Source organism: Scomber japonicus, chromosome 19 (assembly GCF_027409825.1).
Source record: "Scomber japonicus isolate fScoJap1 chromosome 19, fScoJap1.pri, whole genome shotgun sequence".
Classification (NCBI taxonomy): Eukaryota; Metazoa; Chordata; class Actinopteri; order Scombriformes; family Scombridae; genus Scomber; species Scomber japonicus.
The window spans coordinates 1,415,059-1,528,031 of NC_070596.1; the positions used below are offsets into that span (position 1 = coordinate 1,415,059).

Consider the following 112,973-nt stretch of genomic DNA (forward strand, 5'->3'; position numbering starts at 1 on the left):
CTGTTGTTGCTGTGCTTCTCTGTTTCTTTCTCCCCTCTTCCCTGCCGGTCGAGGCATATGGCTGCACACCTAGAGTCCAGTTCTGCTTGAGGTTTCTTCATGTTAAAGGGGAGATAAAGTGCTGCTCATGGGGGAATGTTGGGTCTCTTTAACTTAAATTAAATTAAATGAAAGGGTATGGTCTAGACCTGCCCTATGTAAAAAGTTCCTTGAAATAACTTTTGCTGTGATTTGGTGTTATATAAATAAAACTGACTTGACTGAAATGTAGGAACCCATTCAGCAGGGATCTGAGGTAAGTGCTGGTACTTGAGAAATGTATTTAGTCTTTAGCTAAACAGCTGAGAGATGCTAAACAACTGTACTGTACCCTTTCACCCCCTACCACAATGACCACTGAGAAAGTGATTGGCTGCAACCTATTGTCCCTCCAGGATCTGCCTACCTCCAGGACAGGCGAGCAGGAAATATCAACCAGCGTCATCGACAAGGCCCAGGACCCCCACTGACTATCCCACTCATGGACATTACATGTTAATGTTATATTGATCAATGTGAACTTTGGAGAATGTAAAACAGAATGAGTACATATATGTAAGATCACATGAAGTTTGGGAGATTGCCACAGTTGTCACAACATCAGGGTACATTTGTGCCAGTTTAGCTTTGCTTAAGTGTTTGGTGAAGCATGTTAAATTGGAATCCTTGCAAAAACTATGAAAAGTTTGCTGTTTCCAAGGCAACATACCAGCAGGTGTCTGAAAAGGTCTCCCATAATTCTCACATATGTTTTCAATATAATCTGATCTTCTGATTTTCTGGTTTATTTTGTCTGTCGCAGTCACATTGTACAGGCAAGACATTCTGACTTCTGGACAGATCTAAAACATGAAAGACATTTTCAATACCAGAGGGAGGTGAGCCAAATGGAAAACTGCCGGTGTATGATTTAATTGAGCTTTTGAATGAGATGGATAAAAACTACATCTGAAAGAGACAGGAAATTAAGTGACACATCTCAAACCTAAAAACCAAAATGCCCTTGAAGTGTTGATAAGTGTGTGCAGGGTACAAGTAATTTCTCATTTTGCCACTGAACATAAAAGTGGGTTGTTTTATGCTTTTGACCAAGCCAAATACTATGTGTTTTTTTTCTTTGCTAAGTGCAAGCTGAAAGGACACAACTTAATAAGCTGTGGAGGTTTGAGTCCTCCTCATCACTTGCTGCCTGTTGCTTTTACCTTGCAATGTTTGATTGACAAAAAAGTGCAAAAAAATATTCAATCTGGAAAAAGATATACCCAAGAGGAGGACAGGTTCACAATTTTATTTTTCCAGGTCTGTCTTAAAACAACAGCCAGGTGTCCATATGAACAATGAAACTAGTTTTGCTCACTGTATTAATTCCTCCTGTTCATATTGACTATTAAGATATCTCTTTCAAATGTGCTTTTAATGTAAGTGATGGAGGACAAAATCCCCAGTCCTTCTTCTGTGCAAAATTGTATTCAAAAGATTATCTGAAGCTACAATCGTCCAAATCAGTCAAATCAATTGTATACCTCCCACTTTTGTTACTGTCCTTCCACTGTAGCTCAACAGGGAAACACAAAGAAGCAATATTACACTAAAATAACTCACTTTAGAAGATAAACACTTGACTAAGTCAGACCACCTAAGCCTCATTTTTGTTTCAGATACATTTTACAGATATATACACAAATTAATATATTTTTGCACATAGCAAAGACTGATGAAACTCTGCTAATTTAGTGAGTAATATGTTCCATTTCCTGTAAATTCTTCATAATAAAAGTTGTAATAGTCCTTTAAAAGCTTACAATATGAATAAAGCAGTAATGCAACAAATGTTGGGTTTGCATCAGTGGCAACTTAACAACGACTTTGATATATGCTGCCTCTTGACAGCTTCTGGAAAGTTGGCCAATCAGAACAAAGTGGGCTGATCAGTAGGGGGGCAAGACTGCCTGTTAGAGACAGAGGGTGAATTGAGGGGCTGCATAAAGCACCTGTTTAATTTTCATACGAATACCTGAATATTGTTTTAAGACAGGTCTGAATAATTGTGATGCTACTTTTTAAACTCCACGCTCCTCTAGGTGCTTCACAATAAAAGCCTTCCAGTGGTTCGCTGCTGAGAAAGCTTTTAATATGAAGAGATTTTGTCAATGTATTGACAACTAGAAATACATACAGTATGGCTGTTGTCAACTACACTCCTAAGTCTCATCTATTTTAGGGTTATAATGGAGATGTGCCAGAAGCCTGCTGGGATGATGAAGACAAACTGTTCAATGACAACCAGAGGACTGCAGAGTTCAGCAGCTGTCCTTCCATGATCCTGCAATCAGCTGCTGCCCACCGTCTCTCTGTCTTCATCAGTCTGCGGTAAGCACTTCATGTATGTCATTTTGTTTATGACTACGCATGTGTCGTCACTCTCGACCCTCCTGTGAGTGGCAGAGTCAAGGTGCCAAGCCGGTCCTCAGTGGGCCCACCAGGAGTACAGGCTTTCATTAGCACTCTGTAATTAGGAACAGATGCAATTTGCAGCACGACACTCAGCTCACACAGTGGCTAACACACAAGAAACTTACACACATGGAGGCCCAGCGACATGCACTGTGCCCTGTTTCACCTCACAGCAAAGTCATGTGTATACAACTGTAAAACTTTACTTTTAAAGGGGTTTGCTTGCATTTGTAACATGACTGTCTTTGGAGCAAATACATTACACTAATACATACATTTGCATTAATCAATATTAACTTCTATTACATATCAGATCTTCCTTTCCTCCCCCCACAAGAAGAATGGACAATGAACAAATGGACAACAAACAGTTTTCCAATGTCTAGCAGCAAGACTACACTTGTATTAAGCAAAGGTTAACCAACTTACTTTCATGAGTTCTCAGGGCCAATGCTTCTGGAATAAGACTAGGAATACACATCTCTGTGCATGCACTGAAGGAAATCACATATGAAAGAAATCATTAGGTTTATTGCCCAACTCTGCAGATTTATGGAGCTTTTAGCTTCTTTAGTTCATTGTTTTGGTTTTATGGCACATTTATTGTATGATGCAGTATGCAGGATGATGCAGATAGGAAATAAGAGGAGAGAGAGAGGGGTATGACATGTAGGATGTGACATAATGTGTTCATGATAGAAATGACCTGGCTTGGGGTATTATTGGTTGCATTCTTGGAAATGTAGGAGTTTGACCCATACTAGAGACTAAAAGTCAAGATATTTTAGCCTCTGTCTCTTTGATTTGGACTTTTTTTTTAAATTGTCTCCTGTATGTCCACAAACTCTATGGGAATGCAGGAGGGGACATTGACCAAGTTCATCATCTTTTCTTGGCCGGCTACACTGTTTGTCAGGTTAACAGGCTCCATAGAGATTGATGAAATAGGCCTCCAGTGTGTTGATGGTGTTGCTGGAGTCACAGGATCTTTCCCATTAGTTCAGAAGATACTGTTATATAACACTTAAACATGATACGTATCTGATAACCATTCTAATCTTTAAAGCTGCAAATCAGTACTTCTTGTAATTATCCTAAGAACCTTTCCCTCCCAAAGCTTGAGTGCAGGACTTTTGCTAGAAATGAACATCTGTTACCTTCAAGCCCTTGTCAGATAAGTTCAAACAATGCTGATTAAGCCTATCAGGACTAAATAAATCTCTCTGTATTTCACAGAGTTCTTAAATGTGGTGTCTGGCATGACATTCCTGCATTGGCGTCAACAAGCCTTTATATCTTCTACATCAATGATTGGGTTTCTTTCAGATTTGCTGGGGAAATGACATTATGTTCAGCACCTTGACCCTGCCTGATGGATGCTTGGCCCTCGAGTTTCTACTTTGGACCATAAGGCATACTGGACATGCATGCCGTACTGCAGTAAAATGTCACTTTATTAAGTTTTAATCTATTTTCAGGTAATAAACTAGCCATTTACTAACCATAACCATCTGGGTGACACCAGCTGGTCGGCATACATCATAGACCAGATGTTGACAGTGTTTTTGTAATTACACTCACTGCCTGAAGGGGGACACAAAAGTTCCTGACTTCGGGATTACACTTTTTTTTAATTAAAATTTTGTATTTTCTTTCCTTTTTTTTTGGTTTTACAGCGGGTCATTCCTGGAGCCTGTACCAACATGTCTGCAACCCTACACCCCTGTCCTCTCACTGCCCCCATTGACTGCACTACACTTCCCAGTTCCCCTCAACTCTCCTGATACTCCAGATAGTTCCAGATACAATATCACTAATATCCCTAATTGCCTCATTAAATTGACACACAAGCCAGGACCAAAGCTGAGGCGAGGACCCTAATTAGACACCTAAACATGAAGCCAAGGGCATTTTATGGAGGGGCACTTTGGGGAATGTTTTAATGAGGACATGGTGCTGAGAATAGCTTTAGAGTCATTTGTTGACGCAGGATCTGCACCCGGTGGCCAGCACTCCCTAACCTTATTCAGGCACACACACACACACACACACACACACACACACACACACACACACACACACACACACACACACACACACACACACACACACACACACAGTGAAATAAGGACAAAACCTGAAGTTGAAAGCCCTGTTGGTGTCCCCCAGAGGCTGCACTGTTTCTACACATCAAAAATATCAAAGCACTGAATTGAGTACACTGACTAGATTTTTGCTTTTTAACTTATTTAGTAGGGCTAGAATTGTAAAGTTTGGCTTGAGGGTGTTATAAGAAGTAAAGCCAAGGGGTCATTAAAATCAAAACTCTTCAACCTCTGAGGAGCATGAATGTTTTAAAGGGGTACTCCCAGTGATTTAGTGTTGCAATTAAAGATGGAAGACTTACAGGAGAAAGTTTTTACCACAGAATGGTCCAAATTTAAATAGCAAAAGCTGAGATGTCCTGACTTTTAGTCACTAGTGTGGGCCATACTCCAGACACTCTATCGTACATTTCCTAAAATGCATCGCAATCACATTTTTCATTTGATACCTTTATCTTTCAAACTCTGCAACTCCAGTCCATAACACTGGCTTTCTGTCAGAACACTGTCTGTAAGCCTAGGTTGAGATAACCCTGATGAACTGCCATGACATCATCAGGGTTATTTTTTCACACTTTTCAAAGCTCCCCCAGAGAGACAGAAGATATGATATATCTATGTTTACACATGCAGAGCACTCCCAATGATTAATAAACTGATATCCATGTGTAAAATAAGTGGAGCGCCCCCCTCATGGCATATCTAAATGGAAAGGGTTCGTCCTTTGGGGAGCAATATGCTTTTAAAAATCATTTTTGCCTGGTCAAAATGTTTGACCCTTGGGTGACTTTTTAGCTGAGTGGTTACAGCACATACCATATATCTGCAACATCCCTGGTTTGAGTCTGATAAGTTACCTTTGTTGCATGTCATACCCATCTCTCTTTCTCCCCTTGTTTCCTGTCGGCTTTCCGCCAACAACTGTCCAATAAAGGCAAAAAAGCCCAAAAAATAATATTAAATTGCCTATATTGGTGCAAGACCAGAGGGTCACCAATTACATAGGGAAAATCTAATGGAGACCATGAATAACTTGATATCATGATATGCAATGATATGCCACCCTTTGGTGTACCACAAAGTTCAATTTTAGGCCCATTTCATGGTAGCCTACTTTGGCAAACTTATAGAATAAGTTATCATATTAGACTTTGCCAGCTCTGAATACAGTACAGAACAACAGTGAGTGTGTTATCTGTAAATTAGGTCCTGGGTCCTCATCGTCTATGACAATAAAAACAGTGTTTGGTTGAAGTTGTTCATCTCTTTGTCCAGCATTGTTTTCCAAACCAAGCTGAAATAGAGAGTGCAGAGCAGACTTGGAGGTTTTTAAGTGTTCACTGGCACCAATGTGCTCAGATAGCACTTTGGCTTGTGTGCAGTTCTCAGTAAGTTTGCAATGATCCATATAGTTATTCCAGTGCACCGTTTGTTTTTATGGTCCTTGCACACCGGTACAATATAGGCTATATAGACTTGATGAGGAAAAATGAAAATGAAAATAGCCCTCAGTAAAGAGATATAATGGTGATCACTTCTAACTTGTCTTTGATAACCAGCCTCTGTTAAAAATCATGTTCACAACCTGCATTCCATAAACACACCACACGCAATGCATTCTGGTTGTTGTAGGATTTCCCACTTTAACACAATAAAGGAATCTACAGCCTTTTTTAAAATCAGTGATTTCTAGTCAGAGCGCACTAACTTCAAAACATTTCTACTACATAGATGAGCTACACTTTTAAGACATCATCATATATAAAGCTGTATAATTCCTCTTTAAGACTCACTGTACACTAATTGTCCATTATCACAGCAGACAAAGTTAGTGACTAGCTGGTGACTATGGTGGAGAATTTACTGTAGCTGTTTACATGTCAGATATTTTTCTCATGTGTTAGTGCAGAGGAAACTGAAGCTTGAAAGGAAGGTGCACATTGGACTTACATTCATCAGCTAAAGCACAACATGCAATGAATGCTGATGTTTCTCCGTAGCTGCTGGGTGTCTGCCATATTAACTTCTTAAAAATGTGATAATATGTCGATGTGGGGTCTGCTGCCCACAAGTGGCCAAAAAATGTTTTGCAGGTCTGAAATATTGTATGTAGTAGGTATGTAAAAAAATTATGTACAGTCCACAATATGAAATGTATCACAATATTCGGGGGTTGAAAAAAAATGACTTTAAATAAATTAACTGTTTTATTAAATAATACATCAATATATAGCATGTACATTACAGCAATAATGAGTTTTTTTCATTTTTGTTCATTACTTTACCCTTTAAACTGAAAAATGCTTCTGCTTTACTTGTTTACTGAAATAAAATAAAAGTAGCCGGCCATACATTGTCTTAGGCAATGAATGAATGTACAATTGAAAAACAAAAACAATGCTGCAGTCAGTAGTAATCCTTTTATAAAATAAAATAATAAAATATGATTGTCACTCTCACATTGGACCATCAGTGTTTATGTAGAATATAGAAAGTATAGAAAGACAGTATATAAATTCCATTGTTCCATTGTTGTTCAGCTTGTGTGTGTGACCAACTCAAAGACTTTGACATGATTTCAGGCAACTTTTGAAGGGGGAAGCTCAAGTTTTACAAAAACAATGTCATGAGAAGTCTCTGGCCCTTCCTGCCCGACACTACTGTTCCACACACCTCTGATGTGACTAACGATGGAGACAGAGAGCTAAAGAGCAAATGATAATGCCATATCTCTGCTAAACAGAGGTCATTATTTCCATTCCCCTCTTAAAACACTGACCACCTCTGTCTTTATCTAGCTCCACTGTCAGCAGCCTCTCAGACACAGTCCAGGTCTGAACTCAGGATACTTCAGAGACACATTCAGTGTGACTGCAGCAGAGTGAATCACACAAAGAGTCTATTCACCGAGGCACAACAGGAAACAGCCATACAGCGTGCTTCCTCATGGAACATGTTTTGATCCCACTTCTGCAACACATTCAGGACTTTAGTCTGCTGATGAAATCTTGTTTTCTTACACAACACATCAGCCTTAAGCAGCCCCTGTTAGGTTAATACTACCCAGATGATTATTGGGTGATGGTGTGTTAGATGGAGTTAAGAGATTTTGCAGCCCAAAACATTTGATTCATACTGATACAACCCAGGACAGGAAATCACTTTATATCCCACACAGCTTTTTTTTTTTATTAATATATCCACTGAAATGCTCTACATTTAATTGCTCTTGCTTAATCTCCAAAGTCCGTGTGTGGATCTAAAGCAATATGACCTAACCTGACTCTTAATTCATAAATAAAGCCATTAAATACGAGCAAACCTGAAAGATCCAAAGAGGCACGTTTCATATTTCCCCAGGATAAGGCGGCCATCTGTTGAGTAAATAAACCTCTTCATTGGGTGTGAGGTAATGCAGTTTAATTTGATGTAATGTGATAGTCATCTGTAGGAAATTGCTTGTGAGCATCAAAAGCCATTGAAGCATTATGAGAGAAAGCAGCTGGGTGACCAGATGAGTCTGCGGCTCAGGAAGAGTGTTTAATTTCCATCACGTCGTTGGTCTTTACTGATCAGCAGGGTGTGAAATATTCAAAGCTGTAAATTGCTCAGATAGAACTTTACTAACACATAATGTAGGTCAGTCTAACTTTAAGTAGACATGTGAGGTGGCTCACTTACTGATTCTAACCTGCCACCGGAAGATGTTTTGTATGGAAGCTTTTTTCTGGCCAAATTCAATTGATTTCTGATTTCTGATTTACAAGTGCCCTTATGATGCATTCCATTTATCTTGGAGGTTGGAAGTTGGGGCTGGGAGTGACATCACACCTGAGTTTGTATCATTCCAGTTTGGGAGTCAGAATACCAGTTCTAGCCGAGTTAGCCACTAGTTAGCAATACCAGTTGATAATAAAAACATATTTCACTGTCTTTTGCACATACAAACAGTGTAGCAACATGTCCACAGATACAAGTTGGACAGTGCTGTGTGTACGACTGATTTAATAAGACCCAAATGAGACAAAACAACAAATAAACAGGATATTACTACAACTTTCACACTGTTGATGCGCTGGGCAGCCATCTTGGATTTTGAGGTCAGGACTGCTGAGGTTCGTCCGACTTTCCAAGTTGGAAATCCGACTTCAGGGGGACATTTCAATTGAACTCAGAAATTCTGACTTCTGAGTACAACCTGACAGCACCATCATTTTGTGAACATGATAAACATTATAGCTGCTAAACATGCTAGAACTTCCACGCTTGAGCACGATAACTTCACACAGTGATTAGCTAGCTGTGTGAAGATGAGAAAGTTGTGAAGGTTTTAACTTGTCTCTTTTACATTAACATATTAATGTATTTTACAAGGCCACCTTTGACTCAACAACACATACACTGGCAGACATACACACTAGTAAGTAGTATTATAGTACATTGCAGAAAGTATGTCAATACAGAACAACTAATTGTCCATTTCTCCTTTTGAATTTGGTCGTGTGATTTAAGTTAAAGAATAAATTAAATAATCTCACAATCACGTCAACTGTGTTTGAGAAATTTAGACATCTGAATAACTCAAAGACAATCTAATGAGAGCTTCACCGGCAGTGTTCAATAAAGTTTCTGCTTTATTTTCTTTTATTCCCTAAAACACCATGAAGCCTGGACTTCATGTTTGAGAGAAGTCTACCCCAGTTTCTAAATATAGCAGCTTTAACAAGTCAAGTGTGTCCACATTGGTCACACTTACAAAAAAAGCCTCCACATATTTTTTTTTAGGTTTAATTGACTCTGGAAACCCAGATTTCCCAAATCCCCCTTTCACCGCTGACTTTAACTTTAAAGTGTTTATTATTAGGCTTAAATGGACCTTGTGTTGGCTCTGTACATTTGTGCTGCTTTCAGCCTTGAGGTCAATGCCCAAGGATGTGAGTGGTAGAGACTTTGGTTTGGACCAATTCTAAATCTGGCAGTGTTTGTCACCCTCACACTAGCAGTACTAACAGTGTTTGCTGTGATGTCTACAGGAGCAGGAGCAGTAATAGACATACCAGAAGCTTTAGCTGTAAGCTAGAAGTTATATTGTAAGTATAGGCTCACACTTGTGAGTAGTTACTAAGGAATGAATTAGGAATGACCTGATAACTGAGAAATGGCCAATAAAAAGTTCTCCAGTAACTCAGAATTGAGGATATGAAAGAATGATGAATCACCACTGATGGAAAGTAACTAAGTACATTTATTCAAGTACTATACTGAAATACAATTTTGAGGTAAATGTTCTGCTACTTTTCAGTTCTATGCTGCAATTCAGAGTGAAATATTGAACTTACTTACTTGTATAATCACTACATTTATCTAACAGGTTTAGTCACTTTTCAGATTAAAATATGAAATTAAATAAATTTAACTTCTGAATTTTGCTGCATTATTTAACCTTTACATACTGTTGAAACTTTTTGTCATTTAACAGTTGTAAAAAAATGTCTTTCACTCTTAAATTTGATGACTTTTCCTAAAGTGGCCCAAAATGCACAAAAATTAAAACATTTTTAAATGTTATACTTTTGTATAGGTGATACTAGTGTTTGTCCATAGAGGCTGTTCTCGGTCAAATTTGACCTGTATCTATTGCCATGTGTTTTAGTGAAATGAATAGTTAATAATTTTAATAAGGATTTCTTTTTATGATGTAGCAGTGAAGACTGATGGCTCTAATGGTTATATAATACACCACACACTTCCATAAAGTTATAAAATACATTTCCATCATGTCTATGTTATATTTTCATGTCTTAGGTCAAATAGGACATGATATTGTGTGATAGGAGCTGTTTTTGGTGTAAAAGCTAAAAAATACACTCTCTCTGCTCTCTGAAACATGAATCAAGGTTTAATCACATTTATTGATCAGTAAAATCGACTATTGATGCTTTATAAACACATCTGTGGTTCAAAATGTGGTATAGACACTTTTTATGAGGGGATTCTTAGACCGGGTCAACCAGTCCAACAACATACTGTGAGGGTGTAGAATATGAACTTGTATGTACTGTAACGGTTAAGATAAACCAGCGGTTCCCAAATTTCACATGAAACCTTTATGTTAGTTGTGTCTGCTTGTCATGTTTTAGATGTCAGATGTGAGTTTTAGCTCCTATAAACTTTATTTCAAATACTATAAATAAAAACCCAAAGAGGTAAAACTCCAACATTTGACAAAATCACAAAGATGAGAGAACAGTTCTGGAAATTGAATCTAAATGTTTGTATCAGAACTTTCTTCTTCTGTCCTTCACAAACTATCATCTCACAATGCCTCACAACCATCTGGTGACTCTCATAAAGTCCTGAAGAGCCTGATAATATACTGATACTGATAATAATAAAATGCTGCTTCTGCACTGATTCACCAGTATTAATGATGGACTTACATTGTGGTATTTCTACTTCTACTTAATTAAAGAATCGAAGTACTTCTTCCACCACTGTGAGTTACTAGAGAACAAACTGGGACATATACTATATTAATGAATCATTAGGTAATGATTAATTCATAAATACCTGTGAGTCGACACACTGACCACATTCATCATGAGTCATTCCTGGTTCATTCTTTCTCTCTCTTGTAAAAGTTGGAGGGACGCTAATTAGTAAACTCTAATTGACTGCACCTGTGTGTGATCAGAACCTTTTGGACCGACTGGCGAGTGTTGAAAGGGGGGAGATTTTATGCTGCGTTCAAGTAGTATCAGAGTTATCGTAACGACTTGTAAATAGCGTGCACATCAACTTCCAAGTTGGAATTATAACCGGACAACCTCAGCATCAAAGATTACTGAACAGATGGCCTTTGATGGACATGCACGCTCAGCTGATGTCATCGTGTTAGGAAAGTGAAAAACATCGCCTGCTCTAAAAAAGTGTTTGGCTTTTGACTTTCAGGGAACATTTTTATATATGTTCATGTTTTTTAACCATTTTAACATACATATCAAACATCATAACAGTACATACATGACAGAATATAACAAAAAGCAGAATGTCCCTTTTAAGATTTACTTCTATTTTCCATTGCAACAAATAACGTGCAGACAATGGGGTTAGTCTAATCTCACAATAAACACTGTCACAATGTCCAAATGCTGAAAATAGCCCTCCCCAACTGTGGAGTTGCACTGTTGCTGGCTCTGTTGGACACAGTCATGTTGTTTTTCATCAGAGACAAGTGGACCATCACAGAGAAGTGAATGAGAAAGGACGAAGGTGAAATGTAGAATCCATTCACTCAGCCTCCCATACGACATACAACTGCATCAACCATCAATGAGGATTTAATAGTTATTATTGTTAGAACGACAGTGTAAGCATGAAAATATAGAGTGTCCTCATTAATGAGCTGGTTTGACCTTTTATGAGAGATTAGGGTAGATTGTGGATGAAACACAGCACCCTGAGATAATAACATATTCATTTGTGAACATGTGGCTTCAGTTACAGAAAATAAACATATAATACACATTACAACACGCACACACATGCACACACACACACACACACACACACACACACATAGTCCAGACTCAGGCCTGTGTAATTACAGAGCTGTGATAGCATTCTGTTTAAAAAGCTGGCCTGTTGCCATTTGTCTAACTGACCACACACACACACACACACACAGACAAAACTAATTCAATTGAATGTGTGTCTTTTAATGACATCTCATTGTGTCCTCTTCTTCTGCGATAACTCAATGGCACCGACTGGAGAGAATTAGCACCACCAACAGTTTATCTTGATGAACCAACTGTTTTAGAAGTGGGGTTGTGTGAGGTACTTATCCAGAGCGAGTGCATTACCTGCAGTAGATGACGGTTGCGGGCAGACCCAAGTACCAAGCAAAATAACTACCTAAGCCACCCAAATAAAGGCCCATCTAAAAATAAAAAATGTGTATCAGTTTATGTGTACACGATATAGAACTTCCATATTCCTACACATGCCACATACTGTATTACACCATCAGCTGTTTGGGTCAAAATGTGCTGTTGCAGTGTAACTTGAATTGATATTGATTCTTTTTAGTTTAGGCATTTTGTTAGGTGGCTAAAATACATTTTGCTGATTGCCCATCTTTCCTTTATTGCCTCATATCATTACGTAGACTTATTTTCTACATGCCAGCCATATTCTTAATGCTGGATGAACCACATATGATACATTTCAACCATTCCCTAATGATATGATACACATTGCATGCATTCTTTTTAATGACAGCTAGTGTCTAAACTGAACTGAGCAGAGATATGGAAGCCCAGTTCTGCCAGTAAAAGAAAAAAAAATGGAATTACTATTTCTTAATCATGACTTAGTGAGATAAAGTTGTTTGTATAAGCTGTGTCTGTTTAATAGCATTTATTGGAGTGATTTAATGTACTTACTGGCATACTGGAATAAACATGCTACATATGACAGGCTGCATACCTAACAGTGAAAAGAGTTGAACAGCAATGTTTATTTTAAAGCCTTCATACATTAGAGTTACATTACAGCTTTTCCTTACATTTTAAATGGCTTGTCCTGATGATAGAGTGCTACAATGTAACAGCCATTACCTCAGCTGGAGTAACAACACTGAAATGTCATTTTTGAGTCATGATTATGTTGCCACACTATTAACCACTAGGCCTTTTTTTGATTTTATATTGTTCAATAAACCTCAGTTAAGTTTTTTTGGTCCATAGCTTCTTCTCTACAGTGACGTCACACCATAAAGTGACATTGGTCGACATGGTGACTGCTCGCAGGGCTATTTGGTGAACTACTGCAGCTAAATGGCTAAATGCTAACCTGCTCACAAAGTCAGTCATAATAAATTTCTAATGTTCTGTTTGCTTTCTGGCATTTTGTTGACCATTAAACACCATTTTGTTAAATAAAAGAAGTTATATAAACTGCAAGTGCAAACTTGTTAGCTTGTTAGCATAGTTTGGTTGCTAATAAGACAATAACTTCACACCATCAATATACATATATATATATGTGTGTGTGTGTGTGTGTGTGTGTGTGTGTGTGTGTGTGTGTGTGTGTGTGTGTGTACCATTGACCCCTCTCTTATAACTGTCTAGCTCTTGGTTCTCTTCAAAGTTCAGCACTGTGAAGATGGCTTATGAGTCAAATTTCCCAATTTGAATCCACACAGAATGACTGCACCACCATGAGTGAATCCACACATGAATTATGAGTAATTTCATTAGAATGATTGAATTCACAGTGAAACCTCTCTGTTTTAAATCCTGGTGGGTCCAGATCTGATTAGTTTTATCATCATTTGGTTCCTGTTACACCCCAAAACTAAATGACTGTTCCTCTGTATATATCTGCATTTCAGACCACACATAGAGCTATAGAGGTACACTCTCCTTCACTTACACTTATGTTTTGTTCCCCAGCAACAATAATTATGTGCAACAAATGATGAATAATATGAATAACCAAATACTAATCTTATATTTAAAATGTTTATTTTTCTTTGTAAATATGTTTGTAAAACTTGTTTACATTGCAATTTATTCTTAAATCCCTCTGAAACACAACGTTATTGTTATTCCTAACAATTTATCTAATTATAATCTATCTATCTAATAATCATTAAAATGAATAATTAAATGATTATCATGCAGTACAATGAAAGATGCAGGTTGAGCATATTGATTTACTGAATAATGCAGAGAGAGAAACATGTAATATGACAGTTAAACGTGAATTCAGAGAGCTGCAATCACATGTGTCCTCACTCAGCAGTGATGGACATAACCCTAAAAATAAGAAGTTTACCTTTCTAACAAGTGAATGTTACAGGAAGACTTTTTTGTTTTGCTGACCTCGAGTCTTTTCCCCAAGGAGAAAACGTGTGCAAGTTGAATGTTAAAACGCATCTCTAAATCCTGGCTAAAAGCTCTAAAAAACACAGGCAATAAAAGGGCAGTTGTCCTGTTGGCAGGCCCAGTTGGCCACCAAGAGGGCACTCTTTACTGACTGGGCTGATAGAAATCTGCAGTGACATTTCCCTCTCCTTTCTATCTAAAAGAGCCCAGGACTGACATTACAACTAAGCATTTCAAAGGCCCAGTCAAATTGCTCTTTTTGATATTCAGTCAGGCCAGCTCTCTGGGGACTCATGCTTTGGGGAATCATATAAAAGAAGAGATGACAAGGAGTTTCTAAGACCTGGACACTTTTCAAGAGAACAGGGAAGAAGCTACAATATAGAAGGACTGTGACCGAAATACAAGACCTCAGTGAACTTTATGAACTCAATAACGGCATGTGTCTGATTGAAAAAGTCTGAAATATCTACCTGTGATGGTTTTGAAAGATTTCTCTTTAGAGACATGAACTTTACAGAAAACATGTTTTTGTTGGATATGAGAGTTCATGCTGAGGATGGAACGAAATGATCTGAATTCTGAATGAGTGCTTGCCAAATTAAGACACTTGGGACATTTTGCATTTAAAGTGGACAGATTGTGAAACAATGGGACCCTGGATCTCTACGCTGTGCTTGTTTTTCCCTCCTTTTCAGCACCATTTTTCAGGTTAAACATCACTCTGTAGTCCAAATCATCTACAAAGCTGCTGCAGATCCACACATATATATTAGCCTGTTTCTATACTATATATAATATAAAATAGTATAGAAACAGGAAACCATCAAAGGAAACTAGAGACCAAAAACTAATTTATGCACATGATTTAATGGTTCATGCTGTCAAATTAATAATCTTGCAGACGACAACAAATACTTTTGGCACGGCAAAGTTTGAAGAGGAAGATATTCTCACTTCTTCTCTTTTTAAAAATGTGGGTTTTTTTTGGCATAGATGCCTTTATTCAACAGACAGACAGGAAACATGGGAGAGAGAGGGGGGTGTGACATGCAGCAAAGGACCTCCAGCCGGGATTCAAACCGGGGTCGGCTACGTATATGGCATGCTCTCTAACCATTCGACCACCTGCACGCCCTAAAAAATTGCTTTTAATTTTGAAATTTTCTTCGATGTTTAAGAAAAGGTGGAGATATTCAAAATCAAAGTTGAATTTTCTTTCTTTTTCTATGATTTTTTATTAATCTAAAATGACCACAATATACTGTAACAATTTAAATCTGTACTGTAAATATAGTTATTGATTTACTTGAACTGCTATATTGATTAACTGTTATTATGTTGTATCACTGTCTGACACCTAATCACATTTTCATCACTATGTATCTTATATTACATGTGCAAGATGCATTAAAATGAAATGATGACAATAAATAAAGTATGTTTTTAAAAAAGGATTGCAGACTCATGCTTATTTTATAATGCATGAGGTCAATAAATCTTAGTAAATATGTTCACATGTCTCTGATTAATATATCAGTATTGTAGTTCAGTATGTATGAAGGATAGCCATCACACAGCAGCAGGAATGAAACAAGTTCAATTTAAACCTCAGTTTAACACACACACACACACATGAGCATGATTTGACATCATAAGAGTGTGATGTGGAAACTTGAAGCACAAACACTGAGAATGGACTTTACAGTGAAGTAGAAAAACATCCAGCAGTTAGATTTTAAAAATAAAACCTATTTCATATTCACAGATTCTGGATTTTAAAGTGAAGGTTAGGGTTAGAAGAGTTAAGAAATCTCAACAAGGCAATTAAACTCTCTTGTGGAAAATTATTACAATATTAGACACAAATTATTCTTCAAAGCAGAGTATTTCTATATGAGGGGGTTTACCATGGTGTTCTGTACTTTACTATACATTACACACACACACACACACACACACACACAGTCGTTGTTGTTGGGTTTGCTTCCTCTCAACATTTAAAGGTTATATAAGGTTACGATGTGAGTCAGAAGTCAGTCTACCGCTGCGAGATTTGAAACTTAGACGCTGTTTCTAAAAATAGTAAAATACTGTACTATTGTTATAGTATGCTAATTAACAGCTGGATTATACTTAGTCACTCTCAACTGATTCAAAACTTTGAAACTCTCTGGCTGTTGGCCTCTTGACCTCTTGATCCCTGAGCCTGTTCATGGTACTGTAGGCTTACTTCCACCTGTGTGTTCAATGATATTTAATACACTCTAGTCAGGGTTTAAATGGGTGATTTCTGCCTTGACAAACACAATAACCTACCTCATTCTATTCACACTGACATACTGTGTGTGCTCAGGTTGCTCCATGCTGCCCTCTGCTGGTAGAACACTACAGAAGGTCAATCAAGTCCATTAAACGCATCATGTTGTCTTTATAAAATATTACTGACATATATTTGGCATTTTCAGAAGCTCAGTATTTCTTTTTTGGAGAGAATGTGAACAAAGTCTGGCCATGGTACAGATTGTAAAAATACATTTGGCAGTGATGTTCCACCAGAATCATCACTATATTTAAATTATCTATATCAGTCTTACACTTGAGATTTATTTTATTTTTTTAAGACACTTTGTGTTACTTTCTTTTAAATGATATGTACATTATCTCCTTTGCATTTAATATCCAAGAGATGACATCATTCTAGTTTAAATGAAAGTCAACTTTGCATTTAGGCATTTAGGTACTGATTCAATAAAAAAAAAAAAACCTCCATTACATGAAAGAAAATGGAAAAAATTGAAGTCTAGAAATTGTTAAAATATGGAAAAAAGGTTTTCTGGCCGCCTGAATATGTGACAGGTGTGTTGGAGGAAAACACAGCTTGAATAACAATGAGAGAGTGAGAGTGTGTGAGAGTTTTTCTCATGTTTCTCATTAACATAGACACTGTTTTCATGCAAGTTATAACAGAACATTACTGTAACCAAGTCATGAGGTGTGCTCCCTTATATTACAAACCCCAACAACCATATTTCCTGGTGCATATGTCGACATTGTAGATTATTGAAACATTTTGAACCAAATGTGTCTGTTATGTGGCTTAGGGTCTCTCCAACTGCTTTCCTACGTACATCCTCATTTTAAAATGCATTACATCATGCCTTATTTTACCTTCACTTCCTGTTGGTTTCCATTCTGTACCATGTAATAATTTAAAGCTGTGCTAATCTATATTTTTATATATGAAATTCACTCACTCACTGACTCACACTACTATTTGTAGAGTTGGAATCAGAAGTGTGCAGACTATAATCGTTCAGCGAGCAGAGCACGTCAGTACTCTGCTGATATGACGATAGATCTGCTCAGAAATGTCAAAACTTAAAATAAACCTGAATCATCAGTCTGCTGCTCCTGACTCCCATCAAGCCCCTGCTGAGGTTCACAGCTTGAAAAGTGATGGTGACAGCTGGCAGCACTCTCTCATTTGCTCTTTAAACTGTGAACTCTGAGTTTCAGCCAAAAGTCAGAAATACACAAACTTTCCAGCCAGATTCAAATATCTGCTTTAATCCAGGTTTTAGTTTTTATACAGTTTTTATGTCTGGTTTGAAATGAAATGAGTCACACTTGACATTCAGAAGGACCTAACAGTAAAAATTAACATTTTACAAGTCATAACCCAATGAAAACTTAATTATGGATTTAAAAATGCATCCATTTTCACATTCTGTAGAACACTGGAGTCCACACATTTGACACATAAATGTCAGTTTAATTGTATGGAAAGTACTACTGAGGCTGTGAAACTGGCTGAATGTGGAGAAAATGAATGCTCAGGTTTGGAGAAGAGGACAACTTTTTAAACGAAGTCTGTAAATTATATTTGTGCTTCTTTCCTGAGCACATAAACAGAAACTCTGAGACCAGGACGGGATTTTTTCAAGCACATAAATTATATTTTGTAGAGAAATATTGTCACTTTGTACAGCACAGCTGTGGCTCAAGGGGTAGAGCAGGTTATCCACCAATCAGAAGATCAGCTCCAGTCCACATGACCATGTGTCCTTGATACTTAACCTCAAATTGCTCCTGATGGCTGCACCAACTGTGTGTAAATGTGTGTGAATGTGACACGTAGTATAAAAGTGCTTTGAGTGGTCAAAAGACTAGAAAACTGCTCTATATAAGTACAGTCCATTTACTATTTACTAAAGAATAAAGAAGTATAAGCGAACAAAAATCTGTTCTGTTTCCAATAGAATGAGTTTCTACAGTGGCCCTGAGGTGCCAAACACATTAGAACACATTAGATGTTGTATCTTACCATTACATCTGGAACATGGACATTAATTGTGAGTAAGAATGAAACGCTTTCAGTTTTGTTTTGTATTATAATTAACAGAAAGGGATTATTCAGTAAAATGAACAAAAGATAAATGATGAAAACAAAGTGGATATTTTTGCCTTGTGGGATTAATTGGAGAAATGTCTGATCAGAGAGAGATCTGGCATTTAAAAGTGTTTTATACAGGTAGTGTTTATATTGTTTGTCTGTTTTCTTTGCAAAACCTGTTTCCCCCTATATTACATACAGTATGTGGTTTACTGCAATGATTTGATACTGTTTGGAAACATGAATGTCAACTGCTTGAACATGTTATTCTTATTGTTTTATTGCATGTTACATTATCCTGTGTATGATGGATCATTTTAATGGTATGGCCTTAAAATAACATTTCATGTATTGATTCATAGAATTTAGAAAACCAACATTTCACAAAAACAAAAAGGCATGGACAGTAATGGTTGTTTGGACTGAACTCCGGTCAGTTTACATGATCTACATTTTTTTGGTGAATGCCATACAAAAGTAAACTTCCACAAATGTGCTGACTGCTCATGAATGTATAGTGGGATGTATTCTGTGTGCAGCCTGGTTGTCTTATTAACTTTCAGTGAAGACAAAAGCAACTTGTTTTGTGACTGAGGTGGGTCACTTTGCAGTGTTTATAAGGACAGGTTCTCAATTATTCAGGTGTGTCATAAACCATCACCGTCATATGTCCATATGAACAGTACAGAAGTTTTCCTCTCTGTAATCATTCCTCCTGTTCATACTGAATATTAAAAGATCTCCTTCAAATGTGTTTTCAATGGAAGTGATGGAGGACTAAATCCACAGTGTGTCCACACACTCATTTAAAAGTAGATGATCAGCTTCTATTCACCTTCATCAGTGTGAGTTAGTCATATCAAGTGATATCTGACACATTTACAGTCTTTTTACCATCAAATTCCCTCTTAGTGTTTCCTGTTGAGCTGTGGTGGAAGTATAGTAACAAAAAGAGGAACTTTGGTACTAAAAACACTGTAACGTTGAAACATAGAAGATGAAGATTTGACTCATTTGGACGCTGAAGCTTCATATTAGCTTCACATCAACTTTTAAATCCATTGTTACACAGAAGGAGGACTGTGGATTTAGTCCTCCATCACTTCCATAGTAAGTACATTATGAAGAGATCTTCTAATGGTCAGTATGAACAGGAGGAATCATTACAACAAGAAAAACATGATTCAATGTTCATTTGGGCTCCTGGCTGTTGATTAGGACAGACTTGAAACATTTTGAACTCGTCCTTTAACTCCAGGACTGAAAGTAGGTCCACCTGTCCTGTATATCTACTGGGAACTGCAAATTTCTACCTATAGCTGACACTATATAGGACATTAAATATGACACTTTTGTATTGTATCTGTATTAAAAGAAACTACTACAATATGTACAGCGAAATCATCTACTGTAAGTGTATTTCTTAAATCCTCACATATCCACCCTATCATTTCTTAAATGGGTTGGATATGTGAGGCAAGGGTTGCTGTGGTTATGTAATATCTAAAGTAGAGATCTGGGGTCTGTCCAGGTGCATCACATGTGCAGATGACCCTCCTCTATCCACTGGTCTCAAACAACCAAACAGCAGATTAAAAACGGATCATTAAAGGCACAGCGGAGAAAGACACTTCCTCCTTTATGATAGCGATTCCTTTGAGCAATGGAACACACATGAACACACAGAGCGCCCCGGGATTTTGACAGCTCCTGTGTGTGTGCCCTTTGATTGATGAGCCCTACTGCAAATGTTTTTTCATCCAAGTCAGTGGGAGTTTAAGTGCCTCTTGCATGTTAATACCATAGGAAACATTAGCCTGAGCCGTCCCATTGCTAACTCCCTCTCTGCTTGATTTCATCGTTCGTCTCTCTCTGCTGCTCCACATGACTGCAGGACACAGAGATGTAGAGACGGAGGGGAAAACTGGAAGGCCGACTCCATTAAAGGGTGGTAATTTTACACGCATGCTGCTATGAGATTTCCGCAAGTTTGATGGAAACTGTTGTTTTATCCGTTTTGAGTCAGTGACTGTGGATTCATCTGGAATGAACACATGAACGCCTGGTCATTTATTGACCAGATAAAGACTGGAGATGATGGATGACAGTGATTGAGCTCTTAACAAGTTTTCTATGTGGTTAACAGGATGTAAACCAACACATGAATCACACAATAGAAACTCATATGACCCTAGTCTGTGTTGTATTTATTCCTATGAGACAGCTGTCATTGTTTCAGTGTTAGCAGAGACGCCTGTCTGCTGTTTGTCACATACACTGACTTACAGCAAATATTTACATTAACATTTATCACTCTCTCTCTCTCTTCCTTGGTGAGTTGGTTAAATGGTGTTCAACTTTGGTATCACTAATTCTATTTCCATCCTTGATAGAAAAACCATCTCACCAAGCCAAACACAAGTATTCAGATCCTTTACTGAAGGAAAAGTACCAATACAGCAATGGAAAAATACCCCAAAAAGTCCTGTACTAAAGATTCTATTACAGTAAAAGTACTACAGTATTATGATTGATGTAGTATGCAGTATTACAGTAAAAGTACTGCAGTATTATGATTGATGTAGTATGCAGTATTACAGTAAAAGTACTGCAGTATTATGAGTGATGTAGTATGCAGTATTACAGTAAAAGTAGTGATATATTATTATATATGACATCAGTAGATTATTAATAGTGAAGCATCAGTGTTAGAGCAGCAAGTTACTGTTGTAGCTGCTGGAGGTGGAGCTAGTTTATACTACTTTATATACAGTTAGCTAGTTTACACTACTTTATATACAGTTAGCTAGTTTACACTACTTAATATACAGTTAGCTAGTTTATACTACTTTATATACAGTTAGCTAGTTTACACTACTTAATATACAGTTAGCTAGTTTATACTACTTTATATACAGTTAGCTAGTTTATATTACTTTATATACAGTTAGCTAGTTTATACTACTTTATATACAGTTAACTAGTTTACACTACTTTATATACAGTTAGCTAGTTTACACTACTTTATACAGTTAGCTAGTTTACACTACTTAATATACAGTTAGCTAGTTTATACTACTTTATATACAGTTAGCTAGTTTACACTACTTAATATACAGTTAACTAGTTTACACTACTTTATATAGTTAGCTAGTTTACACAAAGTCCTTCCACTACTTTATATACAGTTAGCTAGTTTATACTACTTTATATACAGTTAGCTTGTTTACACTACTTTATATACAGTTAGCTAGTTTATACTACTTTATATACAGTTAGCTAGTTTACACTACTTTATATACAGTTAGCTAGTTTATACTACTTAATATACAGTTAGCTAGTTTATACTACTTTATATACAGTTAGTTAGCTAGTTTACACTACTTTATAGTTATGCACACATTTGCTAATCAGCACTAAAGATAAAGTACAGATGAGGCTAAGGCATGGAGGAACCAAGTTTAGGGCCAATCCATCCAATAGATGGCATATATGTAACTGAATAAATGAAAGCTTTGACCTGCTGTCAGTGCTGATAGAAAAGTATCTTCCAGGGACCTATACCCAATTTCAGCCACACATACTAGTGCTGACCAGACAGACAGGACTTTGTATTTTTTTATCACTATTAATGTATTGTCATATCACAAATCTGATGAAGTTTAATTGTTTATCAATTTTCTTTAACCACAGAAATAAATGTTTTATTGCTTCAAGCTGTCACTTTCATGGATGTTAAAACCTCCTGTCTCATCCATAATCTGAACTCTAGTTTTAAGATAGCTTTGTTAATTATGTAAATTATGATGCTATTTTTCTTCCATACAACTTAGTTATATACTAAAAACCCAAGGTTTGGTAGCATCTACACTAAAAAAAATCCCTGTTAGTCACCTTGGATTTTACAATTTTGGATTCTTAAAACTCACTTCACAGCTCAACTTCCCAGTCAGACTCTCATCCTCCACAGAAAGACATTTAGCAACACAGGATGAGCGACTGGGAGCTGCCATTAACTCCCCACCGCTCTGAGCCGCTGCAGAAAAGCTATGTATGAAATCCGCCTCAGGAGTGAAAGCAGAGGGGCTTGAGTGCTGCTAATGGCTTGATGTGGCCCCCTCACTGTGTTCATTTCAGAGCAACCCAAGCTCATCCTCTCCCTACTGGGCAGCTAATGCAATTACACCCTTGCATATGCAGGGGGCTGCCTCTGTCTCCATCTCCACCTCAGCCCACTGCACTCTTAGTGACTTTGTGTGTGTAGGTGGGATGGTGTGTGTATGTGTGTGTATGTGTGTGTGTGTGTATTGGATTTGAAGGCAGAGTAGAAGCTGGGACTGGTAGGTCTCATGCTCACGATTTACGGTTAATCAATCATCGTGCCGCCTTAATGACACCCTGCTGCTTCCCTAATGTCTTCTGGCAGAGGCAGCTTGCCGCTGGCACAGAGCTCATGCAGGCACACATATGGTCGCCTCAAGTGAGTGACAGGACCCCTTTCATGTGTGCTGCCCTGCACGCCGGATGCCATCAGCCACATACAGTCGCTGCTGGCTAGGACTGGAATGGTGGGGGGGGGGGGGGGGGGGGGGGGGATGGGGATGAGAAAAGAAAGAGAAGGAAGAAAGTGATGGAGAGAGTAGAGGAGAATTCTTGCGCCTCATGTGATTGGCTTTCCAATCCCTGCCTCCCTAAAAAATAAATTGTCAGGAAAGTGTAACTCCAAGCTTCTGTGCTGACAATCCCTGCACTAAAGATGTGTGAGAAGAAGAGTAAACCCAAGTACATCTGGTGACTTATTTGAGAGTCCAAAAAGTCATTATAAGATACTCCCAGACACTACAGGGAAGTGAGGGCCCAAATTACTCAGAGAAATGCAGGTTGGAAAATTTGCAATAATATTCTCATATTTTGGGGAAGTCAAGTACATTTTTGAAATACTTAACACACTTAGATCCACAACATCTGAAGGTCCTTCAACAAGGCTTAGAGGGAAGAGCTCAAATCGACTTCTAGAGTGGAGTTAAATGTCCATTTATTTCACGATATAAAAATCAAATTGCTGATAAAGGCATATTATTATCAGTTAGATTTGAAAGTAATGGAAACCAGTTGCTGTCAGGTGGAAAGTAGGAAAAAAGCATTAAAAAAACCTGAACCACTGTGGTGGATGGTGATGTATTCTGTGTAATGGGACCCCAGGGACCCCTTACTATGATGGGAATTTCATTAGTTCTGCAGGTATTTGACCATGAACCAAAGTATTGGACAATTTTAATTTTCTACCTGATGATGGCGCTAGATGAAATATAAGGGGATCACCATAGTGCTTACAGTTAATCCTGAGGGGAACATGAATATCTGTAGGAAATTTTAGCATAACCCATAGTTGTCAGAACAATGTAACCTGAAACTACAAATGTCAACCTGAACGTGGCTTTTAGAGGAAAAGACAGAGGATCGCAAAAGTGGGATTCATCCTCTGGGGATCATGAATGTTGAAACCAGATTTGAGAAAACCCATCTTATAGTTGTTGAAACAAAGTGACAAAACTACAAATGTTAACCTCAAAGTAGCGTTGGAGGAAAAGACAGAGGACCAACAAAATAGGATTCATCTTCTGGGGATCATGAATGTCTGTACCGAATTGTATGACAGTCCATTCTACAGAACAATGTAACCTGAAACTACAAATGTCAACTTCAAGGTGGCTTTAGGGGAAAAGACAGAGGTTCACCTAAATGGGATTCATCCTCTGGGGATCATGAATGTCTATTCTAAATTTTAGAACAACCCATCCTACAGTTAAAAAGACAGGGGACCACCAGTGGGATTCATCTTCTGGACATTATGAATATCTGTATAATCCATACAATAGTTGTTGAGATATTTCAGTCTAGGCCAAAGTTGATGACGACCAACATCACCGTCTCTAGTGCTTGATCTAACTCAAATGTCTCCATCAACATAACAATCAAAGAATGACAAAAGCAGCAATTAACCATCAACAGTAAAACAGAACTTTACTGGATACAGTCTGAGATCTCTTACGGTCATCAGGATAGTTTTAGAAAAGTGGGCACAGATGTAGAGTTTTATCTGTGTACGTGACAGGTACTTTTCTTCGGGATTGGGTAAAATATTGTGACATGTAGACTGTAGGAATGCAGAGTATGTATCAGGCTGTTCAGATTAAATGACCTCTACAGAGCAGAACTTCACCAAATATAGCAGTGATGTGTTCGGAGCGCTCAGGAGGAAGGCCCCTGTGAGTCTGACATGACATTTATCCCAATCCGACATGACATTTGCCCCAGACAAACCCTGAAGCCCAGTGTCATCACATCAGTCAGGGAAAAAAAAGACACCAGGAGGCCTTTGGAGCCCAAACCTGGCACCATTTTGCATCCCGTCCTCTGTTCCATACAGATAATCGACAGTGCTATTTCTATGGCAAAGAGTTGGGAATCCATTTACATGCAGGAGGCTGCAGTCGGAGGCCCATCTGTCCATTGGAGCGCTTTCTAATTTATGTTAGTTGTTGTTGTCATTGTTGTCAACACACAGCACACCGTCCCCCTCAACATAAGTGACAGCAGAGGAGCGGTGGAACTACAAGAGCAATCCATCATCTGAGTAAAGCTCCGGTCTGACAGCACACGTACACTGTTGTTAGCCTGAAGAGACAAAAACTATGAGCCTGAGGTGATTCATACCAAATTCATGCACATGGCAAGTATATATGTACACACTAATAAACACCTTTTCAAAACTGTTTATTCTCTCTCTATATTTTCACTACATAGAAAAGGGAGTACACAGTTCCACATAGAACATTAAAGACAGCCTTTTTTCCACCAACATGTCAACACTTTATGAATATTAAGAAATGTTATACTTTAAAGAAACCAGTTCCAAAAAATGATTTGATGAATCTTAGAAAGGTGAAAGAAATGGTTAGATGAATCATTATGGAACCAACCCATATTTAAGGATATGACATCAGATAAGCAACAGCATAACATCTGACTGAATCTTTGTAAAATATATCCTTAACATAATTACACACTAAAACTTGACTCTGGACCAACTTAAAACTGTTATACTAGATCAGTAATTCTTCCTGCTACATATGTTTAGCCTGATGAAGCATACACGGAATGTATTCCTGCTTTTATTGCAGAAAAAAAATAATATCAATGCAGATACAATCAATATTTTTTATAATATAAGTTTATAAGTTCCCTTCAGCTTAGCAAAATGTAGCTTCTTTCAGCATTGTTTTGGTTTCCTGGCATGCACTCTTACTGTAGTTGACTCTAATAGCTCTCATCTGCACTATTTTTTGGCTGTTTTCAACAAAAATGCTTGTGGAACATTGTAAAGGATGAAGCAGGTAAGATATTTGAATTTTGGAGTTGGTGGAGACCAAACAAGGCTAAAAGGAGTATTGGACTTCAATGAATCACTTATACAGACACACTGCAAATGATTACTAAATGTTACTCTGTGTCTGCTGGATGTGTAAATAGTCAACTACTGTACATCACTGTCTTCATTGTATTTTATTGGTCATAAATGAATATCTGAATCTTTAACAGAAAATACTGTTATTTTATGTTGATTTAGCTAAAGCTCTTGCATTTACTGAGCTATGAAGATTGAAGGGTATAGGAAAAAGCATAAGAAATATGGTTAGCTGATACAATAGTATGATGCTGCCACCTACTGGATGAAACTAATCACTGTACTGTACTAATCACTACTTGGTAAAAGTCTATTATGTGTTAACCACATGGCTGATTGTCTGCAGAGCAGAAAAGTCTGGAATTGACTGTGGTTTGCATTTTAATATGAGGTTTTAATGTGTGAAAGTGTGGTTCCATCATCTTCTCCTCTTATCCACATGTCAAAGCGTCTTTAAGCAATACACTGAACCCTAAAAGCCAGGAAATTGAATTGTGAGCAAATTTGGAACTGAAACTGAAATTTCAAATATTTTCAGGTTTTTTAAAGTTCATAGTGAACTTCAAGGTTGTTGTTTTTTTTAAATTCAACTTCCACAGTAGCACCTGTTTCAGAAGTGAGCCATATCTTCTGGACTTAAACACCATCACATATCTCCTGTGTGGTTACAGCTTTATTCTAACTCAGCATACCATCAGCCACCTCAGTTTAAATGTGACCAAGACCAAGAGGACCAGGACTATGCTAAACTAAACACTATTTGCATAGTTGGAGAAAAGTTTACAGGTAGTGGTAGTGAGGGCTACATAAAGCTGGACAGGAAATGTAACAGACTGTCTACAGGAAGTGACAAAGCAGACTCTACTTCTTGAGGAAGCTTAGGTCCTTCAAGTCCTACCAGTGTGTTATGAACTAACTGATAGAAGAAAGGCTCTGTGCTACTCTGGAGCTTCTACAGTTGGTTGTGAAGATAAGGATGTTGCACAAGTAGCTCAACACAATGAACAACTTCACAAACCGTCTATACAACCTTCTGTCATAGGCTCCTTTAATAAGAACTGGTACAAAAGGTCTTTGTTGCCCAGTGCAGTAACACTGACTCGTCCACTATGAAGAAATGAACAGTTTACATTTAACTTACATAATCCTTCTAACTTCCACTTGGTTTTCTTTATAGAGTCTTTAGAGATATTTTACACCCAGAGTTCTAACACCAACTTTGCCTCCAGCCTGTGTAGTGCATACATTAAACACTTACAAAGCTCCATAATATTTGCTATTTTAACATGTCAGAATAGCTGAAAACAAACCTAAACCAACAATCTCAGAAAATAAGTCTAGAGTTCTAGAATGTTGCAGTCTTGAAATGTTTCATAATTGCATTATATCTGTAAAGCATTTTGTACTATTTTCCCTTTTAGTATAATTTCATTGAATTGTCATTTGTTTTCTGTGTTTGAGTGGAATAAGAGGATCATATGAGTTCAGGAACATCATTTATTTTGTCCATGTGTGTACTGTCTTTATAAAAGAGTTTAAATAAAAGCTTTACATTTCCTCTCTTTCAACAAAGAACTTGAAACACTGAACAGGAGATGAATAGAATAGAATATATTTTATACAAAACAATGATAAAACAAGTGGAAAAAAACCCCTAAAATTCCAAACTTACTCAAATATAGCAAAATAAAAACTATTGACATCTGCCATGTTTACGACTGTCTCTTCGTTATCACCTGGGTGAAAAAAAAAAGCAGAGTTGGAACGTTAGAACTTGTCTTGCAGAAGGTGTCACATGACTCTGAACATCTCAGTCCTGTCCAGGAGCGACACCAACCAGCAGCTCCTCTCACAGAGCCGTAGTGATCTCCAGGTAAGTCCGCCAACTCTCGACCGATCAGGAATGTGTAGCCGGTTGGGGAATACCGAAACAGAAAGCCCGACCTGCTTGAACCGTCCTTCCTTCTTCTCTAAAATACTCGGTCAAACTCGGTCTGGCTGGTGGTAGCAGGGTTCCTGTTCTGGTTGGGCTGCTGTTGGGGCATGTGGCCTCTCCGTCTGGGCGGCGCCAGGTATTCGAACATGGACGTGTTGTGGGTGGAGAGCATGTTCTTCAGGTCTGACGGCATGGGGTCGGACCAGAAGAAGTCGTGGTTGAGCGCGTCGTCGCTGTCTATGCGCTGGGCCGGGTCCAGGACCAGCAGCTTGTCGATCAGGTCTAGGGCGTACGGGTCTTTGACATAAGCTTTGAGGCGATCCTTCACCTTCCTCTTCTGGCCTTTGGGCAGCTCCATTTTCTGGTACAGCTCATATTTCTTGTCCACGCCAGGCCAAACCTGATGAAAATTCAAATGACACTTGTTTTAAAAGCATGAACTCAATTCTACATGAAGTGATGCGGCTTCATTGTAAACCTCTTGTTACCTCAGCAGTGATGGAGCCACACAGCTGGCTTATGAGAGTGAGCTGGTGCTGCTCTGTGTTCCCCTGCATGATGGGACTTCTGGTCCACATCTCTGCCATTATGCAGCCCCCTCCCCACAGGTCAATAGGGGGGCCGTAGTCTCGCTCACCTATGGGAAAAAAATGAACCAATAAATAAATAAAACAGGCTTTGCTCCAGACTGTCAGTCATGTACAAAATATTCCATAAAGGTCCGTGTGTCTGCAGATTTTTGCTCCAACCAATCAGCTGTCTGAAGTTAAGCCTGGTGTGCTCCTGATTGGTTGGAATGAAAAGCTGCAGCCACATGGTCCTTTATGGAATAGTTAGGGCACCTCTGATGTATAAGAAGGAACCCTGTGGAAGTTTTAGCCAATAGTAGAGCAGTATTTGATGTGTGAGTCAGCCACTGTAGAGTCTAACTGATTACTGCTTCACTGCTGAGTCAGCAGCTCCAGTGATGGGACAGAAGTTATTATCTCAGGCTGATGTGATAAGACATTTAGACACATAAGACAAAGGTAGACGTTTAGACTATAGAGAATAGATTCTACAGGAATAAATACATTTGAAAAGTTTACTGTAACATATGTCTATGTGTAATGGAATGAATGTGTTTATTTTATGTATTCTATGTGTTTTATATTCTTCTTACCAGTGAGACCAAAGACAATTTTCATGCAGGACATGACAATAAAGTATTTCTGTATTTCTATAGTCTGAATATAAAAAGTGGGATTGTCTTATATTTGGGGTGTAGATAAGTGTTCACAACCTCACAAAGTGATGTAAAAACAACTCATACACAGGTTGTTGCATTATGGTTTGTTTATAGCATTAACAATGCTAGGCTAGTGAGTGCATTAAACTGTGCCCATAGTGAGTGTGTTAGAGTCAGTTAGCTCTAAAAGTGATTTGTTAGTTCATTTTAACCTGCAGGAGTTTCTGAAGGCTCATACAACATGTTTTTCTTCCACAGAGGAAATAAATTCACAAGACAAGAGGAAACCAATCCAAACCATCTTCTGAAAGGAAGTCGTATAAATACTAACTGCTTGAGAAAATCAACCAAGAGCCTGGTGTGTGTGTGTGTGTGGGGGGGGGGATTCATATTATAATCAGGGTTGCTTTATATTTGGACCAATATGATTTTTATTTTATAACATATAAGTAAAGTATTTGTTTTGTGGCGATTACCATGTTGGTTTGAATAGTTTGCTCATTTGTGCGATAAGGGGAAAAAAAAAATCAGTGCTATTCCACTGATCTATAGGTGGTAATAAGTCACAAAGAAACACAGCAATATGCCAGCAGAAGCCACATGCTACAAGACTCAATATAAACAAACCAGGAGTCACACTTTTTTATATAGACAAATCAGCTTTGCTAATGTTTTATGATACTCAGTGTGTTTTGGTGAGTAACATTCAATATTAACAATAACGTGATTTACAAGTAAACTCCACAGAGCATCTTTAAACTAAGCTGCAGCACAGTTTATAGACACAGCAATGATCTCTGTAAAGTGGTGAAGGTAAGCAGTTCAGTCTTGTCCTCACCCAGCAGCAGCTCTGGAGGTCTGTACCACAGTGTGACCACGCGGTTAGTGTAGCGGTTCCCCTGGCTGTTTTTGGCCAGGCTGAAGGCTCGAGCCAGACCGAAGTCGGCCAGCTTCAGGACCCCGTCTCTGGTGATGAGCACGTTAGCCGCCTTCATGTCTCTGTGAAGGATCTGATTCAACACGGGGGGAAATGTTACGATTACAACCAGGAGATATGTTTGAAATAAACAAAAAGACACTGATTTAAGTCTCAATAAGCCGTATTAAACCCCACCTTGTTTCTGTGGATGTAGTACAGTCCGTTGAGCAGCATCTGCATGACCTTCTTAATCTCTGCCAGGGTGAACTTGACGTTAGCGTTACTCAGCAGGCCAGCCAGGTCGTGCTCACAGAAGTCAAACACCAGGTAGATGCTGCCTTTGTATCTGTTGAACTGAGTCGCTGCGGGATGAGGGAGAAACAAATTAATGAAAACATGCTCCAATCACTTATTACATTATTTCTGTCTATTACACATAGACAGAGATGGATGGTTATAGCAGTCATTGTATGGAGACATGTAGCACCAACCTTTAGTTCTGCAGATCTCTATCAGGTTCACCACGTTCTCATGTTTGAGCAGCTGCAGGATCTTGATCTCTCTCAGAGCTGTGATGGGGAACTGAAACACAGCAGACACACACAAACATCTGTGAGGGATGAGCTCATAAAAATTCAGCAGCTTTATTCAGTCAGAGTTATGACTTGTTATGCCTACTATACCAGTATACACCTTAGAAGACACTATATATGCATACAAACCAGGGTCAGAGGGCTGCACATATAGGACTTTATAGGATTATGTGTGCTTTAGGAGACACATATAGGTGGGCGGGACAAGCTGCCTGCCAGCCAATCAGATATTAGTTCATTGGTTGCACAGATCACCAGGACATCAATAGAAATAAAACTATTTTTCAAATGTGCATTTTTCCATCCAACACTCTGCTAAGAAACATTAACATTAACAAAATCAACTTCAAAATTTTAACCACACATTGATGTGATGATCTAATGAAAACATTTTTGAGAAAATATAATTCAGTTTTCCTGTTTTCTATTGCAGTGCTGAGCATCCCACTGTCCTCTCTCTTACCCCTTCTTTCTCGTTCTCCATCAGAACTTTCTTCAGTGCGACCTTCTTGCCGGTCTGTCTGTGCTTTGCTTTGAACACCTCGCTGTGGAAGACATGAGAGAGACGATTACAACACGAGCTTCACATGAAACACATTTTTACTTTATTCTCTTTATTATGTGACATATAATTGCCCATAATTCATATCTTATGCAGCACCTATTTAAACAGGTTTGAACTAGACTGTGTAAATCTTTGTTAGCTAGATGAAGCATCTCCTAAACAGCTGACATACTGTTCATCTGGTCTTAAAAACAACTCATGAAGAAGTTGACCACATGGAGGATGTGAGAGAGATTAAGATCATAGTTATCATTTAATGTAATTCTTGTACATATTAAATATGTTACATATGTTCAAACTAAGGAGTCAAAGTTTGTATTCAGTTTGATGTGACAGAAGAAATATTGCTCCTAGGCTAGCTGAACTCTTGAACTTGTTTCTATCTGAGGCTTGTTTGCAGTTACAGTCACTTTAGCTTAAGCCTACTGCCTTAAAAACTGTGTGGATCATGAGGTATGTAGATAAACTAAATATGAAGGATGTTCTTGTTGTTTGAAGTTATTGACCATAAGGTCCACCTCTCTCACCTATCTCACTCATAAGAAAGGGGGAACAGTTTGTGGAAGCTGACTGTTTTTAACTTTGCTTCTGGGGAAGTATATAGCTGTCTGCTTTGTGATCACAATCTTTAGATAAATTGCCAGCTGAACAATACGCTTCCTCTCCAAAAATACAACTGTATTTTTGTACTTGAACATTTATATAATTATTATTGGTTGTATAATGGTTTGTACAGCTGCTACAACAATGTGTTGACAGTCACTAAAGCACATTGGTGACTTTTTGTAAAAGTTTCTGTATGATAGTTTTGAGTTAGTGACTCAGACCCAGGAGGGCTCTGCAGTATGAGTGTGTGGGGGACTTTAGTACATAGTTGTAGCCTTACTGTTTATCTTAATTGACATTACGTCATCAGATAAAAACGTCTTGTTAATCTCTGAATGTGACAGAGTTATCAGTAGGTGTTGCGTTTACTGCCATAAAAAAAATCATAAATCTCTCAATTCTCTGAGTTTCACAACGAGATTTATTAACGCTATCAGCAGCTCTGTGTTAGAGACACAAACTGAGGCTACAATTAGTCGGAGTTGTGAAATTTATACTTACAATATTATACTATCTATACTGGGCAGCAGCTGAAATTAATAATAATTATTAAACATTCCTCAGAGAATTATCTATTATTTCATGATTAGACAATTAAGTTGAGTTAATTTAAAATTCGAGCAGACAAATGAGCCAATTCAATATGCGTATTATTGAAAGATCCACAATGCCAACACAGACCTATATGTGATTATGTTAGCAGTATAAAATAAAAGCCTTTACAATTTACAATTTACAAACAAGTGTTAACAGTTAGTTCAATCAACTCTGAGTCAAAGTAACTCTGAGTGAAGCTTCTGCATGAGGAGATACCAAGCCCTCATCAATGGAGCACAGATAACATGATTCACCATGACAACAGGAGAAACAAAGGGCTCAGTCCTCCTACTTCTCCCCAAAGGATTTAGAAATATTAATGAATACATGCAGATGATGAGTTTATATTTAAGAAAAGTAATAATGAAAAAAAGAGAAACATTTTGTCTCGAGTGGTTGACTTATTCAACATTTATATTCTGTGTATGTGTGTATGCGGCACATTTAACATTCATGCAGACCCCAACAGGTACAAAACATAGGCCTACTTGGCAGCAACTGAATATGAAAAATAAAAATATAGCTCAAACAAGTAAGGTATTGATTACAAACAATTGTGGTGTTGTTTAGCCTGCCCTACCTCATTAAACAGCATTTAAATACTACATTCAACATGTGATATATATTTCAGTAGTTGATGAAATCTTCTAAGCAAAAAGAAAGTCAATTTTTCAGCCATCCCAACACTGCCAGTATTTAATATTGTCTATTTGAAAGCAACACCTACATGCCTTTATACATACAACACTAAAAAAGTAAACTTTTCAGTGAAATAGTCAAATTTAGTTTTATGTTTGGGCACTTTCACCTTAATTTAACAGTAGCTGGTATAGAGAGAGAGAGAAAGTTCCTCACTGGTACCGAACCAGCGACATTGCCACTGTGAAGCATGAGCAGTAACCACTTAGCTATCAATCACCTTCAAATATTGCCTTTGTGACAGCCCGACAGACGGTTGCCTTGGAAACATGAACTTGAACAGAGAACTTATTCTGAACTGAGAGCATGTCCATGTGGTGTCGTACAGACGATACGAGGGCTGAGAATATTGTTCAGATAAATTATCGATTGTACAAAAAAATGGAAACACTCAAACAGAACATCATCAGAGAATGATAAAACATTCTAGCAGGGTCTGATCACCCTCTGACGGAGATTCATGCTTCGTATTTGTGCTTCAATATTAACTGACTCTTTAAGAAAAGGACACACCATGTCTGACACCTCCTTCAGTCTGCGGGCTTCAACTAAAACGGAGGAGAAACTCAGGGTTAGCTGAAGAAAACCTGCTAGCGAGCAGGTTAGGTTCACGGAGTATGTTGCCAGAGTAACTGACTCAGAGTTAAGCTGAACTGGCTTTGTGAAACCGAAAAACCAGAGTTTCCCTCATCTCAGGGTTAACTAACTCAGAGTTCTCACTAAACCTGCTTTCTGAAACGGGCCCCTGTTCTCTTGTTTTTGCCTCATGACTTAGTTAGCTATTAGCACAGCTAGCCACTCACACACGCACGCACACGAAACGCATTCACAGATATTCAACTTAGCTACATGATTAGCTACAGCATTAGTGTATAACTCACCCAAAGGTCCCCTGTCCTATTTTGGCCATTTTTTCGTATTTGGAGAACTCGTCACAGAAAGGAAACTCAACTCCATCGTAGTATTTCGACATTATGGCGGCCTCCCGGTCGGGCCTGGAGAGGACACATTTCACTCCACATTAGGTCGTTTATGGACATAAAATACTATTTAGAACATCTCCCGGGTAGTTAATGTGTCTATAATACAATTGGTTTACAAGTCAGAGTGTAAATGTATTGAATAATGATGTAAATCCTTACTTTTCAGCCGCGCCGGCGTTGCTTGTTTTGTCTCGCTGCATCTCTGTCCGTGACCCCGTTACACGCTGCATTCGAGTGAAACTCGGGAATCCACAGTAGCAGTGTAGGGGCGGTTTCTATAGCCAATTAAAATGATTAAAGATGAAAAATAATACAGTAATACACAACTTCATTAATTATTTTGTACTGACATCGCAATGCAATAACATATAATAGAAAGAAATCTTATTTATAGGCCTGTCATTCGTCACGTTTTGACAGATTAAATGTTGTACAAGTTGTCACCTGTCACAGGAAATTCTGTCTCTTTCATAATTATATTACATCCTCTGACTGTGATGTTTCTCTGTGCTTTATTTGCTATGTTCCTAGGTCACACATTCAGGTTTACGCTACAGATACTACATTACAATTAACATTAATATTTGTAAAACTGATTCTTAGGATGGTACCTGAAAGCAGCAAGTTGGGACTTTTAGCGGTATGAACAGAGAGTGACACCTGGCGACCCGGAGGAGTAATAACCTAAAACAATTTGTTGCTCGTGGATGGGGTGTGTCTTAACGTCATTACGCCATTGAAAGGAGTCTCCCGTATTTGGGCTTCAGCTTCCGCATCATGGCGTGCATGTCGCGCGTGTGGCGGCGGGGCTCCGGGTTTGCCGCGCGGCTCCGGCAGCAGGACTGTGCGTGTAGCAGGTTGGCGGCTTTTTCAGTCCGGTACTACAGCACCAAGACGGCTCCTCACATACCCGGCATGGAGTACCAGGTGAGCCGCTTTACCGTCCGTCTCACTTGTCTTTCACACCGGGTCGCTAGCGAGCTAGTTAGCCACCAGCGCTAACTTAGTTTGGATAAGTTTGTCTCATAAGTGTAAAGTTAGAGCACAGAAACATGGCTGACAGCACCCAGTCCTGCTCTAGTAACTTCACCTGGCGTTGTTAATAGAGGAGCGGAGTTATAAAGTAGTAAATAAGTGTTAAGGCTGGGCTGTAAAAGTGAATATGGACAGCAGCACACCGGCAGCTCCACTATATTGAATTACTGCCACACTGACCGGCTCAGCGTCAAAGTACAGTCAAGCCTGCTTAATTACACGTGGTCTAAATCTTTGCTTTGATGCCATATTTGACAGTTTGACTATTACTAGTGTTTTCCCATTTCCTTATGTGTATGTGTGTGTATGTTTTATTTTAACTGACACTACTGAAGCTATAATTATAATGACAGCCACACACACAAACATGGAGCTGTCATTACAGTAACAGGAGATTGGTTTCACTATACGTGTTGCAGTTATTACATACACCAACACTGCCACTATCTTCTTATTATCAATATTTACAACCCTGTCAGTCACAGTTACATTTCTCCATTTGACTCAGTCATAACAGCACAGCATCACAGCAGCATACATTTTACTTTTTATAAGATTATAGATCTAATCTGACTATTAGTTTCTTGACTAATTCGTTGGTTCATGAAATAGTAACCAATGTCTGTCATGTGTTCCCACAGTCTTGTTGACCATCAGCACAAAACCCAAAGATAGCAAAACCCAAAATTTAAGGTACATGTGAAAAGCTGGAACCAGTGAATTTCAAACAATTAACAAAACAGTTGCTAATACAGTTCACCTTATTATAATGAGATACATGTTTTTTTGGCAAGGGTAAATCCACATTAAAACAAGTAGTATACTGGGTTATTCTAATAATTATAGAGAGAAAAGTAAAATTGGCTTTATGCAAAAAATAAAAGAAATCAGTTGAGTACTTCTGTGAAAGTTCTTGGTTCAGTATTTACAACGTGTCCATCACAGTTGCATTTCTCAGTTTGACTCAGCAGATTATTGATTATTATATTCTCACCATTATTTTCACCAGTAATTGTTTGCTTCAGCCCATTTCAAACTTAATCAATCAAACTTATTTACGCGGCAGCTTTCATATGGGTTAATGGAGTTCAGAGTGCTTCTCAGTAGATTTAAAAGCTGATAATAAGACAGAACAAGTGACAACATAAAGAAAAGGAATGAAAACAAATAACAGATTACAAAGAAAAAAATGTCTGAAAATAATAACAAATATCCATCACATGTTCCCACAGCACGAGCTGACAGTCAGCTGTCTTTTTGACCATCAGCACAAAACCCAAAGATAGCAAAAACCAAAATTTAAGGTACATTTGAAAAGCTGGAACCAGTGAATTTTGAACAATTATCAAAACAGTCACAATATAACTGTGGTCTAAAAGTGAAAGAAATGTTATATAAGAAAAGACAGTAGGTTCCCAGCAGGACATTCTGTACTGTAGCTGGGTGGAGTCAGAGGTGTGTGTTTATAATGAAGGTGGAAGGAAGCATACCTGTTATAAAAGGTGATGCAGCGCTGTCAGGTTTAGTAGTAGTGACTTTTGGAGGAGTGACAGACATGGTAAGCTATAAGAGCTTTTATATGTTGCAGGAGACTGATGGAGACACTCAATTTAATGGGTTGTATTTAAATGAAAAGGTGTCTCGTAGCAGCTTTTCTATTCATAACTGTCAACGGAGCAGCTTCTAGATTAGTTTTTTTGGTGCCATCTGTGTAGTTTTTGTTTTCCTCAAGACTGAAACCAAGCATGTGTTAGTCTGTCTCAGCTCCAGGCACATTCGTTTCTACAGAAGACATTAAAAACCAGGCATGTCCAATTACAGCTGATCGTTGTAGTTCAAGCAAATGCTACACAATCAGGAAGCTCAAAAGTGTTCAGATTACATTACAAAAAGCTGAAAATGGTCACTGTGGTGTTTCATGATTCATGTATTTTATCAGTTAACCACTGTGTATCTTCTCTCTGCGTTTGTAACATTAGCTAACCAAGTCAGTGCATTCCTCTCATGAACTGATGGATAAGAGTGAGGCTTTAATCTGTGAATCAATACAGAGTGTCTTTAAAGTCATGAGACCCCGCTTCTCTAATCTGTTCAGTGAAAAACTCACATGCATAGTTACTTGTACATTAAAAAGTTTTTTTCCTCTCTTTTTTTTCCTGCAGGATGCCATCTGGACTCTGAACACGCTGCAGACCAACGCCAGCGCTCTGGAGCAGGTCCGAAGGGAGCGAGGCAACCCTCAGCTGCAGCTACAGGCCATGAGAGGCTTCCTGGAGAGAGCCGGACTCAAAGTCAGTCACTCATATACACAGAAACATACTCAAGCTAATACTTATTATCTGGAATCTTATCTGATCTCTGTGTGTGTGTGTGTGTGTGTGTGTGTGTGTGTGTGTGTGTGTGTGTGTGTGTGTGTGTTTGTTTCAAAGGTGGAGGAACTGGACCATCTCAATATCATTCATGTGACTGGAACAAAGGGCAAGGTGAGCCGCTCTCGTCAATCAATCTTTATTTGTATAGCACCAAATCACAACAAAGTCATCTTAAGGCACTTTACACATAGAGCAGGTCTAAACCCAACTCTTCAGGTCTTGTGTGTTGTGTGTTGCATTTTAAAGGCTCACACAGCAGTTTCATACCATACTTATATTCACACATAGAACTGAAGAAGTGGACAACATTATTTTTGTGTTTGTTTACACTCCTATAACAGTGTGTTCCTTTTTTAATATTGAGTTCCGGGCTCACATTATGCAAGTCTGACAGAAGGTCACGCAAACATGTTTTTAAATGTGTGTTTATTGATGCAAGGAAGCAGAGTAGTATCGTGACAGTAGCCTCTTCATCAACTACTCATGTTTATCCTGCAGGGTTCAACGTGTGCCTTCACAGAGCAGATTCTGAGGAGTTACGGCTTCCACACAGGATTCTACAGGTAAAACCGCAGCATGGTAATAATAGTTCAACCTAACACACCAATCCTGAGCCTCCTTTGTCACTCAATCAAAGCTGATGAGCACCAACTCAGTCACACTCTGATAAAGAAACTTATTGGCCAATAATTGAAGGTTAGCTGCCATTGGCTTGAGCTCCATAAGCAGTGCCTCTCACTCAACATGCACATTTTTATACTAATAATTTAATATATATATGAACAAACACAAATGTTTGTGTTTTTTGGGGACTTTTTTGCCTTTATTGTACAGGTTAGTAGAGAGAGACAGGAAACTGGAGGTAGAGAGGGGGAATGACATCCAGGATAGGACCGCTCGGTGCAGGATGTGCTCTACCCCCACAGATCAGAAATGTTAAGATATTCAGCATGTGTTTTAATGGTCAGATAGTCACTTAATGCTTCTCAGCTTACACATCTAGCCTGTAAAGTGTTTTAAGTGTTCTTGTAGTCTGTGTTTAAGCTGCTCTTGTCCCTCTGATGTTCAAAGGTCTTTATACACAGTTAACATTAAAGTAGACATGCAGCTTTAAATACTAAACAGTATGGGCTAAGAATGATTTTACAGCTCAGCAGCACTTATAATACATTTATTTCATCAGCTTCATTTATTAGGGCCCGAGCGCTGACCAGCGCGAAGCCCTATTGTATCTGTCCGGATTATTAGGGCCCGAGCGCTGACCAGCGCGAAGCCCTATTGTTTTTGCCATGATTATTATTATTTTTTTTTTTCTCTCCCGATGACGGCCTTTTTGCCCCCCTGAACGTGCCTTAAAAGTCACCAAAGTTTGCACGCAAGCCAGACCCGGCGAAAATTTTGATATTTTATGGTTTGCAGAAATGGGCGTGGCAAAATGGCTCTCTAGCGCCCCCTACAAAATCAATAAAAGCGAGCCCCTCGTGACAGATTGACATAGAGAAACGAAACTTGGTACACATATTCATCATGTCAAGACGCACGAAAAAGTCTCTTGGACACATACCCTAACACCAACAGGAAGTCGGCCATTTTGAATCAAAATATTGATTTTAATGCAAATTGTGGCATCATATTTGAACAAACTACTCCTACAGTTTTCTTCCCATCCACTTCAAATTCACACAGAATCATCTTGACACATTGGAGATGCAAAATTATCAAAAGCTTTTTCCCACGTCATTCCTGGTTGCCGTGGTGACGCGGCGAATTTCGATGCTTCGCCATGAAATTTCAAACCCTCATAACTTGACTCCACATGCTCTGAGCTTTCCCAAATTTCAGATGCTTGTTCAGTGTCCTGGTCTGAACACATGTACAGTCTCATATTTAGTGACAGTCATAGCGCCACCTAGTGGCGACAGGAAGTCACTTGCTTCATTCTTTCACTAAGTACTCCCATAATCTTCATCCCATCCACTTCAAATTCACACAGGATCATCTTGAGACATTGGAGATGAATAGTTATCAAAAGCTTTTTCCCTCGTCATTCCTGGTTGCCGTGGTGACGTGGCGAATTTCGATCCTTCGCCATGAAAATTCAAACCCTCATAACTTGACTCCACATGGTCTGAGCTTTTCCAAATTTAATATGCTTGTACAGTGTCCCCGTCTGAACACATGTACAGTCTCATATTTAGTGACAGTCATAGCGCCCCCTACTGGCAACAGGAAGTCACTTGCTTCATTCTTTCACTAATTACTCCCATAATCTTAAGTATTTACACCTGAAATTGACTCAGCTGAGACATAAGACCTTGGTGATGCTACATTCTGCAACTCGTGACCCATCATCAAATACTGTTGCCATGACAACGCATTCAACGCCATGAAATACGATTACAGTTTTCAGAGGCAAAGGATGCCTCCACGGTAACGAAACTCAACACACACGTCTGGAGTGGGGTCATTTCACATCCTATATACTTCAATGGGATGGCCGTGACTAAATGGCTCAATAGCGCCCCCTTGAATATTTCATAATTGAACCTCAGACTTCCCGATTGACATAGAAGAATGAAATTCGGTAGGTTTATGTATCATCTCCAGACGCACAAAAACGCCATTTGGACCCATACCCTAAGTCCAACAGGAAGTCGGCCATCTTGGGAAAAATGCTCAATTTTGGTGAGTTTTGTGGTCATTTCCAGGCCTCATATTTGAACGCACTAGTCCTAGAGATTTCATCCCATCCACTTCAAATTCACACAGAGTCAGCTTGAGACATTGGAGATGAAAAGTTATCAAAAGCTTTTTTATGACTTCTTCCTGTTGGGCGTGGCTGTGCAAACCATTTCGATGCTTCGCCATGAAGCAGGAAGTCCTTATAACTCCTACAGACATTGTCCCGTCTACACCAAATTCATCACACATGTAGAGGGTCCTGCCCTGAACACATCTATGCATCAATACTGCGTCAAATACACAGCGCCACCTACTGGACACAGGAAGGCAGCCTCATATGACAAACATTATCCGATTTACATGAAATTTACAGGATGTGTTCTCCACATCACACACTGCAACATGACATGTCATTGGTGGGTCATCTCTAGCGCCACCTAGTGGACACATGCAATGTGACTTAGCCCCATCACACAACATTCATTACGAGCCCGGGTGCCAAGACGTCTACGTGCCCGCTGTGTCTGCCATGTGCCTGCAGCACGCACCGGCATGCGCGTACGAGGCGGTGCATGGGGGCGCGAGGGCCCGTTCATCACTGCTTGCAGTTTTAATTATTATTCCGCTTTTTATTTTTCTCCCAAAACAACGGGCTTTTTGCCCCCCTGAACGTGCCCCGAAACTCACCAAAGTTTGCACACAAGTCAGACCCGGCGAAAAATTTGATATTTTATGGTTTGCATAAATGGGCGTGCCAAAATGGCTCTCTAGCGCCACCTGCAAAATCAAGAACATCGATCCCCTCGCCCCAGATTGACATAGAGAAACGAAACTTGGTACACATGTTCGTCATGTCAAGACGCACAAAAAAGTCTGTGGGTACCATGACGTCACTCCAACAGGAAGTCGGCCATTTTGAATCAAAGTATTGATTTTAATGCCGATTTTGCCATCATATTTGAGCGAACTAGTCCTACAGTTTTCATCCCATCCACTTCAAATTCACACAGAGTCATCTTGAGACATTGGAGATGAAAAGTTATCAAAAGCTTTTTCGTCCCTCATTCCTGGTTGCCGTGGTGACGCGGCGAATTTCGATCCTTCGCCATGAAATTTCAAACCCTCATAACTTGACTCCACATGGTCTGAGCTTTCCCAAATTTAATATGCTTTTTCAGCGTCCCGGTCTGAACACATGTACAGTCTCATATTTACTGACAGTCATAGCGCCACCTACTGGCAACAGGAAGTCACTTGCGTCATTTGTTCATTAATTACTCCCATAATCTTAAGTATTTCTACCTGAAATTAACTCAGCTGAGACATAAGACCTTGGTGATGCTACAGTCTGCAACTCATGACCCATCATCAAATACCGTTGCCATGACAACACATTCAACGCCATGAAAATACGATTACAGTTTTCAGGGGCAAAGGATGCCTCCACGGTAACGAAACTCAACACACACATCTGGAGTGGGTTCATTAAACATCCTATATACTTCAAAGGGATGGGCGTGGCTAAATCGCTCAATAGCGCCCCCTTGAATATTTCAAAATTGAACCTCAGCCTTCCTGATTGACATAGAAGAATGAAACTCGCTAGGTTTATGTATCATCTCCAGACGCACAAAAACGCCATTTGGACCCATACCCTAAGACCAACAGGAAGTCGGCCATCTTGGGAAAAATGCTCAATTTTGGTGCATTTTTTGGTCACTTCCAGGCATCATATTTGAACAAACTAGTCCTAGGGATTTCATCCCATCCTCTTCAAATTGACACACAATCATCTTGAGACATTGGAGATGAAAAGTTATCAAAATCTTTTTCTTCCGTCATTCCTGGTTGCCATGGTGACATGGCGAATTTCGATGTCTCGCCATGAAATTCCAAACCCTCATAACTTGACTCCACATGGTCTGAGCTTTTCCAAATTTCAGATGCTTGTTCAGGGTCCTGCTCTGAACACATGTACAGTCTCATATTTAGTGACAGTCATAGCGCCACCTACTGGCAACAGGAAGTCACTTGCTTCATTCTTTCACTAATTACTCTCATAATCTTAAGTATTTACACCTGAAATTGACTCAGCTAAGACATAACACCAGTTATCAAAAGCTTTTTTATGACTTCTTCCTGTTGGGCGTGGCTGTGCAGACAATTTCGATGCTTCGCCATTAGGCAGGAAGTCCTTGTAACTCCTACAGACATTGTCCTGTCCACTCCAAATTCATCATGCATGTAGAGGGTCCCGCCCTGAACACATCTATGCATCAATACTGTGTCAAATACACAGCGCCACCTACTGGACACAGGAAGTCAGCCTCATATGACAAACATTATCCGATTTACATGAAATTTAGAGGATGTGTTCTCTACATCATACACTGCAACATGACAAGTAATTGGTGGGTGATCTCTAGCGCCACCTAGTGGACACATGCAATGTGACTTAGCCCCATCACACAGTGTTCATTACAAGCCCCGGTGCCAAGACTTCTACGTGCCCGCTGTGTCTGCCGTGTGACTGCAGCATGCACAGACATGCGCGTACAAGGCGGTGCATGGGGCGCGAGGGCCCGTTCATCACTGCTTGCAGTTTTAATTATTTTTCTTTTTCTTGCACAACGACGGCCTTTTTGCCCCCCTTAACGTGCTTTAAAAGTCACCAAAGTTTGCACGCAAGCCAGACCTGGCGAAAATTTTGATATTTTATGGTTTGCACAAATGGGCGTGGCAAAATGGCTCAATAGCGCCCCCTACAAAATCAATAAAAGCGAGCCCCTCGTGACAGATTGACATAGAGAAACGAAACTTGGTACACATGTTCATCATGTCAAGACGCACCAAAAAGTCTCTTGGACACATACCCTAACACCAACAGGAAGTCGGCCATTTTGAATCAAAATATTGATTTTAATGCAAATTGTGGCATCATATTTGAACGCACTACTCCTAGAGATTTCATCCCATCCACTTCAAATTCACACAGAGTCATCTTGAGACATTGGAGATGAAAATTTATCAAAAGCTTTTTCCCACGTCATTCCTGGTTGCCGTGGTGACGCGGCGAATTTCGATGCTTCGCCATGAAATTTCAAACCCTCATAACTTGACTCCACATGGTCTGAGCTTTTACAAATTTAATATGCTTGTTCAGCGTCCTGGTCTGAACACATGTACAGTCTCATATTTAGTGACAGTCATAGCGCCACCTACTGGCAACAGGAAGTCACTTGCGTCATTTGTTCATTAATTACTCCCATAATCTTAAGTATTTATTCCTGAAATTGACTCAGCTGAGACATAAGACCTTGGTGATGCTACATTCTGCAACTCGTGACGCATCATCAAATACCGTTGCCATGACAACACATTCAACGCCATGAAAATACGATTACAGTTTTCAGAGGCAAAGGATGCCTCCACGGTAACGAAACTCAACACACACGTCTGGAGTGGGTTCATTTAACATCCTATATACTTCAATGGGATGGGCGTGGCTACACGGCTCAATAGCGCCCCCTTGAATATTTCAAAATTGCACCTCAGCCTTCCCGATAGACATAGAAGAATGAAACTCGGTAGGTTTATGTATCATCTCCAGACGCACAAAAACGCCATTTGGACCCATACCCTAAGTCCAACAGGAAGTCGGCCATCTTGGGAAAAATGCTATATTTTGGTGATTTTTTTGGTCATTTCCAGGCCTCATATTTGAACGCACTAGTCCTACAGATTCCATCCCATCCACTTCAAATTCACACAGAGTCATCTTGAGACATTGGAGATGACAAGTTATCAAAAGCTTTTTCCCCCGTCATTCCTGGTTGCAGTGGTGAAGCGGCGAATTTCGATGCTTCGCCATGAAATTTCAAACCCTCATAACTTCACTCCACATGGTCTGTGCTTTTCCAAATTTAATATGCTTGTTCAGCGTCCTGGTCTGAACACATGTACAGTCTCATATTTAGTGACAGTCATAGCGCCACCTACTGGCAACAGTAAGTCACTTGCTTCATTCGTTGACTAATTACTCCCATAATCTTAAGTATTTACACCTGAAATTAACTCAGCTGAGACATAAGACCTTGGTGATGCTACATTCTGCGACCGAGCCGCAGCCCGACATGCGTGGGGGCGCGAGGGCCCGTTCATCACTGCTTGCAGTTTTAATTAGGGCCCGAGCGCTGACCAGCGCGAAGCCCTATTGTATCTGTCAAGATTATTAGGGCCCGAGCGCTGACCAGCGCGAAGCCCTATTGTATCTGTCAAGATTATTATTATTATTATTTTTCTTTTTCTTGCACGACGACGGCCTTTTTGCCCCCCTGAACGTGCCCCGAAAATCACCAAAGTTTGCACGCAAGCCAGACCCGGCGAAAATTTCGATATTTTATGGTTTGCACAAATGGGCGTGACAAAATGGCTCTCTAGCGCCCCCTACAAAATCAATAAAAGCGAGCCCCTCGTGACAGATTGACATAGAGAAACGAAACTTGGTACACATGTTCAACATGTCAAGACGCACCAAAAAGTCTCTTGGACACATACCCTAACACCAACAGGAAGTCGGCCATTTTTAATCAAAATATTGATTTTAATGCAAATTGTGGCATCATATTTGAATGCACTACTCCTAGAGATTTCTTCCCATCCACTTCAAATTCACACAGAGTCATCTTGAGACATTGGAGATGAAAAGTTATCAAAAGGTTTTTCCCCCCGTCATTCCTGGTTGCCATGGTGATGCGGCGAATTTCGATGCTTCGCCATGAAATTTCAAACCCTCATAACTTGACTCCACATTGTCTGAGCTTTTCCAAATTTCATATGCTTGTTCAGTGTCCCCGTCTGAACACATGTACAGTCTCGTATTTAGTGACAGTCATAGCGCCCCCTACTGGCAACAGGAAGTCACTTGCTTCATTCTTTCACTAATTACTCCCATAATCTTCATCCCATCCACTTCAAATTCACACAGGATCATCTTGAGACATTGGAGATGAATAGTTATCAAAAGCTTTTTCCCTCGTCATTCCTGGTTGCCGTGGTGACGTGGCGAATTTCGATCCTTCGCGATGAAAATTCAAACCCTCATAACTTGACTCCACATGGTCTGAGCTTTTCCAAATTTAATATGCTTGTACAGTGTCCCCGTCTGAACATATGTACAGTCTCATATTTAGTGACAGTCATAGCGCCACCTACTGGCAACAGGAAGTCACTTGCTTCATTCTTTCACTAATTACTCCCATAATCTTAAGAATTGACACCTGAAATTGACTCAGCTGAGACATAAGACCTTGGTGATGCTACATTCTGCAACTCGTGACCCATCATCAAATACTGTTGCCATGACAACGCATTCAACGCCATGAAATACGATTACAGTTTTCAGAGGCAAAGGATGCCTCCACGGTAACGAAACTCAACACACACGTCTGGAGTGGGTTCATTTCACATCCTATATACTTCAATGGGATGGCCGTGACTAAATGGCTCAATAGCGCCCCCTTGAATATTTCATAATTGAACCTCAGACTTCCCGATTGACATAGAAGAATGAAATTCGGTAGGTTTATGTATCATCTCCAGACGCACAAAAACGCCATTTGGACCCATACCCTAAGTCCAACAGGAAGTCGGCCATCTTGGGAAAAATGCTCAATTTTGGTGAGTTTTGTGGTCATTTCCAGGCCTCATATTTGAACGCAGTAGTCCTAGAGATTTCATCCCATCCACTTCAAATTCACACAGAGTCAGCTTGAGACATTGGAGATGACAAGTTATCAAAAGCTTTTTTATGACTTCTTCCTGTTGGGCGTGGCTGTGCAAACAATTTCGATGCTTCGCCATGAAGCAGGAAGTCCTTATAACTCCTACAGACATTGTCCCACCTACACCAAATTGCTCACGCATGTAGAGGGTCGCGCCCTGAACACATCTATGCATCAATACTGCTTCATATACACAGCGCCACCTACTGGACACAGGAAGTCAGCCTCATATGACAAACATTATCCGATTTACATGAAATTTACAGGATGTGTTCTCCACATCACACACTGCAACATGACATGTAATTGGTGGGTGATCTCTAGCGCCACCTAGTGGACACATGCAATGTGACTTAGCCCCATCACACAGTGTTCATTACAAGCCCCGGTGCCAAGACGTCTACGTGCCCGCTGTGTCTGCCGTGTGACTGCAGCATGCACCGACATGCGCGTACAAGGCGGTGCGTGGGGGCGCGAGGGCCCGTTCATCACTGCTTGCAGTTTTAATTAGGGCCCGAGCGCTGACCAGCGCGAAGCCCTATTGTTTTTGCCATGATTATTATTCTTCTTCTTCTCCCAAAACAACGCCCTTTTTGCCCCCCTGAACGTGCCTTAAAAGTCACCAAAGTTTGCACGCAAGCCAGACCCGGCGAAAATTTTGATATTTTATGGTTTGCAGAAATGGGCGTGACAAAATGGCTCTCTAGCGCCCCCTATTGAATATAAAAATGTGAGAGATTGACGTACATGAACGAAATTTGGTATATATATGTATCATGTCCAGACGCACAAAAAAGTCACGGGGCCCATGACGTCACTCCAACAGGAAGTCGGCCATTTTGAAAAATATGTGCGATTTTGGCGTATTCCACTCCTCGTACTTTAACGAACTAGTCCTAGAGATTTCAACTCATCCACTTCAAATTCACACAGAGTCATCTTGAGACATTGGAGATGAAAAGTTATCAAAAGCTTTTTCGCCGGTCATTCCTGGTTGCCGTGGTGACGCGGCGAATTTCGATGCTTCGCCATGAAATTTCAAACCCTCATAACTTGACTCCACATGGTCTCAGCTTTTCCAAATTTAATATACTTGTTCAGCGTCCTGATCTGAACACATGTACAGTCTCATATTTAGTGACAGTCATAGCGCCCCCTACTGGCAACAGGAAGTCACTTGCTTCATTCTTTCACTAATTACTCCCATAATCTTAAGTATTTACACCTGAAATTGACTCAGCTGAGACATAAGACCTTGGTGATGCTACATTCTGCAACTCGTGACCCATCATCAAATACTGTTGCCATGACAACGCATTCAACGCCATGAAATACGATTACAGTTTTCAGAGGCAAAGGATGCCTCCACGGTAACGAAACTCAACACACACATCTGGAGTGGGGTCATTTCACATCCTATATACTTCAATGGGATGGCCGTGACTAAATGGCTCAATAGCGCCCCCTTGAATATTTCATAATTGAACCTCAGACTTCCCGATTGACATAGAAGAATAAAATTCGGTAGGTTTATGTATCATCTCCAGACGCACAAAAACGCCATTTGGACCCATACCCTAAGTCCAACAGGAAGTCGGCCATCTTGGGAAAAATGCTCAATTTTGGTGAGTTTTGTGGTCATTTCCAGGCCTCATATTTGAACAAACTAGTCCTAGGGATTTCATCCCATCCACTTCAAATTCACACAGAGTCATCTTGAGACATTGGAGATGACAAGTTATCAAAAGCTTTTTTATGACTTCTTCCTGTTGGGCGTGGCTGTGCAAACAATTTCGATGCTTCGCCATGAAGCAGGAAGTCCTTATAACTCCTACAGACATTGTCCCGTCTATACCAAATTGATCACACATGTAGAGGGTCCCACCCTGAACACATATATGCATCAATACTGCTTCATATACACAGCGCCACCTACTGGACACAGGAAGTCAGCCTCATATGACAAACATTATCCGATTTACATGAAATTTAGAGGATGTGTTCTCTACATCATACACTGCAACATGACATGTAATTGGTGGGTGATCTCTAGCGCCACCTAGTGGACACATGCAATGTGACTTAGCCCCATCACACAGTGTTCATTACAAGCCCCGGTGCCAAGACGTCTACGTGCCCGCTGTGTCTGCCATGTGACTGCAGCATGCACCGACATGCACGTACAAGGCGGTGCATGGGGGCGCGAGGGCCCGTTCATCACTGCTTGCAGTTTTAATTCTCTTTCTTTTTATTTTTCTTGTGACAAAGTAACTGCCTTTTTGCCCCCCTGAACGTGCCTTAAAAGTCACCAAAGTTTGCACACATGTCAGACCCGGCGAAAAATTTGATATTTTATGGTTTGCATAAATGGGCGTGGCAAAATGGCTCTCTAGCGCCCCCTGCAAAATCAATAAAATCGAGCCCCTCGCCACAGATTGACATAGAGAAATGAAACTCGGTACACATGTTCAACATGTCAAGACGCACAAAAAAGTCTGTGGGTACCATGACGTCACTCCAACAGGAAGTCGGCCATTTTGAATCAAAATATTGATTTTAATGCAAATTGTGGCATCATATTTGAACAAACTACTCCTAGAGTTTTCATCCCATCCACTTCAAATTCACAGAGAGTCATCTTGAGACATTGGAGATGAAAAGTTATCAAAAGCTTTTTCCCTCGTCATTCCTGGTTGCCGTGGTGACGTGGCGAATTTCGATCCTTCGCCATGAAAATTCAAACCCTCATAACTTGACTCCACATTGTCTGAGCCTTTCCAAATTTCAGATGCCTGTTCAGTGTCCCAGTCTAAACACATGTACAGTCTCATATTTAGTGACAGTCATAGCGCCCCCTACTGGCAACAGGAAGTCACTTGCTTCATTCTTTCACTAATTACTCCCATAATCTTAAGTATTTACACCTGAAATTGACTCAGCTGAGACATAAGACCTTGGTGATGCTACATTCTGCAACTCGTGACCCATCATCAAATACTGTTGCCATGACAACGCATTCAACGCCATGAAATACGATTACACTTTTCAGGGGCAAAGGATGCCTCCACGGTAACGAAACTCAACACACACGTCTGGAGTGGGGTCATTTAACATCCTATATACTTCAATGGGATGGCCGTGACTAAATGGCTCAATAGCGCCCCCTTGAATATTTCAAAATTGAACCTCAGACTTCTCGATTGACATAGAAGAATGAAACTCGGTAGGTTTATGTATTATTTCCAGACGCACAAAAACGCCATTTGGAACCATACGCTAAGTCCAACAGGAAGTCGGCCATCTTGGGAAAAATGCTCAATTTTGGTGAGTGTTTTGGTCATTTCCACGCCTCATATTTGAACGAACTACTCCTAGAGATTTCATCCCATCCACTTCAAATTCACACAGAGTCAGCTTGAGACATTGGAGATGACAAGTTATCAAAAGCTTTTTTATGACTTCTTCCTGTTGGGCGTGGCTATGCGGACAATTTCGATGCTTCGCCATTAGGCAGGAAGTCCTTATAACTCCTACAGATATTGTCTGATCTACACCAAATTCATCACGCATGTAGAGGGTCCAGCCCTGAACACATCTATGCATCAATACTCTGTCAAATACACAGCGCCACCTACTGGACACAGGAAGTCAGCCTCATATCACAAACATTATCCGATTTCCATGAAATTTACAGCATGTGTTCTCCACATCATACACTGCAACATGACATGTTATTGGTGGGTGATCTCTAGCGCCACCTAGTGGACACATGCAATGTGACTTAGCCCCATCACACAGTGTTCATTACGAGCCCCGGTGCCAAGACGTCTACGTGCCCACTGTGTCGGCCATGTGACTGCAGCATGCACCGACATGCGCGTACAAGGCGGTGCATGGGGGCGCGAGGGCCCGTTCATCACTGCTTGCAGTTTTAATTAGGGCCCGAGCGCTGACCAGCGCGAAGACCTATTGTAATTGCCCGGATTATTATTATTCCGCTTTTTATTTTTCTCCCAAAACAACGGGCTTTTTGCCCCCCTGAACGTGCCCCGAAACTCACCAAAGTTTGCATGCTAGTCAGACCCGGCGAAAAATTTGATATTTTATGGTTTGCATAAATGGGCGTGCCAAAATGGCTCTCTAGCGCCACCTGCAAAATCAAGAACATCGATCCCCTCGCCCCAGATTGACATAGAGAAACGAAACTTGGTACACATGTTCATCATGTCAAGACGCACAAAAAAGTCTGTGGGTACCATGACGTCACTCCAACAGGAAGTCGGCCATTTTGAATCAAAGTATTGATTTTAATGCCGATTTTGGCATCATATTTGAGCGAACTCGTCCTACAGTTTTCATCCCATCCACTTCAAATTCACACAGAGTCATCTTGACACATTGGAGATGAAAAGTTATCAAAAGCTTTTTCGTCCGTCATTCCTGGTTGCCGTGGTGACGCGGCGAATTTCGATGCTTCGCCATGAAATTTCAAACCCTCATAACTTGACTCCACATGGTCTGAGCTTTCCCAAATTTAATATGCTTTTTCAGCGTCCTGGTCTGAACACATGTACAGTCTCATATTTACTGACAGTCATAGCGCCACCTACTGGCAACAGGAAGTCACTTGCGTCATTTGTTCATTAATTACTCCCATAATCTTAAGTATTTCCACCTGAAATTAACTCAGCTGAGACATAAGACCTTGGTGATGCTACAGTCTGCAACTCATGACCCATCATCAAATACCGTTGCCATGATAACACATTCAACGCCATGAAAATACGATTACAGTTTTCAGGGGCAAAGGATGCCTCCACGGTAACGAAACTCAACACACACGTCTGGAGTGGGTTCATTAAACATCCTATATACTTCAAAGGGATGGGCGTGGCTAAATCGCTCAATAGCGCCCCCTTGAATATTTCAAAATTGAACCTCAGCCTTCCTGATTGACATAGAAGAATGAAACTCGCTAGGTTTATGTATCATCTCCAGACGCACAAAAACGCCATTTGGACCCATACCCAAAGTCCAACAGGAAGTCAGCCATCTTGGGAAAAATGCTCAATTTTGGTGCATTTTTTGGTCATTTCCAGGCCTCATATTTGAACAAACTAGTCCTAGGGATTTCATCCCATCCTCTTCAAATTCACACACAATCATCTTGAGACATTGGAGATGAAAAGTTATCAAAAGCTTTTTCTTCCGCCATTCCTGGTTGCCATGGTGACATGGCGAATTTCGATGTCTCGCCATGAAATTCCAAACCCTCATAACTTGACTCCACATGGTCTGAGCTTTTCCAAATTTCAGATGCTTGTTCAGGGTCCTGCTCTGAACACATGTACAGTCTCATATTTAGTGACAGTCATAGCGCCACCTACTGGCAACAGGAAGTCACTTGCTTCATTCTTTCACTAATTACTCTCATAATCTTAAGTATTTACACCTGAAATTGACTCAGCTAAGACATAACACCAGTTATCAAAAGCTTTTTTATGACTTCTTCCTGTTGGGCGTGGCTGTGCAAACAATTTTGATGCTTCGCCATAAAGCAGGAAGTCTTTATAACTCCTACAGACATGGTCCTGTCTACACCAAATTGATCACGCATGTAGAGGGTCCCGCCCTGAACACATCTATGCATCAATACTGCGTCAAATACACAGCGCCACCTACTGGACACAGGAAGTCAGCCTCATATGACAGACATTATCCGATTTACATGAAATTTACAGGATGTGTTCTCCACATCACACACTGCAACATGACATGTAATTGGTGGGTGATCTCTAGCGCCACCTAGTGGACACATGCAATGTGACTTAGCCCCATCACACAACATTCATTACAAGCCCGGGTGCCAAGACGTCTACGTGCCCGCTGTGTCTGCCGTGTGACTGCAGCACGCACCGACATGCGAGTACGAGGCGGTGCATGGGGGCGCGAGGGCCCGTTCATCACTGCTTGCAGTTTTAATTATTATTTTTCTTCTCCCACAACAACGGCCTTTTTGACCCCCTAAACGTGCTCGAAAAGTCACCAAAGTTTGCACGCAAGCCAGACCCGGCGAAAATTTTGATATTTTATGGTCTGCACAAATGGGCGTGGCAAAATGGCTCTCTAGCGCCACCTGCAAAATCAAGAACATCGAGCCCTTCGCGACAGATTGACATAGAGAAACGAAAGTCGGTACACATGTTCATCATGTCAAGACGCACAAAAAAGTCTATGGGTTCCATGACGTCACTCCAACAGGAAGTCGGCCATTTTGAATCAAAATATTGATTTTAATGCAAATTGTGGCATCATATTTGAGCGAACTAGTCCTAGAGATTTCATCCCATCCACTTCAAATTCACACAGAGTCATCTTGAGACATTGGAGATGAAAAGTTATCAAAAGCTTTTTCCCACGTCATTCCTGGTTGCCGTGGTGACGCGGCGAATTTCGATGCTTCGCCATGAAATTTCAAACTCTCATAACTTGACTCCACATGGTCTGAGCTTTCCCAAATTTAATATGCTTGTTCAGCGTCCTGGTCTGAACACATGTACAGTCTCATATTTAGTGACAGCCATAGCGCCCCCTACTGGCAACAGGAAGTCACTTGCGTCATTTGTTTATTAATTACTCCCATAATCTTAAGTATTTCCACCTGAAATTGACTCAGCTGAGACATAAGACCTTGGTGATGCTACATTCTGCAACTCGTGACCCATCATCAAATACTGTTGCCATGACAACGCATTCAACGCCATGAAAATACGATTACAGTTTTCAGAGGCAAAGGATGCCTTTACGGTAACGAAACTCAACACACACGTCTGGAGTGGGTTCATTAAACGTCCTATATACTTCAATGGGATGGGCGTGGCTAAACGGCTCAATAGCGCCACCTGCAAAATCAATACAATCGATCCCCTCGCCCCAGATTGACATAGAGAAACGAAACTTGGTACACATGTTTATCATGTCAAGACGCACAAAAAAGTCTGTGGGTTCCATGACGTCACTCCAACAGGAAGTCGGCCATTTTGTATCAAAGTATTGATTTTAATGCCGATTGTGGCATCATATTTGAACGAACTAGTCCTAGGGATTTCATCCCATCCACTTCAGATTCACACAGAGTCATCTTGAGACATTGGAGATGAAAAGTTATCAAAAGCTTTTCCCCCCGCCATTCCTGGTTGCCGTGGTGAAGCGGCGAATTTCGATGCTTCGCCATGAAATTTCAAACCCTCATAACTTGACTCCACATGGTCTGAGCTTTTTCAAATTTAATATGCTTGTTCAGCGTCCTGGTCTGAACACATGTACAGTCTCATATTTAGTGACAGTCATAGCGCCACCTACTGGCAACAGGAAGTCACTTGCGTAATTTGTTCATTAATTACTCCCATAATCTTAAGTATTTCCACCTGAAATTCACTCAGCTGAGACATAAGACCTTGGTGATGCTACATTCTGCAACTCATGATCCATCATCAAATACTGTTGCCATGACAACGCATTCAACGCCATGAAAATACGATTACAGTTTTCAGAGGCAAAGGATGCCTTCACGGTAACGAAACTCAACACACACGTCTGGAGTGGGGTCATTTAACATCCTATATACTTCAATGGGATGGGCGTGAATAAAAACGGCTCAATAGCGCCCCCTTGAATATTTCAAAATTGAACCTCAGCCTTCCTGATTGACATAGAAGAATGAAATTCGGTAGGTTTATGTATCATCTCCAGACGCACAAAAACGCCATTTGGACCCATACCCTAAGTCCAACAGGAAGTCGGCCATCTTGGGAAAAATGCTCAATTTTGGTGCATTTTTTAGTCATTTCCACGCATCATATTTTAACGAACTACTCCTAGAGATTTCATCCCATCCTCTTCAAATTCACACAGAATCATCTTGAGACATTGGAGATGACAAGTTATCAAAAGCTTTTTGCCCCGCCATTCCTGGTTGCCATGGTGAAGCAGCGAATTTCGATGCTTCGCCATGAAATTTCAAACCCTCATAACTTGACTCCACATGGTCTGAGCTTTACCAAATTTCAGATGCTTGTTCAGCGTCCTGGTCTGAACACATGTACAGTCTCATGTTTAGTGACAGTCATAGCGCCACCTACTGGCAACAGGAAGTCACTTGCTTCAGTCTTTTACTGATTACTCCCATAATCTTAAGTATTTTTATACCTGAAATTAACTCAGCTGAGACATAAGACCTTGGTGATGCTACATTCTCCGACCGAGACACAGCCCGACATACGTGGGGGCGCGAGGGCCCGTTCATCACTGCTTGCAGTTTTAATTAGGGCCCGAGCGCTGACCAGCGCGAAGACCTATTGTAATTGCCCGGATTATTATTATTCCGCTTTTTATTTTTCTCCCAAAACAACGGGCTTTTTGCCCCCCTGAACGTGCCCCGAAACTCACCAAAGTTTGCATGCTAGTCAGACCCGGCGAAAAATTTGATATTTTATGGTTTGCATAAATGGGCGTGCCAAAATGGCTCTCTAGCGCCACCTGCAAAATCAAGAACATCGATCCCCTCGCCCCAGATTGACATAGAGAAACGAAACTTGGTACACATGTTCATCATGTCAAGACGCACAAAAAAGTCTGTGGGTACCATGACGTCACTCCAACAGGAAGTCGGCCATTTTGAATCAAAGTATTGATTTTAATGCCGATTTTGGCATCATATTTGAGCGAACTCGTCCTACAGTTTTCATCCCATCCACTTCAAATTCACACAGAGTCATCTTGACACATTGGAGATGAAAAGTTATCAAAAGCTTTTTCGTCCGTCATTCCTGGTTGCCGTGGTGACGCGGCGAATTTCGATGCTTCGCCATGAAATTTCAAACCCTCATAACTTGACTCCACATGGTCTGAGCTTTCCCAAATTTAATATGCTTTTTCAGCGTCCTGGTCTGAACACATGTACAGTCTCATATTTACTGACAGTCATAGCGCCACCTACTGGCAACAGGAAGTCACTTGCGTCATTTGTTCATTAATTACTCCCATAATCTTAAGTATTTCCACCTGAAATTAACTCAGCTGAGACATAAGACCTTGGTGATGCTACAGTCTGCAACTCATGACCCATCATCAAATACCGTTGCCATGATAACACATTCAACGCCATGAAAATACGATTACAGTTTTCAGGGGCAAAGGATGCCTCCACGGTAACGAAACTCAACACACACGTCTGGAGTGGGTTCATTAAACATCCTATATACTTCAAAGGGATGGGCGTGGCTAAATCGCTCAATAGCGCCCCCTTGAATATTTCAAAATTGAACCTCAGCCTTCCTGATTGACATAGAAGAATGAAACTCGCTAGGTTTATGTATCATCTCCAGACGCACAAAAACGCCATTTGGACCCATACCCAAAGTCCAACAGGAAGTCAGCCATCTTGGGAAAAATGCTCAATTTTGGTGCATTTTTTGGTCATTTCCAGGCCTCATATTTGAACAAACTAGTCCTAGGGATTTCATCCCATCCTCTTCAAATTCACACACAATCATCTTGAGACATTGGAGATGAAAAGTTATCAAAAGCTTTTTCTTCCGTCATTCCTGGTTGCCATGGTGACATGGCGAATTTCGATGTCTCGCCATGAAATTCCAAACCCTCATAACTTGACTCCACATGGTCTGAGCTTTTCCAAATTTCAGATGCTTGTTCAGGGTCCTGCTCTGAACACATGTACAGTCTCATATTTAGTGACAGTCATAGCGCCACCTACTGGCAACAGGAAGTCACTTGCTTCATTCTTTCACTAATTACTCTCATAATCTTAAGTATTTACACCTGAAATTGACTCAGCTAAGACATAACACCAGTTATCAAAAGCTTTTTTATGACTTCTTCCTGTTGGGCGTGGCTGTGCAAACAATTTTGATGCTTCGCCATAAAGCAGGAAGTCTTTATAACTCCTACAGACATGGTCCTGTCTACACCAAATTGATCACGCATGTAGAGGGTCCCGCCCTGAACACATCTATGCATCAATACTGCGTCAAATACACAGCGCCACCTACTGGACACAGGAAGTCAGCCTCATATGACAGACATTATCCGATTTACATGAAATTTACAGGATGTGTTCTCCACATCACACACTGCAACATGACATGTAATTGGTGGGTGATCTCTAGCGCCACCTAGTGGACACATGCAATGTGACTTAGCCCCATCACACAACATTCATTACAAGCCCGGGTGCCAAGACGTCTACGTGCCCGCTGTGTCTGCCGTGTGACTGCAGCACGCACCGACATGCGAGTACGAGGCGGTGCATGGGGGCGCGAGGGCCCGTTCATCACTGCTTGCAGTTTTAATTAGGGCCCGAGCGCTGACCAGCGCGAAGCCCTATTGTAATCGTCCAGATTATTAGGGGGCCAAGCCCGAGGGGACGAGGAAACGCGTATGCAAGCAGACGCGTTTCCTAGTACCAGCGGTGCTAGGAACCCTATTGTTTTTGTGCTGATTTTTATTATTATACTTTATTTTTATTTTTCCGTTGATAAAACTGGTGCTGCAGGCTACACCGTGCAAGGGAGGGCGGTGCAATTTGGAGGGTTGGTCCAGACCCCTGCACGTACCTCAGACGCAAAAAACTACATATGTCCGCCTGCAGGGGGCGCTATAAGTAAGGAAAACGCGTTTTGGCCTATAACTCTCACACCGTATGTCGCACATTCAAAAACCTTATATCCCCAGATTCCCTGAATAGAACTGAATCACTTTGCCATTGGCCACGCCCACTTCCGCCTAGAAAATTTTTGCGCAAAATCGCAAAAACTGGAAAACCTACTTTTTCGAACTCCTCCTTGGGGTTTTGTCCCATCTGCGTGAAACTTGGCACGTACACTGCCCAGCGGAACCTGATCTTAAGTTATTAAAAGAATTTTGCTCGGCCAAGGTAGGCGCAAATTATTAACAAATTAATTTCTGTAGCTAGCTATGAAAATGCTAAGTGTTGGATATCTCGGTCCAACTAAATGCTATTAACACCAAATGTCAGATCCTTGGTTGGCATGTGACTGTGAGGGTATGAGCCAATTTTTGTGAATGTTGACCACTAGGGGGCGCTACAAATCTAGGACATTTATATCTCTTGAACGGCTTCACGGATTTCTACCAAATTCGGTAGGTATGATGCAGACCCATTCCTGAGGCCATATATTGAAGGTGGTCATGACTGGTCAATGTGGGCGTGGCTTATAAGTACATAAACAACAAGCATTTATTTTAGCTGAACTCTTATGATGAGGGTTGTGAAATTTATAGGGTACATATAGAATAGGACACAGATCTTCCACAACAAAAATAGCACATCTCCACCACTAGGTGGCGCTATAACGGATACAAACGCGTTTTTGCCTGTAACTTTCACATTTTAAATGACACATTCATATACATCATATCCATGTATTCCCTGAATAGAGCTGGATTTTCTGACATAGGCCCCGCCCACTTCTGCTGCAGATTTCCTTTGCTAAGTCACTGCATATGCAAAACCAACTTTTTTGAACTCCTCCTACAGTTTAAGAGCTATATGCATGAAACTTTGCACATATAATCTCCAGATGAGTCTGGTGAGAACTTATCAAAAGAATTTTGGCACTCCAAAAAATGCTCTGCTTATAGCCAAACAATCTTTTTTGCTTGCTAAAAAAAACACATTGTTTCATATTTTGGTCAAAGTAAATGCTTTTAACTTCAAACTTAAGTCACTTGTTCGGGAAGTCATCCAGAGGCTCTGTGCCAAATATGGTGCAAATCAATCAACAGGGGGCGTTATAAACCCACAAATATCAAGTTTCCCAAAAGATGATCGCATTCACACATAATTTGGTGAGCATGATGAGACATCACTCCAGAGGCCAGCTGCAAAATTATGTAACAATCGGTGAAAGTGGGCGGGACTTATTACGACAAATCCAAATCGCCACACATTCGGCCTTTCGCACTTCCCATTACAGTGAATACTGAGGCTCAGACATTGGTCTATGTCCTGACGCACGCCCAGAGCCCCGTCGTCCTTGTTGGCAATATTGCGTGGGCTTCGCGGGGCGAGTCGTGTGGGGGGCGAATCACGCGGGGGACGAGTCGCGCGGGACGGCTTGGCCCCCGTTGATAACTGTTCGGTACGAACAGTTCTAGTTATTATTATTTTTCTTCTCTCACAACGACGGCCTTTTTGCCCCCCTGAACGTGCCTTAAAAGTCACCAAAGTTTGCACGCAAGCCAGACCCGGCAAAAAATTTTATATTTTATGGTCTGCACAAATGGGCGTGTCAAAATGGCTCTCTAGCGCCCCCTACAAAATCAATAAAAGCGAGCCCCTCGTGAGAGATTGACATAGAGAAACGAAACTTGGTACACATGTTCAACATGTCAAGACGCACCAAAAAGTCTCTTGGACACATACCCTAACACCAACAGGAAGTCGGCCATTTTGAATCAAATATTGATTTTAATGCAAATTGTGGCATCATATTTGAACGCACTACTCCTAGAGATTTTATCCCATCCACTTCAAATTCACACAGAATCATCTTGACACATTGGAGATGAAAAGTTATCAAAAGCTTTTTCCCATGTCATTCCTGGTTGCCGTGGTGACGCGGCGAATTTCGATGCTTCGCCATGAAATTTCAAACCCTCATAACTTGACTCCACATTGTCTGAGCTTTTCCAAATTTCAGATGCTTGTACAGCGTCTCCGTCTGAACACATGTACAGTCTCATATTTAGTGACAGTCATAGCGCCACCTACTGGCAACAGGAAGTCACTTGCTTCATTCTTTCACTAATTACTCCCATAATCTTCATCCCATCCACTTCAAATTCACACAGGATCATCTTGAGACATTGGAGATGAAAAGTTATCAAAAGCTTTTTCCCTCGTCATTCCTGGTTGCCGTGGTGACGTGGCGAATTTCGATCCTTCGCCATGAAAATTCAAACCCTCTTAACTTGACTCCACATGGTCTGAGCTTTTCCAAATTTAATATGCTTGTACAGTGTCCCCGTCTGAACATATGTACAGTCTCATATTTAGTGACAGTCATAGCGCCCCCTACTGGCAACAGGAAGTCACTTGCTTCATTTGTTCATTAATTACTCCCATAATCTTAAGTATTTACACCTGAAATTGACTCAGCTGAGACATAAGACCTTGGTGATGCTACATTCTGCAAGTCGTGACCCATCATCAAATACTGTTGCCATGACAACGCATTCAACGCCATGACATACGATTACAGTTTTCAGGGGCAAAGGATGCCTCCACGGTAACGAAACTCAACACACGTCTGGAGTGGGGTCATTTAACATCCTATATACTTCAATGGGATGGCCGTGACTAAATGGCTCAATAGCGCCCCCTTGAATATTTCAAAATTGAACGTCAGACTTCCCCATTGACATAGAAGAATGAAATTCGGTAGGTTTATGTATCATCTCCAGACGCACAAAAACGCCATTTGGACCCATACCCTAAGTCCAACAGGAAGTCGGCCATCTTGGGAAAAATGCTCAATTTCGGTGCATTTTTTGGTCATTTCCAGGCCTCATATTTGAATGCACTACTCTTAGAGTTTTCTTCCCATCCACTTCAAATTCACACAGAATCATCTTGAGACATTGGAGATGACAACTTATCAAAAGCTTTTTCCCTCGCCATTCCTGGTTGCAGTGGTGAAGCGGCAAATTTCGATGCTTCGCCATGAAATTTCAAACCCTCATAACTTGACTCCACATGGTCTGAGCTTTTCCAAATTTAATATGCTTGTTCGGCGTCCTGGTCAGAACACATGTACAGTCTCATATTTAGTGACAGTCATAGCGCCACCTACTGGCAACAGGAAGTCACTTGCTTCATTCGTTGACTAATTACTCCCATAATCTTAAGTATTTACACCTGAAATTAACTCAACTGAGACATAAGACCTTGGTGATGCTACATTCTCCGACCGAGACACAGCCCGACATGCGTGGGGGCGCGAGGGCCCGTTCATCACTGCTTGCAGTTTTAATTAGGGCCCGAGCGCTGACCAGCGCGAAGCCCTATTGTTTTTGCCATGATTATTATTCTTCTTCTTCTCCCAAAACAACGCCCTTTTTGCCCCCCTGAACGTGCGCGAAAAGTCACCAAAGTTTGCACGCAAGCCAGACCCGGCGAAAATTTTGATATTTTATGGTTTGCAGAAATGGGCGTGACAAAATGGCTCTCTAGCGCCCCCTATTGAATATAAAAATGTGAGAGATTGACGTACATGAACGAAATTTGGTATATATATGTATCATGTCCAGACGCACAAAAAAGTCACTGGGGCCCATGACGTCACTCCAACAGGAAGTCGGCCATTTTGAAAAATATGTGCGATTTTGGCGTATTCCACTCCTCGTACTTTAACGAACTAGTCCTAGAGATTTCATCTCATCCACTTCAAATTCACACAGAGTCATCTTGAGACATTGGAGATGAAAAGTTATCAAAAGCTTTTTCGCCGGTCATTCCTGGTTGCCGTGGTGACGCGGCGAATTTCGATGCTTCGCCATGAAATTTCAAACCCTCATAACTTGACTCCACATGGTCTCAGCTTTTCCAAATTTAATATACTTGTTCAGCGTCCTGATCTGAACACATGTACAGTCTCATATTTAGTGACAGTCATAGCGCCCCCTACTGGCAACAGGAAGTCACTTGCGTCATTTGTTCATTAATTACTCCCATAATCTTAAGTATTTCCACCTGAAATTGACTCAGCTGAGACATGAGACCTTGGTGATGCTACATTCTGCAACTCATGACCCATCATCAAATACCGTTGCCATGACAACACATTCAACGCCATGAAAATACGATTACAGTTTTCAGGGGCAAAGGATGCCTCCACGGTAACGAAACTCAACACACACGTCTGGAGTGGGGTCATTTAACATCCTATATACTTCAATGGGATGGGCGTGACTAAACGGCTCAATAGCGCCCCCTTGAATATTTCAAAATTGAACCTCAGCCTTCCCGATTGACGTAGAAGAATGAAACTCGGTAGGTTTATGTATCATCTCCAGACGCACAAAAACGCCATTTGGACCCATACCCTAAGTCCAACAGGAAGTCGGCCATCTTGGGAAAAATGCTCAATTTTGGTGCATTTTTTGGTCATTTCCAGGCCTCATATTTGAACGCACTAGTCCTAGGGATTCCATCCCATCCACTTCAAATTCACACAGAATCATCTTGAGACATTGGAGATGAAAAGTTATCAAAAGCTTTTTTATGACTTCTTCCTGTTGGGCGTGGCTGTGCAAACAATTTCGATTCTTCGCCATGAAGCAGGAAGTCTTTATAACTCCTACAGACATTGTCCTGTCTACACCAAATTGATCACGCATGTAGAGGGTCCCGCCCTGAACACATCTATGCATCAATACTGCGTCAAATACACAGCGCCACCTACTGGACACAGGAAGTCAGCCTCATATGACAAACATTATCCGATTTACATGAAATTTACAGGATGTGTTCTCCACATCATACACTGCAACATGACATGTAATTGGTGGGTGATCTCTAGCCCCACCTAGTGGACACATGCAATGTGACTTAGCCCCATCACACAGTGTTCATTACAAGCCCCGGTGCCAAGACGTCTACGTGCCCGCTGTGTCTGCCGTGTGACTGCAGCATGCACCGACATGCGCGTACAAGGCGGTGTGTGGGGGCGCGAGGGCCCGTTCATCACTGCTTGCAGTTTTAATTATTATTATTTTTATTTTTCTTGCACGACGACGGCCTTTTTGCCCCCCTGAACGTGCCCCGAATCTCACCAAAGTTTGCACGCAAGCCAGACCCGGCGAAAATTTCGATATTTTATGGTTTGCACAAATGGGCGTGACAAAATGGCTCTCTAGCGCCCCCTACAAAATCAATAAAAGCGAGCCCCTCGTGACAGATTGACATAGAGAAACGAAACTTGGTACACATGTTCAACATGTCAAGACGCACCAAAAAGTCTCTTGGACACATACCCTAACACCAACAGGAAGTCGGCCATTTTGAATCAAAATATTGATTTTAATGCAAATTGTGGCATCATATTTGAATGCACTACTCCTAGAGTTTTCTTCCCATCCACTTCAAATTCACACAGAGTCATCTTGAGACATTGGAGATGAAAAGTTATCAAAAGGTTTTTCCCCCCGTCATTCCTGGTTGCCGTGGTGATGCGGCGAATTTCGATGCTTCGCCATGAAATTTCAAACCCTCATAACTTGACTCCACATGGTCTGAGCTTTTCCAAATTTCAGATGCCTGTTCAGGGTCCTGCTCTGAACACATGTACAGTCTCATATTTAGTGACAGTCATAGCGCCCCCTACTGGCAACAGGAAGTCACTTGCTTCATTCTTTCACTAATTACTCCCATAATCTTCATCCCATCCACTTCAAATTCACACAGGATCATCTTGAGATATTGGAGATGAAAAGTTATCAAAAGCTTTTTCCCTCGTCATTCCTGGTTGCCGTGGTGACGTGGCGAATTTCGATCCTTCGCCATGAAAATTCAAACCCTCATAACTTGACTCCACATGGTCTGAGCTTTTCCAAATTTAATATGCTTGTACAGTGTCCCCGTCTGAACACATGTACAGTCTCATATTTAGTGACAGTCATAGCGCCCCCTACTGGCAACAGGAAGTCACTTGCTTCATTCTTTCACTAATTACTCCCATAATCTTAAGTATTTACACCTGAAATTGACTCAGCTGAGACATAAGACCTTGGTGATGCTACATTCTGCAACTCGTGACCCATCATCAAATACTGTTGCCATGACAACGCATTCAACGCCATGAAATACGATTACAGTTTTCAGAGGCAAAGGATGCATCCACGGTAACGAAACTCAACACACACATCTGGAGTGGGGTCATTTCACATCCTATATACTTCAATGGGATGGACCTGACTAAATGGCTCAATAGCGCCCCCTTGAATATTTCATAATTGAACCTCAGACTTCCCGATTGACATAGAAGAATGAAATTCGGTAGGTTTATGTATCATCTCCAGACGCACAAAAACGCCATTTGGACCCATACCCTAAGTCCAACAGGAAGTCGGCCATCTTGGGAAAAATGCTCAATTTTGGTGAGTTTTGTGGTCATTTCCAGGCCTCATATTTGAACGCACTAGTCCTAGAGATTTCATCCCATCCACTTCAAATTCACACAGAGTCAGCTTGAGACATTGGAGATGACAAGTTATCAAAAGCTTTTTTATGACTTCTTCCTGTTGGGCGTGGCTGTGCAAACAATTTCGATGCTTCGCCATGAAGCAGGAAGTCCTTATAACTCCTACAGACATTGTCCCGTCTACACCAAATTGATCATGCATGTAGAGGGTCCCGCCCTGAACACATCTATGCATCAATACTGTGTCAAATACACAGCGCCACCTACTGGACACAGGAAGTCAGCCTCACATGACAAACATTATCCGATTTACATGAAATTTACAGGATGTGTTCTCCACATCACACACTGCAACATGACATATAATTGGTGGGTGATCTCTAGCGCCACCTAGTGGACACATGCAATGTGACTTAGCCCCATCACACAACGTTCATTACGAGCCCGGGTGCCAAGACGCCTACGTGCCCGCTGAGTCTGCCGTGTGCGTGCAGCACGCACCGACATGCGAGTACGGGGCGGTGCATGGGGGCGCGAGGGCCCGTTCATCACTGCTTGCAGTTTTAATTTGATTTGGGTTTGGTTTGTTTTCACAAAGTCAGAGAAAAATAGAAATAAAAAACTAGAAAATTCCAGGGAAATTTTGAGTGCCACGGGGCTAGCTGCCGGGACGAGTACACAATTTATTTTTTCTTATGAATGTACTTTATTCTCAACTTAATATCCCTGAAAATATTAAGTAAATGTTATTATCATATTTAAGCATAAATAATATTTATTTAAACTTATTAATTAAAGTCTACTTCATTTTCCACAGACAGGAACATCACTGTTATGAAATCATTAAGTAAATCTTATCATTAAGAGAATAGATTTTATTATATTTTTTATTTTAAATTACTTGGTTGTATGAAATTATATTATGTACATTTTGTTCATCTTCTATTGATAAATGTTGAATCTTTTTATACACCACAAATCATATAACTACAATACAAAACAATAAAACTATTTATTGTGTCCACAGTAAACATGAATTAATCTCCATTCAAATGAATTAGCTCAGTTAACTGGCAAAACAGACAGACAGGTAGAATTAGCCAATTACAAAAAGGTAGGTCAGTTCAGCCAATCACAAAAAAGTAGGTCAGTTTCTGCCCAGCAACAGGTTTCCAAGGGCAGCTAAGGCCCTGCGGTTGCTACGGCGATTTGAGGATCTGCTTGGAAAAAAATCTCAAAATTCTGAAGAATTTGGCTTCTGACAAGGTCCCGAACAATTGCAAACTGTGAGAAAACCGTAACTCCTGTCCAAAAACCGAAAACACCGTGAGAGACACAGAAGCCGGCAGATTCTGACAGTGTTTATTTTATTCACATATTCCTTAAAATGAGCGAGTAAGCTCAGTGCGAAGACAGAGTGAGATTCTTTTGAAAAATAAAGACGATTACATTAGAGGCAGTGGGAGTGAGACAGGTATTGCTGCCGGTCTCGGGGCCCCCCCGTTTAAATTTAGTGCAGACCCCGCCTGTCAACGTCACATTTTATGAATCCCAACACCTATGTCTACATTTTGACAAAAAATTGTTTGTCTCCTTTTCACGGTTTGGCCGTGAGCTCAAGTTAAAAATAAAAATTAAGGTTATGTTTTACTGCTTCTCACACTCTAGCTAACTGCTGCTTCCACTCTAACTTTGACGAAAAAGTGATTTCCACTCCTCGTTTGACTGCTCATAGTTTGAAAAGTTTACATGTTATGTAAAAACAGTTTAGTGTTTCCTCCATTTTAAAGTTTGAATGGCGTTTCTACATGCACGTATGAGAGAGCTAGGTGACTCTGAAAAAAGGTGAAATTTTGTGTTTTTAAAAAAAAAAAAAATTCCCATTCATTTTCAATGGAGAAATCTCCCGGTTTTTTGGGAATAACTTTGGGAAAAATTGGAATTTCAACACCAAAAGTCATAGCACCTCTTTCCCGATCGAGCCGCACGTTTTGATGTATATATTGTCAGGGTTTTCTCAAAGCTGCGGGAGGAGTTACACGCCGAAAAAAGAGTGCCTCGGAGCTGAGCACCCGTGGCACTAATAAAACATGCAGGTGAGGTAGAAACACACAATGGGCTTATTTTAAGATTTGACCTAAACATAATAACAATGCAAAGTCAAATAACAATATAGACAAATATAATTGACCTAAATAATATTATGTGCAAATATCTGTGAATTAAAACAAATTAAAACAGCAAAAATGATAAGTTAAACAAATGAAATGAATAAATAAATTCACAAAACATTACAAAATAAAAATCAGGATTAGGTACTAATATCTTTTCATTTCATTTCTTTTGATCATCCAGTATTGATAACAGAGAGTAAGTGCAGGTAGAAACGGAAGGATTAGCCTAAACACAACAAGCACAAGAGTTAAAATTTAGTCCAAAAAAAATGACAAAGAACAAATAATATAGGAGGGAGAAAACCTGAAGGAGCTTATTTAAAGCTTCCACCTAAAAATATATGACCATATGAACAATGACAACAGAAAAAAAGACATTGGCCTCAACATCTGTACATGACACATGCTTAGTAACTGAAGCAGTTGGATTAACGAGTTGAATATGAATGAACCTGTGAATTAGCTTAAAAGTAAGTCTGAAACTGTTCAGTAATATTCCTTTCACATGAATGTTTCTTATAGGTTAAAAACACATATTTGAAAAGAATAGATTTTGAAGTAGATGAGCAGATGAGATGTGGGTTGCAATCCTAATACATTGTATCAGACAGTGCTGTTTTAATACCATATATCATCATATATTCCTACAGAAATGCCACTTAACATTATATAACATCTATTCCATGGATCTGCATGTGTAATAACATCTGAACATGTGCAGTATATTTATGTCATTATTTTCCTTTGGTTTCAGTTCTCCACATTTAGTCCAAGTCCGGGAGAGGATTCGAATCAACGGGCAGCCAATCGGGAAAGAGCTCTTCACCAAATACTTCTGGCAGGTTTATGGACGGCTGGATGAAACTAAGGTGAGGACTGCCAGTCTAACCATGGCTACTCATTGACCTCACTGGGTGTAATGGTTCAGCAGATGAATCTTTGTCTAAAGCTAATGGTGGGTTGTGTGGTGTGTTTTAGTAAGTGGTGTGCTCCCCTCATGTATTATCAGTGTCACAGGTTGTAATTGAGTCTACCAGCACAAAATGAGACCCCTCACGTCAGGATGAGCAGGATGAGCGTGAGCCTCATGTGACACAGCAACTTGGGTCACATTACTAGCATTCAGCTGTTAGACTCCTTTAAATATTCCAGACATTTTAATGGACACTCTTAAAAAACCCACTTAGTGCATGGCATAGTGATGTGAAGCCAAAGAAATCAGCAGGATAGGGTTTTTTTTTTTAAATGTACACATGTACAACATGACATCACCTAAATGTGAGTGAACGTTTTGAACAATTGCATCAGATTGAAGCCCTTTAAAACTCATATTTATCACAAATAGAATATGAGAAAAAGTAAAACAGGACTGCCAACCTAGCTTCTTTTTTTTTTTTTTACACTGAAAGTACATTTAATAACATTTGTGAAGCTCTAAATATCCTGTTAACCTGCTTCTCACATCTGTCTGTCCATTCACATACAGATGTTTTCTGTATGTAAACATTAGAATATAGCAACAGTTCATTCAGGAGTTCAAGCTAATTTAATATTAGTTAGATGTTGTTTTTGGCCACTAGGGGGCATTGGAACAAGCTGCAAACACAACATCTGACATATTATCAGTGTATAAAGTTGATATGGTGGACATATTAACAAGTAGCTCCACTTATATAAAACCAGCTGAGAGACAGTTGTAATGTCTGTGGGTCATTCCTTCCCTCTCTTTGACCTCTTCAGGAAGCTCACGGAGGAACAATGCCAGCATACTTCCGTTTCCTCACCATCTTGGCCTTCCACGTCTTTCTCCAGGAGAAGGTTCGCTATCGTACATCACACATGACAGCTGATAGATGTAGATTTAGTATTTTGGCATGAAAACACTCCTAGAGCTCAACATTTACTGCAAAGTTCCAGTCTGGTCTGTAGTTATTTCTTTAATACTTTCTTTCCTTCAATCATAACTTTTTTGTTCCAGGTGGATTTAGCAGTGATTGAAGTTGGGATTGGTGGAGCATACGACTGTACCAACATTATAAGGTAAGATCCACTCCTAATATAAAACTGCTGTCACTTATTATTGCATTACTCAATCTGTAAATAATAAACTAGTATTTGATGTTCCTCACATGCGGCTTTGATACACAGCTGTATTTTTTTATGACAGACACAATAAAAGGCTGTTGCATCAGCGTCTCTGTCTGTCTTGCACACATATAATAACTGCAGGTGTGTGTCTGGCAGTGCTGAGCTTTGGCTGAGAGGGCAGTGTAGTGGTCCATGGTCGGGGTTCGAGATCTCCTTCACAAAACAGTTTATTTAAGAACACACATTTGAACTTTTTAATACTCTAAAATTAGAGGTGTAATGAAAATAAAAACAGGATTGTTGCACCTGTTTCCACTTTTAAAAGGGTAAAAATACAAATCATTTGGCTCCCTCAACAAATACAGATAGGGAGGGATTTGGTAGTCAAGTGGTTACTACGCACGCTACTTGATGGCCCCCAGTTTTACATTAAGCGATCTATGCTGCAGGTCATTCCCCTCTCTCTCTGCTTCCTGTCGGTCTCTATACCATCTACTATCGAATAAAGTCTATCTACTATCATCTACTATCGATGATAGTAGGCAAAAAATGCCCAAAAACAAAAATAAATACAAATACAAATACAAACACTGGTCCCAGTCTGCAGTATCACCATCAGCTTAAGCATCAGTGTGAATGTTGCGTCGGGGGGGGCGTCTGTCCTCAGAACCAGATGTTCTGTGAGCAGCAGCTGGAGAAGCTGAGAGAACAGCTGCCAACCATACTGTCCTCATAAGGCTTTTCCACATAGTCTCCTTTAGGTGTTCACAGGTAGAAATAGCATTGGTTATATGTAGTCATTCATTGATGTCTGTGGCCTTGATGAGTGACACTCTTTATTTGCTCACAGCACATAAACAGTGCAGGATTGTGTGATTTTAAACAGCTGTCTATGCAGAGTGGACTTCACCAGTGTAAATAACAGCTACTGATACACTTTGTATTAATCCTTACAGGTGGCTGAGTGTTAAGATTAAGATTACTTTATTATTTCTCAGCACTCACATACATTAAAATGAAAGTTGTCCTCTGCATTTGACCCATTCTACACACACACACACACACACACACTAGGATCAGAGGGCAGCTGCAGCGTTAAAGCTTCTGGACCAACTCCAGTTCTTTTTTGACAGTGACAGTGATAGGAGTGTTAACACTAACATTCATGTCTCTGATGGTGGGAGAACATACAGGCTCCACACACACACACACACACACACACACACACACACACACACACACACACAGCCAGGGATTGAACCCAGGAGCTTCTGAGCCACCATGATGCCCACTGTCAGTACACAGCTCACAGTCTCGTGTGTGTGTGTGTGTGTTGAAGGAACAAGTCACATGTTTTAATGTGGACAACAATGGAGCTCTACTACAGAAGAATATATACTCTATCAGACTTTGATACACACACAGTATAATTAGAAACATAAAGAACATTACTGCATCCTTTATCTTCCAGAAGGTGATTTTAGATGATCATTTATTCTCAGTCTGTCTTGATTTACATGATATCATCAGCTGATACTCGTATAGCTACTTAATCCACCGTCTCATGATCAGACATAATAAGACTAGCGTGGGCTGCTGTTTGTGATCCATACATCTGTTAATATGAATACTGTCCTTACAGTTTATTCTCATGTCTGAAGACAAATAATTGAAGTTTACTATCAAGTGTTAAAGAAGCATACATCTGAGGCTGTTAATGAGCATTTACACAAACAGTATGATGGTTTCTGGTCTACAGTCAGTCAGTCTGTCCCCTCTCACACATACTGGCCTCAGTCCAAAGCTCCTCTGACCACTGGACTGGGTGCAGTGATGCGTATCAAATGTTCTTGTCTTTGGGTAAGCAGTGCTTTGCATTCATTCAGCAACCACACTTTGTTTCCTCTGTTAAAGTCAGTAGATCTTCACAACAGAGACTACAGCAAACTCAGAAGGAAAACTATCTCCCTACTTTAATGTTCCTTTAGAAAGCATGTGACTCCTGCTTTAAATCTATAGGATTATGCCCCGTCCTCATCTGTGACATTTAGTAATTAGGCGTAAATCTGCAGTAACTGTTTTTTTGTGCACCTCTGACTCTGTCTCCATCTTTAAATCCTGCCTGAAAACAACTTTATTCTGATTGGCATATTCTATCTCACATTGACAATGTAATCACATTCATATTTATCTATTGTACTATTGTAGTAACTTCTGCTCCAATGTTTGCTGATTTTATGACACTCTATTTGTTTTGATGTGATGTGTATTGTAAGATGTCCTTGAGTGCTTTGAAAGGGGCCAATAACTAAAATGCAAACATTATGATTATAATAATAATATAACTTTATTGACGTGTGTTAACAGGAGGCCGTGGGTGTGTGGCATCTCCTCTCTGGGTATAGACCACACGCAGATTCTTGGAGACACCATCGAAAAGATCGCCTGGCAAAAAGGAGGCATCTTTAAGGTGAGTCATTGATCTAAACTTAACTAAATGTCCACTTACTGTTTGTCTGGAGAGCTTTCAGCTTGTTAATGGATTGGCATGTGTTTGGTTGTCATGGAGATGGAGATTGGGGCATTTTTTGAGTTGATTTTGATGGAGCTAAACTGCATCTCCATGACAAGTGAGCAAATGCCATCTGCTGACCAAAGCCATTAGAGATGGTTTAAAGCTCTAGGAAGAAAAAAAAAAAGACAAGAGGACCTTGAGTTAAGTTGGGGTTTTTTTTGTTTTGGTTTTTTTGTTTCTTAACCCTTCTGTTGTATTCGAGTCAAAGAAAGAAGGGAGGGAGAAGGAAGGAAGGAAGGAAGGGAAGAAAGGATGGAAGGGAGGAAGAGGAAGAAAGGGAGGAGGGAAGGAAAAGAAGGAAGGCAGGACGGAGGAAAGAAGGAAGGGAGGAAGGAAGGAAGAAAAGGAGGAAAGAAGGAAGGAAGGGGGGGAGGAAGGACAGAAGGAAGGAAGAAAAGGAGGAAAGAAGGAACGGTTAAAAAAGACGGGGTCAATTTGACCCGGAAGGATGACAGGAAGGTTAAGACAAAACCTTTGACTCTCAGTTGGAAGTGATGCTGTCTACTAGAATACAGACACTGACCTTCTTTTAGGCTGAAACCACTTATCTTACACTTCTATTTCTCCACTTCTCTGTCATCTCATGTGTGTTTTCATGTGTTCAGACAGGGGTTCCCGCCTTCACCGTCAAACAGCCTGAAGATGCAATGGTAGTACTGAGGGACAGAGCCAAAGAGATCAGTGTAAGCACAATAAGCATGTTCTCTAGCTACTGTCATATAAATAAAGCCGCTCCATGTTATTTATTCCAGTCTAACCTGCTTGTTGTAGTGTCCTCTGCGTGTGTGTCCAGAGCTGGCCAGCTACCAGACAGACTGTGGACCTTTACATCTGGGCCTAGCAGGGGAGCACCAGCGCTCTAATGCATCTCTGGCCCTCCAGCTCAGTCACACCTGGCTGCAGAGAAGATGTCTACCAGGTGGGTCGGGGTCGGGGTCGGGGTGGTCTACTAACATTTGGACTGCATGTCAGCAACAAGAAGAATAAAATTAGCTTTATAAAATATCTCCAACAGCTAGATAACAGCTTTTTACAGCTTCTTCTGTGGAAGCAGCTGCTTGATTTGGCCAAACACAACACTATGAGAGCACTGAGAGTGAACTAAAGCCATAGAGTTGCAGCCGACTGATGCAATATGTGTCCAATATCATTTCTGATGTGCATAGAAAATAAATAAAGTTAAATAAACCGCAAAATACAGTGAGTGAGCACATTTATAAGTAGTTGATTAGAGTCTTGTCATGCCAGATAAGCACAAAATGGAAAAAAACACTATAACACAACACTGTACAAGTACAATAATCATATCTGAGTCATCATTTTACCAGATCCAGTAATGATATATATTGCATTAAAGGGCTAAAAGCTGTCTGTGTTTTGTCCTCTATCAACAGATAACAGCTTTCCCCCCAATGCTGATGAGAGCACAGCTGTACTTCCAGCAGCTTTATTCAAGCCATGCCCCATCATGGTGAAAGGTCAGTGCTTCTAATGTCAAATAACCATGTGAAGCAGTTATTAGGCTGAAATGTGACATAATCCTGTGTGTGTGTGTGTGTGTGTGCTTACGATTGAGCTCTTTTAAAGCACTTTACATTTTAATCTTTCATTTGCACTCTTTGTCCTTTTAATGATTTTAAAGCTAATTTATTATTTTATGTCATTTTATTTATGTCTTTCTATTTTTCTGTACTTTGTTTTTATTACGGGGGGGTGGGGGAGGGGGTTAATTGTATGTTTTAAGTTTCTCAAATTACATGTTTTTCTGTTTTATGTAAAGCACATTGAATTGCCATTGTGTATGAAATGCGCTATATAAATAAAACTGCCTTGCCTTGCCTTGCCTTGTTATTGTCTTGGTGGTGTCAGGGCTGGCAGACACAGAGTGGCCCGGCAGGAATCAGACTCTGAAACACGGAGAGGTCACCTACTTCCTGGATGGAGCTCACACCATGCGCAGTATGCAGGCCTGCGTACACTGGTTCAGAGAGATCGCAGCACAGCATGAGAGGAATGCAAGGTGAACATCACACACACACGCACACACACACACACACACACACACACACACACACACACATCAAACCACTTAATGTCATACTGCTGTAGAGTAAATTTCACTTCTAATAGGATAGTTTTAAGCATTGGTGCATACTATAAGCAGTATATTAACACTGAACTATAATCAGAAGCAGCATTACTTGTACTTTTCAACTTTTCTTTTTAATATTGCATTGAAACATCACTTACAGTATGTGACAATAGAACAAGAATATAAAACATTTAGGCATCATCATGTAATAATAATATAACACACATAGCTCCATTTTCAATTAGATAATACATTCATCTGTTGGACTAGTATATAATAAAATAAGTGTATAATATAAATAACAGAAGAAATTAATATATTAACTTATTAGAGAAGTAAGGCAATATAATCCAATAGGGTTTGGTTTAAATAATTCCTGTATCATATTAATAATAGTATGAGCTCATTATGTATTGTTAATGATTTGAATAGACTCCAAATATTTCCTAAATTCAGTCCTGAAAGGTTCACATGATTTGCGAGACTATGAAAATTTAACTTTGTGGATGTTAAAGTAAAATTAGTACATTTACATTTGACTTTTTTTTTTAAACATATCCACTGCACCTGTACACTGTTAATGAGACACAGTAACATCAGTGTGTATGGAGTTGTGAAGTGAGAGAGGCAGCTGATATTTTTTATTTCCTTTTGAGTTCTTTCTTGAAACAATCTACTTAATGAAACCCAGAGCTCTGCAGGATAATGTCATGATAATATATGTTTATGTTCTGAACAGCAGTTGAATTGATTCTACTTCAATTATGAGAAATCACAGTATTGTCTGTAAACACTACACTTCCCATGAGGCTCTCCTGCAGTTGCTACAGTATAGAGAAAAGAAGCCAGCCAGAGGAGAAAATGGAAGCAAAATGAATTCAAACCACTTGCAGTTCTATTTCACTTCAGATTGAACTGATTGATTTTGATTGCAAAATCAGCTTTTATTCACTTTATTTACTTTATGAGTCACAGTTAACATGTGCCCTAAAGTGTTTCTGTACACAGTTTTGTACCTTTTAACTGTAACTACATTCCTGCTGCCTGATCATCACAATGGTTATAAGCTGTGACATGACTTTGGTTAAGTAGGATTATTAGTGACAGAGCACCTCCACACTTCAGTGATCTGCTCACACAATGCTAATAATAAAAGCTCCACATGTTTGTGTTGCAGTGGACCTGTGGCCAGAGTCTTACTGTTCAATGCCACTGGAGAGAGAGACTCAGCAGCCATGCTTAAACTACTAGTGGTGAGTATACAGTAACTACACACTTATTAAACAGGATGCTGCTGCTGCTATTATAGAATATATGGAGACTATACTGCACAATATATTTGTTGCTTAAAGGGACTCAGTTACTCAATTTCTGCCAAGCTGATGCAGTTATGGAAGAACAGACACTTCCTCTCATGTAGGTAATTGTACAGCAGGCTAAAGGGATTTTGAAGCAGTTGTTTTTCAAAATAAAAAACAATTTCTTGTGAAAGCTATTAAAGATCACTTCATAAATGTGTATGACTGAATTGGTGCTTATTCAAATATAGTTGAATGATGGGCTGAATTGCTTTATAACAATTCAGGTGGGTTTTTTACATTTCTTTATTCCCCTGTGGAATTAATAACAACAAATCATTATAATATCAAAAAATCTGTATTAGTGTATATCAGTTATTGGTCATGTTCTTATTTTTAAAATCGTTATCAGCCCAGAATTTCACAATGGGTGCATCCCTATTGCTTAGCTGACTAATACATCTCTCTGCATGCAACACTTCATACCTTTTGTCATAGTTGTAGTTATTTGGAAAGTAGCACATGTGTTTTCAATAGAAAACAGGATTTATCCATCTGGCTCCAGAACTGAGTGATGTTGCTTGTTAACTTATATTCAGCTTTTCTACTTAATGCTGTGTTTCTTTTCAGCCGTGTCATTTTGACTTTGCTGTGTTCTGCCCAAACATCACTGACGCCAACACTTCCTGTAACGCAGGTGAGATCATCGACTCTGTTACACATTTTTCTTCTATGAACTACAAATGACACAGACTGTTTTATACTATATTTATTTCCTACTGAGATAGACTGTGGTCCTATCTGTGATCCTGTATCTTGACTGCGTAGAGGATTGAAGTGTTTTTTCGTGTCACCTCTCAGACCAGAAGAACTACAACGTCTCAGTGGAGAACATGGTGACCCGTTGCCTGGACAACGAGAGGAGCTGGCGTCTCCACCGCAGCTCGGGGGACGATGACGACGGCACGCAGCTGCTCATCAAGGACAGCCTGCCTCTGGTCTCCGAGAAGAAAGCGGACACTCTGGTCTTCCCCAGCATCCTGTGCGCCCTCCAGTGGATCACCCAGGGCAGGGATCCGGTGCTGGCAGACCCGGACAAGATGGTGTTAGCGGTGAAACCCAGCATCGCTGCCAAAGCTGCTCCTCTGCGCGACGCGGCCGAGATCCATGTCCTCATCACTGGAAGCCTCCACCTGGTGGGAGGAACGCTCAAACACCTCCACCCTGCATCCTCCAAGTAGAAAGGACTGTGAATTTAAGCAGGCGTTCTGCTTCTAAACACACTCTCCTCTTGTGGAAGGAATGTAACGTGCCAGTATAGATGAGGTTTTTGTGCTAACTAGCTTGGGCAGTGGTAGTAGATGTTTACCAGAGAGGGATTAGCTACAAGCGCTTTCTGTCTGATGTTAGGAGCCGGCTAGTCGGGGGCCGAGGAGGCACCAGCAGGACTCATGAGGCCCCCCCCCCACCCAGCCTCACCCCAGAGCCTTACGGACGACCGCACAAACGTGCCCGAGCTCATGCCTTTAGTCTTACTTGAAGCCAAATGTGTTTACATGAACTGCACAGGTGTATATTCATGTACCATCATGTGAGCTGAACTGACTAAACTGCTAGTGTGTGTGTGTGTGTGTGTGTGTGTGTGTGTGTGTGTGTGTGTGCTTCAGTGATCACTGATGCCGCCTAATGGTTATTATTACATACATTTTTACAATGCTGTCAGTACTGAAAGTGCTACATGGAGTTTATTGTGGTTTTTACTTCTGTACTGGAACACTTGACTATTACCTTTCACAGGTTTTTGTTTTTTTTAAATGGAAGCCACTTTCTATGCTTTCTATTATATTTTGTCCGTATTTGACAATGTACTTCACACACATGGTCCACTCATGTCTTTGTGTAAATATTCTTACACTAATGTTGGCAACAGATAAATTCATCAAACTGTCTGTGTAATATACATTGTAATATTTAAATGGTTGCATTATCTGGCTGTATTACATACAGTTTGTATGTATGTCTGTATATCGGTGACAGAAACTGTACGAAATATATTTCTGGGTTTCATCTGTGTTGGACAGACACCATGGAAACATAATCATCTTCACATTCACTCGGCCTGTAATCTCAGATGACTCTTACATTTAATTTCAATATAAAGTAACACTAAGTAGTGTAACATGGACAATTTTTGAATGATCATGTGGACCCATCAAGACACGGAAATGCACTTAAATGATACCTGGCACTTGTTGTGAGTAGTGAAAATGAAATGTGCTCACATGTTAAATATGAGTCAATTAAAAATATAATGATGTTTGAATTGTGTCAAGCATTGTTTGTTGTATGTGTTCCTCTATCTTTTGTAGTCTAATAGGCACTTAAGATCACAATCCTTACATCTGTATGGGAGTTTCTAGTAATAAATGAGTAATTAAATGGTGATGATTGACCCACCACCCATACAGCCTTTTACTTTGAAATACATACTTATGAGATTTGATTTCTTGAAGTAATGCATTTGTGTAATAATACATGAATGAGAAGCCTTGTATAGTGTTGTACAATGATGAACATGTGTATATAAAGTGCAATGTTATGATATTTAGAGTGCCAGATCAGATTCTGTGGTGGTTTAGTAGCACATTTCCATAGAAAACTGACTGTTGCAACTCCACACAAAGTTCATTCTTACAAATGACCAATTAACAAAGTCAAGTCACAACAGAACATTAATGGGATAGTGTGCTGGTGTTTATCGCAGCTGTATTTTCATTGTAAAAGGTACTTTCACTTTTCACAATCTTATTTTTTTCTTATTTAACATTCATTCCTGAAAGCAACATACACACAAAAATCTTTATTGAACAATGTAAATGCGTTCATTCAGCAACAATCTGTCAATCATTTACATTATGTAAAGAAGAGAAACAGACATATAAACACAGCTTTGTAGTAAGGAAAAGCAAATTGATAACAAAATAGTGTTATAATTATGAAAGCAAAATAAATAAAACATAATATAAATCCTTAAACATATCTTAATCAAGGGCTACAGAAAATAATTCTTTATAATATGACAGGGTTTTGTTCACATTTTTAGTTCATAGGGTTAGAGTATAGATTGAATTCAACTCAAATTTGGATGGCACGTAAAAAACGTAGCGTTATGTCATTGAAAGCAACATGCGCCAGCGCTACTCAGCGTGGCGTATGACGTAAGACGTAGAGTGTGCAGGCGCGTCAATGACGTGGAGAATCCAGAGCGCCCTGCTGCTGGCGGTGAGTTTAAAGAGTCTCTGTTGGAGGGCTGCAGTGAAAACAGTCACACACTTCATGCCTGCTCCTCTCTACACGGTACACACTTAGGTCAGAACCGAAGGAGATGCCAAAAAACAGGTATGATTGAATTGTGTTTTTTTTAACACTTTATAAATGTAAATGAGTTGTTTGAGCGGTTATAGTTAACTTTTAAGCGTGCTATCTATCTATATGAGAACACTAGCGAGTTAGCTGGCTCGGTTGTGTCCCAATGAAAGAAGTACTATTTATCTCCTAAACTACATTAAGATGCAAGTTTATAACGTTAGTGGTGTAATACACTCAGACTGAGTGTGTGCGTAGCTATATTGACTTGCTTTACTATGAAACTCTGCTAATAATAATGGATACCGCGCTTTCTTCTGAGCCAGGCCTCTGTTCATCCTACCTATGCTTAATTTCCGCTTTAATACAATGTAAAATACTCATGGAAAATGTGCATAAACTGTCTCTGTAGCTCTACACTCATTTCTGTCAGGAAACAGAAGTGACAGAGTAGTTCTATTATATTTAGCAGTTAGAATTTGCGCGGTCACCTCGCTGCTGGCTGCAGCAATATGGCGGGCAGACATGTTTCTTCTCTCAAAAGCATCTGCGTCACAAACTACTATTATTTTGAAATATTGCGATATAACGACAAAATAAAATGTGGGATGTATCTTAAACGTTTGTTTTTTTTTTTAATTAGAGAAATTAATTAGTTGTTCTTCCATCCAGCTTGCCACTGCAGGATCTGCCCTGCCTCAGTCTGCAGGGCTCCATGTTGACCAAGAGGGTCAACAAACGCAAATCCAGAGGCTTTCTGGTTGAGGGTCTGGACACAGAGTGCACCCCAACAGACCTGATCCAGGAGTGGTCACCTCCACACAAGCACCAGCGCTTCATCTCAAAGGGGAAAGAGAACGACTGCAATGAGTTTGTCCTGGCCAGGCGTTCCAGGAGGAAGAAGGAATCCACATCAGGTAGGAGGGAACCTTTCTGACCTGCTGTACAGGTTTAGTGTTGTCTTTCATAAGCTGTTTATAAACCGCCATTCTTTGCTTTTATCACAGGCATTTCATGGGACCACCTTCCCGATGAGCTGCTTCTCAGGATCCTCTTCTACCTCCCTCTGCACGACCTCCTCAGGATGTCCACCGTCTGCAAGCGCTGGCACCGCTTAGTGTGAGTGTCCCATCACTGGATTCTGTCAGTGACTGTCAGAGAGCGCCACAGGAGGGAAATGTTCAACAAAACTCACTTAGTTCTCATTTACTACTGTTCTTATTACATCGGCACCCAGTTTCACACTATTACATTATTATTGTATGCTGTTACACACCCCAAAAATGAATAACTAGTGTATGGTAGAGTTTAAACCCAAATATGTCTTAATCTAGATTAGTTCTCCCATAACTATAAACATGAAAAGGTGTGTCACTGACCCTTTTTATGGGTTAGTTCTGACATAATATTCCAAGATCCATAATTATTTCCCTTTTTTTAAACCTCCAGTTGGCTTTCCTTTGCTCAAAAATCTGCTTAAAGATGAAACTTTGTAACACTTCTACACGTTTTTTGTTCCTGTCAGTCTTCTTGGTGCCTGATTAACATTTGTAAATAACCTCATGTGACTTTACGGTGTAGTTAGTGCTATAATTGAGAAGTCAGGTTGTCACTATGTCCATAATTTAAGTATCCATGTCAAAATCAATCCAAACTCTCTTTGTGATCTGATTTCTGTCCCAGATGCTGCTTATTTGATTTAATCGCATTAGTGTTGTATATTAGTGTTTGTTTTTTGTTTTTCCCCTGTAACAACAACCTACATGTGTTTCTGTCCCAGGTTTGATGAGACTCTGTGGCACAGTGTGGATCTGGAGGGGTTGACTCATATGGGTCCGGCTCTACAGCAGGTTCTGAAGACTGGAGTCCGCAGGCTGCGCTGCCCTCGCTCCTTTGTGGAAGAACTGCAATTCACAGTGGCAGGGTGAGTCCAGCTGTTAGTGGTTCCACATCTGGACAAGTTTATTATCAACCAATTCCATGTAAAGACTCTGATTCTGATATATTGTTGTTGTCCTAAAACTAAACTAAACCAGAGTCTGGGTGATATGTTCTTCATTACATGAACACACACACACACACGCACACACGTTTATTTTCATACAATCCCACACATAGCATCTAACTGCCATATAAACTCACAAGGGCACCAAACAGAGATTAATCCTCTGCTGAAAATTGTCCCTAACCACGGCACCATTTCCTCCTGTTTGACTACAGTGACCTGCTGTTTGAGGAAACTGCTGAGCTGTTTTTCAAAATAAAACAAAATTTTAGACGTATTTTAAAAAGCTGTACATGTTATATGTACTTTTACAGAACTTATGGACAAAACAGCTTTTCCCCCCTCAGTGTTCCTGCAATATAATATTTAATCCTACATTGAATTGATGTGGCGTTCACAGGACTAATGTTCTGTAATGTTCTGTGTTACTTTCTTTCTACCCAAAAGAGAAATGTTTTCCAACCCTCCTCTTATCAAGAACAATAACCAACAATCTGAAGTGATATAAAATTGAATTCCTCACATAGTATTTTCCTTTGTTCAGCTCTCTGCAGATAGCTGAGCTGGATATGTCCAGCTCCATTATCCCCACCTCAGCTCTGGAGAGCATCATCTGTCGCTGCAGACTGCTGGAGTATCTGAGTCTGGAGGGCCTGCAGCTGTCAGATACCATCATCAGGTCAGTTCTGTTGCTCTCCTCACACCACATCACACCACCCTGCGAGAGAAACCAGAGAGTAAGCATCCATTCTCCCACAATCCTCACTAATGGCGCTTTTCCACTACACAGTTCCAGCACGACTGGACTGGACTCGGCTCGACTCGTTGTTTTTTTGTTTTTTTTTGCGTTTCCACTAGGGATAGTACCTGGTACCTGGTACCTGCTCTACTGAGGTTCCAAGCGAGCCGAGCAGATACTAAATGTGATGTCAACAGACTGCCGGCCACTGATTGGTCAGAAGAGTCATCACTGGAAGAGTCATGAGCTGTCCCACACAAGAATCAAACCCGGCATTTTTAAATACCAGCAGCAGTGTTACAGCCATACGCCTCAATTTTGTTGCTTTGTGTGTGACAGAAAGCCACATACAGCAGGAAGTACACCATCGCCTCCATGTCCTCCACTGTTTATGTGTTTGTGTCGCGTATAAAACAAAGTCACGGCAGTATTGCGGAGCCGTGCTATGACGACCCCACCCACGTTGAGTAAGGACCTTCTTTGTAATGGAAAAGGTCGTTCCTGGGACCGACCCGAGGCGAGTCGTGCTGGAACTGTGTAGTGGAAAAGCGCCATAAATCAGGCAGTGAATCAGCTCAGGAACAATGATGCTGACTGATGTCTAAACTTCAGCCAGCATGTTGATGTCAGTGTTTATTTTATTGACATGTTAGATGTAGTATTAGAGATATTATAGAGTTTATGTGATTTATTAAACGGAGAATTTGAGTAAATGGTCACATTTGAGAAGCTGCAATCAGCAATAGTTAGAACAGTTGGTATAGTAATGAAACATTTATTACAATTGAAGACACATTTAAGCTGGCAAAAAGAAACGGAGGAGTGTTAGTATGTCATGCTGTCTTCTGTCATTGTTTGACCACAGTTATCACTTTTATAACTGGTCATAAAAATAGATGAATCAATCATAATCATTTGTGGGTTTCTGTGTTATTTCCTGTGTGTCTCTCAGCTCTCTGGCTGAGAATCCACAGCTGCTGCAGCTCAACCTGAGTGGCTGCTCTGGCTTCTCTGCTCCTGCTCTCAGTGAGCTGCTCCAATCCTGCTCCAGGTCAGCTCCTCTCTGCTCTTTATATATTTACTTTATGTGACTGCTGTTCTACTTCCTGTGTCTGGGTATATTTATTAACTGTGTGTGTGTGTGTGTGTTTTCTCCTGTACAGAATAGAGCAGCTGAACATATCATGGTGTGACTTCACCAATAATCATGTGAAGAGCATCGTCAATAATGTGACACCCGGTGTGACCCACCTCAACCTCAGCGGCTACAGAGAGAGCCTCACACTGGACGGTTAGTGATGGAGTGAGCTGAAGCTTTACACTCACTGTTTATTGTGAACAGAACTACCGTGAGCTTCATCTTGTCCTCACAAGTGTGTCTCTGTCTCCAGATGTGAAGGTGCTGGTGGAGAGATGCCCCAATATTCAGACTCTAGATTTAAGGTATGACTGTGGGAATGATTCTTATGTTTCACTTGAGTGTGTTTCACAGAGAATATGTGTGAATATTACATTTTACACAATGATGATTTGGTTTGTGATATTATTTATTTTGTATTTATTTCAAAGCTCTGTCAGCTGCTTGTCCACACTCAAGCTCACGGTGGATTGATCTTTTTAAGGGGTGGACCACCTTATTCTCATTTAGTGGCAATCTTAGCCACTCCTAAACAGATAAGGGCTGCCCCCACCCCCCCACCCAAACTGCCAACCTCTGTTCCATCTGCCTTCAAAGTCAGTTATTTCCCAGCACTTCTTTCCAGCTACAGGCCTATCTCCAACCTCCCTTTCCTGTTGATGGTGGTTATTTCTCAGCTTCAGGATCACCTTTTATACAAAGTAGATTATAAATGACCCGTTGATGCAGGCTCCACATTTCCTCCCCATTCTTCAGAACCTGAACGCCCCTTTAAACCACCACTGGCTTTAAGGAGATGATGACTCACACTAATTAAGTGGACACAAATTCAACTCTAACTGAACACTAATGTTGCTCTGTGATTAATACATGTTAATAAACAGCTGTTTTCTAACACATTCACTGTAAGAATCTGATAAGGAAAAATACATCAAGGTTTTGTTTTCTGATTTATTTCGCTGTCCTCAAAGTGTCCAAAAAACACTGAATGACTGTAGTTTACGTGTGTACAGTAGTGACTGTGTTTCCTGTGTGTTACAGTGACAGCACCCTGCTGATGGCCGACTGCCTACCTGTCCTCGCACAGCTCAAACATCTGCGCCACCTGTCTTTGAGTCGCTGCTATCACATCCACCTCGCCGCCCTCACGTAAGTCACACCCCGTCCCCTCCTCCTGCTGTTACCTCCCAGCGAAGAAGTTTAAAATCTAACTGGCCTTCCGTCTTGCAGTGACCTGGGGAAGACGTTCCCCTCGCTGTGCCTGCTGGATGTGTACGGTCTGGTGCAGGACAGCCACCTGCCCGCTCTGAAGAAGGAACTGCCTCGAATCTCCATCAACTCCAGACCTTTCTCCAGCATCGCCCGGCCCACGCCCGCCGCCGCACTGCCAGGCTGCTTCGGCGACCGCGCCATGTGGACCAGGCAGTGTAGACTGAGGTTCAAGTCATAAGCTTTTTTCTTTTTTTTTTTAATGGAGAAATAGTTTTTAATGGTGCAGTATTCTGCCACACATCCAGGAAGTGTGGCCTGGTGTGCAGGGACAGAGCCTCGACTGAGTGTTTCTTGCTGCTACAGAAGATGCTTTTTAGTGTTATCGTGCATTAGGGCTATGTGATATGACCCGTATCTCATCCTGATAGAGCTCATTTCATACATTATCTCTGAATTCCATGAATACCTTCAATAAAAAGACAACATTTGTTACATCTTGAATCCTACACTCAACAAATATATATTAGATTTTTCTCCTTTTTATTTAGAATGTTGCGATTTTCACACCATAGAAATTGGAAATAAGAAGCTCCATATTTTTGGAGATTTCCTGCCTGCATCCGTGCCATGTGGATAAAAGCCAAACATCCAAATGATGAAAAATACTGCCATAAAGAGTGATTTGTTACAAGAAAATAAATAATTTGAACAAATGTTCTATTGCACATAATACACGTGGTCATATTGCACAGCCCTCGCTGGCATTAATGGTACAAAAGGTCAAATAGTGGACTTGACCTTTTTTAAAGTACTGAACGTGCAAGCTTGTAGAGTATTTTAATACTTCTTTTTTTACTTTTTTTTTTAAATAGATAGGAAACTCAGACTTGAATGTTGAACCCAGTTCTTGTTGGAATGTTAACAGAAACTTTTTAAATAAGTTTTTGTATCTGTTTTAAAGTTCAAATAATGTTTTAATTTAAAATATGTTGTAAGGGAAACATGGTTGAAAAACTCAATTTGAAATGTTGAATGTCTATGAATATTTGAGTTGATTCTTTGTATGTTGTAATGATACTGATGGTAAAGTGTCCTGTAACAGCTGTAGTAGTAATAATAATAATAATGCTCTCCTGTTAAAGTAAATGGAATCAGTGCAGAGGTTTTAATGTAGGAGGAGGATGATGAAGAATCTTGAAGACACTACTTGACTACTGTAAGAACTGGACCAGGTTAGCATCAGGGTGCATTTGATTTATTTTTTGATGAGCTCATTATCACAGTCAGCAGGGTTCTATGGTGCTCTATATGTTACCGTTTCATCCACATGTCATAGACAGGATTTTAAAGAACAATGTATTTTTTTGTACTTTATTATAAACTTGTTAAACTGTTCATTTTTCCCTTGTGAGTCTTAAAAAGTAAAACCACTGAATACACAAAGCATTCTGTGTCTGAGCTTTGTTTGAAAAAGTTAATGTTACATCTTAGTCTTCACCAGTAGATGGAGTTGGCTCAGGTGTGTGTGTGTGTGTGTGTACAGCCTCTACATCTAAGTAAAGCTTCAGCCTTACCTTGATGAGATCAGAGTTTAGATGACTCATAAAATCACAACTGATAAGTCTACATCTAAGTAAGGCTATAGCTATTAGAAAAATCTTCTCCTGCCAAGCTCTTGAGACTGGGAGTCATGTTTTCATTCAGTATTTGAATAAACAAAGATATCCATGCCATCTATAAATATTACCTTGATGAGATCAATGTGTGGATGACTCATAAAATCACAACAACTGATTAGTCTAAAAATAAATGTCTGTTGTTAAAGTTAAAGCAGTGTTTTTGACAGAATTAAATAAACCAGATATACAATGTTAATTAAGAGAGCTTTAAAGGTGCAGGTAGTTGGATTTTATTACATTTTTTGGATGTAGCCACACCAGCTAGCTGTAGCTATTGTAACTTGAAAAGAAAGCGAATAAGCACATTTACCAATATGTGACACTATTTTAAGCCTACTCAGCATACTGTAGATGAGCTGAAATAAACACACACATTTTCTTTTTTATACCAGTTTATCTGATTCAAAAACAAAACACATCCTGAACACATTGACACATTATTTTCCACCTTTGGCACGCTGCATATTACAATTTCCTGATCATTTTGTAAACTCGTCTTCAAGAAGAACAGAACACCTCCTGGTTCAGAGTCCATGGCAGTGAGGCGTTAACAAGGTGCACTAACAATGTTCTACAAGGGAACCCTTGGATTTTTATGAAATATTTGATATCACTGTGTCCTCTTTATCACTTCAGTACCACCAACCAGCACTGCTGTAGTGGCAAGTAGTCTGAAAATCATTTGTATCAGTTTATGTCAGAGTTTAAAGAGTTGCTGCACACTAAATTATATGATTGCAGTGTGATGAAACAAATTAATGCTGGATATCAAGTCAACCATTTGGGATTTATATACAGTATTATACATGGTAGTTAAAGTTGCAGTGCGTAAAATTTAGTGGTATCTTGTGGAACAGACTTGGCAGAAATGGAATATAATATTCATGATTATGTTTTTCATTAGTGTCTAATCACCTGAAAGTAAGAATTGTTGTGTTTTTGTTACCATAGAATGAATCCTTTATATCTACATAGGGAGCGGGTCTTCTTCCATAGAGGCCACCATGTTACACCGTCATGTTTTCTACAGTAGCCCAGAATGGACAAAATCACTGGGTCTAGAAATGGTCTTGTTGCTTGTTTTGCAGGCGGCGGGGGGGGGGGGGGGGGGGGTTGGTTGCAATAAGCTACCTCACCACAAGATGCCACTAAATTCTACACAATGCACCTTTAAAGAAATCCACAGTAACATGCTTAATGATAGAAACGGTATTTCTGTATTTCTACAACTTAACAACACCAGTCAAAAATAAATGATGTTTATATATTTTTAAATCTGAAAACACTAGGCTAGGAAGAATTGAATGATATATCTGCAGTACATAACCAGTCTAGCTGTTAAATGATGAAACTCTTACACTTTAAAGATTTGAAGATATCATATCCCTCTTGTTGTCTAAATATATTATTTTTGGAAATTTTGGTCAACTGGTCTCATTTAAATGAAATTATACCTCATTTTTTTAGCGACATATCCAATCAAAACTGAAACTGAAATACAGTTTCTACTATCAAAAATGTTATTGTGGGTTTTTTTAAATTAACATTCTGAGTAGTGAGAATGCAATTTTGTCAAGGGATAATGCTACTCTTGATATCTACTGATAGGAGTGTGGTTCCATTGCCACTGAGCTACGGCTACATGCTGACACTCCCCCACAGACACACAGCAAAGAGCCTCTGGGTGCTGAGTCGCTAGCTCAGCTACAACACAGGTAGCACACACAAACTTGTACAAAAGGGCCATGAATGTGTTTCTAGTGAGTGTCAAAGCTCCAGCAGACTCTGTGTGTTTCCAGTGTGGACACGGAGAGTCTGAAAGCAGCTGCTAATGGATGGTTAGCTCTGACTCGTAGCTCTATATCTATTCATGCTACAGTGAGGGCTGGTCAGTCAGTGCTACACACTGTGTAGCTATGAGGCCCTCTATGTGCCGCATCTTTTAAATCTGCTGGGAGGGAGCTGCAGGATTCAGGTGTGAAGTTACTCTTTAAACTCTGCTGATTTGGTTGTGGTAACGTTGGACACGTGCTGTTTCAGTAACACTTTCCGAGCTAATTTGCCCGCTTCGTGAAGGTTTCAAGAAAAACTTTGGACCTAACACACGGAGTAAAACATTCATTTCATGGTGGTGTTCTGCGTTTAATGCACTTGATCATTTCCTCTCCAACTTCTTTTTTCATTTTAAGCACCCAAATGGCTCAAAAAGCTAGAAAAAATATAAGCTATGTTCCAAAAATATCTTTAGTCCACAAACAAACCGTAACAAACTGCTGCTATGCTTCAGTTCACCATATAAAGATTTACTTTGATATACTCTCTGCATACATGTGACTGACTTTAACAGATAAGACTGGTCATATTCTCTATTTTTGTTAACAAACACTGTGTGTGTGTAAAGTCTGACGCATCTTATTATTATTATTGTCTACAAACTAATAAATCTCATCAATGAGTCACACTGTTGCAGTAGATGACATGTTCCTTCATCACTATGGACACACACACTGTAGTTTATGTTGACTCAGTCCTACATACACCATCCTGCTGCTGGAAATACTCAGAGCAAAAAATGTGTATTCATCCACCGCTTAAAATAGTCCCCACTGAATGTAGTATTTTCTACCATTTCACTTGTCACAATCAGTGAGCAGCTGTTTCAGGAAATGACCAAGCATTTTTCAAAAATGAAACTAAATATTTGAGCAGTTTTTAAAAATGTACGCATCATTATAAACCCATGTGTTTGAGAAAGGGACTGAAACGCTGACAATAAGAAAATAAAGCATAACCTCAACCTTATTCTTTAAAAGTCATGAACCAATGAGCCAGACAGGTGTGAAAGCACATCAAAATCTGTTCATTTCACTCTGATCCCTTAACATGCACCACCATCATCATCGTCTTCATCATCATGGCAAAGTATCTATTTTATTGACACAATGACAGGAAGTCACTGCAGGGACCAAACAGGACCAAAAGCATATGTGAAAAGGAAACATATTTACAATTTCATGAAAACAAGCCACCCTTATACCTGATGTATCATTCCTGTCTGCTGACAGACTCACTGTTGATTGGATGCAGTGAAAGACACTTAAATAGTGTATAAAACTGATAAGAACCAGTCCTGGGGTGGTGGGATGGAAGATTAAAAAGAACAAAAATAATAATTATAATTAATAATTGGGGGGAAAAGCACAATCCACAATATTTAAAAAAAACAAAAAAAAACCTTTAGTAACATTGATACCTTTTTTGCCAGGTATAAAAAAAATTCTTCAACACCGGTGGAGGCTAAACGTTGGTAACTTCCCTTTAGAAACACTGCTGGCTCCGCAGAAAACCGGACTGGTCTCAGTTCTCCAGGACCACGGTGCGGAGCTGATCTTCGTCGCTCATGCTGATCGTTGCTATGGCGCCGTCGTTGAACTCGAACGAGGTCCCGCCGTCGACCACCATGCAGGCGTCCCAGCACCGCGAGCGAACGCACACCCTGAAGGAACAGAGGCGACAAACGTATGAAAAAATGTCTCTGTCTACAGCTGGTATTTAGATGATGATGAGAGGAGGAGGATGAGGAAGAGGAGGAGACACTGACTTGTTGGCGAAGCCTCTCTGCCGGCCGCTGGAGAACACTCTGTTGACAATGGGCTCCCTGACGCTGAACAACAAGCGTCTGTCCTCAGGACTGAACACCAGGGAATCATTATATTGTTCAGTAACTGAGAACACACACAAACATACACAAATAAAACACCATCCTCACATAAAATGAAGCACCTGATAATGTACCAGTCAACAATAATAATAACAACTACAATCCACTCACCCTTTTCAATAAATTCAGGATTAAGTGGGATTTCTAGACCTGTTTGGGCCTTTCCTGAAATAAAAAGACAAATTAGATGACTTCATGCCTTATTTCTGCTTTCACACACGTTGGCATCAAAACCTGCAGAACATACGCACCAATTTTTAAAACCTCCTCCACAGATTGTTCAGCAAGTTTGTTGATATTATAAGACCTGTGAACACACACACACACACACACACACACACACACACACGCACACGCGCACACACGCACACACGCACACACGCACACACACTCACACACACACACACACACACACACACACACACACACACACACAGAGAGAGAGAGAAGAGGACATTACTGAGCTATATATGTCCATATGAACAGTACAGAAGTTTTCCTCTCTGTAATCATTCCTCCTGTTCATACTGAATATTAAAAGATCTCCTTCAAATGTGTTTTCAATGGAAGTGATGGAGGACTAAATCCACAGTGTGTCCACACACTCATTTAAAAGTAGATGATCAGCTTCTATTGAGCTTCATCAGTGTGAGTTAGTCATATCAAGTGATATCTGACACATTTACAGTCTTTTTACCATCAAATTCCCTCTTAGTGTTTCCTGTTGAGCTGTGGTGGAAGTATAGTAACAAAAAGAGGAACTTTGGTACTAAAAACACTGTAACGTTGAAACATAGAAGATGAAGATTTGACTCATTTGGACGCTGAAGCTTCATATTAGCTTCACATCAACTTTTAAATCCATTGTTACACAGAAGGAGGACTGTGGATTTAGTCCTCCATCACTTCCATTGTAAGGACATTATGAAGAGATCTTCTAATGGTCAGTATGAACAGGAGGAATGCAGCTATAAGAAATGCATTGGGGTTGTTCACATCGGAAGGATTCATCCTCTTAGGAGCATGATTGTGGCAATCTGATAGATGTCTAGTATGTAAAGCTGAAATGTAGGCATACATACATAGAGGCTAAAGGAAGGAGTGTCATTGAAACTGACAATAGTTAAATATAACAAGAAACCTGCCATGACATTTACTAATGATAAAGCCCTTTTTTTGACCCCATAGAATTTCCTCTACCACCACGCTCAAGACAAGCTTTACATGTTCCATAGTCACAAATGTCCACATTTATGGGAAATAAAGCAGAAGTATCCTTTAACACCCTTTTTTTACTCTTTTAAAGTTGTGTCTATTGTGTATCAGCTTCAGTACCTGAGTAATGGATGATGCACTAGTTAAACATTTGATGTTAAGTTTGAAAGTTAAGTATACTCATGCGTACCAGGCTTTGGATCCTGTTCCCGTACAAATGCTCAGTCCTGAACTCTTCTGCTTTTCCCACGGGCCGTCGTCCACTGAGATCTCATAGTAGGAAGCCCTATGGAGCAAGAGTTTGACATGGAGTTTGAAGGATTTTAACTTCACCCTGTGGTGGACAGAGATTCCTCTGATGAGTGCTGGAGACACGAGCAGGGTGGTGGCGGTTAAGGATGCTGGGGATTAACAGGGGTTGGGGGGGGGCGGGGTTTAGGACATGCACATAGATACAAGTCCACCATGATTGGATGATGGAGTCAGTTTGGATGACAGAGGTACCTGGAGGACAGAGATTCTCCGATGAAAATTTCGTTCAGGCTTCTGACGGGGAGCAGGCTAGGTTTGGAGAAGCTCTCATGTAGTGTTCCTGTCCCTGAGAAACGTCACTCAATTAGTACAACAAGTCCTAAATAGATGTGTTAAAGCAACAGTGAGCAGACAGGACAGACAGACAGACAGACAGACAGACAGACAGACAGACAGAAGGACTGGGACAGGTACACATGATAGGTGGTGGAGTCGTACTCCGCTGGCTGTCCATGGTGGTGATGCGGTGGGCTTGGTTGTGCTGCTCCAGGCTCAGCTGCTGTTCGTGCAGGTCCACCGGGGTCGGGTTGATTCCGGTACCTTCTAGATGCAGCCGGATCCTCTGACGCCAGAGCCACCTGAACACAGCAGAGGACTCATAACTAGAAGTGATGTTATGACCCTCTAACCAACCTAATATTAGCCGTATCCATGTCTGATCAATGTGAAACAGCTTTAACCCTACAGTTTCACAATCAGTCCAATGAAGACAAAATGACTAAATAGTTAGAGAAATGTAGCTGGTGGAACACAAATGAATACACAAAAAAGGTATTCTGTTGATCATGTGGGTGCACTCTGGTTTTATTTAATATGGCAAATATATCAAAGTGGAGTCAGACTAGCAGCATGTTAAATTCAACAGTAAATGTTGAATATGAGCTTCAGTTTATCAGAAACTAAATGATGCAGCTATTCAACAACAAAGCAAAGCTCTGTAGTTTCGTTCAGCAGCAGCAGAGTATGTTGCAGTCAGTTATAGTTTAGCTCTGGTGTTGTTCCACACAGCGGTCTGTTAAATAAGTGCAAGGTTGGGAACTAAAAAACAAATTAGAACCAAATCCAAAGTGCCAAGATGCTGGTACCCATTAAAAAGAATTTGAATTTCAGCTGTGCTTATCTTTTCCTGAACACAGTGCCTCTTTATTATAGCAAACAAAGGCTACGTATCTGCAATGATGTATGTTTCCATGTCTTGTATCTATGCAACAGTGTGTGTGTTTAGATATGAGTGTACATGGCTCACATCACAGTAATAGTGACAGATGGACTGTTGTATACAGGTGGCTTCACTTTGATAAAGAAGACAACAAGGTAAAGTACAAAGCATGATGGAAGCTAATTAACTGCAGCTTGAAAATCTAATGAAAGTAAATATTTACACAGCTGTGATCTAAACAAATGTTCAGTATCTGATGTTTTGCAGTGCTTGCTGTGTCATCAGCCAATTCTAGCACCTCACTAGCACTCACACTAATGCAAGTGTACACTCACAAGAATAAAGATTTTTTGTCTTTTTTTAAACCACATTGTGATTGAATCTGGGAAGTGATGTGACCCAGTGACTTACAGCCTCAATGTAAATCACTTTACATTGAGGCTGATGAGATCATGAGAATAAAAATATAACACAAATCTATAACATGACTCGTATTCTACACTGAACATCCAGTTTTAATAAACCAACACAGAAAATGTTCTTCACTATTGAATAAATATTACTCAATCATACTCCATAGCTTAATGTTCATTTTTCAGTACAAATATTGATCATAGTTGCTTTAAGCAACAGAAATTAGAGCCTGACAGATATATACAATATATATAATATATCAGTATCGGCATATATGTTGTCCCATATGTGTCAATATTATTTTAATTCTTTACAGTTCTATAGGCAGCATTTTATTTATATATATATATATATATATATATATATATATATATATATATATGGGTTGGTTGGTTGGTTGGTTGGTCGGTTTCGGTAAACCGGCCGACGGGGGGGGGGGGGGGAGGGATGATCTCGCTGATGGAGACACACGCGGTGTGCACGGAGGGGAGGGGCTGTGTGTGTGAGCTATGTGAGAGAGACGCGTGAGTGACAGAGAGACGCAGGGAGAGCAGAGAAAGGAAAAAGGAAATGCAGCTTAACGAATACGATGCGTATTTTTTAATTAGCGTTAAAAAAAAAATTAATAACGAAACGCAATATGTGGCGGCCGGTGTTGAATCTGTGGCGCACCGCCACAAATTAGTCTATGTGTGGGAAACACTGTATATATATTTCATTTTACTTAATTCAAGTTTGATATATACATACATGTTTTTTGCAGTTTTTTTGTTTATAGTTATTGATAATTAGTTTACTCTTTTTGTTTACTGATGTCACTTAATACAATTAAGTTTATTCCCAAACTGTAAAACATGTCTCTATTACATATCTTTGTCACAAGTGATAACCACATTTGATGGATCATTGTAAAACATGTGTATTGATGTATATATTGTATAAGTATATAGAGGGTGATATATCCATATTATCAGTATCGCCACTGGCCCCATAATCGAGTATTAGTGAGTACTTTTTTTAATCCTTCACAGGAAATTGCTTTGTTACAGCAGCCATTCATTGAGCATACATACATACATACATAAAGATAAAAATGACTTGCGCTCTAATGGGAATCTCATCTGAACAGACCCAATAAAGCAGTGATTTTTGATTAAAATACATTAATATAACTGGATTAAATCTGGGTTTAAAATGCCTAAAAACTAGAGTAGGTTCCATAAAGCATTTCAAGCCTGCTTCTTGACATTCAGCCCTTTAATGCTGTTATATGTAAATCTTCACTTTAAAAACAACAGGTTTAACCCTAAATGTCTAAATGTCTTCTGACCTGAAATCAACACATCTTTTTTTAAAACTGAAATCTATGACTTTCACATTGATTCCACCACTGTGTGCAACAGGTTCAGTCTAACCCACTAACAGCTGTTAGATGACTTCTACAGGACAGTAACTGATGTGAGGCGATCCCACACACTCTGAGGACAAAGCGGCACACATTTTGAGACCATGTGTCTTGTTCCAGCCAAAAACAGGTTTAAATTTGCCTTGAAGTCTAAGCTAGAAGCTAGTAGATCAACAGCCCCCAAGACATTAACCAAATTACAACTGTCAGTAACACATTCTGGGTTGTTTTTTGCTTGATTCTCAACTTTTTCCTTTTTTTTCTTTCTATGGTAGCAGCTCATGAAGTAACTCACATGTAGGGCGTGACTATTTCCTGGAAGCAGGCGATGACAGTGGACAGAGCCAAGTGTTCACCAGAAGAAAGTCAACAGTCATTCGTGGGTAAATACGCACCTGAACTCACCACGTCTGAGTTTGTCCAGAGCCTCTGGGAAGGCATGAGTGTACCGCACAGGCAGACACAGATGGCCTTCTGACCTGTAGTTGAAAGACAGAAATACAGTGAACTCAGCATGAATATAAGAGCAACAATGTGCTTTAATTACATAACAGAAACACCTTTTAAAAAATGACTTCCTAAGAATTTCCTCTACTTTTTTCAAACAGCTACAGTATATCAGCTGATTTAATTGTTCTTTATCCATTTAACAGTCCACGCCCTTCCCGAACAGTGCCGTCCAGTGTTTTACCTCTCAGGGTCTGTGTTTACTCCAACAACTGGTTTGTCCTTGCTTAAAACCTTACTGGCAACAAGTAGCATTGTCCCGTCACCTAACAAAACAAACTGCAGTTAGAGAACTTGCATTGTGTAGTCGCATCCGTTGTCTGAAGCCTTTGTTTGTGTGACTTTTTGCCCCCCCCTTGCTGAGCTGTCCTGCCCATTCTGTACGTCCCGCCTGGACACAAATATTGATGCCCAAGGAAGATTCTTTTATTCAGCGTTCCATTGATTCAAACAAACGGCAGAGATAATGACATAACAGACTATATTTTCATGGAGGTTTGGAACAGACAGAGAGGGTTAAAAGTGAAAAAAACTACAAAACCCAAACAACCAAATAATCTGAAATCCATACCTCCAGCAGAGATGATGGCATCTGCCCATCGCACCACTTCTTTATCATACTCTCCTCTTTTCACCACTCGCACCTCAATGCCTTCTTTCCTGCAAACACATAATTACAGAAATTTTAAAAACACAGTCCAAGCTGGTAGAAAAGCAAACCTTCCCCTATGTGTCTCTCAGGAATGCAGCTTCCTTTGACAGGCCACATCTTACCGCAGGCTCTTCACAATATGCTCCACATTGCTGGTGTGGATGTTGTGTCTTTCCAGCAGGCCGCTGTAACTAGAGCCTTTCATACGAAGCTGAAAAAGACAGAAAAAGAGAAAATAAAAGTCAAGTGATACACATTGTTTATTTTTCTTACTGTTATTATTACTATTGTTATATATATATATTGTTATTATATTGTTTTCCTTTCCTCACTCTGTATATTGTCTATATTTTAATGTATCTGTATAGGTGTAAGTGTATGTATGTAGGTATGAGAGTAAACATGTATATTTCTTGTGTATACATATATATTAGTACTTGTTTTATTCTTTATTGCTGAGACTGTTGGGGGGATGTTATATGTTGTGATTGTTTTCAACTTAAAAATCAATAAATAGAGAATTGGAAAAAAATAAATAAAAGTCAAGTGAAAGGTGGTGGCTTGTTTAAAAGCATGCCTGACAGTGAATGCAGTCTTACCAGCTGTTTTAAGTCCTCCTCTGACAGCCCTGAGTAGCGATACCGCTGCTGTTCAAACTCATACCGTGTAGTCTTTGTGACCACCGCCACTTTCTCCGGTGTGAAGCCAGCTTTGGGCTGTGATGAAGTGTTGCATATGGTAGTATGGAGGTGGCGAGGCGACGTCCCGTACATCAAGCTGACAGCTCGATTCCCAAAGCACACCAGGTTCACCACGGAGCGGCGAGTCATTCTTCTAACCGAACAAACAACCATAAACTCGGCCATAAAAAAAAAAGTCCAGCTGGGAGCGTTGAATGAAGGGTCCTGCTCGGTGCTGCTGTTACGCAGCAGACATACCGGGTGCTGTCAGTCCTCTGGTCGGGTGTTCACTCTGTCCATTCACACACACAGACACACACCCAGCAGCAGTCAACGGAAGGTCAGCAGGTCCGCCGACCTCTTCCCTTATCTTATCTGTTTAGAAGTTAACGTTACAGGTTTCCAAGTCGGGTGTTTCCGTTAGCAAACAACAACACAACAACACGAGCTACTTCACTTATTCCTACAAACTAACAAGTATTTGCTGAGGTTAAAAGCTAGCGTTACAAAGCTAAAAGTGGCTAGCAGCTTGGTCAAAAGTCGTAAGTGAGCGTTCCTACGTGTGACATATCCGGCTGGGTCTGTTTTTTCCGTAAACCGCACTGTACCCGTAAACTCCTCTGGTCAAAGCTTTTTAAAATAGGAGCTAACACACATGTGCAGGTGAAGAATAAACGACAACAGAAGAGAAGAGTGGCTGCACCGCACGTACCGTCCATGCGACGCAGCCTTCTTTTGCGCACGCTACGTAAGCTGGAATCTGATTGGCTACGTTCAACGTGCCTGTAGGACGGAGCGATGACGTTTTGTTTTGGCTCGTGTGCTCCACAGCGCATGGTGCGTTCACGGATCAGCTATAATAAGCTCCTATTATACATACATCCATACATAGGCACGAGGAAGACTAATCTGATCTTTTTTTCATTACATCAATAAACATATAAATCTGATCATCTCAGATTTGGGTGCATAATAAGACCCATGCACGACTGATACAATTCAAGTTTTCATCAAAAATAGTTAATTTCGCCTTTTTTTCTATATTTTATATAGACAGTTTACTATTCATTTTTATTTTCATTGTCATTGTAATTTACCAACATGAAAATAAAATGACACCAAGTTGCTAAAACCCAGAAATTCCCAGAAAAAAAGCAGAGGTCGTGACCCCAGTGTCCTCAATATAAGCATGGCCATATTCTACACCCTCACAGTAAGTGCTGGGTCAGTTTTGACCTGGTCTAAAAAACAGGTCAAAAGAGTGTCTATACCAAATTTTTAACCACAGATCTATTCAAAATGCACCAATAGTGGATCTGACTGATTAATAAATGTGATTAAACCTTGATTCATGTTTCAGAGAGTAGAGAGAGTGTATTTTTTAGCTTTTACACCAAAAACAGCTCCTATCACACAATATCATGTCCTATTTGACCTAAGACATGAAAATATAACATAGCAATAATGGTTTAAATGTATTTTATGTAAAGTGAAATTAACTTTATGGAAGTGTGGGGTTTATTGTATAACCATTAGAGCCATCAGTCTTCACTGCTACATGATAAAAAGAAATCCTCATAACTACTATCTTATTAAAACTATTAATTAAACAATAAGCCATGTCAAAAGATATGTGTCAATTTTGACCCAGAACAGCCTCAATGGACAAATCTGTGTAGCACTTATAAAAAAGTATAACATTTTAAAACCTTTAATTTTTGTGCATTTTGGGCCACTTCAAAACAAATTTCAGGGTAAAAGACATTTGAGGTGTTTTACAGCTGTTAAATGTCAAAACGGGTGAAATCTGACACAAACAGTATGTAAACGTTAAATGTCTTTGAGGTAGATCAGGACCTACCAATAATTTTATTATTACATTTCAGGAGGTGTATTTAATTTGCAATTTAAAAAATATTGCATATGTCATGTTTGCGTCACACACTAAATATATAGTATAGTATGTGAACACTGAAATGAAAGATGATATGAAAAATGAAATATTGGACCATCACCCTCCACTAAAGTAGTGATTAGAAAGGACATAATCACTTTGTTAAATTATGGACCTAATAAAACTAACATATGTCATGTTTTAATGCTATTATTTAATCACACAGTTATTAAATCAGGATACAGCAGAGCTCAGAGTACAGAGCTTCACAAGATAGGTTGTGTGGATCCTATGAAGAGTATCAAAGCCATTAGTCCTTGGTTGTTGAACAGAAAGGAAACTGCATTTATGTCAGCTAATTTCTCTTGGGTGTAAGAAGTTGCCTATAGCATTAAGTGTGACCAAATTAAATCAGGCCATGAGCCCATCCAAATCTGTTTTGAATAATTATTATGGAGGTGGTTGGCAATGAGTTCAAACACTGGTTGTGTAGTTTTTCTTAATAAAATGTTATTTTATGAGCTAGAACTGACAGCAACAGATCATATGAGAATTTGAATCTGAATAACTTTTGTAAACCTAGTGAGGTAATCTTTGTACACAGATACCTGGACTTAGGCTGGGTTTACTGTGTACACAGTTATCTGATGCAATGATAGCACGTAGTCCCTCATGTAGTGTGAGCCACTGGTCCAAGAACAGCTGATCTTAAGCAATGGATGTTTTCATAGTGAAACACAGAAAAACTGTCCTGGGGCCACAGACCTCTAGTGACTCTAAAGCCAGAGGTTCACAGCTCATCTTTTTGTTTGTTTATTTGATTAGTTAGAAATATATTAGGGGATTTGCACCACTATAGTGTTTGCCTCTAAATCTCACTATTTAACATGTCATCTTTTTTTAAGCACCAGTGGCTCCATGTTCATTAAATGCCACAATAAAAAAATAAAGAGTAGTAGAGCTAAAATGTATAGTTTGTCCTGAGGGTTATGTGATATCTTGTGTGCACATGTTGGCGTTTTTTCCTTGATGATTTTGGAGGGAAAAGTCAGATGGTCAGGAAAAACATGAAACAACATTAAGACTCATCCAAATCCATGGATATCCACAGCAAACGTCAGGAAAATTCATGGCCATTTCTTTTCATACCTTGTCGTGGAGTGGATCATTTGTCCTGATGGTGGTGCTATACATGAAAAAAATGGAAATTGTCCTTTGGCCACATAAATCCAAGCCAGTTGCTTTGGTAGTCTAAAACTAAAGGGTAAAGAACTGCACCAATCCACAAGACTTAGTGCTAGGGGTCGGAGCAAATGATGTATCTATCCAGCCAACATTGACGGTCAGCTACATAAAGCAGAGCTATATTTCAGGCACCAGTTGGATCAGGAAAACTGAGTTGGCAAGCCGGTCAGCAGAGGCGTGCTGTGGTCAGTGCTTATAGTGTTGATAATGGCTGACAAAACTTGACACTAGCTGTAATTCACTATTTGCTTAGGTGACCACATGTTCTAAATCTGTAAACCTGAAATGCAGGTAGCGTGACAGGAACGTCTGCAAGTATGTGGACCTAAATCACAAAAATCTGCTTCAGGCTGAAACACACCTTCACCTACTTCCAAAAACTCCAGCAACACTTGTAGTGTACAAGAACAACATTATTGTTAGACCAATGCTTCTCAGCTTGAGGCCCTCATCAGGGTCATCACAAAATATTTTTCACCATGGAGAACTCGATTTAAAAGTCCTCATTCGTAACATATTAAACAAGCACAGTTTACATTCTAACTCAACTATCACTCCTTAAGTTGCACTTTTCTGGTTTATGGACCAAATATGGTGTCACCCATGTCTCTTATTGGATGCCTTCCTGCCTGTCTGGGATAATGATTGGTCTGAAGTCACATGACCATATACCTGGCCCATCTTGGTAGATACCCCATTGGCTGATACATGTCTGGATGCACATAATTGGTTATTTTTTGGAAATATTTAGGCCACAAGCCGAAACGCATTGGTCTAACAATAGAGTTGTTCTGCATACTACAAGAGAGTGAAACACAGATGCAAATCACATTTCAGTAATGTATCAAAATGCCGTACTTTTAACTGCCTATGGCATTTCAACCTACAGGAAGTTGAGTATGAGTCATGTTTTTATCCATAATCTATTAATCTTTTTTATAGGAATTATTTCCCAGCAAACATTAAGTTTACTTGTCATAGGAAATAGGAAAAGCGAAAGCACAGTAACATTAACAATTGCTCTGTTCTATTCATGAGTGACCAGCATTTACAATACCAGGACCCTGAAACTGAAGCAGCTAAATTGAATTCAGCCATTATTCATTTTATTATTCATGCCTGTGTAAATAATACATGTCAGAAGTGGACATTGACATACAGCGTTGTGTCTACAGATCAAACTGTTATTATAAACTGTGTATATAGGCTTTGAAATAGTACAGACCATCTGGAGGAGGTCAGCCTTTCAAACACACCATTAACAACCCTTTATGAAGTTGTTATGGAGAACTTGTTGAACAGTGGTATATTTACACATCTGGCAGACACGGAAATATATTAGCATTGATTTGTTGTTGTGTTTCTGGTGGGTGAGTGAATCTGGGTCTTTGGCTGTCAAATGTTGAAGAAAAGCTAGCTAGTCATTAACCGCTGCTAAGCATTTCGGAACTGAAAATAGCTGAGAGAGCTGATGAGAGCCTAGAGACTGAACCAAAACAACATTGTGGGCTGTAAAATTTAAACCAATGAGGTAAAATTGAGGGGTAAAGTTGCATTTTTACATATTTCTATTTTTTATTGACAAGCCTATTAAAATTTTCCCCTTGGATCTGTGGACACAAAGCATGTCTGTGGTTTTCATCATAAACTCTTCAGATTCATGACGGCTCACAGACACCTCACTGCAACTGGCAGAGTGAAAGCTAAATGGAAGATTCCCAAAAATGAGTAAGCGATACTCAAATCCACTGGGTTTCTTACATAACAACACATTTCGTTGTTACACTGTCATCTGATTTGGATCACAAAACAAACATCTACAGATATATTTCATTCATTAGTGCAACAGTGACTGGGGAATAGTGTTTGTAAAAGGCTACGTGACCTGATTTGAGGGGTAATTATAATCAACTTCACCAGGGAATATTTTTCCATACAGTCAGGTCACTTATTACAGCACAAGCTCTACTTTTTTCTGCTAATTGAGGCGTGACATTTACTCTGCGGGATTACCTCGAATTATAACATGTCCCGAGTGAAATGATGTGTATCATTTAAACCTGGTTTTTGTTTTCTATGCCAGAAACAACTCTTCTATATCCTAACTCTTTCAACGCAAGGAAACAGTGCTTAAAAACACAAAGGAAAGGGATGGAAAATGAGAAAAAGACCAGAAAAGAGGATGAGAGGAGAGGGAGATACCTAGTTTAAGATATAGTAGATCATTCCTCAACCACATCTTTCTGTGATGATTTTGCTAATAACTCTCAACAAAGTTTTTCATGCTTCTGGGCTTTACCTCAAACTGTGTCACAGGGCTAACAGTGTTATTATGGGAGGATCATTTTCTAATTTGTCCTCCTAGTCTCCCTCCCTTCCTTGTTCCGTCTCTCCTCAGATGTCTCCCCTCCCTCCTTTGCCAATTACAGCAGGTGCAGGAGAGCACTGTCTGCCTTCATCCTCTCAGTGCTTCACCTCAGAGCTCCATCTTCCAGTCACTCCCTGCTGCCTCACGGTCCCACCGACGTCGACCCCTCAACACTGAAGAAGAAACACCAGTCCAAAGAGGTAAGTGATGAACAACCTCTCTTTTTACTTTGTACTATAACTAGTTGACTGGTTGTACTCATCTTTCTGTAGCAAACGTAATCTAATTACATACATACAGATAGTCTGGTTTAATTGGTTTATGTTTAAGACATCTATCTCTGAAACATCTGCCTCCACCCAACACATTGGAAGTGCATTGGAGGTTTACTGTACTCACAGCACTGAAAAATACAGTTGAATAGTGGAGAGCTCCAAGAAAAATATCTTAAAAAATCTGCACAACAACAGCAAAAATATTATAATAGAGATAAGTGAGTAAATATATGTTAATGTCATTTGAGTGAATGCAAATGAAAACAGGAATGATATGTATGACTGCATTTGTAACAGTACTTCAACTTTCTAATCTTTATTTTATAATTTATGACATAATATATGATTGAAGGCTTGAAACTGTTCATAACCAACTAACTTATGCACATATTAAAGGCTGGATTCAGATTTTTTCCAAGTCTATCCTTGTACAATACTTACATGTCCATATGTACTTTGAGTTGGGTTGGGTTACTGGCTGCTGTGATTATTCCTCCTGTCCATACTAGCTGTCAAAAGGTCACTCCCTACAGGATTCCAATGAAAGAGAGAAGGACTTAATCCACTATCCTAGCTAATATGAGATTTCAGCACCATGAAATTCAAGTGGGCAAATCAAGTGGATATCTTCAAAAGTTCTAGTATATTTAGTACAAAATTCACTCTTCAGGGTAGTAAGCTGGGCTGCATGCACATTTAAGTCTGAGCCAGTCTATTAGTGTATTTATGGATTTATATATCTATATTTCTTTGTTAACATCCCAGAAGAGCCTGACACAAAACCATTTTCTACTTCTGTATGAGAGTTCTGGAGGAAGATAAAAGGAACATCCTCGGTTTATGCGGTGTGATCTCAGTTTGAGTGTCACACATTCACCTGTGATGGCCAATGGTGTTGTAGAGACAGACTGCAGGAAAACCTTCAGCAGTCAAATCTGTGAGTGAACAATGTGTGTCCTACATGTGACATCAGTCGATGTCACTCACAGGCCAAATTCAGATAGATGTCACCCTTAGGGCACAACTTCACACACTGTCCAATTAATGGAAACCGGAAGTCATTCCTTCCAATGGAGAGTGAATGATGGACAATTCAGGACTAGTGCCCCCTTGCTGCTGTGGGATCTGCTGGTCATCAGATTACAGGTTAAGTTCCCTTGCTTTGCTGCTCATGAAAACATGAATACCAAACTACGAAAATCCAGTTTTGGTGGCAATGACCCTTGTAGGCTTCCCTCTGTGTTGTTTTGATAGTTCTGTCCAGTTCTATGGCTTCAACAAATGCCATCCATTCATGAATGTCGCAAAAAGTTGACCCTGGCTCAACTGGCTCAACTTGCTGTAGCACTGCATTGTCACATCATGTGGGAAGGCACAGTGCTCAAAGACAGAATCAAATGATAACTTTCCAGAGCAGTAAGTCAAACCATGACTACCATGAAGTGTCTCTACACCAGCTCAGCAAAGAAGCTGTGTGGGGTAACATACAAAGAGCGAAGATGAAGTGATTCTAGGAAGGAATCACTTCACTGCCAGTAAAGACAAGAAGATCTATTAGAGCAACCAATAACCCTTCCAATACAGTATGAGGAATGTATAAAGGCAGACTCGTAAAAGCTCTAAACCTGTCCTTTAAAAAACCTAACATCCTGGTTAAATACTGCAGCCACTAGAGTTGGACTTGGATTTACCAACCTGCTGGTAGGTCTTCACACCTTCCATCTACAATAATGGAAATATTTTGGCTTACTACAGCAGGATGCAGCGTTTCAGGGAAAGCATTCACATACGCACCATGAAGGCCAAGAGGAAAGTGGAGGAAATCTCTAAAGAGGACATCCATGCTTTCCTAAAAAAGAATGCCTTTGTGCTCTTCACAGTTGCGGCAGTTATTGCAGGTGTGTATGTATGCCTCTACCAGCTAAATGAAAAAAATGTCTAAGACTTTATTCAGAGTCAAAGTCATGCCAGCTCAACAGAGACACATACACATAATGCACAGACCTGCACTGTCCTTCTCCTTGCAGGTATTATTCTGGGATTTGCGTTGCGACCTCATAAGATGACCTATCGAGAAGTGAAGTACTTCTCTTTCCCTGGAGAGCTGTTGATGAGAATGCTTCAGATGCTTGTGCTGCCCTTACTGATCTCCAGTTTAATAACAGGTACAAAATGTCATACATTATGTCAGAAATGTAACTATGCATTCAATGGATACCAGATTTCATATCGTTTTAATTTCATTTTGTTTTGATTTCATTTCTTTTCAGTAGTGTGTTATGTTCATGTCATATGAACATGATAGGATATTTTGGGTGCTACTAACGATAAAATGAAGGAAAAGTCACTCACTGTTTCGCAAAGCCCAAGAAGCAACCTGAAATGTCTTGTTTTGTCCCAACCGGCAGTCCACAACCCAAAGATATTCAGTCACATTTTTATAGATGATGAAAGAAACCAGAAAATATTCACACTAAAGAGAATTGACATCTTATTTTTTTTTAATTATTCAAAAAATTAAATCAATTATCCAAATAGTTTTTGAGTAATTTTATGACAAAAAACTAATCAATTAATCAATTAATTATTGCAGCTCTACAGACAAAGGAGCTCTGACAGGTACAACTCCTGTGAACTGGTTTCAGCTACACTCATCCAACAAGCTTTAATACTCAATTCTGATATATGTATGAGATTCAATATTTTGTGATACTGTTCACATTATGTTTTAAAAAATCAAATACCAATTTGAACAGGTCACACTCTAAAATGGGCAAAGGGAAAGGAAACAAATGACATGGAGGCTACTTGAACTAATGCTATTCTATAGTAATTTCTATGTTAATGTGCAGTGAGTACTGAATACAAAACCATACAGAGCAAGCAACCCATATTTTGGATTATAATTTTAAACTAAACTTTTAGAGGACCCATCATGATACATATTTTATTGGGAATCAATATAAAATGTAAAATGTGAGCGTCAGATAGGAGCTGCTGACGCATCCCTTCACAAAACATGGATGGTCCTGTGGTGACTCCATTGTCATTTTGGATTAATACATTTGATAGAATGGAAGTATATATCTGTTTCCTGAGGGTGAGTGAATACTTTAATGGTTTTCTATGTAGATTGGCCATTACAGTTTTTACAGTATATTTACAAACAATCCTAAAATGACTATTTTCACTTCCACATCAACTTTCATGATTCAACCAACTTTGTCTGTTCAACCAGAAGGGCAAATCCTCAGACCATACCATCACCTATACAGAAAATAAGCAAGACTTTTACTTTTGAAACCATAGACACCAAAAATGTGTCTTTCAGACCTTCCTCATCTCTATTTGGGCATTTGGCAGAGTTTTGGCAGAGTTTTGGGAATTGATCCATCGTCTACCAATCTGTTAGGGCTATTAAAATTAACAGTTGGTCAAATCAGGAGGTGCTTATGTAGCATTTGTAACTTATAAATTCAAGATGGGAATCCAACCAGCAAGAGCACTGTCTCTATAATATCTGTGTCATATGCCAGCAAGACCGGAGAGGATCTGATGTGTATTACCCAGACCAACCTCCTGAGACCTTCTACGAGGTCAAAAAGGAACTTGGTCATTTTTTAACACAGTCTCTGCGATCAGGTGGAAAATTATGCTTGTGCAGCATCTAGTTCTTACTGCATGCTCTTTCTTCTCCCTTTACAAAGCAGTATAGTACAATCATATAACAGAGGTCACTGCAACTACACTTTTTACACTTTTTTGCTCTTTCAAACCTTTTCTTGTCATTTGGTTTGAAGATGTTATATACATCTATTAACTGTCATATATGTTTAGGCTTCAACCAAAATGTGAATTGTGAATATTTGTGTTGTACAAAAGAGAATTATTGGCTCTCGGCAGAGGCTGTTAGAAAATAAAGGCAATGAACTAATTTGGATAATGTAACACTATTTACTTAACTCGTACATCTCTGATGCAGGTAAAGCAGATACTAGATGACTGTGGTTTGTCTTATAACAACAGCAACTGGTTGAAACTACTGTTGAGTTTATAACATTGAGTTTAAACATTTAAATTTGAAACTGTCTGAAAACTATCTCTAAACTAAATCACAGACAGACTATTTATAACTTTTGAGCTAGTCACACCAGAATCCCAAATGTCACTGGAAGATATAAAGCCTGGACAGAAGTCAGAGAGTCTGCAACCTTTGTAATGACAACCTTCTGGGAAATGAATATCACATGTAAGCATGAGTAATAGCTGAAGAAGTGCCTATTACTACTGCTTACTCATTAATACACATAATTTCACCATATGGTGTTCTTGTTTGTTAAAAACTTGTCTTGTCAATGTCTTGTGTGTTTCCTCCATGTCTGTCCACTAGGAATGGCAGCTTTGGACAGCAAAGCCTCAGGAAAGATGGGCATGAGAGCCGTAATTTACTACATGACCACCACCTTTATTGCAGTCTTCATCGGTATCATAGTCGTCCTCATCATCCACCCAGGAAAAGGAACTAAAGATGAGTTTGGAAAGCAGCAGACAATACAGCAAGTCAGTCCTGCTGATGCCTTCTTAGATCTGATCAGGTAGCCTACATAAGTCAGAGAGTAAAATATTAGTGGGACTGTGGAACAATGATATTTAGAACGTTTGAGATTCCTCTAACACCACTGTGTCATTTCTCATTTCAGAAATATGTTTCCACCAAACTTGGTCCAAGCCTGCACACAGCAGGTGAGCTTTTTAACTAACATTTACTATATTTGCAGTACTTTGTATCCATTATTTCTTAAAACAGGAAACATTTTAGCTAGCAGCACGTAGTCCCTGTAATGTTCATTACATCCCACAATAAAACTAACAACATACTGACAGTTATACAATTCCTTAGTGTTACGATATTGACCATTTTGGCTCCTGGCATGTCTAAGTTAAGTTCATTCTCTAACACATTCTCTTGATGAAGAGTGATGTTGTGGAGTACAGCAAAGAAAGTGAATGCTGGCTGACAGAGGGTTGCATACGACTTACCTATGGTCAGCAACAGTGGCTAGCTGGAACTGAGAGCTTTGTACGATGGCCCTGAGAGAAATGCACTGAAACCCAAAAAAAGGCAGGTAATGGATGGCTAGCCAACTTCAATAATATCATGAGTCACAGACTGCATGTCATGGTTGTGACAAATGTCATGAGCTAGCCTATATTGAATAGGACAACTTAGCTAACTATTTACAATCAACATACTGCTACTGTTTTGCACTTTCAATATTCAAATACATGGACCAAATTAACATGCAGTATAATCATTAATGCCTATTTTCGGCCCAAACCCAAACTCAGTAAAAATGAGCACATGAATATCCAAAGCAACTTTCAAATTATTCCAGCCATTCACTTTCAATCTCTAATGAACAAAGAGGAAGCTAATCTGAGAATGGTGCTTGAGGAAATTGTGTCACCCAAAAAATTGTGAGTCATCCACTGAAGCAACTGAAGCAAACTTTACAAAAATCGAGTGATTCATTTTCATTGACCAAAGGTCAAGGGGAAATTTGACCTGATGGAGCCACAAGACAAAAAGTCAAGGTAGCAATTAAACTATCAGGAAACTTTTTCCCCAGTCCCCATTTGTAAGGTTGAGACAGGACATTGATGAAACACTAATGTAACTCAAAGTATTGATTCTGATTCTGAAAGTTGAGATTAGTAGTCTGTTTCAGCTCTATCAAACTCCACTGGTGTTACCCTGATCCTCAAATTCCTTTATTCTTTAGTTCAAAACCAAATATGGAAAGCGAGCAGTCCATGTGACGGTGACAGTGAATGACACCCTCTTCAACTCAACCAATGGCACCCAGGAGGTCATGGAGATCACCAGGGAAGAAGTGATACCAGTGCCGGGTCAGGTGAACGGGGTCAACGCCCTCGGGCTGGTGGTCTTCTCTATGTTCTTCGGTCTAATAATTGGCAATATGAAGGAGCAGGGCCAGATCTTGAGGGATTTCTTCGACAGCCTCAATGAAGCTATCATGCGCCTAGTTTCCATCATCATGTGGTAAAACTTTACTTTTCAGTGGAAGGTGTTACATGAACATGTTACCATCACACTTATCTTAACTTGTTCCTCTCCTCCTCTCAGGTATGCTCCCATTGGCATCCTGTTCCTAATTGCGGGAAAGATTGTGGAGATGGATGATCTGACACAGATGGGTGGCCAGCTGGGCATGTACACCATCACGGTTATCATTGGCTTACTGATCCATGGCGTTGTTATTCTTCCCACCCTGTATTTTGTCATCACTCGGCAGAACCCCTTTATATTCATTGCTGGGATTCTGCAAGCTCTGGTAACAGCCCTGGGGACGTCCTCCAGGTGAGTCATGAGCGCTACCATCAAGGATCCACAAATGAATTGCAGATATTCGCTTGAATCGTCTAGCTAGCATTCTAGGAACTAACCTTGTTTGCAGTGAAACTCAAAGTTAAATGAGTATCTAGGCTGGTTTTTAGCACAAAGATAGGTGAAGGCAGGTGGGAACTGTCAGCTAGCTGCTGGATCATCGGAGTCTGAAACTTCTTCCCCTCATACTTTTTCATCAGGGACTGAATCTGACAATTTCTGAAGCTGCCTTTTTGATTTTTCACAAAACTACTTAGGACACTTTTTGTGTGTATGAGTGCAACACTATGAATACTTTTCAGGAGAGATGATATGAAAGTGTTGATGATTTATCGCATTATGACCCTGTCTATAATGGCTTGATTATTGCCCTACCTTCAAGTATGGCCATTTGGAACCACTAAACTGTTAACACTTTTGTCTTTAGATCGGGTCAGACTGAAATTTGTAGAAACTTATTTGTTTCCAGCATACCCTGACCTTATAGGTACCCTGTGTTGACCACTAGTAGCGTTGTAAAGCAATGTTTTTAAGAAGGGTTTTTGTTTGTAGGAAACACATGCACCCACTGTTTCAATGATCAAGAGTTAGTCAGAGCAATGCTCTAAGAAATGCAGCACCATGCTAGAAATATCGATGTAAATAATGCAGAATTTAAAATATCTTTAAAAAAAGGTTTTATAAGGATTGAAACACAGAAGACCTCAAGGATCCTAACCCTTTCTTCACACTGTTTTTTAACCTGCTTCTATTCTTTCATCTCCCAGCTCAGCCACCCTCCCTGTCACTTTTAAATGCCTGGAGGAGAACAACAAAATTGATAAGCGAATCACTCGTTTTGTGCTGCCTGTGGGTGCCACCATCAACATGGACGGAACAGCTCTGTATGAAGCACTGGCAGCCATCTTCATTGCCCAGGTCAATAACATGGAGATGAACTTCGGTCAGATCATTACCATCAGGTAGGACTCAACAAAAGAGGAGATTAACAGTCGGGGTTTATCAAGGGGAAGCCATTGTTTCATTTGTCTCCATGTTTTTCCTCAATCAAGTATTACAGCAACTGCAGCTAGTATTGGAGCTGCTGGCATCCCTCAGGCAGGACTGGTCACCATGGTGATTGTACTGACCTCTGTTGGACTTCCTACTGATGACATCACACTCATCATTGCAGTTGATTGGTTTCTGTGAGTAGCTTCTTGTGTCATGAACCTGTAAACAATATTTCAGTATAATGTCCATCAAACACAAGTGTATGATGGTGTATGTTCTGTAAAGTGCTCTGACTGTACCTCACATCTCTGCATCAATCATCTTTGTCATTTTAAAGGTCAAAAGCAGCTTCTTATCTACTACCACCTAGTGACACACTTCTCCTCTCTCCCATGGGTCTTGTTCTACATCTTCCCTTTTGTATTGAATATTTTCTGCAATGAGTTTTAACATAGAAACATAATTAGGTTTCCCAAATTAATCATTTCAATTAGAATACCCTTCCCAGAAATTACTCAGCTAACTGGGGTAATAAGAAGAAACCCTTCTCTCCTTTAACTAGGATGGACCAAATATGAATGTCTGCCAAAGCCTGTGAAGAAAGGCACTTCTTACACTGAAGAGAATAAAGTACAGCATAAAGCAAATAAAAATCTGTATGCTCTATAGCTGAGGGAAGCTGAGGTGTCAGAAAACAACATTAGGCTACTAATTAAGCCCATTTTACAACACAAAATCAATTTTTCAATTTCAATTTTATAAAGTCTGGACACAGACTCATTGCAAAAAGTCATGCATTGACACATTGACAAGTCCTGGACGTTACTTGTTGTTTTACTTTGTTTTTTGTTCAGATTCAGTGTTTTTCTTTTACCTTTTAACAGAACCTGGCTAGCTTGTTTCCTCTTGCTTCCAATCTTTATGCTAAGCTAAGCTAATCGGCTACCTGCAGTAGCATCATATTTAATGTATAGGCATGAGAGTGGTGTCCATCTTTTAAACTAAAAAGAATATTTCCCAAAATGTTGAAGTACTGCTTTGACTTTGCTAAGATTAATAAGGTTTCAGCTTCCACTACAGTTAGCCCCATAACAGAAACACATATGATCTTAGAATATGGGTAAACCCCAGTAATATGTTTAGTTTTTTCAGAAAGACCAATGAAATAATTGTTCAAAGATCGAGTGCATCGAATAACAGAAGGTGGAACAGCTGTGGGTGATGACAGAATGTCGGCTCACTATTAGACCTCTGGTAATATCCCTCTCTCTCCCTGTGTTTCCTGTCTCTTCCTGTATGGACTGTTCAATCAGGGCAAAAGCCAAAAAATAACCTAAAAAAAAATAAAGAGACAGATATTTCCCTCAGGAGTTGGTGGAGAACAATGCAGAGCTAGAGGAGAGTGAACACTGGACTTACATTCAACTTAAATTGTGATAATATGCTGATGATATGTTGATATATTCACAGTTTGTTTCTGCTGCCCCCAAACCACTTAACTTTATAATGCTATCAAAGTTAGCTATCATCGTGGAGTTTGCCTTACATATAGATGAGATTACAGTACATGTGTGTTTTGCCCTCTAAAATGGTCTCTATCTTTGGGTAAAGGGACCGTCTGCGCACCACGGCCAATGTTTTGGGGGATTCAATCGGAGCCGGGATCGTGGAGTTCCTGTCTCGACACGAGCTCCGCAGCAAAGACGTGGAGATGGGAAACTCTGTGCTGGAGGAGAAGGAGAGGAAGAAACCTTACAAGCTCATCTCACAGGATAGCGATTTTGAAAATGACAAACGTGCTCACAGTGAATCCAACATGTAGTTTAACCCTCAGCACCAGCTACATCTGTTAACACACACAATCACTTACAGCTGCTGTGGGGAGTTTTTGTGAAACTTTATTGTCAATTATTATTAGCATTATTTCACACACTTTGAATGTGTTAACATTCCTTTATTGTCATGTCCCAGAAAGTGATGAGTTTCTTACATTCCTCTTCAAATTTACAAAGATCTCACGCTTTAATATATGCATCTGTTATTTGTTTCAAATAGGACCGGTAGTTTTTGTTTTGTATGTTTACTACTTTAATGAAAAATGAAATTACATGTAACTTCATATTACCCTCATGTAAGAATGAGGATTTATAAACTGAAGTGAGTGTTTTGTTCCATACAGTCATGCATGGCATAATGAGGGAACTGGCTGCTGTTAAAGATATCATTGATATCTTAATAAATCACATATTCAGTATTTTACAATCAACTCGACTTAAATTCAAATTTTAACTGCAGAGTTATATTTCTATATGATCCCCCCGAAATAGTTGGTTAATATGATGTGCTGTTATTACAAGCATAGTAGACATTTTAGGATTGTTATGTTTCAGTTAAACATCACAACTCACACATCTAGCAGTGCAAATGTGTGTGTGTGTGCGCGTTCACATTCTGACTATGTGTGTGACCTGCTGAATTTTTTACCAATACTGCTCATTTAGATATGAGACACATGAATGCTGTACGATGAATACACATTAAAGTCTATATGATTTCATTATGAAGGTGTGAAACAGATATTCAAGACTTGACTGGAATCCAATAACTTTTTGTGAAAATGGTTATATTAGTTTTTGTTTATTAATACTTCAGTGAAATAAACAGAAAAAAAGCCTTTTCCTGTCTGTCTCCTTATTTAATCGTCAGGGCGTCATTAAAGTGAGTAAATACATCCACTTTATTTCTTAAATTCAGTTTTTTGGAACAATACAGTGAAGTGGTTATCTGTAGTTTGGTGTTCCAAGTAAAGCTGCATTTATTGATCTATCATCCTTTACATACTGGAATATTCCAGGGCAGCATCACTTTGGGCTGTACCCAGCTGTGGGATGGTTATGTGTATGAATTCGTCCATGGATGGCACCATTTTTTTATTCGTGCCATGTCCTCCTTAACAGCAAAGCCCTCAAGTGCTGAGAGAGACAGACACCAGAGAAGCTGAGAAGCACCAGGGACCCACCATGCTGCCTACAAGGACAACTTGTCCTGAAGATATTAGCTTTGAATTTAAAGGATAAGTCACACAAAAACCGGCTGTAAATACTCACTAGAGCACCAAATGTGTATTAATCCGCCACTGGAAATAGTCCCCAACAAATGAACTACATTTCCTCCTGTTTAAGTAAAACTACAGTGACCAGCTGTTTTAGAAAATGACTGAATCTTTTCTAAAAGTGAAACTATATGTTGAACTGCTTTTAAAGATGTATGTCTTCAGTAGGAACAAATGGGCTGGTGACTGAGTGCCACAATCAGACTGGGAAAAACAGTATTAACACATTGTATAATTTGTGAATTGTAATAGAAAAACAGAATATCATCAGTCTTAACATTAAAACACTGTTTCAGCTCCAGTACACAGAGAAGCTGAACTCATGTGAGATCTGTACAGGTTCTATTCTCTCCATCACCTCACTCTCATTTGTGGCTGTACATTCATATTTACATTGTCAGTAAGTACAGTAATCATGTACACAGACCTCACCAAAACTATGAGTGATGCTGAAAGTAACAGGATGAAATGTGCATCTTAAAAGTGCCATAAATAATGTTAATGTCATAAGCATTAAACAAATCAATATCTTTATGTTAACAGTGACACAAATTACTGCATGTATGATTGAAATGTGTTGCTTGCAGTGATAACCCTGCTGAATGGGTATTTTTAGCCTATTTTAGCTCATCGTTTTCATTTGATGGTATGCCTGCTGTATGATTCAGCCTATTTCCAGCAGCAGGCAGCTGTTCAACTGAAATATCACATACATGCCACGCTAAATAGCAGCCAAAGTTAGAAAACAAACTGGTGAACAAAGTCAAATAGATGTCAGACCAAAGGAGAGTACTAAAGGTTACAGAGATTTGAATTAGTGCTTTTTGACCTTAAAGTCCAGAAACATGACTTGGATGGGGTTCTAATATTATAATATCTCATTGACTGCTGGATGTGAGTGCATGTTATTCACACATTAGCCTTACCAGCATAAGGTGACGTCAGTTTGTTGTGGATTTGGTCCACCTGTAATTGTTACAATTTTTAGCTGTATTTTCATTTTGATAATAATTTAAAATGTAATTGTTACTTCACGCTATAATGTTATGCAACTTGGGAACAATGTGTAACCATGCATCCACACAGGATGAACATGTCAACTCCATGTCCATTACTTTTCTTTTTTTTTAAGGAAAGAAGAAAACCACACCATCTGTACTGAGCACAATCTTACCTTGTAGCTATGATTCCCTTCAACTAAACCACTGTGACTCTGTGGCTGGAGACAAGTTTCTAATTTTAGATTTACCGAATGCTAATGGTACTGGTTCATTTTTGGACACAAGAGAAGCCATAATGTAGCATGTCTGCAGTGTCTCGTCACTGATCACAGCAGAAAACAGTGTTAGCTGCCAATGAGGTCGTTTTAAGTTTTACAGCTACTCAGACAACACAGTAAACCTCATGAACACAACTTAGGACTGTTATTCAACTGTAATGTTGATCTTAATGTCTTAATAGGCATGCAGCCATCCATACAGTCGACCGTTTCTGAGTCAGCTGGTTTTGTCTGTTCAATTACTTAATCTTGGTGGTATCTAGCCATTGAAATAGATTAGTTTCATTTAGCCCACTGTGAGGTATGTGGATTATCCTGAATAACAGGTATATTTGTGATATGACACATGCTGGTAAAAAATTCAAATGTATTTTTAAATCATTTCTAGATTCTTAAGAAAATCTTATTGTACTGGGATGTAGGTTGACATGTTTTTTGAGTTTTAACACCTTGAAGGTCTCCAGCCAAATCAAGGAATTGTGATATGTTATTTGTCAAAGAAGCAAAGTAATACATCTGTTATATACTGGATCTATGGGTTAGGGTTAGGGTTAGGGTTAGGGTTAGGTCAGTGAGCATGACTTGGGCAGAATACTGAGACGTGAATATTACTGTATGTGTGTAAAGTTATTATGCTCTCCCATATAGCCTACACTGACAGTTCCACATTTCTTTTAAAGAGATTGTCACAGAGTATGTAGATTATGAAGATGAAGTCACATGTACATCAAATGTATATGCATTGATATCACTTTCTGTAGGAAAGATACACAATATCCTTTGTCTCTTTTCTGGACTTGTTTCTTAAAGGCTACTTTAAATGATTAACATGTATGGGAACATACTCCAATAATCCCAAACGCTCTTTCATTCTTGACATTACTTTCCCAGTCTGACACTTTGTTTCAGCTCCATATAACATAACTCAAAGCAGGTTAAGATGTCATCATGCTAAATCAATTTGTTTGTTTTTTGGGTGTGCTATTGGTGATAAACTATTGTCCCACACTGACTGCACAAAGAAAGTGAAGGAACTTTTCAATGAATTGCGGTTTTATCCTGTTAACCACTTTCCTTCTCAAGTATATTACAGATTTTCCAGATGGCAGATGTTCACTCATTCTGACATTATCTTGATGTGTCTACTGACAGATATTACAAGTCCTATTGCTGCAAACATAGCCTTTGACTTTAAGATAGGTGTGTAAAATGTACTGTTTGGGTTCAACAGCTATGATAAAATTTAATCTAATATTGTAAAAAACAAAACAAAACAAAAAACCATGTCCACAAGTCTGGACATACCATATCAAAACCCTTGTTCCTGCTACTTATAGCTGGAATCAAATAGTACATTGACACAGCTTCATC

General features: G+C 39.9%; 5 protein-coding genes across 7 annotated transcripts; 3 read left to right on the top strand and 2 right to left on the bottom strand.

Annotated features, from left to right (window-relative positions):
- Positions 1–27,878: 27,878 nt before the first annotated feature.
- On the bottom strand, positions 27,879–34,690 carry cdk9 (cyclin-dependent kinase 9 (CDC2-related kinase)). The gene is made up of 8 exons (XM_053339778.1): positions 34,641–34,690; positions 34,380–34,493; positions 31,495–31,576; positions 30,930–31,020; positions 30,634–30,800; positions 30,358–30,529; positions 28,780–28,928; positions 27,879–28,691 (listed from the first exon to the last, which is right to left on the bottom strand). The coding sequence occupies exons 1-8, from the start codon at positions 34,679–34,681 to the stop codon at positions 28,326–28,328; spliced, it is 1,182 nt and encodes a 393-aa protein (XP_053195753.1). The 5' UTR covers positions 34,682–34,690; the 3' UTR covers positions 27,879–28,325.
- Positions 34,691–35,258: 568 nt separating this feature from the next.
- On the top strand, positions 35,259–75,459 carry fpgs (folylpolyglutamate synthase). Its single transcript, XM_053339777.1, has 15 exons — positions 35,259–35,408; positions 37,679–37,807; positions 37,946–37,999; positions 38,387–38,451; positions 66,525–66,639; positions 67,511–67,588; positions 67,749–67,810; positions 70,226–70,328; positions 71,039–71,116; positions 71,205–71,352; positions 71,828–71,911; positions 72,303–72,453; positions 73,703–73,778; positions 74,454–74,520; positions 74,685–75,459. The coding sequence occupies exons 1-15, from the start codon at positions 35,259–35,261 to the stop codon at positions 75,062–75,064; spliced, it is 1,740 nt and encodes a 579-aa protein (XP_053195752.1). The 3' UTR covers positions 75,065–75,459.
- A 1,565-nt stretch (positions 75,460–77,024) lies between these two features.
- Positions 77,025–83,152, top strand: skp2 (S-phase kinase-associated protein 2, E3 ubiquitin protein ligase). Its single transcript, XM_053340217.1, has 10 exons — positions 77,025–77,222; positions 77,862–78,106; positions 78,197–78,308; positions 78,970–79,113; positions 79,739–79,873; positions 80,886–80,984; positions 81,097–81,224; positions 81,325–81,376; positions 82,113–82,220; positions 82,302–83,152. Exons 1-10 carry the CDS (start codon positions 77,209–77,211, stop codon positions 82,519–82,521), a joined length of 1,257 nt encoding a protein of 418 aa, XP_053196192.1. The 5' UTR covers positions 77,025–77,208; the 3' UTR covers positions 82,522–83,152.
- A 1,034-nt stretch (positions 83,153–84,186) lies between these two features.
- Positions 84,187–94,738, bottom strand: nadk2 (NAD kinase 2, mitochondrial). 3 transcript variants are annotated; one of them, XM_053340323.1, is made up of 13 exons: positions 94,588–94,738; positions 93,947–94,319; positions 93,470–93,558; positions 93,267–93,355; positions 92,880–92,961; positions 92,584–92,667; positions 89,649–89,788; positions 89,403–89,496; positions 89,089–89,184; positions 87,935–87,990; positions 87,795–87,848; positions 87,564–87,687; positions 84,187–87,458 (listed from the first exon to the last, which is right to left on the bottom strand). In XM_053340323.1, exons 2-13 carry the CDS (start codon positions 94,211–94,213, stop codon positions 87,320–87,322), a joined length of 1,314 nt encoding a protein of 437 aa, XP_053196298.1. In that variant the 5' UTR covers positions 94,214–94,319; positions 94,588–94,738; the 3' UTR covers positions 84,187–87,319. The 3 variants fall into 3 exon arrangements, with proteins under 3 accessions (XP_053196298.1, XP_053196297.1, XP_053196299.1); XM_053340322.1 differs by having other exon boundaries at positions 93,947–94,738; XM_053340324.1 differs by having other exon boundaries at positions 89,089–89,232; positions 93,947–94,738.
- A 6,830-nt stretch (positions 94,739–101,568) lies between these two features.
- LOC128379788 (excitatory amino acid transporter 1-like) lies at positions 101,569–109,261 on the top strand. Its single transcript, XM_053339426.1, has 9 exons — positions 101,569–101,707; positions 101,837–101,974; positions 104,200–104,404; positions 104,510–104,552; positions 105,593–105,873; positions 105,958–106,191; positions 106,986–107,180; positions 107,271–107,405; positions 108,823–109,261. Exons 1-9 carry the CDS (start codon positions 101,569–101,571, stop codon positions 109,031–109,033), a joined length of 1,581 nt encoding a protein of 526 aa, XP_053195401.1. The 3' UTR covers positions 109,034–109,261.
- Positions 109,262–112,973: the final 3,712 nt, after the last annotated feature.

Coding starts and splice junctions, on each gene's coding strand:
- cdk9 (XM_053339778.1), bottom strand. CDS start 34,681: ATGCAGCGAGACAAAACAAGCAACGCCGGCGCGGCTGAAAA. Junction 34,494..34,640: donor AACGCCGGCGCGGCTGAAAA/GTAAGGATTTAC, acceptor TGTCCTCTCCAG/GCCCGACCGGGAGGCCGCCA. Junction 30,530..30,633: donor ACTACATCCACAGAAACAAG/GTGGGGTTTAAT, acceptor GTGTTGAATCAG/ATCCTTCACAGAGACATGAA.
- fpgs (XM_053339777.1), top strand. CDS start 35,259: ATGGCGTGCATGTCGCGCGTGTGGCGGCGGGGCTCCGGGTTTGCCGCG. Junction 37,808..37,945: donor TGGAGAGAGCCGGACTCAAA/GTCAGTCACTCA, acceptor TTTGTTTCAAAG/GTGGAGGAACTGGACCATCT. Junction 38,452..66,524: donor TTCCACACAGGATTCTACAG/GTAAAACCGCAG, acceptor CTTTGGTTTCAG/TTCTCCACATTTAGTCCAAG.
- skp2 (XM_053340217.1), top strand. Junction 78,107..78,196: donor GAAGAAGGAATCCACATCAG/GTAGGAGGGAAC, acceptor CTTTTATCACAG/GCATTTCATGGGACCACCTT. Junction 81,377..82,112: donor ATTCAGACTCTAGATTTAAG/GTATGACTGTGG, acceptor TGTGTGTTACAG/TGACAGCACCCTGCTGATGG.
- nadk2 (XM_053340324.1), bottom strand. CDS start 94,213: ATGGCCGAGTTTATGGTTGTTTGTTCGGTTAGAAGAATGACTCGCCGC. Junction 87,991..89,088: donor GGAACAGGATCCAAAGCCTG/GTACGCATGAGT, acceptor GTGTGTTCACAG/GTCTTATAATATCAACAAAC. Junction 87,849..87,934: donor GGAGGAGGTTTTAAAAATTG/GTGCGTATGTTC, acceptor TTTTTATTTCAG/GAAAGGCCCAAACAGGTCTA.
- LOC128379788 (XM_053339426.1), top strand. CDS start 101,569: ATGCAGCGTTTCAGGGAAAGCATTCACATACGCACCATGAAGGCCAAG. Junction 104,553..105,592: donor TCCAAGCCTGCACACAGCAG/GTGAGCTTTTTA, acceptor TTTATTCTTTAG/TTCAAAACCAAATATGGAAA. Junction 107,181..107,270: donor GGTCAGATCATTACCATCAG/GTAGGACTCAAC, acceptor TCCTCAATCAAG/TATTACAGCAACTGCAGCTA.